General features: G+C 57.7%; 10 protein-coding genes across 19 annotated transcripts; 6 read left to right on the forward strand and 4 right to left on the reverse strand.

Moving 5' to 3' along the window:
- Positions 1-19,963: 19,963 nt before the first annotated feature.
- On the forward strand, positions 19,964-28,185 carry SLC29A2 (solute carrier family 29 member 2). Its single transcript, XM_080817595.1, has 12 exons — positions 19,964-20,215; positions 20,461-20,542; positions 22,061-22,221; positions 22,460-22,599; positions 23,007-23,141; positions 23,798-23,895; positions 24,109-24,193; positions 24,759-24,895; positions 25,158-25,263; positions 25,385-25,470; positions 26,225-26,424; positions 27,089-28,185. The coding sequence occupies exons 1-12, from the start codon at positions 20,187-20,189 to the stop codon at positions 27,198-27,200; spliced, it is 1,371 nt and encodes a 456-aa protein (XP_080673721.1). The 5' UTR covers positions 19,964-20,186; the 3' UTR covers positions 27,201-28,185.
- A 6,460-nt stretch (positions 28,186-34,645) lies between these two features.
- On the forward strand, positions 34,646-37,226 carry B4GAT1 (beta-1,4-glucuronyltransferase 1). The gene is made up of 2 exons (XM_080815185.1): positions 34,646-36,119; positions 36,364-37,226. Exons 1-2 carry the CDS (start codon positions 35,064-35,066, stop codon positions 36,553-36,555), a joined length of 1,248 nt encoding a protein of 415 aa, XP_080671311.1. The 5' UTR covers positions 34,646-35,063; the 3' UTR covers positions 36,556-37,226.
- Positions 37,227-37,520: 294 nt separating this feature from the next.
- On the forward strand, positions 37,521-44,807 carry BRMS1 (BRMS1 transcriptional repressor and anoikis regulator; the record flags this gene model as incomplete). 5 transcript variants are annotated; one of them, XM_080815815.1, is made up of 11 exons in its annotated part: positions 37,536-37,626; positions 39,161-39,251; positions 40,315-40,460; positions 40,554-40,644; positions 40,802-40,929; positions 41,112-41,191; positions 41,277-41,373; positions 41,969-42,061; positions 43,139-43,203; positions 43,856-43,895; positions 44,262-44,803. In XM_080815815.1, 9 exons carry the CDS (start codon positions 40,322-40,324, stop codon positions 44,267-44,269), a joined length of 741 nt encoding a protein of 246 aa, XP_080671941.1. In that variant the 3' UTR covers positions 44,270-44,803. The 5 variants fall into 5 exon arrangements, with proteins under 5 accessions (XP_080671940.1, XP_080671942.1, XP_080671941.1 ...); XM_080815817.1 differs by having other exon boundaries at positions 37,546-37,626; positions 43,165-43,203; positions 44,262-44,801; XM_080815814.1 differs by lacking the exon at positions 39,161-39,251 and having other exon boundaries at positions 37,521-37,626; positions 44,262-44,807.
- A 1,008-nt stretch (positions 44,808-45,815) lies between these two features.
- On the forward strand, positions 45,816-50,382 carry RIN1 (Ras and Rab interactor 1; the record flags this gene model as incomplete). The annotated part of the gene is made up of 10 exons (XM_080816157.1): positions 45,816-45,904; positions 46,021-46,201; positions 46,322-46,436; positions 46,536-46,608; positions 46,753-46,844; positions 46,996-47,733; positions 47,911-48,216; positions 48,536-48,667; positions 48,814-48,965; positions 49,888-50,382. The coding sequence occupies 10 exons, from the start codon at positions 45,816-45,818 to the stop codon at positions 50,380-50,382; spliced, it is 2,373 nt and encodes a 790-aa protein (XP_080672283.1).
- Positions 50,383-61,211: 10,829 nt separating this feature from the next.
- CD248 (CD248 molecule) lies at positions 61,212-63,800 on the forward strand (the record flags this gene model as incomplete). The annotated part of the gene is made up of 1 exon (XM_080816418.1): positions 61,212-63,800. The coding sequence occupies one exon, from the start codon at positions 61,212-61,214 to the stop codon at positions 63,525-63,527; it is 2,316 nt and encodes a 771-aa protein (XP_080672544.1). The 3' UTR covers positions 63,528-63,800.
- A 12,750-nt stretch (positions 63,801-76,550) lies between these two features.
- On the reverse strand, positions 76,551-80,165 carry TMEM151A (transmembrane protein 151A; the record flags this gene model as incomplete). The annotated part of the gene is made up of 2 exons (XM_080817878.1): positions 76,551-77,882; positions 80,091-80,165. The coding sequence occupies 2 exons, from the start codon at positions 80,163-80,165 to the stop codon at positions 76,551-76,553; spliced, it is 1,407 nt and encodes a 468-aa protein (XP_080674004.1).
- A 2,463-nt stretch (positions 80,166-82,628) lies between these two features.
- On the forward strand, positions 82,629-86,896 carry YIF1A (Yip1 interacting factor homolog A, membrane trafficking protein). Its single transcript, XM_080816868.1, has 8 exons — positions 82,629-82,837; positions 83,537-83,748; positions 83,913-84,017; positions 84,158-84,236; positions 85,683-85,740; positions 85,912-86,067; positions 86,501-86,594; positions 86,692-86,896. The coding sequence occupies exons 1-8, from the start codon at positions 82,807-82,809 to the stop codon at positions 86,836-86,838; spliced, it is 882 nt and encodes a 293-aa protein (XP_080672994.1). The 5' UTR covers positions 82,629-82,806; the 3' UTR covers positions 86,839-86,896.
- Positions 86,897-87,270: 374 nt separating this feature from the next.
- Positions 87,271-93,077, reverse strand: CNIH2 (cornichon family AMPA receptor auxiliary protein 2; the record flags this gene model as incomplete). Of its 2 annotated transcripts, XM_080816870.1 has the most annotated exons (6): positions 87,271-87,907; positions 88,092-88,235; positions 88,363-88,475; positions 88,730-88,777; positions 89,196-89,264; positions 92,982-93,077. In XM_080816870.1, 6 exons carry the CDS (start codon positions 93,060-93,062, stop codon positions 87,880-87,882), a joined length of 483 nt encoding a protein of 160 aa, XP_080672996.1. In that variant the 3' UTR covers positions 87,271-87,879. The 2 variants fall into 2 exon arrangements, with proteins under 2 accessions (XP_080672996.1, XP_080672995.1); XM_080816869.1 differs by lacking the exons at positions 89,196-89,264; positions 92,982-93,077 and adding an exon at positions 89,170-89,184.
- Positions 93,078-94,049: 972 nt separating this feature from the next.
- Positions 94,050-101,457, reverse strand: RAB1B (RAB1B, member RAS oncogene family). Of its 2 annotated transcripts, none has more exons than XM_080817102.1 (6): positions 101,327-101,457; positions 99,589-99,661; positions 99,203-99,298; positions 98,995-99,090; positions 95,643-95,774; positions 94,050-95,547 (listed from the first exon to the last, which is right to left on the reverse strand). In XM_080817102.1, the coding sequence occupies exons 1-6, from the start codon at positions 101,338-101,340 to the stop codon at positions 95,353-95,355; spliced, it is 606 nt and encodes a 201-aa protein (XP_080673228.1). In that variant the 5' UTR covers positions 101,341-101,457; the 3' UTR covers positions 94,050-95,352. The 2 variants fall into 2 exon arrangements, with proteins under 2 accessions (XP_080673228.1, XP_080673227.1); XM_080817101.1 differs by lacking the exon at positions 101,327-101,457 and adding an exon at positions 100,571-100,713.
- Positions 101,458-102,153: 696 nt separating this feature from the next.
- On the reverse strand, positions 102,154-112,146 carry KLC2 (kinesin light chain 2). 4 transcript variants are annotated; one of them, XM_080815588.1, is made up of 16 exons: positions 112,068-112,146; positions 110,962-111,236; positions 108,240-108,470; positions 108,026-108,095; positions 107,190-107,412; positions 106,385-106,472; positions 106,186-106,287; positions 105,916-106,089; positions 105,709-105,808; positions 105,013-105,062; positions 104,839-104,906; positions 104,252-104,360; positions 103,991-104,149; positions 103,789-103,913; positions 103,481-103,538; positions 102,154-103,158 (listed from the first exon to the last, which is right to left on the reverse strand). In XM_080815588.1, exons 2-16 carry the CDS (start codon positions 111,187-111,189, stop codon positions 103,075-103,077), a joined length of 1,869 nt encoding a protein of 622 aa, XP_080671714.1. In that variant the 5' UTR covers positions 111,190-111,236; positions 112,068-112,146; the 3' UTR covers positions 102,154-103,074. The 4 variants fall into 4 exon arrangements, with proteins under 4 accessions (XP_080671714.1, XP_080671716.1, XP_080671715.1 ...); XM_080815590.1 differs by having other exon boundaries at positions 111,924-112,090; XM_080815589.1 differs by having other exon boundaries at positions 111,920-112,090.
- Between the last annotated feature and the right edge of the window lie 539 nt (positions 112,147-112,685).

Below are 112,685 nucleotides of genomic sequence, written 5' to 3' on the forward strand. Positions count from 1 at the left end.
TGAAGTCTCCCAGAGGACTAAGCCCTCAGTCCTGGACCAGTAGGGCCACCTTGGGCCTTGTGGACACGGGTGGTAGCAAGTACTGGCACTGACCCTCTGGTTTTTCTCCTTCAAACCCAACGCGTCAGAGGCACAGGTCTGTGCCTAGTGCATCAAGGGGACTTACCATTGGAGGGATCCAAAGGGCTCCAAAGTGTGTAAAACAGATTCCCAGGCCATCCCAGTGTGGTCTGCATAGACCATGGCTGAAGCAACTACGGTCTCCTCACGGCACTCCTTAGCCTCAAGCTGATGGGAGGAAAACACCCCAGCAGTGTCCCACAGACCGCCAGAGAGGGATGCCACAGCCTGGAAAAACACCACATTTCATAGAATCCACAGTTGCAGTGGGAGCCCCTTAGTCATCCCCCTTGGGTGACTGAGGCTCTAGTACAGAGAATGGTCCAGGTGGCGCAGCCGTCATTTAGTAAAGGTGGACCCTCAACCGGGTGCCTGGCTTTGTGCACCTCTCAGTCTAGCTGCTGGGATCAGGATGCAGATTTCCCTGCCCAGGCCAAGAGGCGGTGTTCTGGGAACTAGTCTCAACAATGCGTTGACTTGCTGTGTGACCTTGGCAAAGAGTGTGTCTCTCGGAGGGATGCCTCAGTTTCCCCTTCTGTGCATCAAAGGCTTGGCTCTGGCAATGGATACCCCTTGGAAGAGCCATGCAGGATTCCGGGGGCTAACTGCTCCAGATCAGGAACTTCTCTCCTCTGCCAGACGTGGTGCTCACAACCAGGCTGGGTCGGATGCACCTCTGGGTCCCCAGCCCTGGTCCAGAGTCGGGGCCCAGAGATGTCTGGAATGTATACAGTACCCGGGGCATGTAGAGCACTTCACAGCTGTCTTCAGGGAGTTCTGGTCAAACACCCTTGTGGGTGCTACAGGGAGGGTGCAGGCATCAGGACTGGGCATGGGAGTCCGAAGAGCTGGGTCCACATGGCTCGGGGGAGCCTGGCCAGAGCCTGCAGGCCACGCATCCATCCAGAAACTAACAAGTGCTTGTAAGCAGTCTGGAAGAGGTTTGGCCCCAGAAAGTTCCAGAGAGCTGGTGAGCCGTAGGAAGCCTTCGAAGAAGCAGACGTTTGCAAGTAGAAACCTGGTTGGTTGGCCATAGCGTCCTTGGGATCCTGAAGCTTATCTAGAGTGATCAACAATCCAGAAAGCCCACCTAGATCTGGACTGTCCTGGGGAAGAAGCAGCAGCCGAAGCCATGCTGGAGGGGAGCCGTCTGGCTCTGCAGCCGGGTGCGGGGCAAGGGCCAGCGGCTGGCACACTGTGTCAGCTATTCTCAAGGTGAAGAAACGGGGGACTGACCTCTGGCTAGGAAGTCCGCATCGCTGGGCTCTGGCTCACCGCTCTCCAGGAACACACCATGTGACCCTGGTCAAGTCACTACCCTTCTCTGGGCCTCAGTTTCCCTTTCAGTTGAATGAGTGGGCTGGAGAAACTGGTCAAGGGCCTTCCAGGAAGATCGTAAACGACCCCAGGCTGAGCCCGAGGAGAAAAAGGCTAAGGAGGAAGCTGGCGGGGGCGTGGATCTCCAGAGACCCGGGGTAGCCCCGCGGTTAGTGACGTTCTCACCTGGTGTTTTCACTCTGTGGCCTTGTCCAGAGAGGATCCCCAAACGCGCTAGGCCTGGCATCTCGTTTCCTTCCAAGTCTCCTATCGAAGAAGAGTCTCCCCTGTTGGAGGGAGGAAGAGGGGGACGAGGGGCAAGGGCAGGACCCCCTTTCTCCATGGTTGGAATTCCCCTATAGTGAGTGAAGGGCGCTAGAATGGGGGGGCGGGGTGTATGGCGCGGGGGGCTTCCCGGGCCCAGGCTCCGCGCGGGGCTCGCGGCTCGGGGGCGGGGGCAGCTCCCGGGCTCTAGCGGAGCCGCCACTCCGCCGGTTGCCTTTAAAAGGCGCCAGCGCGCGCGCATCAGCAGAAGGGCTGCGGCTCTCTTCCAAAATAGGCAAGAATTGGGAGGCCGCGGGAGACAAGCTGCTAGCAGCTCAGACGTCACCCGGGGCCTCCCTCCCCCCCCCCCACCACCCCCGCCTGCATCACGTCTCCGTGGCAACGGCGTACCGCGGCCGCAGATGAATGAGCTAGAGCGAGGAGAGGAGGAGCGCGCAGAGACGAACGCTCGGCTGTCGGCACCCAGGCTGCCCCGGGGAAGGGGGTGCAGATCTCGCGCTAGGAGGAAGGGGGCGCCCTCCTGTGCAAAAAGACTCCCAAACCCATTCTTTCCCGAATGATCCTTTATGTCCCTAAAATCCGGAAGCTACATGGTCCAGGGACCCCTGATCCTTTGGTTTAGGGCTTCTCAAGTCTCAGGGTTCCCCTTGCCCCCCATCTCCCCTCCCATTCCGACAGCTCTCTCGGCGCCTCAAACTCTGCGGAAAAATCAGACATCCTGTGGCTTAGCGCCACCGCGTGGCCAGTGGTGGCGCGGCGTCAGGCCGGCTTTGGGCTGGGGTCCCCCCGTCTATGTCGCCCTCTGGCGTTTACTAGTGGGAAGAGCATAAAAGATCTCAACCGTCTTCACATGAGGACCCTAATGAACAGGGCATCTATGGAGACATTAGTAGGTAACGTTCAGTGAGTGCTCTGGGTGTGTCTAAGCTGCTAAGCGCTTCATTTCATCCCCACGGCAGCTCTGCAATTCAGACGATGATGGTGATGATGATGATGATGATGATGATTACTATTACGATTTTACAGCTGAGAATAACAGGCTGAGAGAAGTCGCGACTTGCCTAAGATCCCACAACTGTAAGGGGCAGAACTGTCACCTGGACTCGTGACTGTGAAAAGCAGTTGTGACTCCCTCACTTCCAAATGCATGGTCTTTGTCGATCCACCCCATAGTCTCTTGAGATAAGCAAGACAACACTTACTAAAATTATTCCCATTTTACAGGTAAAGAGACTGAGACTCGGAGAAGTAAAATGTTTTGCCCCAAGTTTCAGCAACCATGGATAGAGTCCAGGTCTCTAGGCCCCTGATCTAGGGATTTTTCGGAGTTGGATAATGGGGAATCCAACACACCTCTGTGAGACCTTACTCCTTAGTAAGGGAGGCTAAGGAGATAGCTGGGCTACTCCTCCTTTAACAAATGCCCAAGGACAGGAGAGGAGCAGGGACACTCTTCCACCTCTCAGAATTTTGAAGCTTCATAGGCGTTAGATGCTTGTTTATTTCCACGTACATAAAAATCTATCCTGTGGGGATGCCTGGGTGGCTCAGTCGGCTAAGCCACTGCCTTCGGCTCCGGTCACGATCCCAGGGTCCTGGGATCAAGTCCCACATCGGGCTCCTTGCTCAGCAGGGAGCCTGCTTCTCTCTCTGCCTCTGCCTGCTTGTACTCGCTCTCTCTCTCTCTGACAAATAAATAAATAAATAAAATCTTTAAAAAAATTTTTTTAAATCTATCCTGTGCATCAAATTTTAGTGTTGTTTTCTAAGATAGTCTTCCCACTTATGCCAGGCCATTTGCACTTATCTAGTATTGGCCTGAGAGAACGCTTCCTGGTTTCAACTTGCTGCTCTTAAATTGACCTGACCTGTTTTCCAGTGAATAACTGTTCTCAGGTCTATTGCCTTCTTGAGATGCTGACTCTCATGTCGGGCTCTGGGGGCTGTTGTTAGTTTCTCCTTACTGGCTTGCATTTTGGAGCTCATGGGTATACCTTGTTATCTAGATTTGTTGCAAAACTTTGACCATGTGATTTGATTTTATTATATAGTTGCTCTGTTTTAAATGGAGATTCAAAATCTGTGCCTCTACTGTGGCTGCCTTCGCTGTTATTCTTAGCTAACCCACTTGGGGATGTCAAGGGTTTGAGTGTAAACCATTAAAGGGAACCCAAGTCACAATTTCTAAAGCTCTAGGTTAAAGTCACTGCGACCAGTGTGGTTTAGATCTTTCAGGAATTTACGGTGAACTGTCAGCAATGGGCACGTTGTCCCCATATGCGTGACAGTAACTCCACTTACCAAGATCCTGGACCTCCAAGGCCCATTAATGGCTTTCTTGTCCCCATTCAAAGGGCACCAACTCAGTCAACATCTTTCCTTCACTCCGGATGGTACTGTTGTTTTCCCATGAGCTTAACAGGATTTTCTGTCATTGTGGCAATCCTGAAAGGGCTGGAAAAATCCATCCAGAAGTGATCTTTACTTAGATTTACCCAGCTGTGTCCCCAAATAGCTTCTCCTAAATGCTTTCCTACTGTTTCCTCCAGTAGGAAACGCTGGAGGGTATTGAGGTGTTCCCTCTTTTTGATCCCAAAGTTTTTTCTCCTAAGGTACATTTATAGTTGTCTGCATAGATCCCCTCTGCCTCTTGACATGAATTCCCTCTGGAACAGCCAGTAACTCCAGGAAATCTACGGGATTGGGACACTTTGGGACCAGCTGGCAAATTCCCTACACACTCGCAGTTCCAGCACTAGATTATAACCATCCATGTGTAATTTCTTACCCACCCCCTATCCGCCCCCAAGTGGCTCCCAGGGGTGTGCTCCAAGCCCAGGGTTTTAGCGTCATAGCGGTGGCAGTGGAGATGGGCACAGGGACATGTCCTCTCAGTTGGTTTTCCATAACTGTTCAGTTCTGACTTCTACCAGGCAGAGCCAAGAACCATGAACACTTTCAATTGGAGCCATATCTAGTAAATTCTCATAAACCAAGCACACTTGGGAACTTTTCCGCCAAAAAAAAAAAAAAAATCTCTGGTACTGGATATTTTCCATTTGCACCTGCAGACCCACTTGCCATCTTCTTGAACTTGCTTCGAGTGGAGGGAGGGGGATATCTATGATGGAACCAGTGGGTTCCTTTGCCCGTTTGTTGCCAAGTGACGTGACCAACAGGAATCATTGGCAAGAAAATAGAGGGGTGGAGGAGAGTGAGGTGGAGGTATTTAAACTTCCTAGCTTCATCTCTGCAGGGGTGACCATGGACTGGTGGCATTTCTTCATCAAAGACTGAAGCCCTGGGGCGCCTGGGTGGCTCAGTGGGTTAAGGGTCTGCCTTCGGCTCAAGTCATAATCTCAGGGTCCTGGGATCGAGTCCTGAGTCAGTATCGCTGCTCAGTGAGGAGCCTGCTTCTCCCTCTCCCTCTGCCCCTCCCCCTGCTCATGCTCCTGCACCCACTCTCCCTTTCTCTCTAAAAAAAAAAAAAAAAAAAAAAGAAGACTGAAACCCCGTCAGGCACTCTGTCCCTGCAGCCTCCCTCTCTAGGTTCAGGCTGACGTGTGACCCTCTGCTACCACTAGTCTGACCCTTGTTTCTCTACAGCTACATCTTTGTTTCTCCAGGTTGAGTGTGCCATCTGCTTCCATCTCAAGAACTTGACAGATAGCCCCCCCCACGCATCCTTCCCAGTGACTCATTGGCTTGAATTAAATTGCCTATTTCTGAACCAAAACATAAAAGGAAGGAACAGCAATGTAAAATGATTAGAAGAAGGTAATAGAAGGGGTGCCTGGGTGGCTCAGTCATTAAGCATCTACCTTTGCCTCAGGTCATGATCCCAGGGTCCTGGGATCGAGCCCCGCATTGGGCTCCTTGCTCAGCAGGAAGCCTGCTTCTCCCTCTCTCACTCCCCCTGCTTGTGTTCCCTCTCTCCCTATCTCTCTCTCTGTCAACTAAATAAATAAAGTCTTTTTTTTTAAAAAAAAAGGTAATAGAAGATTCATAAATGAAATTTAACATAAGATAACTGGCATTCCCAGTGATGAGATTAGAAAAAAAATGCAATAGGAAAAATATTAAAAGATACAGTATCACACTTTCTGAAATAAGGATTAGCCTTTGTTTATATACAAAAGCTCATAGGTTGAAAAGCGTGCACGTCCTGGAGGAGGGGACGAATCGCATGAAAAGATAGAAAAAAACCTCAACCTGAAGGTACTAGATTTCAGGGATATAGATAGCTTCCCATTGGCATTCATAGGGGAAAAAACCTGTCATATATAGACAAGTAGGAAAACATCATTCATTCACTCAACAAATATTTATGCTAGATCCTGCTGGAGACATCTGGGACACAGTAATGTACAAACTAATGGTCTCTCCCTTTGCAGCGTTTACTATCTAGTGGGGACAGAGACCAAGCAACAGATATAATGAATAAGAAAATTCAAATATGTTATGTTTATGGAAAAAGAAAATGTAGAGCAAGGTTGTGGGATTGGGAAATCCGGGGGTTGGAATTTTAAATAGAGTAGCAGGGAGGACTTGTTGACAAGTTGGGAGCTCTCATGGGAAGCCATATTATACTGTGGCAACAAACAGGCTCAGTTCTTCCCTGTTTACAACAAAGGGAGGTGTTATTTGGTGTTACTTGGAGGTGTTACTTGGCTCCTTGGGAACTTGATATTGAATTCAACATGGAGGTCTGAATTGGATATAAATTTTGGGGGAGACGGGAATATAAGTGGTATTTAGAGTCACAAATCTGGAGTAGGCATGACAGAAATGAGAGGGGTTCAAAGCCAGAAACCCGAAGAGATCAGGGAGGAGAGGCAGACTGAGAAAGAGGGACCACTGAGGCAGGAAGAAGAGGATGGGAAGTGTCTAGAAGGCAAGTGCAGGAAGGACTTCCACGAGGACAGAGCAGTCTGTCAGGTCGATTCCAATGTGAGAATAGCTGAAGTCGATAGATGAGAACTGAGAATTTAGGACTTGGATGTCATGGATGACTCTTTCCATGGATGACACCAAGCTGAAAGCCAGGTTGGGGTGGGTGTAGGAGGGGATTGATGGGGGGAAATGGGAGATAAGGAGTATCAGCGAGGCTTTTTTTCTTGCAAAAAAAAAAAAGGAGCCAAAGTAGGAGTGGTAAGTCGGCAAGGGAAGTGAGACCAAGAGAGTGTTTATGTGTTTTTTAAGATGGGAGAAATTGACTACATGTCTAAATACTGATAGAGAAGATCCTGTCCGGAGCAAACGTCACTAGAGGGAGAGAGGAGAGACTTGCTAGAGCAAAGTCCTTGAGACAGTGAGAGCAGATTGAACATGGAGGACAAGGTGGGAATTGGCTTTGGACAGAAACTTGGATGGTTCAGAGAGCAAGAAGAGCAGATCCTAGAGGGGCATGTGTGGGAAATCCGGATTGCTTCAGTTGTGTCAAGGAAGTAGGGAGCAGAGTCATTAGCTGAGAATGAGGATGCGGGAGGAGGTGATAGAGGTTTGCTTTGTGGCCTCTTCCCCCATCTTCAAAGTTAGCAGGGTAACATCTCCAAACCTCTCTCTGACTCATACCACTGCCTCCTTGGCCTGCCCAGACAATCCAGGATAGTCTCCCCATCTAAAGACCCCTAGGTTAACCACAGCTGCAAAATCCCCTTTGCCCTGTAACATGACCTAGTCACAGGCTCTGGGGATGAGGTTGTAGACAACTTGGGTTTTGCCTACCACACTTGGTAAATAATTCCCAGGATCACATTCATATTGCATATGTTGCCTTTAAAATAGAAAAATAAATTGAATTCAACTATTTCCAGATCTTTTCCGTGAAATTTAGGGCATTGATTGAGAAAGTTTGGGAACCTCAAGAATTCAAAGGATAATATTTAGAAGGAATCAGAGAATGCCAAGGATCCTGAACCCCCAAATCCCATGCCAACTGAAACATGTAAGACCCTTTATTTGAGAGCGAGAGAGCATGTGAGAGTATGGGCAGTAGGAGGACAGAGGGAGAAGCAGACGTCCCAATAAGCAGGGAGCCCAAAAGCCTGAGCCAAAGGCAGATGCTTCACTGACTGAGCCACCCAGATGCCCCACACAATTGTTATTCTTATTAAAACTGTGTCTGGGTGTCTCAGTGGGTTAAGCCTCTGCTTTTGGCTCGGGTCATGATCTCAGGGTCCTGGGATCCCGCTGCATCCGGCTCCTTGCTCGGTGGGGAGCCTGCTTCCCCGTGCCCCCCGCCCCCACCTGCCGCCTTCCTCTCTGCCTACTTGTGATCTCTCTCTCTGTCAAATAAGAAAAAAAATCTTAAAAAAAAAAAAACCTCAATGCCCCATCTTTGGCCTCTTCACAATGGCATCTGAGATCTTTTGAGCATGACTCTAGCAGTCTTTGGTACCTTTTTACTATCTGGGGAGACAAGATATTCTAGGCTCCCAGCATTTCTGGATCAAAGATTGTGCACCTCTTACATTTAAATTTTTACGCAATCCAATTTATCATTTTTTTCTTTTATAGATCATGCTTTTGATGTCCTAGCTAAGAAAAGTTTCCCAATCTGAAACTAACGTCACATAATATGTCAATTATACTTCAATAATAATTTACAAAAAGAAAATCTTCCCTAACCTAAGATCAAAATTATTTCCTGTTTTCATTTTATAATTTTCACAGTGTAAGGCCCTTACACTTAGGCCAGCTGTTCCATACTCCACGATTTTGATGACGGCATGTCTGCAGTCTAGATTAGGTTTTTGTTATCAGAAACATGCACAGGGTTTTCACTAGAAATGTAAAACTGTTATTTTTATGATTTTAAAAAAGAAAATGTTCTTGATTTATTTTTATTTTTTTAAGTTCATTTATTTACCTTTTAATTTTTTTTAAGATTTTTTATTTATTTATTTGACAGAGATCACAAGTAGGCAGAGAAGGAGGCAGAGGAGGGGAAGCAGGCTCCCTGCTGAGCAGAGAGCCCGACGCGGGGCTGGATCCCAGGACCCTGGGATCATGACCTGAGCCGAAGGCAGAGGCTTTAATCCACTGAGCCACCCAGGCGCCCCCATTTATTTGCCTTTTTAGCGGCATCTACACTCAACATGCAGCTCAAACTCAGGACCCTGAGATCAAGAGTCACACGCCCTTCCAAATGAGCCAGGCAGGCACCCTGATATTTATTTATTTATTTAAGAGTGAGTGCACATGCAAGCGTGAGGGGCAGAAAGAGAATCTCAAGCAGGCTCCACGTTCAGTGCAGAGCCTGATGCTTGCTCTCAAAATCCTGATATCATGGCCTGAGCAGAAATCAAGAGTCTGATGCTTAACTGACTAAGCCACCCAGGCGCCCCAATTTTTATTTCGTTTTAGTTACACAAATGACACAGGAATATAAACTGTACCAAAAGAGCAAAAGTACATAGTGTAGAAAGTAAAAGTCACTCTTCAACACATTGTTATTCATTCATTCAAGAAATCTGGGTTAGCTGCCCATGCACACGTTACTTCCACAATTCAAGATTCATTAGTCCACACACAACAGTGCTGTATGCAGTATACCGTTGACATATTGTGGCAATAACTTCACCATTTTCCCGTAGCTGCATTCTCTTATTCCAAAGACAGTAAAATGAAAATCTTTGTATCACGACATAGACTTGGTACACGCAGAGGGTAACTCAGAGGATCCAGGTTCCGGAGGCAAAAGAACCGTATATCTTGTCGTTCCCCAAAACGAAAATGAGAAGGCTTTCCAGGGGTGCTGATGCCTTTCAGATGTGTTAAAAAGAACACTGAAGTTGCAAGACAAGTCAGGGGCTTCCTCATTATGACTGCTTCCTGAACACGTAGGAGGAGTTTAGCTGTGTGTTTCTTACTCTAATTTCATGATCGTCTTCATGGTCCAGCTTCTTCTTCACTCTCCCCCAATTGACTGAACATGGAAACAGCGAGAAAGACACATATGATGTTTTTGACATAAGATCCAGAACAGAGATGCTAACAGCTCCCAGTGAGTCACCAGCCTCGACTTCCCTCTGAAGGGTAGTGTGGTATTTCTCGTCTGCTTCAGCTCAACAATCATCTTTTTTTTTTTTAAGATTTTATTTATTTGACAGAGATCACAAGTAGGCAGAGAGGCAGGCAGAGAGAGAGAGGAGGTAGCAGGCTCCCTGCGGAGCAGAGAGCCCGATTCGGGGGCTCGATCCCAGGACCCCGGGATCATGACCTGAGCAGAAGGCAGAGGCTTTAACCCACTGAGCCACCCAGGCGCCCCAGCTGAACAGTCATCTTGGCGTGATCTCCACCTATAAGCAGGTCCAGTCAACCACCCATTATTTTCTGACCGCGTCTCTGGTGTCCTCACAAATTTCTGCAGTTTTATCTCCAAAGGCAAAAAGATCGGTGTCATTTCAATAGATTTTAAGTCCTCAAATACCGAATTATTCTGCACTGAAAGAGCCGTGCTTAAAAAATGTAAGTTTAAAAGGTGACTTTATTTCCTCTACCATCTTCGAAGCCTAGAATTGTAAAACCAAGCAGCAGCTTGCTTGAGGATTCCAGTCCACTGAGTGGGTCCTTCTTTGGCTGCAGGATCTGACTGGTGATACACACAGTCCCAGAACAACTCTCCATGGGTGTCTTAGCCCCCCTGTTGCTGGAAATCCTGTCCTTATCAATAGAGGGCGCTGAAGAGAAACTGAAGGAAGAAAGGGTTTTCCTGGTTCCTGCCGTCTCCCCTGACAGTCTCTTGTCCAGCTCCTTTCTCTAGTGCTCATCGCTCTCCCTCTCTTAATTCCAGTGTGAGGGCACCTGGGTGGTTCAGCAGTTAAGCATTCGACTCATGATCTCAGCTCAGGTTCTGATCTCAGGGTCATGAGTTTAAGCACCATGTCGAGCTCCACACTGGGGACAGAGCCTTACTTAAAAATAAAAATAAAAATAATTAAATAAAATAAATTGCAGTGTGGTTAACATACAGCATTATATTAGTTTCAGGTGTACGATATCGGGATTCAACAGCTCCATGTATCACTCAGTGTTCACCAAGTCAAACATACTCTTTTTTTTGGACAAATTTACTCTTAATCCCCTTCACCTGTTTCACCCATCCCCTTCCCCCCCCGCCCCACCTCCATTCCGGCAACCACAAGTCTGTACTCTATAGATAACAAACTGTATTTCGGTTTGACTCTTTTTTCCTTTTGCCCATTCGTTTTGTTTCTTAAATTCCACACACGAGTGAAATCATTTGGTGTTTGTCTTTCTCTGACTGGCTTATTTCACTTAGCTCAGTTCTCTCTGGGTTCATCCATGTTGTTGCAAATGGCAAGATTTCATTCTTTTTTTTTTTTTTAAGATTTTATTTATTTATCAGAGAGAGAGATCACAAGTAGTCAGAGAGGCAGGCAGAAGCAGGCTCTCTGCTGAGCAGGAAGCCCGGTGCGGGGCCCAATCCCAGGACCCTGGGATCATGACCCAAGCCGAAGGCAGAGGCTTTAACCCACTGAGCCACCCAGGCGCCCCTCATTCTTTTTTCTATTATAAATACAAAATATTCAGTTGTGAATATTTGATTGTGTATATACACCACATCTTTTTTTATCCATTCATCTATCGATGGACATGGACTAGTTTCGTAGTTTGGCTATTGTAGATAATGCTGCAGTAAAGAGGGGTGCATATTTCTCTTTAATTAGGGTTTTCATATGCTTTGAGTAAATACACAGTAGTGCAATTCCTGGGTCGTAGGGTAGTTCTATTTATAATTTTTTAAAGATTTTATTTATTTATTTGACAGAGAGAGACAGCAAGAGAGGGAACACAAGCAGGGGGAGTGGGAGAGGGAGAAGCAGGGAGCCCGATGCGGGGCTCGATCCTAGGACCCTGGGATCAGGACCTGACCCGAAGGCAGACGCTTAACAACTGAGTCGCTGAGGTGTCCCTATTTTTAATTTTTTGAGGAAACTCCATGTTGCCTTCCACAGTGACTGCACCACTTTTTGTTCCCGCCAACAGTGCACGAGGGTTCCTTTTTCTCCACATCCTCACCAACACTTCTTTCTCTCTTTTTAAAAGATTTTATTTATTTATTTGAGAGATAAAATGAGAGAGAGAGATCATGAGCAGGGGGGAAGGGTAGAGGGAGAAGCAGACTCCCCCCTCCCCGTCCTGAGCAGGGCGCCCTATGCGAGACTCAATCCCAGGACCCGGGGATCGTGACCTGAGCTGAAGGCAGAGGCTTCAACTGAGCCACCCAGGCGCCCGCCCTTGTTGTTTCTTGAGTTTTTTTATTTTAGCCATTCTGGCAGATGTGAGGTGGAGCTCACTGCGGTTTTGATTTGCATTTCCTGCTGATGAATGATGTCGAGCCTCTTTTCATGTGTCTGTTAGCCATCTGGATGTCTTCTCTGGAGAAACGTCTGTTCGCGTCTTCGGGCCCCTTGAACGCTCAGCTCTCGGGCAGGCGGTTTTCCCACAATAGGTTCCTCACGGGCACGGCTTCCCTGAGCACTGGCCTCAGGAAGACCGGATTTTCCAGTGACCAGCTCCCGCTGATGTCAGCTTTCCCAGCTCCCAGTTCCTGAGCAGGTGTCGGCCAGCAGCACGCAGCAGTTCCATTCCTCCCCTCCGCCCCCCACCGCACATCTTCTGGGCAGCTCGACGGTGACTTCTCATCGCCCTCTCCGGCGAGATCTGGCCCCCAGCCTATGTGTGCGTGTGCTCTTCCTTGGACACTCTATCTCAGCCCTACGCATGGGGACTGCTCCTTAGATCCACTATCCCCTTGTTGTTTAGAATTCTCTGTAATTCCTACTAGCAAATCCCCCATTATCCGATCCCCTGGAAATCATTCTTCATATTAAATTCCCCCTATTCAAATTACAATGTGGATCATGTCCTCTGGCTGGACTCTAACTCATACAATAATGTTACAATAGCCTTTGATAGTCTTTAGGGCAAGTCTGACGTCCTGGTTCTTTCTCAAACTGTCATTAGTTTTTCGCCCTCATGTCTTTCTTCACGATGAATTTCAAAACTCACGGTGTTTTCTTTTTCAAAATCAGTTTTCAAATGCTATGAAACAACCCTTAAGATTTTAATTAGGATAATACGGGAATAACATGTTAAATTGTTGAGATTGGGGGTCCTTGTGACAAGAATAAGTCTTCCTGGGCACCTGGGTGGCTCAGTGGGTTAAAGCCTCTGCTTTCGGCTCAGGTCGTGATCCCAGGGTCCTGGGATCGAGCCCCACATCGGGCTCTCTGCTCAGCCTGGAGCCTGCTTCCCTTCCTCTCTCTGCCTGCCTCTCTGTCTACTTGTAATCTCTGTCTGTCAAATAAATAAATAAAAAAAAAATCTTTAAAAAAAAAAAAAAAGAATAAGTCTTCCTGTCCGGAAGCATGAGTTAGCTCCTGAGATAAGGCATGCTCTCCATTTTTGCATCTCCTTATCCTTGCTCATGGGAAATTACTTCTTCGTTTGGCTGTGATTTCTTTAAGCAGGGTTTCTATGCCACCAAAGTGGTCCCCTGGTTGCTACTGCTGGGCATCCAAAACACAGAAATAGCTTGGGGTTATTTTTTAAGTAATTTCTCAGCTTGAGTTTGCCACCCAATGGGCTAATTCAAGCTCCACATCTGCCTGAAGATGAAAAATTTCTTTTTTCCAGCTGGGTCCACAGCTGAGACAAGCTTTCTTCTCACTGGCCCCCTGGCCCAGGGGGAAGCTTGTTGGTTTTCCTAATAAAGCGATTGCAGCCTTTACAAGTCCTCGCTTTGTGCAAAGGTCCCATTTCAAACTCATCCCAGCTCAAAGGCTGAGGTTTCATCTTTTGTTCTTAAGTGAGGTTAAAAATCAAGCTTTCTCCCTTGGAGGATCTATAAGCAAGTGTTAGGTTGCCCCCTTGTGGAAACCCCAGACAAGGTTGAGATGGGCTTTTTCGGTCCCTGCAGACAGGACCCATTAGAATGGTTAACGTCGCCTCCCCACCATTGAGCTCTCTGTAGTTATCTGAAAGAGCTCCTTCCTACCCTTAAGAGAGAATACGTTGTATTCAATGAACAAGAGTGAGTCAGGTCTGGAGGACCCCCAGGATGCGAAAAATGCAACGTTCCTGGTTCCTATCCCTCTCTGCTTAGGTCTTAACTATAGCTACAGAAGGAGAAACCTGGACATACTGCTAACAGCAGTTCAGATAGCTGCTCCCCAAGATAGCCACCACCCTGCTGGTTCACGGAAGGGTTTCCCAGGATCCTCGGGACACAGGGACTGCACTGCTATCTCCTTAGACGAAGCCTTGTGTTAGTCAGTCTCATGGCATCTGGTTCTTCAAAAGGAATGTGTGTAGAGAATAAAAAGGAATTTGACTCCTTGCCCCAACCCTTAAAGAGGCTTGTCTGGGAGGGCTGCAGACAGCCTGGAAAGCGATGGCAGCAGAGGTCTGTCTCCTGCCTCAATGCATCCTCCCTAGATCCTGGGAACCATGTGATGCATGGGCTCTGACAGAGCCCATGCCAAGACCATTACTCCCAAAGTAAAACTGAGTCTTTTTTTTTATGTAAAGATTTTTATTTATTTATTGGACAGACAGAGATCACAAGCAGGCAGAGAGGCAGGCAGAGAGAGAAGGAGGGGAAGCAGGCTCCCTTCTGAGCAGAGAGCCCGATGCGGGGCTCGATCCCAGGACCCTGGGATCATGACCTGAGCCGAAGGCAGAGGCCTTAACACACCGAGCCACCCAGGCGCCCCAAAATACGCTATTTTTAAGTCTATAAAAGAAAAGCAAACGCGCAACAAAGACAATGACAAGATTCTAACCCTTCCCAGCCACCGCCTTCCCGCCCCACAACTGCCAACTACTCAGCTCACAGGCTGCTTCTCTGACACTCGGGTTCCTCTGTGTTTCTAGTCCTCAAGGATGCCTGATTTCCCTTTCCTCCTTACAAGCTCGGCCTTGCACTACGTTTACGGAATCGGAGATTTCACTCCACATCTCTAAGGGTTAGAGCTGAAAACATTCAGCACTAGCTTGATCTTCCGTTCAGACCAGAAGCCATCCACCACTGAAAACATCTGAACTGAACTGGAAGGTGTTTGCCACGAGGTAGGCTAAGCTGCTGAAACAAACAGACCCCAGAAGTGTTTGATTCTCTCTCACGGAACAGTTTAAAGTGGGAGGGCCAGGCTGGGGGGGGGGAGCTTTGCCCAAGCACTGGGCATGACTTCATGACTCAAGCTCCGGGCTGACATCAGAGCTGCCATCTTCTGCACAAAGCTCCCCTGAATCCCTGGTTGTGCCCATTCCAGCCCTTAGGATGGGAAAAGGCACGGAGGCACACGTGGAAGTTTCTATGGGCCGGTCTAGAAAGAGGCACATGTCACTCCAGTCAAATTCAGCACATGGCCAAACCCAACTCCAGAGGAACCTGGGAAGGGAAGCCTGGATGGTGTCACACGCCCCATCAGGAGTCTCTTGCCGCCAAAGAAGAGAAAGGATTTTTGTAGATACCAGGCAGTCTCTGCCACGGAAAACACTGGGTCCTGCAACAGAGACTCTAATTAGATTTGGAGATTGGACAGGAGGAGGTCAGTAGCCAGGACCTCTCTGTCTCGGGAAGGAATATTTCAGGAGGGGTCAGAGTTACTTGGAGGATAAAACGCTCACATTACCTTCAAGAATAGAAACTCTGGAGGATCCTGGGAAACAAAAGGGGTGGCATGGCTGGTGGGCTGAGGGGAGCGGAGCCAGCCGGGACAAGGGGGTGGTCAGAGGCCCAGCCAGGCTAGATCTTACAGGCCTCGAACAGTCCCAGCTCTAACTCTGAAAGCAGTGGAAATCTATCCAAAAGTGTATGCAGGGAGCTGATATAATGCAATTTTTTAAAAGATTTATTTATTTATTTGAGAGAGAGAGAGAAAGAGAAGAGGGTGTGTTAGAGCACGGGAAGGGGTGAATGGGGAGGGAGAGGTACAAGCAGATTCCCTGCTGAGCGGTGAGCCCCGCACAAAGCTCAGTCTCAGGACCCTGAGATCATGACCTGAACTGAAACCAAGAGTCAGCCACTTAAGCGACTGAGTCAGCCAGGCGCCCCCGCCCCCCTCATTTTCATTTTTAAAGGGTCACTTTGACTCCCAGTCCGCGGATTTTGGTTTCTAAATACCATTCTCCAATAAAAGCAGCAGAACTCCTTGGGGGAAAGGCTGATTCAGGGCTACGGCAGGGAAAATTCAAGATGAACCTGAAACATTTTGTAGTAGCAGAAAGCAAGGCAGTACTTAAAACAACAAAAGGATGGGGTCATGTCAAAAGGACACAGCAGCCAACTTAAAAGAACTCCCAGTGGCCAGGGCTGGGAAAATCTGAGCAGCAAAGTAAATACATAGTACGAGATTATACCTCAAAGCGTAAAATATACATACACGAGTGCACAGTGACATAAGTAACTGGGAGAGAAGAGACAAAGCTTCCTTACAAAGAATTCCAGATGGTATATGTAGCTCCTCCCGGCTCGAGGAGGTAGGGGGGCAGCCCAAGCCCTGCCCACCTTTGACTGTGGGCAGATGTGGCAACGGGCTTCCAAAGGATACAGTACGGAGAGAAAATAGTGGCTTTGCAGTGGATAAACTTGGCAATGTGACCAGAGACCGAAGTTAATATCGCGAGTGATGTCATGTTGATATTAGATACTGTTCATGGAGGGGCGCCTGGGTGGCTCAGTGGGTTAAAGCCTCTGCCTTCGGCTCAGGTCACGATCCCAGGACCCGGGATCGAGCCCCATATCAGGCTTTCTGCTCAGCAGGGAGCCTGCTTCCTCCTCTCTCTCTCTGCCTGCCTCTCTGCCTACTTGTGATCTCTGTCTGTCAAATAAATAAATTTAAAAAAAAATCTTTAGATACTGTTCATGGAAAGGCGTGTCACCTTTGGGGTATTCCCTGCCCTCAATACCAGTCTAATCATGGTAAAAACAGAAAAACCCAAGTTGGGGAATATTCTATAAAATTCTGTACCAGTACTTCTCAAAAGTGTCAAAGTCATGAAAAACAGGGAAAAACGGAGAAAAAGGCACAGGTTAGAGGGGGCTGAGGAGTTTAGTTAATAATAATGCATGTTAGGGGCGCCTGAGTGGTAAGGTCAGTTAAACAACCAACTCTTAGTTTCATCTCAAGTTGTGCTCTCAGCGTACAGGGATCAAGTCCCACATCAGGCTCCACGCTCAGTGCGGGGTCTGCTTGAGATTCTCTCCCTCTCCCTTCCCCTCTGCTCCTCCCCCTGCTTGCACGCTCTCTCTCTGTCTCATTTATAACTCTCATTTGTATCATTTATATAAATATCTCTCTCTTATTTATTAAATAAATAAATAAATAAAATCTTTTAAAAAAATCAGTAGATGCAAAATGTCTATAGGGCTGAGGCTGAGAAACTCTGATCCATAGAAACTCCTGCACAGATGCCCACAGGAGGCATGCGGTGGGCACAATGCCACTCAGAGCAGCATTGCTTAGACCAGAACACAAGGGGAAACAAGCCGGACGCTTGCAACATTTATCCAACAAGATAAACACTGTGTGGCAGTGGAATACCGCACATCCGTGAATAGTGAATGAACAATAACCGTATGCATCATGAATGAATCTCAAAAATGTGTTGAATTGTTTAAAAGTAAGTTGTATTTGTATGAAGTTCAAAACCAAGTGAGCTAGACAAAAATCAGTTTGGGATGGATGCATCCAAAGTACCGTGGTAAAACTCACAGCAACTGCGGTGATCTTTCATCATGTTGTTTGAGCATCCCCTCCCCCATCTCTTGGGGGATCAGAGGGGGTATGACGCTTAGTAGGACATTGCCTCCCAGGATCTTGGAGAATTTTGTCCTAGCAATCACAGTCATGGGAGGAGAGGACACTAATCGCAATTAGTGGCTGAGGCCAGAGATAATAGTTATCCCTAAATGCACAAGAGAGTCCTACACAAGGAAAACAGGTCCTGGGTCCTGAACAACATTTAACTGACTCCTTGAGCATTCATAGAGATTTAAAATATATTTTTTAAAACCTTTCACGAAAATTAACTCAAGAGGATCTTAGACCAAAATGTAAAACACGAAGCTATAAGACTTCTACAAGATTACATAGGAAAAAAAAAAATCTAGATGAACTTGGGTTTGGTGATAAGCATTTAGATACAACACCAAAAGAATAAGAAAAAATTGGTAAGATGCACTCATTAAAATTAAAACCTCCTGCTCCTGCTCTGTGAAAGGATTTGCTGAAACAATGAAGACACACTGGGGGAAATATTGGGAAAAACATATCTGTGTTTAAAAAAAAAAACAAAAACAACCACCTTAGGGGATGCCTGGGATCAAGCCACAGCATTGGGCTCTCTGCTCAGCAGGGAGCCTGCTTCCCTTCCTCTCTCTCTGCCTGCCTCTCTACCTGCTTGTGATCTCTGTCTGTCAAATGAATAAATAAAATATTTTTTTAAAAAGTAGAGAAGGAGGGGTGTCTGGGTGGTTCAGTTGGTTAAGCAACTGCTTTCAGCTCAGGTCATGATCCCAGGGTCCTGGGATCAAGTCCCATATAGGGCTCCTTGCTCAGTGGGGAGCCTGCTTCTTCTTCTCTCTCTGCCACTCCCCCTGCTTGTGTTTGTGTGCTATCTCTCTGTCAAATAAATAAATAAAATATCTTAAAAAATAGGGGCGCCTGGGTGGCTGAGTGGGTTAAAGCCTCTGCCTTTGACTCAGTTCATGATCCCGGGGTCCTGGGATCAAGCCCCACATTGGGCTCTCTGCTCAGCAGGGAGCCTGCTTCCCTCTCTCTCTCTACCTGCCTCTCTGCCTACTTGTGATCTCTGTCAAATAAATAAATAAAATCTTTAAAAGAAAATCTTTTAAAAAATAGAGGAGGAACATAAAAGTTATTAATTTCTGTTCGAACAAAGTTGTCAGCAGCCGCCCTGAAGCCATCTCTTTGTCAGAGAAAGAGAGAGAGAGACCAACATGGCTAGAAACATGTTAGCACCAAGTTGAGACTTTCCCCTTGACGTATTCTGAAGGCTTGAAAGCAAACTGAAAAGAGAATAACTCTCTCTTTCAGTGTCATTTAATGCTGTCCCTTTCCTCCCTCAATCGCTGTATTTATTACAACCCATTTACCGAGGACCTGCTGCCAATCAGGCAGGAGCACGAGGTGTTTGCAGTAAAAAAAAAACACTGGCCCAGACCAGCACAGTCGTCCCATAGACTCACAGTCGAATGGAGAAGCACGCACGTAACCTGGAAGTGGTCGTAAAATTTCATTGCTTATGAAAGTAATTTGTGGTCTGGAGCCTCTCACCTCTCCAGCATCCCCTGTACGCACGGGGACTGCAGAGCAAACAGATCCATTTGTAAATTCCTTGAGCTAGAGCAAATTAACTCCAAAATTGCAGCGGTTTATAATCTTTTAGAAGTTTTTCACAGGAGAAAAAAAAGTAGGAGGTGGGTGCGTCTTAATAGGTTTGATGTGAAGTGACCTGGGGCCGCCCGAAAAGTTGTTTGTTTGTTTGCTCGCTCGCTGGGCCGCAGCGCTGGGAGAGCGTCTCCGGGTCACCCATCCCTCCAGAGCCTTTGCTTAACCCCTCGCTGCCCGGAATGCGGCTCAGCCTCACTGTCGCCAAGCCCGCCTGGACTCCCCAGCTGGGCCCACGCCTCCGCAGGGCGCCCCAAAGGCCCGGAGCTTCCCCAGTCACCGCTTGGAGGAGACGAAGCCGTCGGTCCGCCTATCTTCCAGACCCGCCTGCGGGCTCGGACGGCACCGGCACACGGCCCTCCCCTTGGCCTCCCGAAGCACCCAGCTCGGCGCAGCCCCCCAGGACCGCTGGTGACAGACGCTCAGGTTACCCCTGGACAAGCCAGCTCCTCCGCGGGCTCCCGAGTTACCCCGCGCTGCGCGGGTCCGACACCGCCTCGGAACTGGCGGAGGGACCGGGGCCGCTCGCCAGCTCGGGGCGGGGGGAGGGGCGGGGTACCTCCCCTCCCGCCTCCCCCACCCCTCCCGCCGAGGTCCGTGACCCGCGCCCGCGCAGCGGGGAGGCCCCAGGGGACCTTCTCAGGTCAGCTGCCTCTGAGCCGCCCGGGACCACGAGGGTAGTCGTGGGTCCGAGGCCCGCGAGCTCCAGCGTGTCCAAAGCGGGAGTCCAGAGGCCCGGCTAGGAGGAGGTGGGGAGGGGTGGTGCGACCCTCTGTCCCCGCCCCGGAGGCGGAGCGAGGTCCGAGCCTGTGGAGCCTGACAGCCTTGGAAATCGGTCCCGGCCTTCTTACCCCGCTCCCGCCTCGCCCCCGCCCCTTTCGGGGAGACCCGACCCCCTCCCTCTGTCCACCGCCCACAAGACCCAGTATTCCCCATCCCCCGGCCCTCGGGCCCCGGCGTAGGTGCAGGTGCAGCGCGCCACCTCCCTCCCACCCCGGCGCATCCCTCTGGGCGGCCATGGCGCGAGGAGACGCCCCACAAGACAGGCGAGTTGGGGACCCGGTGGGGTGCGGACGGGGATCCGGGTGGCCCTGGCCAGCGCAGACCCGCTGCCTTCGGGCGCGCCAAGGCTCAAAGCAGACTAGATGGAACTACAATTCCCATCAGTCTCCTCCCTCAGCTACCTGAGCCGGAGTGATGGGGGTTGTAGTCCGTTCTGCGGAGGGGGCGGCCTGGCGGGGGGCGGGGAGGCCACGCGTCCTCGGGGTGACCTTCTGACTGATCCCCACAGGTACCACCTGGTCGGGATCAGCTTCTTTATCCTGGGCCTGGGCACGCTCCTTCCCTGGAACTTCTTCATTACGGCCATCCCGGTGAGACTCGGCTAGAGTGCCCAGCCTCATGGCCACAGCCACCATCGCCTTGGACGCGAGGAGTAGCAGGCGCTTTCCCACCGCGCCGCCTTTGACTCCTCATTATGCCTGTTTGCGGGTTTGTCCGCTGAAGCAAAGAGCCTCAGAGAGGGGAGGTGCCCCGCTCACAGATAGGAAACGTCAAGGTTTCAGGGACGCCCCGATCCTAGAGGGGCAAGGCCACCAACGGGGGCGGGAGCTGTGGAACTAGCCAAGAGCTACCCACCCACCACCCCGTTTGTCATTATTCCCTGGCTAGTCATTCCTGGGCTAATCCACTCCCAAAGTGGGTTATCCAAGCCTTTGGTTTTCATTGAATTAACACAAATTACATTCATTCATCCAACAAACGGTTAATAATGTGCATCTACTGTGAACCAGGCCCTGTTCTTGGCACTGGGGCTATAGGGGGAAACACAGCAGAGGAAACCTCCGCCCTCTTGGAGCCTGCATTCTCTCAAGGGAAGGCAGAAATGTGGGGTTTGTATTCTCTTTAGGACTGAGTTATTCATACATATGCAGCGCAGCAACTTTCCAGATGCCTTTTCAGTGTCTGGCTCTCTGCTGGGCCCTGGAGACCCAAAGTTAAATCAGCCCCTGATCTTGAGAAAGAGTTGGGTGCCAAAGAGCTATTAATAATTTAATAGGGCACCTGCCACTCCAGGCTTGGAACAAAGTCATTTGGGTCCCCGGCGGGGGTGGGGGAGGGAGTAATTCCTTCTGCTTCATAGAAGAGGTGATTTGTAACTTGGGAGGAGGGTAGGTAAAGCATAGGTGTTTGGGGTTGGGAGGTAGCGGGAGGAAAGGGAGAAGGCATTCCAGGCGGAGAAGACAGCCTTGCAAAGGCACTCAGGCAGGGGAATGCCAGCCTGTTCAGAGAAAGGGCCAGAGCCTGGGGTACCGAGAGCTTAGCAGGACAGAGCAGGAGATGCCACACAAAAGGGAGGCCAGGATCTGATTCTGAAGGGCTCCTACTGCTGCTTCAAAATCTTGGGGCTTTGCCCTGAAGGCAACAGGGAACCATGGGTGGGGGGCGGGGGGAGGAAGTTAAGCAGAAGCTTAGTGAATGAGTGTTCCAGAGGGAATCCAGTTGGTCAGCACTTGGGCCGGGCCTGGCTTGCAGGAGGCACTCAGTCAAACCTTCAGGAATCTAGAAGCTGCTGCAGGAATGGGGGTAGAGGCTCGAACCAGGACTCTGCAGAGGAAGGGCGATTCAAAGATGGAGTGAGGCCCAGGTTGGGGGTTCTTAGGGCTTGGGCTCTGTCCTGGACATCAGCGGTTCGATTCAGGGAACATTCATCAAGCTCTGACTGTGTGCCAGGGGCTAGGACCAGCACAAGGACAGACAGCCCCCGCTCCCGCAGGCTTTAACTGAGCAATGGCAGGCACGGGAGGAGACAGAGAGGAAAAGCGCGGGGGGGGGGGTCCTCAGGGTACGTCGGAGGGTGACCTGTACCCCCTCCCCTGGCATCCCGGCAGTACTTCCAGGGCCGGCTGGCAGGGGCCAACACCACCACCGGGACCCTGGACGGCAACCACACCGGCCCTGCTGACACCTTCAACTTCAACAACTGGGTGACGCTGCTGTCCCAGCTGCCTCTGCTGCTCTTCACGCTCCTCAACTCCTTCCTGTACCAGTGGTGAGAGGCCCCGCCCCTCGCGCTCCCCGCAGGCCGCCCCTCTGTGGTCCCTCCACCGCCCCTGCTAAGGAAGCTCCACCCATCCCTGGGCCCAGGAAAGACCTCCCATCCTTCCTCCACTCGCCCTGCATGCCCCCTCCGGCTCCCGCTGTCCAACCCTGGGCTCCGTCTCTTGCCTGCCTCCCCCTGTCGGGCCGGGGGTCCAGCCAATGCCCACTCCGCCCCTACCTACGAGCAGCGTCCCTGAGACGGTGCGGATTCTGGGCAGCCTGCTGGTCATCCTGCTGCTCTTTGCCCTGACGGCGGCGTTGGTCAAGGTGGACATGAGCCCTGGGCCCTTCTTCTCCATCACCATGGCGTCTGTTTGGTTCATCAACTGTGAGCACCGCCGCCCCTCCCCACCTCCCCACCTCCCCACCCCTGCACTCAGGGCTTCAGCCGAACCTCTTCTTTGTAACTGAAAGGGCCCAACATATCCCAGAAGGAAAGACGGCAGCGGCCACACTCCTATCCCTGAGGAGAAACTGAACCCCAGCGGGAACGGAAAAGTCACTTGTCCCAAACCCACAGTGACCTAAGATCAGGTCTCCTGGCCCCTAGTCCCTCAGACCTATGGCTGCACCAGAGAAGAACAATGAATGGGACAGTGTTACACCAGGATGCCCAGAGTCTGATGCCTGCCTGACCTAGTCCAGGGTCTCCTGTGTACCCTGCCACCGCCTCCTCCAGGGAGCCTCTAAGGCCTGCCTCACTGAGCGACAGCCCCCACTCTTCTCCCTTCACAGCCTTCTGTGCAGTTCTGCAGGGCAGTCTCTTCGGGCAGCTGGGCACCATGCCTTCCACCTACAGCACCCTCTTCCTCAGTGGCCAGGGCCTGGCTGGGATCTTCGCTGCCCTGGCCATGCTCATGTCCATGGCCAGTGAGTGGACTTGGGTGGTTGGGGGGCGGAATTGACCTCTGGATTTCTGGGGAGCAGACAGAGTGTGCTAGGAGTGAGATGCCTTGGGTTCTGGGTAGAGATGGAGGTGATGGGGAGCTGGGGTTGGGTTTGGGGGTAGGGAGTGGGGCTCTTGGGCTGTATAGTGAGAGAATGATCAGGTGAGGACTGGGTTAACTTGGGGCCTGGGGCAGGATTCCTGAGGCTGACGCTGGTAAGTGGCAGCAGCCTGGAGTGCAGGGAATGGGGGATAGGTTTAAGATTCGGGTAAACTTGGTTGGAATCCTAGTTCCACTGCTCCCCAGCCGGTGCACTGGACACCTGTGTCAGTTTTCCCACCGAAAATCTTCTTAACAGCTCTGTCCTCAGACTGTAGGGAGCATGCAGTAAAAATGAGCACATAATAGGTGCTCAACAAAAGTGACAAGTAGGAAGGAATGAAAGAAGCAAAGGGCTGGGCTGGGGCCCTGCACGGGTTCCTGAGTTTTGTCAGCCAGCAGAGTGGAAGAGGCCAGGAGGTGAATCTGAGAAGTGCATGATGGGAAGTGGGACAAGAGTCATTAGCCCCGCCCCCCACCCCGCCCGTGGGAGCCAGCGGGACCAGCCCCCTCCGCTCTGCAGCTGAAGTTTCTGCACAGGTGGCGTGGATGCCCAGACCTCCGCCCTGGGGTACTTCATCACACCCTGCGTGGGCATCTTCATGTCCATCGTGTGTTACCTGAGCCTGCCCCACCTGGTGAGCCTGGTACTGGGCTCGAGGCGCCACTTCAGGGCATCTCAGATACAGCTCTGAGTCTGAGGCCCTGCGAGAGGCCAGGGGAGGAGGAGGAAGGGACCTGATCCCCCGAGGCGTCAGCCACTGGGGGGCTCCAGCCTCGAAGTCGCCAGGGTGGAGAGGGAGCCAGACGCCTCCGCCACGCCAGGCAGGGCCAACGCTTTCCTTCTGCAGGAGTTTGCCCGCTACTACCTAGCCAAGAAACCGTCACAGGCGCCAGGGCAGGAGCTGGAGACCAAAGCTGAGCTCCTCCAGTCTGGTGAGTTCAGGACCCTGCGTGGTGGCGCACGGTGGGGGGGGGGGGGGGGACCCAAGGGAGGCCGAAGCCACCTCCGCAGGGAAGCGTTTCCCCTCTGGGACACCTCCCCAGCTGGAGTCCTCATCCCTAGTAGAGCTGTGTGAGCAGACCCAGAAGAAATCCAGTGGGAGTAGAGCCATCCCTGTTGGTTTAGAGCGCCGGTTTCCCCCTCTGTAAAATGGGGAGACAGTAGAGCGCCAACACACTAGTTCTGGGTCCAAATGCATTTGTTCGAATCCCGGCCTCACGGCATCCAAGCTGGGTGACCTTAGGCAAGTCCCTTAACCCCTCTGAGCCTCCGTTTCTTTATCTGGAAAGGAGTAGCAGGGAGATAATCTGTTTAAGGTGCTTAACTCTGCCTGACACACATAGGTCCTTGTAAGAAGTAGCTTAACATATTTCCCTGGTTAATTCTCTTTGCCTACATCCCGGGCTGGAGGAGAGCCACTTGTTTTAACTGCTGGGAATCACTCTCCATGGAGCCTGGCTGCCACACGCATGACCCTGACCTCCCCTCTTGCCCCAGATGAGAAGAACGGTATTCCCAACAGCCCCCAGAAGGTAGCCCTGACTCTGGATCTGGACGCTGAGAAGGAGCCAGAGCTGGAGCCTGAGGAGCCCCAGAAGCCAGGAAAACCTTCAGTTTTCATTGTCTTCCAAAAGGTTTGGCTTGGATGTGGCCTCCAACCACCAGCCCTGGGGAAGAGAGAGCTCCTCTCTCCAGTCCTCTCTAAAGACCCTTAAAATGGAGTGGGGCCTTCATGCTCCCCTGGTCCACTTCAAGGTGCCAGAGTCATAGTGGGTCAGGAACACAGCGAGGCCAGGCCTCGGGTGTCCTGCCTCTGGGGCCAGTGCTTGGAGGCTGGGGCTGCATTTGGGGCCCTAGTCAGCCCCACCTACTTACACCCCTGCGTCTGGCTCTCAGATCTGGTTGACGGCGCTGTGCCTTGTGCTTGTCTTCACTGTCACTCTGTCTGTGTTCCCTGCAATCACGGCCATGGTGACCAGCTCCACCAGTCCTGGGAAGTGGAGTGAGTGCTGGGAAGCAGAAGAGGGCAAGGCAGGGGAGAGGGAGGGAGGAGGGCAGAGGAATTAAGGGGAGGAGGAGGGGGGAGGGAGGAGGGACCAGGAGGAGCCCTGTTTCTCTCCCAGGTCGGTTCTTCAACCCCATCTGCTGCTTCCTTCTCTTCAACATCATGGACTGGGTGGGACGGAGCCTGACCTCCTACTTCCTGTGGGTGAGCATACCTGGGCTGGGGGCACCTGACACTTCCAGGAAGCAGTTGGGGATCAGAGGGTGTGAAAGAGCCCGGAAAGATGATCTCCCCAAAGTCGGACCCATCTAGGTCTGGCAACAGAACAGCTGGCCAAGAGGTAGTGAGCTCCTGGCTCCTGGAGGTATGCAGGGCAGGGCTTGGACAATGAGCTCCTTGAAAGCAGAAGTCATGTCCAACTGACCTGTGTCCCCAGCATCCAGCCCAGAGACCCTTACCTGGAGGTTCCTGTCCCATGTGAGAGGTTGGACGAGATTCTGAGTGTCTGGATTGCTTTTAGCCAAGGGGCTCCTTCTCTAAATGAAGTCTTCCAAGGAGATAGAATGAGGCAGACCAAAGAGGAGCTGCTCTGATCCCAGCTGGGCTGGGGTCTGGATCCCCAGCCTCCAATCTCATTCAGCAACCCCACCTGCCCCAGAAGGGTCCATGGAACCCCCAGGCGTCCTTGGAGGAGCCTAGCCGGGAAACCAAAGATGCTGTGTAAGGTCTCCCCCAGTTCTGCCACAGAGAGGGGCCAACCTGGAGCTCAGAAGGGGTGGAGGAGGTTAGCTCCCGGCCAGTTCTTGATTGCTGGGTGGCCCCGGCCCAGCCCGTCACCCTCCAGAGGCCTCCCTGCGGGGCCCTCCCCGGCACACGCAGAGTAGTAGGTCAGGGCAAGTGACAGAGTCCAGCCGGGGCGGGCCCCCAGGGCCGGCCCTCAGCCCAGCTTCTGCCACAGCCGGACGAGGACAGCCGGCTGCTGCCTCTGCTTGTCGGCCTGCGAATCCTGTTCGTGCCACTCTTCATGCTCTGCCACGTGCCCGAGAGGTCCCGGCTGCCCATCCTCTTCCCACAGGATGCCTACTTCATCACTTTCATGCTGCTCTTCGCTGTATCCAACGGTTATCTGATGTCCCTCACCATGTGCCTGGCGCCCAGGTCTGGGGGCAGGACGGAGGGCCGGGGGGTGGGGAGGTCGGCCGGCGGAGAGGGGGCCCATTCGGCTTCTAGCCAGACCGGCCCTAGCTGTCTCTAGGCTCGCTGGTGCCCCCCCCCATACTGAGCCTGCCCCAGGGCAGGAGCTGGGGAGACAGAGCCTGAGCAGGTGAGGCAGCTGGGGGGGGGGTGCACGGGGAGACACATTCCTCCCAATGAAATAGCCCGGGGACAACTTCCAGAGCCTCTCCTCTGCGCCTAGGCCCCAAAGCCTCCCCAAATTCTCAGTTGAACGTGGAGCTGATGTCTTGATCCAGTGGGGGATCGTGGGCTATTTACTTTAGGGACAATGGAGTTGAGAATCCAGAGAGAGTCAAGGTGACAGGGAGGACCAGGCTGGGACGTTTTGTGGTGCTCGAAGGCAGTGGAATCTAGAATCCTCTAAAACTGGGCCTGCGGGGGCCCGAGAGATGTCCCTGGCAGGGGTCTGGCTTGATAGATCGGGAAACCGAAGTCCAAAGAGAAGGGCCTAGTTACGGTGACCCAGAGGTGGGGTCAGCCCAGACTAGAGTTCAGGTGCCCTGTTGTAAGGGGAGCAGAGGGCACTGGTGCTGGGTCAAGACTTGGCCCGGTGTCCCCTAAGAGTCCCTCCTCCTGTGTGTCCTAGGCAGGTGCTGCCGCACGAGAGGGAGGTGGCTGGCACGCTCATGACCTTCTTCTTGGCCCTGGGGCTCTCCTGTGGGGCCGCCGTTTCCTTCCTCTTCAAGGCTCTGCTCTGAAGGGTTCCGTCCAGGGCTCGCCCACAGCTCTCTCCTCGCTGCCCCTTCGGAGCTGAGACCCCGACGCCGGCGGAACGGCGAGCCAGCTTCAAGCCTCTGCTGGGCGGGGGCCCCTTGATCTGGAGGTGCCAGGAGGAGGTGGGGTGCTGCTCTCCTTCCCCGGCTGGTGTCCACTTGGGAGCTGCAAGGAAAAATTCCCCAGCGGTCATTCTGACCCTCACCCAGGAATGGAGCCGACACACGGAGACGGACTGTTTAGAGACGCACGAGACCTCATCCAAGGGTGCCCATCAGGGAAAAGAGGACCAAAAGTATATCTGTTCATCTCAAGAAACGCACTTGCTAATCTGTGGGGATCGGAGGCCACCAGTGGGGTCTTGCCACGGGTGTGGCTGGTGGGGCCCAGCCTCTGGCTGAGAGTGGGAGTGGGGAGCTCCTCGTCTCCCCAGGCCTCAGTAACTCCAGGATCAAATCTCTCAGACCCCAGGGCAGAGGATGCCAGGGAAGCTGAGGGCAGCAGGGAGAAGGAACAGACGTTAGGGATCTGAGGGTCCTCACGGGACCCTGTGGGCCCCAAACAGTGTTTTCATTGCCAACACCTAACTGTGTCCACTCCCCAGAGCCCGGCTGGGCCTCGGTCTCGGAGCTGCAGCGGGCTTTCCTGGGTGCGCATCTCTTTGCAGTGTGCAAAGCTCTTCTGTCCCCGAGTCACACTGAGACCTTTGCGGGGAGCCAGGCAGGGATCGTGCCCTCCCCGAGTGCAGGTGAGGAAACCAAGTCTCAGGGGGAAACGCCTGGTCCGTGGCAGAGCCGGGCCCAGCCCCCACCTCCCTCCTCCCTGTAGGTGCTGATCTTCCTGCCCACTACCTGCTTCTCTTTCCTTCAAGAGGCTCAAAGCAGGAGTCCTAAGCACTTACTCCACATTTTGGCTGTTTCTCCCTCCAACCCCGCTCCTGGGTCTAATAACAACCTTCTTCATTTGTATAATCGGTTCACTGAGTCTTTATTTCCAAAGCGCTTTCAGCTCTATTGGCTTTGATAAGCCGGGTGGGGTAGGGCCGATTGTACCCATTTGACAGATGGGATAACTGGGGCCCTGAGAGGGGTGGAGATTCATGGGCATCCCTGTGCTGGGCCCTCTTGACCACATAGTGGCCTGTGCTCCTGGGCAGAGCACCTGGCTGTGTGAACCGCCATCGCTCTCCCCCTCCACTGGGGTCCTCTGCCTCCCCAGCCCTACCCCTTCTCAAAAATGGAGCCTCAGGGAGGCAGTCGGTGAATTTTCTGGAGGGATGGACAAGAGTCCTGCCTCATCACACGCCTGTAATATCCTGCCCAGCCCAGAGAAAAGCGAAGCCATTAGAGGCACCGGCCTTTCTGCCCACGTGCCCTCCCGCCTGCCAGGAACGTTCAGTGAGCAGCTATTACATACCCAGCCCTGAGCCAGCACGGGTTCTCTGCTCAGAGGTGATATAGGACCTTGGGGGCTGAAATAAAGCCACAGGGCAGGCCCCCAAGGGAGGGTTCATTCCTTTGACTACTGTTCACTGTGCCAGACCCTGGCTCATCTGGTGAGCCTGACACAAAGGAGACAGGTCCCTGCCCCAAGGCCACAGGAAGTAGAATGTAACACGGGATGGGGTCTGTGAGGGCCCTTCAGAAGTATGGAATGTAAGAGTCCAAAAAAACGATGCTCTGGAAAGTCAAGGCTGCAGCTCTGAGGAAGCGTCCCCTCAGCGGGGGCCTCAAAGGAAGGAAAAATAAGTCGTAGTCTTTGTTGTCCTCCCCTACCCCCACCCGCCTGCAAACACACACAAGGCCCAGGTGGGGGAGGGGCGTCCCAGGCAGAGACAGCAGGGCGGGTGGGTGGCATGGACACAGCATATTCAGGAAATTCAGGGAACAGTGGGGACTTCTGGTTGGGGGGCTTGGGGAGCCCCTAAGATGTGAGAGAGAGGAGGGGGAGAGGATGAGGCTGGAGCAGTGGGTTGGGGACGAATGATGAAGGACCTTGGCAATGAGGTGTAAATTGGGGGTTAGACAGAGGAGGAGAGATCCAGGAGAGAAAAGGGCGGTTGCCTCTTCAGAGGCCGCCTAACCTAGTGGTTAAGTGCGGGTGAGCTGATCCAGCATTCTTTTCTTTTTTTTTTTTAATAGAAACTATTTTGGGGGGTATTTTTTTTAGATTATTTATTTATTTATTTGACAGACAGAGATCACAAGCAGGCAGAGAGGCAGGCAGTGGGCGGGGGGGGGGGGGAGGCAGGCTCCCCGCTGAGCAGAGAGCCTGATGCGGGACTCGATCCCAGGATCCTGGGATGATGACCTGAGCTGAAGGCAGAGGCTTAACCCACTGAGCCCCCCAGGTGCCCCTGATCCAGCATTCTGGGTTCAAAGCCAGGTCCTTTCACTGACAAGCACTGGGAATGGGAACTTGCCCGTGTGTGGAGTCCTAGGGAGAGGTCGGGGTTGGAGTACAGACAGACGTCTACTAAATGGGGCTTGTAGAGCTAAAGGAATCTTACGCAGACCACGAGGCCTCGCCGGACCGCCTGACTGGGAGCGGTGAGAACAGGGTCGCTCACGTCCTGGGTCCCCTTCTCCTTCTCCACCTTCACAGACTGTTGCCTTCTGAACTCAAACGTCCCCAGACCTGCCAGACCCACCCTCACAGGCCAGGCAACAGTCCCAGGGAACCCACTGGTGCTGGTCTACGGTCTTCGAGAGCAAGCCCACGCTGGGCTAAGTGGAGGAAGGAGGAAGGGCCCAGAAAGAGGACACTCATCCCTCAGATGTCCTTTCGATGTCACAACTTGGAATTCCTTCTTCCCATCCTCCTTCCTGGTAGACTCAGCCCAACCTGCCCATTCAACCAGTATGCAGCCGGCTTTTGGTGCCAGAAACATACTGAGGCCAATGGGCTGCATCTGTCCGTTCCTCTCCTGATGCCCAGTCCCCTGGCCCCCGCCACCTCCCCAGCCACATCCCCAGCCTGACGCAGTCCTGCCAGCACGCCGAGCTTCCCTCGGAAGCAGCCAGTTGCCGTCAGCAAACACCTGCAGAGGGCTCTATGCGGCAAGCCCTGAGATAGGGCTGCTGGAGAGACACAAACATTTGAAGGCCAATCCTCGCCCTCGAGTTTCTCACCCTTTTATGAGGACGAGGCCTCCTGGTTTGTGAATTGATTCAACTTTCCAATGAAAAGGCAGAGGTTGTCAGATAGATTAAAAAATGATGCAACCGTATGCTGTTTACCAGAAACTCACTTTAGAGCAAAAAACACAAATGAATTGAAAATGAAAGAATGAGAAAAGGTATTCCGTGCCAGGAGTCATCAAAAGAGCCAGAATGAATATTCTAATATCAGACAAAAGAGAGTTCATGCCAAGAATTATTTAAGATGGGGCACCTGGGTGGCTCAGTGGGTTAAAGCCTCTGCCTTCGGCTTGGGTCAGGATCCCAGGGTCCTGGGTTCGAGCCCCACATCAGGCTCTCTGCTCAGCAGGGAGCCTGCTTCCCCCTCTCTCTCTGCCTGCCTCTCTGCCTACTTGTGATCTCTCTCTCTCACTCTGTTAAATAAATAAATATTCTTTTTAAAAAAATCTCCCCTTGAAAGAAAGAAAATCAAAAGAGAAATTGGAAAATGCCTTGAGACAAAAGAAAATGAAAACACCACACACTGAAAGTTATGGGATGCAGCCCGAACAGTGCTGAGAGGAAGTCTGTAGGTGTAAATGCCTACATGAAAGAGGAAGAAGGGGTCACCTGGCTGGCTCAGTTGATTGAGCCTGAAACGCTTGATCTCAGGGTCCTGAGTTTGAGCCCCACTGGGTAGAGATTACTTTAAAAAAAAAAAGAAAGAAAGAAAGAAAGAAGGAAGAAGGATCTCAAATCAGTAATCTGACTTTATACCTCAAGCAATTAGAAAAGGAAGAGCAAATTAAGCCCATAGCTAGCAGAAGGAAAGAGACAATAAATATTAGGGTGAAGGGAAACACAGTGTGGGATAGAAAACAGAAAATCAATGAAACTAAAAGTTGGTTATTTGTCAACAAAATTGACAAATTTTTGGCTAGCCTAAGAAAAAGAGAGGAACTTAACATTATTAAAATCAGAAACAAAGGTGGGGTCATTACTACTGATTATACCGAAATAAAAAGGATTATAAGAGAATACTATGAACAGTTGTATGCCAACAAATGAGAAACCTAGATGAAATTAATAAATCCTAGAAACACACAAACTACCAAAACTGATTCAAGAAGAAATAAGACGTCTGAACATACAAGAAATAACAAGATATGGGGCGCCTGGGGGGTTCAGTCGGTTGAGCCACTGCCTTCAGCTCGGGTCATGATCCCAGGGTCTTGAGATCGGGTCCCCTGTGGGGCTCCTTGCTCGGCGGGGAGCCTGCTTCTCCCTCCACCTCTGCCTGCCACTCTGCCTACTTGTGTGCACGCTCTCTCTCCCTCTGACAAATAAATAAATGAATAAAATCTTAAAAAAAGAAAAAAAAAGGAATAACAAGATAGGATCGATAATCAGAGATGTCCCAACAAAGAAAATTCAGGACCTGGTCACTTCACAGGCTAATTCTACCAGTCATTTAAAGAATGAGCACCAGGGGGCCCTGGTGGTTCAGTTGGTTAAGCATCTGCCTTTGGCTCAAGTCATGATCCCAGGGACCTTAGGTCAAGTCTCTTCTCAGGTTCCCTGCTCAGTAGGGAGTCTGCTTTTCCCTCTGCCCCTCTTCCTACTGATTCTCTCTCTCAAATCTATAAAATCTTAAAAAAAATAAATAAATAAAGAATGAACACCAATCCTCTCAAACTCTTCCAAAAAAATACAAGAGGGCAGAACATTCCCTAACTCACTCTATGAGACCAACACTATCCTGATGCCAAAGCCAGATAAAGACATCACAGGAAAACTTAATAACCAATATCTCTTATGAATATAGATGTAAAAATCTCAATAAAATGCTAGCAAACGGAACCCAGCAGCTCATTAAAGGGACTAGATACCATGACCAAGCTTGATCTACTCCAAAATGCAAGGGGGTTCAACATAAAAAAACAATTAATGTAACACACCACATTAATAGAACGAAGGGGAAAAGCCACAAGGTCATCTCCACTGATGCGGAAAAAGCATTTGACAAAACCCAACACCATTTCAAGATAAAAACACTCGGGACGCCTGGGTGGCTCAGTCACTAAGCGTCTGCCTTTGGCTCAGGTCCTGATCCCAGGGTCCTGGGGTCGAGCCCTGCATCAGGCTCCCTGCTCAGCAGGAAGCCTGCTTCTCCCTCTCCCACTCCTCCTCCTTGTATTCCCTCTCTTGCTGTCTCTCTGTCAAATAAATAAAATCTTAAAAAAAAAAAGGGGGGGTGCCTGGGTGACTCAGTGGGCTAAAGCCCCTGCCTTTGGCTCAGGTCATGATCCTGGGTCCCTGGGATCAAGCCCCACATCAGGCTCTCTGATCAGCGGGGAGCCTGCTTCCTCCTCTCTCTCTGCCTGCCTCTCTGCCTACTTGTGATCTCTGTCAAATAAATAAAAAAATCTTAAAAAAAAAAAAAAACTCAGTGAACCAGGAATAGAAGGGAACTTCCTCAACCTGATGACACACATTTATGAAAAGTCCACAACTAATGTCATATTCGATGATGAAAGACTCACAGCCTCTCCCTAAGATCAGGAAAAGGCCCGCTTTTACCATTTCATCTGCTTAATTCTGCACCGGAAGTCCTAACTATGGCAATTCAGCAAGAAAGAGAAATCAAAAGCTTCCAAATTGGAAAGGAGAAAGTAAAACCATCCATGTTCACAAATGATAGAATACACATTAAAAAAAAAATCCTAAAAAATATACATACACACACACTTAGAGCTAATAAACAAATTCAACAAAATTGGAGGATTCAAGTTCAACACACAAAATTCCGTTGTATTTCTTTCCTTTTTTTTTTTTTTGTTTAGGTTTTATTTATTTATTTGACAGACAGAGATCACAAGTAGGCAGAGAGGCAGGCAGAGAGAGAGGAAGGGAAGCAGGCTCCCTGCTGAGCAGAGAGCCCGATGTGGGACTCGATTCCAGGACCCTGGGATCATGACCTGAGCCGAAAGTAGAGGCTTTAACCCACTGAGCCACCCATTGTATTTCTATACACACAATTCTGACACTAATTCTGATGTGTGGGCTTCCCCGTCACACCAAGCAACTCCCGACACCACCCGAGTGCCCTCCAACGCAACTCAATTCTGACACCATCTACCTGGAGACAGCAGCAGGTCCCACGGCTTGCTGGCGCAGTCCCACAAGACGGCACCCCCCACATCAGATGCCCAATCGCAAGTTCTGGTTGTCACCTGTGCTCTTGATGGACTGGCAATACCTCAGAGGTTCCAGCCGCCACCCCCTCACTGGATTCGATTGATTTGCCTCCGCAAATCATAGCACTCAGGAAACCGTTTTACTGGCTGGATTACAGATTTAATACAAAAGGGTACGAATCAGGAATGGCCAGACAGAAGAGATACATAGGGAAAGGTATGTGGAAAGCAGACCCCTTATTAATGGTTTTCAACTCTGGTCTTTTTTTTTTTTTTAGATTTTATTTATTTATTTATTTATTTAAGAGAGAGAGCGCGTGCACAAGCACAGGGAGCAGCAGGCAGAAAGAGAGGGAGAAGCAGGCTCTCCGCTGAGCTGAGCGGGGAGCTGATGCGGGGCTCGATCCCAGGATACCCGGATCATGACCCAAAGGCGGATGCTTGATGCCCCCAACGCTGGTCTTTGAATCTCACATGCTTCCCTCCATCACACTGGCCAGGCCCTCCTATCCAGATAGAAGACTGGACCTTGCATGTAGCTTTCCTTGACCTTGACACTTCAGTGAGACGGTCACTACTTTTCAGTCTCTCCTCAAGCTCCGGCCACTGGGGACACTTCAGAAGCTTCTTGCTCACTCATTCAACAAGCACGTAGTGATGCCGGCTGCGTGGCCAGCAACCACACCACCACTACCAAATTCCACCAATTTACACAGAACGGTGGCACCTTCTAAGGGGCTTCTCTAATTACCCCAGATAATACACTGGCATCAACCAGAATTCCAATCCGGGTCTTCTACGTGCAACTGAACCCCGGGCCCTCCTCCCAGGGAGTCAGAAAAGTACACCCCCTCACCTCCTGTAAAACACGACCAACCGACGAGGATGGGATTCGAACCCACGCGTGCAAAGCACAATGGATTAGCAGTCCATCGCCTTAACCACTCGGCCACCTCGTCCCACGTGAGACGTTCTTTTCCACATAACTCTTATCTCTCATCTTCTCCGCACTTTCCGCCCCACCCCCGGCTCCCATCTTCCGTGTGGATTTCGTAGGACCTGGCGGAGGGAGAGACAGCGGAAGGAAAAGGACTTTTTGTGTTCCTTCCCGCCGGCCGCAGGCGCGAACCCGCGCCATCCTTCACCAAGCTGCGACCCAGAGCTCTGCCACGGTTTCCCGGCCTTAAGGCGTGGCCGAGTGCACAGGTGTTTCAGAAAGCGCCTGGTCCGGGGGGTCGCACACTGATCGGGAGGGAGGGGTGAGTATCTCCGGGAACCCGGCAGGCGCGGCCGCGGGCACTTTCAGGGTTTGCAGAGCGCGGCGTGCGGGGGATGCAGTAGCTCCTCCTCGCGCGCAGGGGGCGAGCTGGCGCGCCCCAAGGCCCTCTCCGGCCGGGAAGCTGCGCCGGGCTCGGCTCGCCTCGGCTCGCTTCGGCTGCGCTCGGCAGGCTGCGGTAAATCCGGGCTTGCGGCGGCTGGCAAAGGCTGCGGCCCGGTGGTCCCTGCTGCGCGCCCTGGAGCCCCGAGAGCCATGCAGATGTCCTACGCCATCCGGTGCGCCTTCTACCAGCTGCTTCTGGCCGCGCTGATGCTGGTGGCGATGCTGCAGCTGCTCTACCTGTCGCTGCTGTCCGGGCTACATGGGCAGGAGGAGCAAGACCAGTATTTCGAGTTCTTTCCCCCGTCCCCGCGGTCCGTGGACCAGGTCAAGGCGCAGCTCCGCACCGCTCTGGCCTCTGGGGGCGTCCTGGACGCCAGTGGCGACTATCGCGTCTACAGGGGCCTACTGAAGACCACCATGGACCCCAATGATGTGATCCTGGCCACCCACGCCAGCGTGGACAACCTGCTGCACCTGTCGGGCCTGTTGGAGCGCTGGGAGGGTCCGCTCTCCGTGTCGGTGTTCGCGGCCACCAAGGAGGAGGCGCAGCTAGCCACGGTGCTGACCTACGCGCTGAGCAGCCACTGCCCCGATATGCGCGCCCGGGTCGCCATGCACCTTGTGTGCCCCTCGCGCTATGAGGCCGCTGTGCCTGATCCCCGGGAGCCGGGGGAGTTTGCCCTGCTGCGGTCCTGCCAGGAGGTCTTTGACAAGCTAGCCAGGGTGGCCCAGCCCGGGATCAACTATGCGCTGGGCACCAATGTCTCCTATCCCAATAACCTGCTGAGGAATCTGGCTCGGGAAGGGGCTAACTATGCCCTGGTAATCGACGTGGACATGGTGCCCAGTGAGGGGCTGTGGAGGGGCCTTCGGGAAATGCTGGATCAGAGCAAGCAGTGGGCGGGCACAGCACTGGTGGTGCCCGCCTTCGAGATCCGCCGAGCCCGCCGCATGCCCACGAACAAGAACGAGCTGTTGCAGCTCTACCAAGTGGGAGAGGTGCGGCCCTTCTATTATGGGCTGTGCACGCCCTGCCAGGCGCCCACCAACTACTCCCGCTGGGTCAACCTGCCAGAAGAGAGCTTGCTGAGGCCTGCCTATGTGGTGCCCTGGCAGGACCCCTGGGAACCATTCTACGTGGCCGGAGGCAAGGTGCCCACTTTCGACGAGCGCTTTCGCCAGTATGGCTTCAATCGGATCAGCCAGGTGCCCAAAGGGAGAGGGCAGGGGACATGGGGCAGGAGGAGTGGTGGGCTCTGGGAGCTATGAGTGGTCCTGGATGGAAAGGAGGCACTGAGGCAGGACGGTCGTAGTTCACGAAGTGGTTGGATGGTGTGGAGGACCCAGGATGTCTCCGGAGGAGTGGGAATGCTGGAGAGGGGCTTTAGGGATGTCAGTGTCGGCGTCAGCAGTCTCATCCAGCTTCACTGACCTGTCTCTCCTCCAACAGGCCTGTGAGCTGCACGTGGCAGGATTTGATTTCGAGGTGCTCAACGAAGGTTTCCTGGTTCATAAGGGCTTCAAGGAAGCTTTGAAGTTCCATCCCCAAAAGGAGGCCGAAAATCAGCACAATAAGATCCTTTACCGCCAGTTCAAACAGGAGTTGAAGGCCAAGTACCCCGACTCCCCTCGTCACTGCTGAGCCTTTCTCTCCCCTAGTCAGAGAAGTCTCAGCCTCTTCCCTCCTTAGGCCGTCCCTCAGGCCTGACAGGGGTAAGAAATGTCACCCCACTTTACAGTGGTAGCTGTGATGTTGGAACACTGGACTTGAATACGGGGTGCTGGGATCAAGTCCTGGCTTTACCACTAACTAGCTGTGTGGCCTTGAGCAAATCCCATTTCCTCTCTGAGCCTCAGTTATCCCGTCTGTAAAAAGGGAGGTGAACATACCTACCTCACAGAACTGTTGGGAGGCTCAGATGAGATGCTATATGTGAAACATTCTGTAAGCTTCGTACAAATGTGAAGTATTATTAATATTATTACAGTATTATTGTTGTTATTATTATTATTAACAATCTGGGGTGGGTGGGCAGTAGGAGAGTGAAAAGTATGAATGGGGCAGAACTGAGAAGTCTGAGTACTTAACAAAATGGACTTTTCGGGGAAGAAATCAGGTGAAGGCATTGAATTTAGTTCTTAGCTTTTGGGCAGAATCCTAAACTTCCTGGTTCTTCCAGCCGCCTCCGCCCTCGGGAGCTCTGGAGAAAGGAAGGGTCTGCAGGTTCTCTGCCCGATCTGTGCCCTCGAATAGGCTGGGCTGGGTTATTTGCCTACCACCGACCGTGTGTAAATAAATGAGTGTTCACACCTACGGCTGGCTCCATGACTCTCCTGAACCTGGCGGGCAGGGGGTGGGGTCGTAGCTTCTTCCCTTCCACACGAGGGATGGGGGGGGGGACCGGGGAGGCGGGACGGGGGGAGGAGCTGCGGCCCAAGGGGCGCCGACCGCAAAGCAAAGAAACTACAAGGGTCTTACGCGGCTGCTGAAGGCCTGCACGAATCTCGGCCGGTTGCTATGGAGACCGACCCCGCGGTATCCCAGCATGCCTCGCCCCAGCTGTCCAATTGCGAGCTCCGCGACGGGCGCCTCCTGATAACGTATGCGGAAGTGCGGCGGGCCCCGCCTCCCGGAGTAGAGGGACCGGCGCGACGTTTCCGGGAGCCCGGCAGCCGCGGGCACCTCTCAGGGAGTTTCAGACGTCAACCCGCGGTGCGTAACGCTCCTCAGGGCACCCAGCTCGGCGTCTCTGGCCAGTTGGTCGGAGCTGGCCCAGTGAGGGCCGAGGCGGAGACTTAACCGGCCGGACGCGTGCGGCGCCGCGGGCCCGCTGCTGGCCGCCGAAGAGCCAGTGACTCCCCCGCCCGCGGCGCCGGCGCAGACGGGCATGGGACGGGGCGGGAGGGTCCTGCCGCGCCGCACCGCGCCGCGTAGGGGTCTGGATTGGCTTTCTCTAGGGAGAAGAAGCGGCCTTCCGTGGAGGTCCGCCCTGGAAAGGCTCACTTTCTAAAAACATAAATTGCCTATGTTCAGCGCCTTACAATTTCCTTTTCCATCCTTTACCCCTTGCGATCTTTACAACACTCAGAGTAGCGGTGTTTATCCTCCTTTTGCGCCCGGGGTAAGGAGGGGAGGTTGTGATTTAATTTTGCTCACTCAGTACAGTTAGAGACATCTGGAGACAAAAGTAAATATATATATGTATTTAACAATGAAGAGGAATTGCAAATTTGCCAAACTGCAGGAACTCAGGCTTGAGAACGGGAAAAATGAGGCTGGTTTGGAGAACTGAGGTTTTCAGGTCAGATTCAGATCATTTGTGAAACCCTTGAGGAATGCGACTAAGCCGCCTCTTGAGCCAGTTATTTTACATAACTCGAATTGTGTTAAGAAAAGTTAACAGAATACTTCAGGTTTGCAACCACTACAGGGTTCTGGGGCAACCAAGAAGTAAAAAGCCTGCCTGAAAAAGTGCTTTGTTTCGTTTGTATTTGCCACAGCGGCATCGCTGCCCAGGAGAGGCCTACTGCCTGGTTAGGCAGACAGACGTGAAAATGGGCAATTAGAGAGGAGATGTAAACACATAGGGCTTCCTGGAGGGAGTGGCGTTTACACTGATCTAAAGGTCTACAAAACTGGGCCCAGAGAGGTTGGAAGAGCATCGCAGTGAAATCAAGCCTCCAGTAGGTGGAGAGATTAACTCTTGGGAGGATCATTTAGTCTTTCTCTTCATTGATCTCTTGGCAGCATTTGGCACTGTCACCGTCCTTCCGTCTGAAGTTATTTCTCCCCACGACTGAGTTTCTCTTCTTCCGCCTCTTGCTCATTTCCTTCTCCTTTGCTGGGCTTTCATCACCTGCCCTTTTGGTGGCCCTGGGAGTCCATCCTGGACCTCTTCTCACTCCACACATTCTGCCCTGCTGGTTCCACCCTCTCCCGTGGCCTGAAGAACTCTCTATATGCCGATGACAGATATCTGCAGCCCAGATTTCTCTCTGAGGCTTAGACTCATGTGCCCCTTCTCTCATTTTGGAGTCTGTGCACACACTGTTCCCTCCCCAGCCATCTCCGCTCCTCTGTCTTGAGCCCTCCATGCTGATGCTGCAGCAAGTATCTTCCTCTGCAAACCTTCACTGTTGGAGCAAGCTCCGGGTTCCAGTTAGATGCCTCTCCCATATACCCCCCCCCCCCCGCCGTCTTAGCCCTTCTCACACCACAGTACTGTCCGCTTCTCTGCCTCTCCCAGGAAGCTGTAAATTCCTTGAAGTCAGAGACTGTCTGCCTCTGCCCTGTCGTGCCCCGTCATGCCCAGCATCTCCTGTACTGTCTGTCTGAAGGTACCTGGCATGTGTTAGGTCTTTAATAAATCTTAGTTGACTATATAAAAGAAAGAATGACTAATAGGGGTGCCTGGGTGGCTCAGTGGGTTAAAGCCTCTGCCTTCGGCTCGGGTCATGATCCAGGGTCCTGGGATCGAGCCCCGAATCGGGCTCTCTGCTCAGCAGGGAGCCTGCTTCCTCTCTTTCTCTGCCTGCCTCTCTGCCTACTTGTGATCTCTCTCTCTGTCAAGTAAATAAATAAAATCTTTTAGAAAGAAAGAAAGAAAGACTAATAGTGTTCAACTAAGGGAAGCAGGAAAAAATACTGGCATTGGGCACCAGGAGGTCATCTGCTGCCACAGGACTCACATCAGCCGAGGGTGACCATAGAGAAATGGAACAGAACATCTGGGAGGTGAAAGGGTGGGAACAGCCAGAGCCTTGAAAAGGGCAGCTGTGAGGTGGGAAATGGGGAGTAGTTAAATGGAATAGAGCAAGGTTTTGCGTTTCTGCTATTTTTAAATGGGAGGCAGTACCCGAACACCTCTAAAGTTTCATGGGCAGGAGCTGTCAAAAGGGAGCGGTGGAGAAACAGTGGAAGCGGGGGTGCTGGTCGCCTGAGGCTCCAGAGAAAAGAGAAGGACGTGGGGGGTGACCCAGAGCACAGGGAGACGGGAAGGGAATTGCAGAGTGTTCTCAGGAAGAGAAGGGGACGACCTTCCAGGGGGACGACGAGCAGGACGGGTTGGAGAGGAGGAAGGAAGGGTGTACTTAAGGATTGACTGTTAGATGGTGGAGTCAAGGAGCTGGCCCAGTCCTTCAGTCTGTGCGGGGCCTTAAATGCCCCAATCACAAGTGTGTGCCCAGTCCCCGAGGCAGTGGGGACCCCATCCTTGGCGTTTCCCATCTTAAAGACCATCGCCTTGGCCAGCATTCCCCACATTGGGATCAGCAACAATGTCCCAGGATGTGAGCATTTCCATGGCTCCCAGGCCTCGGGGAGATGTGCGCACAGGGCTTGGTTTGACTCCCGGCATGGCCACTTCCTGCTCATGATAAGTGATGGCTCCCCTCCTCCCAGAGCCCAGATGCCCGTCCAGCCTCCGAGCAAAGACACAGAAGAGATGGAAGCAGAGGGTGATTCGGCCGCCGAGATGAACGGGGAGGAGGAAGAGAGCGAGGAGGAGCGGAGCGGCAGCCAGACGGAGTCAGAGGAGGAGAGCTCAGGTGAGTCCCCCAGCACGCACACCCGTGCCCACGCGTGCCCGCCCATGCCCGCCCGCTCCTCGGCAGCCAGTGCTGACTGGCCTCTTGTCCCAGAGATGGACGATGAGGACTACGAGCGGCGTCGCAGCGAGTGCGTCAACGAGATGCTGGACCTGGAGAAGCAGTTCTCAGAGCTAAAGGAGAAGTGAGCGTGGGCCGTCTGGGGCTGTGTCTCCCGGGGCACCCTGGGCGCGGGGGCGCAGAGGCAGCGGGCCGGTGCCGGGCCGGGGCGTCTGAGGACCTGCCACGCGGGACCGGCCACGTGCTTGAGGGACACACATGCCCTGCCTTTTCCCTCCCAGGTTGTTCAGGGAACGACTGAGTCAGCTGAGGGTGCGGCTGGAGGAAGTGGGGGCTGAGCGGGCGCCTGAGTACACAGAGCCTCTGGGGGGTCTGCAGCGGAGCCTCAAGATCCGCATTCAGGTGGCAGGTCTGTGGGCCGTCCTGCGCGCTGGGGCGGCCCCCGGGCCTCCCCCCCTCTGCTTCTGCCGGAGCCTGGGGCTCTCTGCTCCCCACTCTTCCCTTCCCTGCCAGGCGCTGCTCCTGGCTCCCTGTCTGGGACACCCAGGTCCCTGGCCAAGCAGGGCTTCCCGTCTCCCCTCCCCGTTGTAGGGATCTACAAGGGCTTCTGTCTGGACGTGATCCGGAACAAGTACGAGTGTGAGCTGCAGGGAGCCAGACAGCACCTGGAGGTGAATGTGATGGGGTGGGGGGTGAGGGGGGACAGCGGAAGTGGCTTGTCCCCACCGCCCCGCTGAGCGGCTCTGCCCCTTCCAGAGTGAGAAGCTGCTGCTGTACGACACCCTGCAGGGGGAGCTGCAGGAGCGGATCCAGAGGCTGGAGGAGGACCGCCAGAGCCTGGACATCAGCTCCGGTGAGGCTGCCCTCAGCGCGCCGCTGTCTCCGTGCCACCCCCCCCCACCCCCCACCCCCCGCTGCTCTGCCTGCCCGGGGAGTGTGCCGGAGAACTTGCTTCCTGGGCTCACCATGTGGCCCAAACAGAACCAGGCGCAGAAAGGACCCGGCCCAGTCTTGGTGCACCAGGGAGGCCCAGCAAGAGTGGGCCCCCCGCCTGCCTCGGCCCCTGCTCTCTTTCTAGAACAGGAGGTGTCATTCTAACACCCCCACGCCTACAACAGCCACAGGTTCCCCCCACGTCCGCAGCGCCTGTGTTCATGGGGGGGGGTCCTAGGGAGGCCGCAGTGGTCATTGGGCACCCCCCACTAAACAGATGAAGAGACTGGTTGGACAGAAGTACAGCGCCCCCACCCCCCCGAGGCTCGCACAGCCATGCTGTCCTCGGGCCCTGACCTCCGCTTCTAAGCCCCCTGCCCCTGGCTCTCTCCACCAACCTGGGAGGGAGAGGAAGGGGAAGGGCTGGCCCGGCTCCTGTGAGGGACCCAGCTCCAAGGGCGGGGTGTCCTGGGCGGGCCAGCACCTCGATCCTGACTCTGGCTCTGGGGGCACAGAGTGGTGGGACGACAGACTGCACGCCCGAAGCAGCACAAAGACCTGGGACTCCCTGCCGGCCAGCAAGAGGAAGAAGGCTCCTCTCGTCTCTGGTATCCTTCCCCCCACGGCAGCCTGAACCTGACCTCGGGGTTAGCTCCAGCCCGGGGAGGGGGTGGAGGCACGTGGAAGGCGGAGTCACGCCGGACACATGAGGTGAATCCAGCTGTCGGGAATTATTCTAAGGCCCTGGGTCTCTGCCAGGCTGTGCGGACCATAGAGAAAGAGGAGCGCCCCTCAGTGAGTCCCTTAGCTTCCTGAGCGAAGTCTCCTTTGAGGCTCTTCTGGCTTTCCCACAACAGCCCGGGCAGGTCCCAGACTTTCCCACTGCCACCTGCCTCCCCCGCCTGCTCTCACTTTCCACCCGCTTCTCGGAAAGTCGTACTGCCTGTCTGTGCCTGGTCATGGCTTGCCTCACCTCCTCTGTGAAGCCTCTCCTGGTTTCCTCGCAATGGCGATAGCGTCTCTGTCTTCTGCACCCCTGTGGCCTAATCCAGGACACCCTCATCCCATAAACAGTGGTCCCCTGCCCTACCTTAGGCGTAAGCCCCTTCAGCGCAGGGCCTGCTGAGCCCTCATCCCTCCTGGCAACGTCCAGCACATGCAGAACAGAATCCACATGCCCTCCACCCCTACCCCCGGGTACTCTGGCCATCAGACGCTCAGGACCCGGCCGCCTGGTGATGGCAGTCGCGTCAGGCAGGGAGGGAAACATCTAGGCTTCGAGGACTTGAGGGCTGAATGGGGGACAAGGGCGTGGAGACATCAGGTACAGAGCCCGGGAGGACAGAGCAGACGGTCGCCAGGGGTGGAGTGGGAGAGCAAAGGAGGGTTGACTCCCGGATGGAAGGGACTGAGGTCTGTGTATGTAGAAGGGACAGGAAGGGGACAGGGAATCGAAGGAACAAGCCCCCTGAGTGGCTGGGCTGGGTTTTCACCTCCTGACCTTTACACTGGAGGGAGGATGAAGGGGGAGCAGAGGGGAGGTAGGGGTGAGGCTTAGTACCCCCCACAGACTTGTAAAGAGGCCACAGGCAGAACCTGTGCTCTCACCGGGGTCCTCAGCCCCCTCCCCGCTGGGACACCTGTCCCTGCCACCGGGCTTCCTGCTTCCTTGACCCCTGTCGCAGGTCCTTACATTGTGTACATGCTGCAGGAGATCGACATCCTGGAGGACTGGACGGCTATCAAAAAGGTGGGGCCAGGGCCCCTGCTTCGCCGCGCGGGTCCCTGTCCCTGACACCAGCTTTGGGCTCTGCGGGCTCACCACACCTGGGCTTCCTGAGGGCCTGGGAGCCCTGCTCGCCCTCAGCACCTCCTGCCTTCAGCCCAGGTTCCCTGGCATTGGCCTTTTTTAGAGAGAGAGGGAGAGAATGTGTTCGCATGTGCGAATGGTGTGGTGGGGGGAGTGGGGAGTGCAGAGGGAGAGAGAGAATCCCAAGCAGGCATCATGCCTAACACAGAGCCCGATGTGGGGCTCAAGCTCTTGACCCTACTGAGCCGAAATCATGAGTCGGAGGCTTAACCAACTGAGCCACCCAGGCGCTGGCCTGAGACTTCCCGTAGGAGGGACCTTTCAATCTGTGTCAGCCCCTTCCTCCTTCCAGGGCAGGTTTTGATGGGATGGGAGGGAAGGAGGGGAGGCGGCCGTTCTGGGCTGGCCTGGGATCTGTCCGTGGACCACATCAGAGCTTTGCCTAGAAAGGGTCTTAGGCTCCCCCGCCGACCCTCGTCTCCACGAAGCACCGACCCAGCAGCGCCCCTACCCCAGAGAAACTGATGTGGAAGAGGGTGCTTGCCAAGCTGGAGGCGGGCTCTCAGGGGGGCTTTTTTTCTTACCCACCCAGGCTAGAGCAGCTGTGTCCCCTCAGAAGAGAAAAGCAGATGGTAAGACCCACAGGAGTTGCTCTGCCTCCTGCCCCCTCCCCCAGCCCAGCGTCCCCGGAAAGAGCCCAGAGAGAGGCAAGGGTTTTGTCAGATCAGTGGCCCCCCATTAGAATGGTTGGTGTTTGGGGGTTTGGGCAGCCAGAGCCGGGGTGGGGATAGGGAAGCTCTAGGTCGGTAGGGCTGGGGGATGAAGCTTCCCCCCAACCAGGACTGGGTGGGGGGCGCTGGAATGCTGGGCCCATGCTGAGGGCTTTGGAGCTGCCCTGAGCCACCCTGAGGCCAGCCTCGAAGCCCCTACAGGCAGTGGTGTCCCCTCTTGGTTCAGCTTCTCACCTGCAGTGCTCTCCCCTTCTGGCATTCCCTCAGGACCATGACCCTGCCGTTCAGAGCCAAGGGCCCCTCGGAGCAGCTGGCCGCAAAGCCAGGATCCACATTTTCCTGCTGTAAGAAGGCAGACTGACAGGGTCTGTCCAGCCATCTCCCCGGTACTGCTGGTGGATCTTCCCCTCCAGCCATCACTGGTCTGGACGCCTCTGCCCTCCTTGGGGGGCCTGCACAGCTGTGGCCCAGAGCTGCCCTAGCCAGGCAACACTGTCTCCTCCGTCCCCAGCAAACGCACCGGCGCCCCCTCCCAGAGGGCAGCCTCCTCGGTGCTCTCCCAGACAGAGAAGGTGGGGCTCCTCTGACACCAAAGCAGCATCCTTCCTGCTGACCTTGGACCAGTCACTGAGCCAGTGAGCTGGGCCCCATTTCGTGGGAACTCTGAGCCAGACATCATATTTTGGGGGGCCTGTCTTTTCTGGCTGCTGTTGGAGGTGAGAAGGCAGGTTCCCCAGGTCTTCTCAAGGAGGTTCTTGGTGTCTCCCAGATGTCAGGGACCGGAATTAAAACCTTTTCTGGGACCTCGGTGTGAGCTGTGTGTGTCTGATTTACCTTGCAAGAGAATCAGGGCTCCCCCAGGGAGTGCCTGAGTCAGGCGGGCTCTTCCTGGAGTCCTCGGTAGCTGCCCCCCACTAGCAGGCAGGAGCCAACCTACTCTGAGTTGGGGCAGAGGGAGGGGAAGGGGGGCTCGCCCATCACACCTCCCAGAGGTCAGGGAGTGAGCCCTGGCTGACCGAGGCTCCCGAGCGAAGTTTGAAGCAACATGTGGCACAGGCAGGCAATGTGTCCGGGCCTGTGCTTGGAGACTGGGTCCTGTCTGCACCTGCCCCAGTCACTTGGCGGATCGGTAAGGCAGGCTGGCGGGGCCTGCACGTGTAGGAGGCAGCTGGCAGCGGCACGGGGCGCTGTCGACCTCACAGCCAAGCTCCCCCCCATGGAGCTTTGAGTGTTAGAACCACCCCCAGAACCTCAGTTAAGCAAGGGGGTTAGTTTCCATGGAGACACAGCATCCTCTCTCCATGGCAATCTGAAGTCCCAACACCCAAGGTAGGCTCAGGAATGAGTCATCTGGGGCTAGTAGGGGGTGCCCCCCCCACCCCGGCTGACCCCAGGGTCTGGCACAGAAGAGCAGTCGACCAGCAGACTTAAAGATGCGGGGGTGGGGGGGGGTAAACTTGGGCCTGTGGGGGCCCAGATGGGCACTGCTTAACCCCTTCCCGCCTGCTTGTGTGGTTTGAGGAAGCCTGTAAGGCTTCTGGGCGCACCGCGCGGTGGGGGCTGGCCCCGCCGCTGGGGCTCTCGGGGTGGCGCTTGCACGGACTGGGATCCCTGGGCCCTGAGGCGGGGCCCAGAACCGAGGAATCGGGGCTCGGCCTGGGCCCAGTGGACACCCAAGAGTTAACTGGCGGGGCGTGACAGGGCGAACCGCCCTCAGGAAGTGTTACTCACCGCCGGGAATGTGAGCGCTCCTGCCTCGGGGGCTGGATTCTCTTCCTGAGTCCTGGGAGAAACCGGGAGAGACCCAAAGCGCTCTCAGCCATGGAAAGCCCCGGGGAGCCAGGAGCCGGGCCCCTCGGAGGAGCCCCCAGCCCGTCCAACTTCGCACCTGGGCGCCCGGAGAGAGAAAAGTTAGTGAAGTTGGAAGGGCAGCCTGGTGGGGCAGGGAGGGGTGGCAGAGCACGGTCTGTTCCCGGGCCGAGGAGGGGGAGAGGGCCACCCCCTCAAGTCTGCCGCCCACCCCTAGGCCCGCCGAGGACCCGCCGTACGACGTGCCTGGAGCCGGCGGGCGGCCGGCGGGCGGGCCCCAGCGGCCGGGGCGCAGCGTGAGCCTGCGGGAGCGCTTGCTGCTCACGCGGCCCGTGTGGCTGCAGCTTCGGGCCAACGCCGCGGCCGCGCTGCACGTGCTGAGGACTGAGCCCCCCGGGGTGAGTCATGGCCCTGACCCTGGACTGGCCGGCGGGTGGGGGGGGGGTGGGGGCGGCGGTTGTTGGGGAGAGAGAGGCCAGAGGCAGAGGTTCCGAGCCCCCGACCCCTGTCCCTTGCAGACGTTTCTGGTACGGAAATCTAACACGCGCGGGTGCCAAGCCCTGTGCGTGCGGCTGCCCGAAGCCAGCGGCCCCTCCTTTGTCTCCAGCCACTACATCCAGGAGAGCCCTGAGGGTGAGCGGGACTGGCCGGGGTGGGGGGAAGGGGCTGGAAGCAGTCAGGGCCGGGCGCAGGGGTGTTTCCCAGAGAACAACCGCACTTCCCATCTCTCAGGCGTCTCCTTGGAGGGCTCAGAGCTCATGTTCCCAGACCTGGTCCAGCTCATCTGCGCCTACTGCCACAGCCGGTGAGCCTGGCCGCAGGGTGCCTGGTGTCCTTTGGTCCCGGCTCCCTGGGACAGTCTGTTTTCCCAACCCCTGCAGGTCCTGTCAGCCCCCAGAGCCCTGAGCATCCCTCACCCCTGGCTTTCTGTTTCCCTCTCTGGCCTCAGGGACATCCTTCTCCTCCCGCTCCAGCTCCCCAGAGCCATCTGCCAGGCAGCCACCCACAAGGAGCTGGAAGCCATCTCCCATCTGGGCATTGGTAAGGGCTCTCCTGCTACCCATTGCACAGATGGACAAGCTGAGTGCAAGAAACAAAGTGAAGGCACGAGGGCACACGGCCTGAGCCTGTGCCTTCATCTGGGCACCTTCCCCAAACCTCCCTGACGCCCCAACTGGTTTCTCTTCGCTAGAGTTCTGGAGCTCCTCCCTCAACACCAAGGCCCAGCCGGGCCCGTCTGAAGGCCAGCTGCTGCCCCGGCTGAAGCCCCGGTCCCCACAAGAGCTGGACCGGGGCACGGGAGCCGCCCTGTGCTTCTTCAATCCCCTGTTCCCAGGGGACCTGGGCCCCACCAAGCGGGAAAAATTCAAGAGGAGCTTCAAAGTGCGTGTGTCCACAGAGACCTCCAGCCCTCTGTCACCACCTGCCGTGCCACCTCCCCCAGTCCCCGTGCTGCCAGGTGCAGCCCCCAGCCAGACAGAAAGCTTCCCCCCTCACCAGCTCCTGCAAAGGGAGAGCTCAGTGGGGTACCGTGTGCCAGGGGGCCCCAGACCCAGCCTCCCACCTCTGCCCTCTCTCCAGGAGGTAGACTGCGGCTCCCCCAGCAGTTCAGAAGAGGAGGGGGCGCCGGGGTCCCAGGGAAGCCCAGCGACCTCCCCTGGCCTGGGCCGCCGGCGGCCCCTGCTTCGGTCCATGAGCGCGGCCTTCTGCTCCCTGCTGGCGCCCGAGCGGCAGGTGGGCCGGGCCGCCGCGGCCCTGGTGCAGGACCGACACACGGCCGTGGGCCAGCTGGTACAGGACCTACTGACCCAGGTGCGGGCTGGCCCCGCGCCCCAGGAGCTGCAGGGGGTCCGAGAGGCACTAAGCCGGGCACGGGCCATGCTGAGCGCGGAGCTGGGCCCTGAGAAGCTGCTGCCTCCCGAGAGACTGGGTGAGACCCGGGGCTCTCCGCTGGGCTCTCCGGAGTGCTAGTTCTTCCCGCTGTCCGCCTCTCTCCTGCTCTTCTCCTGTCTCACAGAGATTCCCCCCAACTTGCGTCCCTCCCTGCCTACAGCCCCCCTCCACTGGCACCCCAGTTCCCCTGACCCTTCCCGCCTCTCCCCTGCAGAACACGCCTTGGAGAAGTCGCTGCATCGCTCCGTGCTCAAGCCTCTCCGGCCCATCCTGGCGGCCCGCCTGCGGCGCCGACTCTCCACCAACGGCTCCCTGGGCCGCCTGGCCGAAGGCCTGCGCCTGGCCCGGGCCCAGGGCCCTGGAGCCTTCGGGGCCCACGTGAGCCTGCCCTCCCCGGCCGAGGTGGAGCAGGTTCGCCACAAGCTGCTGCAGCTGCTCCGGGCCTACTCGCCCAGCGCCCAGGTCAAGCGGCTCCTGCAGGCCTGCAAGCTGCTCTACACAGCGCTGAGGACCCAAGCGGGTACGCCCCCTCCTTGCGCTGCCCACCGGCCCCTGCCCGGTCAGAGGCAGGCCCCCCCCCCCAGAGATCCCCGACTGGCGTAGCAGACTGGGGAACGGGTCCAACCTCCCACAAACGGTGCAACTGAGGCCCAGAGAGTAGAGCGTCCTCCTCCCCAACCTCTCCGCTCCCCCACCCTGCCCCCATCTGTGGTCACCATAGAGACCGCATCCCCCAAGGCCCAGCATGGGGAGGGGAGGGTCACTGTCTGAGACACAGGCTGGACACCCACCCTGGGACCCCAGCGGAGTCTGAGGCTTCCTCCTCTACCGCCCCACAGGGGACGCTGCGGGGGCAGACGAGTTCCTCCCCCTGCTGAGCCTTGTCCTGGCCCAGTGCGACCTTCCCGAGCTGCTGCCGGAAGCTGAGTACATGTCGGAGCTGCTGGAGCCCACCCTGCTCACCGGAGAGGGTGAGGGAGCGCCCCGTGTGCCACCGCCCTGTGGGGGGGGGGGATACTGGGCCACTTAGGGGCTGCATAGCCCCCAATAAGTGGGGGGCCGTGGCGAAGCATCACCTGTCCCCAGCCTGAGCTGCATTCTTCCCCTTATGTCCCAGGCGGTTACTACCTAACCAGCCTCTCCGCCAGCCTGGCCCTGCTGAGTGGCCTGGACCAGGCCCACACCGTGCCCTTGAGCCCCTCGCAGGAGCTGCAGCGCTCCCTCAGCCTCTGGGAGCAGCGCCGCCTGCCGGCCACCCACAGCCTCCAGGTACGGGGCCTCCCCACCAGCCGCCTGAGCTGCCTGGTGGGGTGCTGCCCTGCGGTGCCGTGGGGGTGGTGGGGTTCTGGCGTCATCCTGCGCAGTCCCCTCCTTTTCCTAGTGAGACCCAGCAGGGGAGAGGCTAGTCCCACATCACTCTGTCGGAGAAGCAGCCCCCTATGTGGACGTCCATGCCTTGCCTTCCTCGAGAGGGTGCGTTCCGTGTGCTCTAGGGGCTCAGCCCTGCAGCTTCAAAGAAACTCAGCCTTAGGACCATTATTATCCCATTTTACAGATGAGGAAACAGAGACGTGACATGGAGGGGGAAAGGGACGCGCGTGGCAAACTCACGCCCCAAATCCTGGCTTCTAGCCGCCCCCACCCCCTACCGTGGGGCTCTGCCCTCCCCTGGAGTGAGGCTCCCCGAACCCTCCTCTCCATCCAGCCCAGGGACCCTCCCCAGCCTCGGTGAGGACTTTAGACCCTACAGCCAGATGCTGGCTTCACATCCTGCCTCAGCTACTTTCTGTTTGCAGGACTGGGGCACGTTACATAACCGCTTTGTGCCTGGCTGTCCTCACCTATAAGCTGAGGCAAGGGGACGTGGCTCCTGGGGCCGATGTGTGGATGAAATGAGCGAATGCAGGACGGGTGCTCGGGCCCAGGGAAGGCTCCGAGGAGAGCTGTCAGGCTCTGGAGAGCTGCTGGGGCCATCCTTCCTGCCGCCGGCCCGCAGCTCTAACCCACTAGCCAAGGCGGACCTCACCTTTCCAGAGCTCCCCTTATCCAAAAAGCTTTCGTCACTCGGCTCTACCCCCGGATTTATACCCCGCACCCCGTCCCTGCAGAGCCTACCCTGGGACCTCAAGCTGTGCAGCCAGAGACAGAGCAGGCAGGACTGAGCTCTGGCTTCGCTTGTCTTCCTGCACAGTGCCTCCTCCGAGTAGCCCACCAGGACCCCAGCAGTGGCTGCACCTCCAAGACCCTGGCTGTGCCCCCAGGGGCCTCGATTGCCACCCTGAACCAGCTCTGTGCCACCAAGTTCCGAGTGACCCAGCCCGACACGTTTGGCCTCTTCCTGTACAAGGAACAGGGCTACCACCGCCTGCCCCCCGGAGCCCTGGCTCACAGGCTCCCGGCAACCAGCTACCTTGTCTACCGCAGGGCAGAGCGGCCTGAGACCCAGGGGGCCTCGCCTGGGGCTACACCAGAGGTCGGCAGAGGGGAGCCAGAGGCAGGAGGCAGGGAGTTGGAGAAAAGGGGCCAGGGAGATGGGGACATCGGGGTCAAAACCGGTCCTGGGGATAGCCGGGGAGAGTCTGACACCAGTGCTGAGAGGGCCAAGGCAGGGATGGGCCAGGCCAGGGGGGCCCCTGCTCAGCCAGGGGGTCCAGAGGCTGCTGGAAGCCACGCAGCAGAGGAGTAGCCGGAAGTGATCAGAAGGGTCATTTGAGACAGAAAGCTGAGCCTGCGGGGAAGGCCTCTCAGAGCCATCAGCCCCACCCCTGCAGGCTTCCCCACCCCAGGCCACTCCTGAATCTGCCACCGCCCCGTCTGATACTTCCCTCCGTGATCACACCTGGTGGGGTGGCACCTGGCCTGGCTGCGTCCAGAACACTGGAATCACGTTGAGTGGGTTTGAGGGACCCCAGACCCAGGGCTCAGGCCCTCTGCCTCTCGCCCCTCCCTCCCAGCTGGAGGCCAGCCAGCCTTCAGTGCCGTGTGTCCAGCAGGGGACAAACCCAACAGGTGCCCGGCCACTGGCAGCCCCTCCCGGCTGCTGGCTTCAGGGCCAAGAAAGGCTTCACCTGTTCCTGGGTGTCAGGAGGATTCAGGGAGCCAACACGGGCTCAGAGCCCAGGCCAGCTGTAGCCCAGCTGGAGGACCGGCAGCTCCAGACTTCAGTGTCCTGGAAAGAGAGGGTGCCCTGCCTTCTCCCACAAGTCCCCCAGAGGCCAAATGGATGGTTTTGCTGCAAAGCAGAGCTCAAGGCTAGAGGGAAGGAGAGGGTAGGAGGTGGGATGTTAGTGGACCGCCCCCCACCAGGGTGTGTTGTGTGCATTCACCGAAGGCTCTCGTCCCTCCGCCCCGGGGAGATCCGAGAGATCAGGTCCGGCCCAGGGAGCACCCAGGCCCGTCTTTCTTCAGGGTGGGAATTTCTGCCATGCACTCTGGCATCCCAGGGGACCTGGACAGGGGAGATGGGCTTCCGAAACAGAAGGGGTACTTGGAAACCATTTTCTCTGCATTTAATTCTTCTGGACCTCACAAGAGCTCCGCGGGAGCCTGAGCATGGCTTATTACACACTGTTTGAGAAAGTGACTCCTAAGATACCGATCGCATAGCCGGCCATTACAGCCTCCCCGCCCAAACCAGGGTGTCAGACTCCAACTACGTGCCCTCTATTCTAAGCCAACAATAAATTAAACCTAAAGGCCCTACAGCCCCAAGGAGGGGCCCAGGGCAGGGAGCCAATGGGAGCAAAGGAGATGCCAGTGATGACCACAAGGGGGTGCGCGTGGCCCAGGAAGTGGCCAGTCGGTAATTGCCAGGGGCGAGTGCGTCTCCAGGGCCAAAGCCTGAAGCCGAGTTAGGTGGCCAGAGACCCTGTACTCTTGCGGCCACCAGGCGACCTGGGGTCAGTGCAGGGCCCAGCGCCGCCAGCCTTCAGCTCCCAGGTTTCAGGCAAACTCCGAGGGAATCACTCCCTGGGAAAGAACTGTCCCCTGGTGGAAAGAGGAACCCCAGCTGGGCTCTGGGGTCCTCCCTCAGGTGCTGACCACAAAGGGACATCATACCCCATGTGAGACAGACATGACAACTGGAAGGTAGAAATCCTGGACATTGGAATTTCCGACAGTCCAGAGACAGATGCACCAAATTTGGGCGCATGGCTCTCCATCCAATGTGTCACTAGAGCCACCAGCAGCTCTTGCCTCCCCACTTGCACCCCCCACTCCAAGCTTCTTGCTGGTAGGGAGTCTCCCCCTTTGTATGTCCCCCCTCCCTATCTCACCCCCACCCCCCAGTGCCTTGCCCCGCGCTGGGCACTGCACGGGTGGTCAATAAATGTTGTCCCCTGATTGGAGTTTGAGAAAAAAGAGTGACGGGCAGTGAGGTGGGAAGCTGGGAGGTTAAGGTGGGGGGGGTGGGGCTGGGTTCTGGGAACCAAACAGGATGTCTCAAGTTCAGTTCCAGAGGAAAACCTAGAACAACCGGTTGCCAGAGGTGCTCAGAGAAACCCGGATGTGGAGCTGGCCTCATGGGAACTGGGTCTGGCAGAAGCTTCTGAGCCCCTTCCTCGCGGCCCCCTGCAAACCCCTCCTAACCCCTTTACTGTGCTCAGTCCCACTTCCAGGCTCTGGGAATTCAGTAACCCCCTCCCCTGCTCAGAGCACTACAGGGCCCTTCCCACTACTAAGCCTTTTGAGTGCCTGGTCAGGGGCGGAGGCCAGGTAACAGCACGGTCAAGGGTCGCCGCCCGGAGGCGGGGACTCCGCGCAGGGCAGGCAAGGATAGGCAGGTCTAAGACTGATCTCATTCCCATTTTACAGATGAGGAAACAGGCTTGCTCAGGGAAAGTGGTTTAGTACAGGGCAAAGGGCTGGGACCCAGCTTCCGTGGAGCTTCTGGAATCTGCCCTCCTCCAAGACAGAAGCACGCATTTACTCATCCCCTCAGCAATAATCAACTGCGCCCGAGTGGACCAAGCACCACGCACCCCCAGCCGCCGTCGGATGGAAAGCAGCGTGATCGACAGCAAGAGCGCGCCCCGGGTGCCTCGGTATTCAGCCCTGCCCCGCCCCCACGCCGCCTCCCACCTTGGCCTTGAGGAAGAGGACGTCCCGCGAGACGAGCCGCACCTGGCCAGCAGGCACCGCTGCAGAGCAGGGCGCGAAGGCCGGCGTTTGGCTGGCAAGCAGCCGCCAAGTCCTTTCCTCGCCCGGAAACGTTGCTCTTAGCAGCCCTAGAGTCGCAGCGGCTCTCTGTGTGAGTTTATGGTCTGTCTTCCCCACCAGGCCGGAGCCAAGTCAGCCTTGTTTGCCTCTAAATCTCGGGGGGCCAGAACAATGCCTGGCCCGGAACTGGCACTTAGGAGATGGATGTGGAATGATTGATTCGTAAGACGCCGCCCGAACAGTTCCTCCGAGTTCGTGCGGCTGGGGCGGCGCAACCTCCACCGCCGCCGCCAGGGGGCGAGCACGCCCGTTCCCAGGCACATGGCCGACCCCGTTCTTGCGGGAGGCCACCCAGGGACCCTGGGCACGGGGAGCGCCTGCACCCGGCCTGGTGCCAGCGTGGGGAAGCCTCCCCCCAGTGGGGCCCTGGGCCCGTCCTGCGAACGGGAGTCCTGCCAGCAGAGGTTGGGCAGTGGATGCGGGGAGCCAGGGCCTCTGGAGTGGCCCAAGAGGGGCCCTGGGAGGGGTGGGGAGAAAGGCGGTCATTGAGACCCACACCGTCACCCTCCCTCACGACCACACAGAGCATTCGGTACCCAGCTGGAGTCTTGTGACCCATGTCCCCCCCACCCTGCTCCCGCGCACGCAGTTTAACACACAGAAGCATCCTGACTCGCGTTTGCACACGGAATTTGTGACACCCTGCAGGCCAAGGTCATGTACAGAGCACCTGGGCACCCCCAGCTGTAACAGGAACACTCAGAGTGTTGGAAACACCTGGAGACTGTTAGCCACTCCTGCCGTGCAGGATGGGACCCCGTTCTCTCTCTCTCTCTCTCTCTCTCTCTCTCTCTCACACACACACACACACACACACACACGGGCCCCTCCTCTGAGCCGCACCCTGACATCCATCCCTAGATCTGCAAGCTGAGACATTCCCTCATCACCCTCCCAGCCTCTCAGGTTCAGAATGTGACTCGGTGACACACATCCATGGGGACAGGCTGACGGATGGTGAGTGCCACACATTAGGTGACACACACCCACCCAGCTAGCACTGCCAAGTCCTCTGCTCAGTCACGGCACGTGGGCTTGCTTCTCACGCTGCACAGGCATAGGAAGTATCCACGTGCACACACACGTGCACACACATGCGCGTGCACACACATTCTTTCACACTTCTGATCATGCTGAAGAGGTCCAAGCCCTGATCCCGACTAACCTCACTCCAGCGCCTATCCCTGCCACACTCAGCCATTCCAGGCCATGGTGGACCCTGGTGGGGGCTGGAAGTTGCTGAGGAGACCCCCGTGGGGGGTGTGGCACCCCCACTGGCCAGGAGGGAGGCAGAGGCCACGGTCCCGGGCGGGGCGGCCTGAGCTCATCAGATTCCAGCCTGAGTGATTCACGGGAAGGGAAGGATCTGCGAGGGTGGGGGTAATGACCCAGGGGCTGGGGCTTTGGGGGCCCGGGGTTGGCTTCAGACTGGAAAGGATCTTGGGTCCGAAGCAAGCCTCTAGTGCGGGAGGGGGCTTCCTGAAGGGTGGCCCAGCCTGAGGGGTGTCTGCAGGGTCTGGCCCCTGGGAGGGGCTCAGGACACGGAGCGGAGCCCACAGGATGAGACAATCGGCCACTCCCGCCCTCCCCACCCCGGGCCTGGGCCCCTGACCCTACGCCTTCCCAGCCCCAGCAGCTGGGTGTCTTTAGCAGGGGTTAGGCCAAGGGTGGGGGGCAGGGGTGGGGTGACCTTCACGGCCATCTCGGCCCCTGGGGCCTGGCAGCCGTACTGGACCCCAGAGGCCCGGAAGGGCGGGAGCCGCCTGGCCCAGTCGGGGCTGACAGGGTTACAGACCCTCGCTGCCCTGCCAGGCGAGGCTTCTGCCAGAAAGCCGAGAACACAGCGCCAGGGATGTTTTCCTGCTGAGACGGAGCCCTCTGCTCCGGCCACCTCCCGAGCCCCCTGCCTCCCCGGAGGGGCTGATGCGCGGAGGACCCGCTCCTGCAGGGTGACAGGAAGACAGGATGGGGCTGGAGGCAGGACCGGGGTCGCAGGAAGTGCCTTTCTTGGAACTCGGTACCAAAATAGCCTGTTCTGTCCCCACTCTAGATCTCAGTGTCCCACGGGGGAGATAAGTGTCACCAAGGAGACCCTCACCAGGGAGGGGCCTGAGCTGACCTTAATCAGGCTTTGGCTCACCACCCCGCCCCTCTCCTACCCAGACCGGCCCCCACCAAGCCTGCCTCGGGCTCTGCTCTGCTTTGAAGTCCTAACATAAATATCATGTCTGCTTGGGTTCCCCTTCCCGGCCTGGTCACAGCCCCCAGACCTGGCTCCCACCCCAGCCAGCCCTGGGGGTGCGTACGGGGGAGAGGAGGGAGGCCTGGACCACCCAGGGAAGGGGGCGAGCCAGAGACGCCGGAACAGCAATGGGGAGACAGGGCAGGCACCGGAGGCGGAGAGGGAAGACACGGAAGTAGGCAGACAACAGAGAGACAGACCCGAAAGACCAACAAGGTGACCATCCTGGGGACAGGAGAGGTGACAGAGACCCCCCAGAGGGTGACAGGAGCGCAGGAGATGCCTGACTGCAGAGAGGGAAGAGAGAGGATGAGAAATAGTGCCAAGGGACAGTGAGACTCCCTCCGGAGTCTGGGGCAGGGAGGGGGCAGGAAGAGAAGGGAGGCTTCAGGGGGCGCAGACTGGGACGCTGACACTGGGGTAGCACAGGGAAGGACACGGTGGAAAAAGAAACATCCTGGCAACAGAGGGACGGAGCATCCTCACTTGCCGGGGCGCAAATGAGGTTCCCACTAGACAGAATTTGCAGTGCTGAGACCAGGACACTCCCCAGCAAACTGTGACAGGTTGGTCACCCTTGGCAGCAGGCTTCTGCCAGATGCCCCAAGGACCACAGAGTCCCCACCCCCACAGCCAAAGAGCAGCAGAGGAAGGACAGGAACAGCGGAGGCCAGGGGAGCAGCCGTCCCTCCTGGGATCCCCAGACTCAGGCAGTCCCTGCTCTGCCTCCACCCTGTGACCCAGGGCCAGCCTTGATCCTTTCCAAGCTGGAGGACACTGAACCGAGCGGCGGGGCTGGGCCCTTCTAGCTGTGTGCTGGGCTCCAAGACACCCATCCTTGTGGGCAGATGTGGCCAGACGTTCAGGCCAGGCATCTGGCGGGAGAGGGACTGGGGCCCCAGCTGTGCCCAGGTTGGGCGATCCAGAGGAACCATACGTTCCTGCCCTCACAGCTGTGGGTGCAGGTGTGGGCCCGCGGGGACACGCACACATCACCCAGCTGCATGGGCCCGCAGCAAAGCCAGCCCCAGGCAGGCACACATACTCATGGACACACTGCCATGTACAGACACCCAGGTACACCCACGAGCACACCCAGTCTCTCTCCGTGGGGGAGGCCACCCCCTAGCCCCCTCCAGCTGTCAGAATCCCTTACCCCCAGGGACCAGGCCCGGACACACCACTGCTTCCTGGGCCCCACCTTCCCCAAGCCTCTCCCTCCCACCCTGTCCAGTCCCCAGCACCACCCTCCTTCCCGCCCCCGCTCTCCCATCCAGAAGCACAGAGGGTGTGGCCCCAGCACGTGGGGAGGGAAAGGAGGCCAAAATCGCTGCCCTCCCCCCAGACTGCCCTCCCTCCCCACTTCTGCCCTGGGATCTCGCCCACCTCCCATCCGTCCGTCCAGCAGCTCCCACTGGAGACCAGGCGCCTCCTGCCCACCAGTTGCCTGAAGGCTGGGGCGGTTTGGGAAGAATTTGGAAATGGAGGGAGGTGGGGGGATGGGGACAAAAGAAAAAGGAGGGAAGGAGGTGATTTGTACACAAAGCAATGTGCTGGCTCGGCAGCTGGCCGTGCCAAGGCTCCAGGACGCCTGCCCAGGGGGCGCCCCCCAATCCGATCAACACCCCCATCCCGGCTGCTCCACTGGGCTCTCTTCAGGCCAACCCCTCTGCAGGCCGCCTTCACCCCCACCCCCACGGGCCCACACATTGCGTTCAAAACCACTGTCTGGCTTGTCCCAGTAGCTGGAAGACCAGGCTCCTCCTGGGGACGTGGGCTTCTGTTTTCAAGGCCGTCTGGAGGTGCGCTCTTGCCGTAAGGGCCACGGTCAGAGCCGAGAACTGCAGCCTCCGAACCCACGCTGGGACCCGAGCTTGGTGTCCGGAGCTGTCTCCACCTCTGGGAGGGAGACACAGCGGCCTTGGGGCCCACCCGAGAAGACAGACTCAGGTACCAAGGGAGCATCACACGTGATCCCTGCCCGTGGTAATTCCCAGCGGTCCTGCCGTCCTAGACCACACTCCTGCGGATCCCGAGTCGCATTCTGAGACCGCCATCCATCGTGGTGGGGCTCACTGCGAATTAGCCATTCTGCCGGAATCCCTGTGGCCAGCCATGCCTCTCCACATCTTCTCTCGTCCGCACACGCATTCGCTCAGCCATCTGTCAGGCCATCCCTTTCCTCCTTCCCCCACCCATCCATTATCCGTCTGTCTGTCCGCCCATCTGGGCACCCACCCATTCTCCCACCTCCCGGCCCGTCCATCCACGTGCGCATTCCTGCGTTCCCGCACGCGGGCACCCTCTATCCACCCACCCACCCATCATCCAAGCGTTTACTGCGCCGGTTAGCATTTCTCTGTGCTGGCGGGGGGAAGCAGGAGGCGGCAGGCTGAACGCGACTGGCAGAAAGAGTAAGAGCCCCACAACCAGCCCGCCTCTGTCCGCTCGGCCCCGGATCCCCGATGTTGTGCCCACAGCCTCCCCGTCCCGACTAGGGTAGGAAGTTCCTAGGCTGCTCGACTCCAACTCTCCCAATCTGGACGGGAGCGGGGGAATGCCGGGCACCCAGGTGAGGCTCCAAGCCTCATCCCCCACCCACGAAACCCTTCACTTTGTTGGGATCAGAGGTGCCCCGCTCATTTTCACTCCTGCCCCCTCCTGGCTCCGCAGTCCCTCTGCTTGCACGTCAGCCCAGACAAACCATCTGGAATTTGGCCTTTGACCCTCTTCCTCCTGCTTCTCTTGCCTGCCCCCCAACCCCTCGCCCCAACCGAGGCTGGAGTCCTGACCTCTGATCTGACCTGCCTACTCGCCAGCCAGACGGCTCACAGCCTCCCCTCAGACGCCCCAGCACGGGCCATTGCCCGAATCATGACTGGGCCCGCCACACCCTTGGATCCGGCTCTGGCCAGCCCCCGAGGAGCCTCCCGAGGCGGCCTCCCCCAGCCCGGCCCGCCCTGCGGCCCGGTTCTCCAGCCAGCTCCCGCCCCTCTCCCAGACTATTGCAACAACCTCCAGTCCCCCCCCTCCACCCACCACACACCAGCCCCAGGGAACTCCCATCATACCTCCTCCCCGGGTCCCCACGACGGAGGCAAGTCTTTAGGGGTAGCTGATTGCCTTCCAAGCCGGGCTGCTCCCCGCTTTCGGACAGTCCCTCCTCACTACCGATGGTCCCTCCAGAAGTCCCTCACTCCAGTGGAGTCCTTTGCAGTCTCCAAAGGCGTCTAGAGCGGCCCACCTCGGCGCTCTCCTAGGCTGTGCCTTCTCGCTGTCATGCCTCCCCCCATCCTCACCTCCTGATGCCGTGCCCAGCCCTCAGACCACGCTTGAGAGCTCCTCAGGGCACCGCAGCCAAAAGAGAATTGGAACGAGAGTCAGACAGCCTTGGTTCTAGTCGCAGCCCTGCCACAGATGAGCTTGGAGACTCCCTGGGCCTCAGTGTCCCCACCCGCAAAAAGGTTTGCTGCTTTCCAGGGATCTCCCTGTTCTGAAGTCGTCTGACTCCTGGGGAAGGCTGGGGAGGTGTGGGGAGCAGGTGGGCTTTGGCTCCGGATAGCATCCTGGATTCCCCCAGCATGGCCCTGGGCCGGGTTCTTCATTTATCTGAGTCTCATTCATGAGTGAATGCACTCATTCATTCGTTCGACAAACCCTACCGAGCAGCATCGATGGGCCAGGAACTTTCCAGGCTCTGCGGATACAGGAGGGAACGAGACAATGATGATGCCCTCATGGAGCTCACAGTCTCCTAGGGCAAGAGTCTCCACGGAGGGCATAACATTCAGCAATGTCTTGAGACACTTTTGATTGTCGCAACTGGAGGGATGCTACTGGCCTCTAGGAAGAAACCAGGCTTTCTGCTAAACATCTTACAATGCACAGGGCAGTCCCTACAAGAGGTGGGCTTGGACCTGGTGAGTTTCACATACAGCCTTGAGGCCACAGTAGTTGGAGCAGAGGGGTGAGTGGGGGTGGAGTAAGAAATCTGAGGGCAGACCACATCGCCCTGAAGGCCATGGCCAAGACGTTGGCCTGTCTTCTCAGTGAGATGGAGGCCCAGAGGTTCCGAGCAGGGGAGTAACCAGGTCTGTCTTGGGTTTTAAAGGGATCCTCTGGCAGGATGGAGAAGGCAAGACAGAGACCAGAGGAGAGGCTGTTGCAAGAATCTGGATGGAAGGGGACCGTGGCACGGGCCAGAGGTGGGGTGGCAAAAAAGGTGGCAAGAAGCAGTCAGATTGTGGCTCTGTCCCGAAGGTGAAGTCAACAGGATCCGCTGAGAGATTGGATGTGGGGTGTGGGAGAAAGAGGAGTCAAGGATGATCTCAAGGCTCTGGGCCTGAGCCAAAGGCAGGATGCGCTGCCCCATATCGACCTTCCTCTCACGAGAAGGGGGATAATGCTATACATTTCACAGATGTAGACCTTAAAAGAAGGACCTGCCAGGGATGTAGCCAGTGTTTCAAAAGCCCTGGTTCTCAGGGGGCCTGGCTGAGTCTGCAGGGCCAGCCCTGGCACTGTAAGGTGCTTAGCAAAGCCGCTCTGGTCCCCACCCCCTACCCAGAAGATTTGCTCAGAAGACTAAGGAACATTAGCCTCATGCTTTGCTGCTGACAAAGCACATTTTCAAACACCGCAAGCTGTGATACAACAGCCTTGCTGAGCTGAAAGGCCCTGACCCATTACCCCATTTTGTAGATAAGACAAACGGAGACCCAGAGAGGGTGGGCGACTTCCCAGCAGTCACACAGCACCTCAGGGGCAGAGCACTGAGGGGCAGAACCTCCCTTCCACGTCCCCACCCCCGGGGTCAAACTTCTGCTAAGAGTGGAGAGGGTGTTCATGGGTTAATCTGACAGCCCCGCTCCCCAGGGACCATCCTGGATGATGGGCTCAGTGCACATGCCTCCAGAGGCCTCCAAGAGGGGCGGGCGGAGGGACCCTGGCCAGGCCCACGCAGCAGCCTCTGGGGGCAGGGAAGTCTCCACACGTGGGATGCCTGTGTCACATACACATGTATGTGACATTGTGAGCTTCACGCCCATACATGGCTTCTCCCCAGTCCTTCCCCTCCCAGCCAGCCCTGCTCCCCCACCCCGCAGTGCAGCCTGGCTCTTGCCTGCCCCCCTCCCCCACGCACCCTGCCCTTGTGCAGCAGGAGCCCAGAGAAGCATTTCCTGTTTGGGGGCTGCCTCCTCCCCCTCTAAGCCCAGGTTCCCAGGGCCCCAGGCTGAGCAGAGGTGAAGGGAGGGCAGCCCCCTGCCCCTCCTCCTCCCCCTCAACCCGGTCCAGCTGGAGCCAGGAAGCTTGGGGGTGGGGGGAGGTTGAGGCAGGAGTTCCGTTCATGAATGAGGGTTTGTGATGCCCACTTGCGACGCCTGCGTGATCAAGACGGGTTCCGTTCAGGGGCCGCACATGAACGTGAGGGGTGTCTTGTGCGAGGGCACAGAGAACCCCACAAGGACCCCATACCACTTTAGGGTGTGCATCCACGGGGGGTTAGCGTGTCAGAGCGTGTACGAGTCTGGGACGACGGGACAGTGTCAAAAGAGTGCCCTTGTGTGGGGAGCCGAGCGCGCACACGCGCACACACACACGTGTGATGTGAAGGCCATGAGTCAGAGCACGTTTCCACATGTATGACGAGCCGCTGGGCCCTGAGACAGTTCACAAGTATGATGAGGTTGGTGTGTCCAGACAGGATCTCGGGTGAGTCTCTGGGAAGGGACCTCAGCCCACCGCCAAGAGCCCTGACTGCCCGCACCTTCTGAGGGTCTACCAGCCTCCTCTCCCCGACTCCCAGCGGGCTAGCGGTGCCTCCCCCCGCCCGCCCCTCCGGCACCCCCCCACCTCTGCCCCCCGCCCGACTGCTTCCTGCTCCAGCGGCCCCGGGGGAGCGGGAGCAGGGAGCTGGCAGCGGCCCCAGCCCACTCCTTACAAGGCCTGAGCCCGGCCCAGGCCCGCCCCCGGCCCGCCTGCCGGAGGCCCCGGTCCCTCCCCCTGTCAAGAGCGGCCGCGAGCCGGCCCCGGGCCAGTCGGGGGGCATCGCGATGCTGCTGCGCCTGCTGCTGGCCTGGGCGGCCGCGGTGCCCACGCTGGGCCAGGCCCCCTGGGCAGCTGAGCCCCGGGCCATCTGCGGCCCCGGCAGCTGCTACGCGCTCTTCCCTCGGCGCCGCACCTTCCTGGAGGCCTGGCGGGCCTGCCGCGAGCTGGGGGGCGACCTAGCCACGCCGCGGACCCCCGAGGAGGCCCAGCGTGTGGACAGCCTGGTGGGCTCGGGCCCGGCCAGCCAGCTGCTGTGGATCGGCCTGCAGCGGCCGGCCCGCCAGTGCCAACCCCAGCGCCCGCTGCGCGGCTTCACGTGGACCACGGGAGACCAGGACACGGCCTTCACCAACTGGGCCCAGCCGGCCACAGGAGGGCCCTGCCCGGCCCAGCGCTGCGCCGCCCTTGAGGCGAGCGGCGAGCATCGCTGGCTCGAGGGCTCGTGCACGCTGGCCGTCGATGGCTACCTGTGCCAGTTCGGCTTCGAGGGCTCCTGCCCAGCGCTGCCGGACGAGGCAGGCCAGGCGGGCCCGGCGGTCTACACCACACCCTTCCACCTGGTGTCCACCGAGTTTGAGTGGCTGCCCTTCGGCTCTGTGGCGGCCGTGCCGTGCCAGGCTGGCAGAGAAGCATCCCTGCTCTGCGTGAAGCAGCCCGATGGTGGCGTGGGCTGGTCTCGGGCCGGGCCCTTGTGCCCAGCACCCGGCTGTGGCCCGGACAACGGGGGCTGCGAACACGAGTGCGTGGAGGAGGTAGACGGCCGCGTGTCCTGTCGCTGCACCGAGGGCTTCCGGCTGGCGGCGGATGGGCAGAGCTGCGAGGACCCCTGTGCCCAGGCTCCGTGTGAACAGCAGTGTGAGCCCGGCGGGCCACAGGGCTATAGCTGTCACTGTCGCCTGGGTTTCCGGCCGGCCGAGGATGAACCGCACCGCTGCGTGGACACAGATGAGTGCCAGATCGCTGGTGTGTGCCAGCAAATGTGTGTCAACTACGTCGGTGGTTTTGAGTGCTACTGCAGGGAGGGCCACGAGCTCGAGGCTGACGGCATCAGCTGCAGCCCGGCTGGGGCCATGGGAGCCCACACTGCCCAGGACCTAGGGGACGAGCTGCTTGATGACGGGGAGGACGAAGAGGATGAACATGAGGCCTGGGATACCTTTGATGGCAGCTGGACGGAGGTGCCTGGGATCCCGTGGATGGAGGCCACGCAGCCGCCTGACTTTGGCCTGGCTTACAGACCTAGTTTCCCAGAGGAGGGAGAGCATCCGATGCCCTACCTGGACCCCACCTGGCCACCCCCGCTTAGTGCTCCCAGGGTCCCCTACCACTCCTCGGTGCTCTCTGTCACCCGACCCGTGGTGGTCTCTGCCACACGCCCCACACTGCCTTCTGCCCACCGGCCCCCTATCATCTCTGCCACACGCCCACCCTGGGCCCCTGCCCCCGAGCCTCCCATGATCCCTGCCAGGCATCCAGTTTTGCCTCCTGACCACCAGTTCCCCATGATCTCAGCCAACCATCCAGATTTGCCCTCTGCCTACCAACCCCCCATTATCTCTGCCACTCGCCCAGCACAGCCCCCGGCTCACCAGCCCCCAATTATCTCAGCCAAATATCCTGAACTGTCCCCTGTGTTTCCAGACACCCCAGTCACTGATACCCAGACCACCACTCATGTGCTTCAGATCCCTGCTAACCACACTCCTCTAGGTACCACTTCCAGGGGCCATCAACCCCTCGTCACCCCAGATGTCCCGGTCCTCCAAGCCCAGGCCACCCACCTTCCCATTACCTCGACTGTCCAGCCCCCTCTGACCACTACCTCCAGATCCCCTGTGCTCCCTGCCCATCAAGAGCCTGCGTCTCCTGCCCCCCAGCCCCCAGCCCCCCACACTACCCTCACCTCAGAGCCCCCCCAGAGCCCCACTAACCAGACCTCATTCACCAGCCCCACACACCCCCATTCCAAACCCCCACAAGTCCCAAGAGAGGGTGCCCGGGACGCTAAGGTGGCCCCGTGGCTGCCCTCAGCAGCCCCCACAGCAGCCCCGACAGCCCTGGGGGACTCCAGTCCGGCAGGCCACAGCCGGAGGGATGACCGGTGGCTGCTGGTGGCACTCCTAGTACCCACATGTGTCTTCTTGGTGGTCCTACTCGCATTGGGCATCGTGTACTGCACCCGCTGTGGTCCCCACGCACCCAACAAGCGAGTTACTGACTGCTATCGCTGGGTCACCCACGCTGGGAGCAAGGGCCCAACAGAACCAGTGCCCCACCGGGGCAGCCTCACAGGGGTGCAGACCTGCAGAACCAGCGTGTGATGGGGCGCAGCCCCCCCTCCGCGGGGTGGGGGGAAGGGGCGTGCGTTGGACACATGGCCCAGGCTGCACCAGGGACCCACGGGGGCTGCCCAGCTGGACAGAGGGCTTCCTGCTCCCCCGGGCCCAGCCAGGCTCGTCTCTCGGTCAACTACCAGACTAGACTCTTGGGAATTCTGCTCCCCGGCCCAGCACTCACGACAGAGGAGACACCAAGGCTCCCAGGACCTCAGGGGGTGGGTGCTGGGGTCTTCTCCAATAAATGGGGTGCCAACCTCACCCAAAGTTCCTGACCCCCATTGATGTCTGAGGGGAGGGCCTGGGAGGACTCAGCAAAAAAGAGGGGACCTTCCTTCAGCTTTTGTGGGCAAGGAAATAAGGTAAGACACCTTAAGGGAGGGTATGCTTCGGAGATTCTCTGGTAAACAGGAGCCCAGAGAGGGCAGAGCCTTGCCCAAGGTCACACAGCTAGCCCAGGAGTGGGAGTTTTGGCACGGAGAGAGTTTCATATTTGTTTTTCTTTTTAGCAAAACTCCAAGAAAGTGGGGCTAAAAATGGGGGAGCGTTCTAGAATGAGGGCTTCTGATCAACGGCAGCCAAACTGGGATTTAGGAGTCAAACTTAAGCTCCGGGTCTGGCGATTCTGGGGAGTGAAGGGTGAGCTTCTAACTGACTTTTGGTACTTGGCATCCCACCCCCACAGTCTGCCCAGAAGTTGGCAGCTGGGGTCCAGGGTCACTCAAGGGAGCTGCCACTCCGCTGGGTTATAGGTGCTCTGAAGGTGCCCGTCCTCCCTGCTCTGGGGAGGAGGTGGGAGTCACTGCCCGGCAGGCTGGGATGGGGAGAGCGCAGAACCTGGGGGAGGCATCCCATATCCAGCTCCCTTGCCAGGCTTCTGAGCAAGGCTTTGGCCGTATTTTGCCCTTCTCCATGCGGGTGGTGCTGGGACAGAGAGAACCCAGGAGACCAGAGCTTGAGCAAGTTGCTCAATGCTGAGGTGTCCCATGAATCCAGAAGGGGATGGTCAAAGATCACAGCCTGCAGGAACCTGGCAAACTCTTTCATCCTGGGCTCTCTGCCTTGGGGACGAGGAGAGGTGGGACCTGCAAGGGGTGGTTGGTGGGGGGGAGGCTCCGGTTCCCACTGCCTCTGTAATTTTTCAGTTGCAGTCTCGAAGGGGCCTCTAATTAGGACAGAGCAGAACCACCACGACCACCCAGACAGGAGAGGAGGGGTGGCCTAGAGGCCCCTTCCCTACTGGGTGCCCTATGCCACCCTCTAGCCCCAGGGCCTGGACTTGGGCCGGGCCGCAGGGGACCGGTAGAGGAGGGATCAGAACTGGGGACGAACCGGGGGCCGTGGAGAGGGTGGAGGGAACGCTATGCACCGCCTCCGGTCCCGTTCTCATGTTCCCCTAACTCAAACCAGACGCCCCCGCCAGATCCTGCCCAAGTATTTAACCTCAGAGAGGCCGCTGGAGAGATTCGATGCATGAGAGTGGAGTCGCGGGGTGGCCTAGAGGCCTGAGTCTGAGAAGGAGGTGTGGGAGCAGCCTAGGCGGGTAACAAAGCCTGCCAGGATGGCACAGTCTGGAGCTCCCTCCTGGGACCCTGGGCAGGGGATCCAGAGCGCCGTCAGGGCAGGAAGGAGTTAAATGCACTGCTGTCGGAGGGAGGGGATGGGCGTGGGGAAGGGGGCCCAGAGCCGGCTCTTTGTCATCCCATAATGAGCAACAGATGCGGAGCTGCGTGCGGGCCTAAACAGACTGCCTCCCTAGGCAGAACCCCCGCCTGCGCCCAGGCTGGGCTCTGCCCAGACCCGGAGCTGTGTCTTGGGCTCCGCCCACCGACCCTCAGACCCCTCCTCATGCAGGCGCGAACGTCGCCTGCAGGCAGATGCCGGCACTATCCGACAGATCCCTCCAAGCTACGAGCCACGCCCACCCACTTCTGTCAACGTGCCCCTCGGGAGTTCTTCAGAAGCACCGCCCACCAAAGCCACTAGCCACGCCCTCTGCCAGCTCAGAGATTCTCCAAGAACTATTGCCCCGCCCCTCCTCTCTATCAGCTCCGCCCCGGCGGCCGAGGCCTTAACAATGGCCCCGCCCACCGGGGGGGGTCATAAGCCCCGCCTCCTTAGGGCGGCTCGCAGACTGGCAGTTATTGATGCCCGCTTCCAGAAAGTATGAACACTTTCCTCTCACGCCGCGTTGTGTGCCCCGCCTAACAGAACCACAAGCCCCGCCCCTCCTCGGAGCCGGAGACTCGGCTCACGAGTGCAGGGGATCGCGCGGAGACCCTCTCTCCGTCCAAGGGAGCTGCGAATTCCGTCTTCCAGGAGGTTACGCCTGCCCTTTAGCTCCTCTTCAGGCTCCGCCCCCAGCTACAAGTCCCGCCCATTCACAGCGGCTCAAATCATAGAGCGGGCTCTAGGCCCGCCTCCCTGGGAAAAGAGCTCCGCCCACGTCCGGCTAACACCTCCCCTTCTCACGGAGGTGATGGCCCACCTACACAGTCCTCGGGTCCGCCCACTGAGAATACCCACAAGCTCCACCCCTGACGATCCCTTAAGTCCCGCCCACCCAGAGCGCCCGTGGCCGGGGGCGTCACACAAAAGCATCCGCCCCCGCGGAGAGCGTAACCCAACCTCTTCTCTCAGGCTCCACCTACTGTGAATGCATAGCCACGCCTACCTGTAGGGTCCGCCTTCTTGGCATTCCGGGGCCCGGGACTCCCAAGGTCGCTCACCGCCTTCTGAATTTGCTCAGACTAGTGTGGATCCAAACTCTTCGTCCCTGACCAGGATGCCCCTGAACCCGGTCCTGGCACCCCGTCTCCTTCCCCACTCACGGTTTCCGGTCGTCTAGATTGCAGGTTCTCCGGAGGGAGCTCTGGGATGAGGTCGAGAGCCCGACGGGAGACGTGGAGGAATGGGCCTTTGGCGCCACCTGCCGTCGGCGCCCGGGCTTGCAGCCACCGGCCCGTCTCCCAAAGCACATTAGGGCTCAATAAATACTTGCTTAATTCATTAAATGTTTGTATTATTCCGATATTGGCTGCTTAGGCAAATATTTGCTCCCAGGAAAAACAGCAGATCCACTCGCATGGGCCCTCTGTCGTATTTGGAAGACCCCAAGGGGGCCTCTGTGAGCTGAAGCGGCCCCCGCCATTCTTTACAGCAGCTGGGGGGACTTTCGCTGTATCTTACCCACGAATCCTATTTCCCAGGGCTGAAAGCACAGGCTCTCACCTGAATCCTTAAGGCTGGATCCTCCCCTCCCCCAGCTAGTGCTCCAAAGTGTGGACACCTTCCTTAGAGGGGTGCCTTTGGCAGGAGGGAGTGGGTTTGGGCTCACAGACCCTCCTGTAGAAGCTGACACTCGCAGTTTTGGGAGCAGGATGACCTCCACATCAGCGATCATCACTACGTTTGAAAATATTCCCTTGCTCACTCCCACACTAGACGGGGGTTCCAGGAGTCAAGGACACTCCAGAGCTCGGTGTCAGGGGCTCAATGGAATGTTTTTCAAACATTACTGGGGCAGACTGGGGAGCTGAGGTTGAAGACGGGCAGCACTAACATCTACTGAGCTCCAGTAGGTACCAGAACCGAGCTGGACACCCTTCACTTCCTGCTTTAGGCATTTGGTGGTGGAGCGCCCAGCCCCACCCCCACCCCACCCCCTTCCCCCCCCCCCCACCCCCCGTCCGCAACTCAAAGCCTGGGGAATGGGATGCTTTCCAGATGAGATTTCCAGTTCTGGCGTCCTGGGGACTATGAACGGGAGTAGGGTTTGGTGCTAAATCGTAATGAAAATAATCATTGGCCTCATCCTGTTCTAAGGGCTTTGCATGTCTTTACCCTCTTGAGGTCAAGAACGACGTTGCAGTGAGGGCCGCTCTCACCCTGATTTGCAGATGAGAAAGCTGAAGGCGCTTGCCTGAGTGCCTTGTGCCAACCCACCCACCCTACTTGACCAAGTTAGTAAGCGGAGGTTTGAACCCAGATGGATTCCATGATCTTCACCGGTAGAGCAGAGCCAGTCCCTAGTAATAGCCACTTCTCAGATTAGGAAATGCCCACCTTCCAGGGAACTAGGCTTTTGTTTGTTTGTTCTTTGTTTTTTGTCAATACATTTTTATTTAAGGAATTTTATGTGATTCCTTCCACGGCCGATCACCTTAGTTCCCCCCAAGTCAGAATCATAATCTTCAAAATAGTCCCTTTAAAAAGAACTTCTGTTTAACCCACAGTCGTCGGTGTCAGTCCACATCCTTTTTTTTTTTTAACGATTTTATTTATTTATTTACTTATTTGAGAGAGAGAGCATGAGAGGAGGGAAGGTCAGAGGGAGAAGCAGACTCCCTGCTGAGCAGGGAGCCTGATGTGGGGCTTGATCCTGGGACTCCAGGATTATGACCTGAGCCAAAGGCAGTCACTTCACCAACTGAGCCACCCAGCCGCCCCAGTCCACGATCCTTCACAGTGGACTTCTTTAATCTCCACTTGAATATGGACATACTTCAAAAATTCCGCACCTGTAATCTTTGGAATCCAATTTCCTTACTTTAGGGCCACATTCGGGGGCAGAGTAGATGGTTCTTTCTGGTTCTCAGTTCCAGACACTCTCTAAACATAAATAATGTCAAATCATATTCATTCCTGAACTATCTCACTCTGGAATTGTACAGATTATTGGGATATGCCAATACCTAAGATTTAAAATATTTGACTGCAGGGCACCTAGGTGGCTCTGTCCGTTAAGTGTTGAGCTCTTGGTTCCAGCTCAAGGTCAGAGTCTCATGAGTTGTAAGATCGAGCCCCCAGGGGAGACCCCTGTCCCCCCTTCCCCTCCTGTGCCAGCTCTGGGCTCCCCTGGAAGTCTGCTGGAAGATTCTCCCCCTTGGCCCCTCCCCCTTCTCATGCGCGCATGCTCTCTCTGTCTCTTAAATTAAAAAAAATTTTTTTTTAAGATTTTATTTATTTATTTGACAGACAGAGATCACAAGTAGGCAGAGAGGCAGGCAGAGAGAGGAGGAAGCAGGCTCCCCGCAGAGCAGAAATCCCGATGTGGGGCTCAATCCCAGGACCCTGAGATCATGACCTGAGCCAAAGGCAGAGGCTTTAACCCACTGAGCCACCCAGGCGCCCCTAGATAGATGTCTTGTAGTTCTTTCCCATAGATCTAACACATAGTTCTGTGAATAAAGGAAACCACACATCTACATCTACTCTATGAGGCATTTCCAGCGATGTAGGTCTACAGAAAAAGCCCCACGGGGTCGACCTCAACAGGGGGAGCTTGCTTTCACGGAGGAGCCTACAAGACATACACTGCCCTTGTGCTTTGATAATGCTGGTTACACAAGGCATTACCTGTGACTTTATGGGATCCAGGCGAGGGGTCCAGATGAGGGGTCCAGTCGAGGCTCAGTTTTAGGGCATCCGGCTGTGGCCAGCCTTTAGCATGGTTTTGGTGAGTTCAAGGATTTCTCCCTGGGAGGCCCCAGTGCGGTGCTCGATCTCATGACTCAGATCAGGACCTGACCCAAAATCAAGAGTCCAACGCTTAACAGACTGAGCCACCCAGGCACCCCCAAGAGGTACTTGTATTTTAATACCTCAGTAGTTATTTGAAAGAATAATGCACATATACTGAAAGATAGAAGAATATTTTTATTCTTAAGTAATCACAATCACTTGCTAGTGGGATATGTGTGCCTGTTGCGTACTGCACAATTTCCGAAAACTTGGAACCAGATTGGACAGCGCCACTTTCATTTCCTGTTACACATTGACTTTCCCAATAGTACTTGCTTTTGATGGTGGCAGCTGCCCAAAACCCAGATTCACAGAGATATTATGTTATCAAAAGGAACGTGTGCAATCCAGTGATAAAACTGTGAACTGCCTCGAGCTAGCAGTCTGAGAGATGTCCAGTATTTCTGTATTTCTTTCAAAGTTTTATAGTATTTTGTGGCCTCCTGGGAGTTTGCTGCAGTGTGGCAGGCCCTACCTCAAAGGAAGGGTCTTGTTAGACAGCGGATCCACTTGGAGAGCTGGGAGGGAGGAAGGTTCGGGATTGGGGATGTCTTCACCCCTTCCCCTCTCTCCTTTCTCTACTTCTCTGAGAAGTTGACCCCATGGTGGCTGGCGATAGGGTGAAAACAGAAACCAATATGGGCCTGTGGGTGGCAGGCAAAAGTCAGAGTGGGAAGACGACGTCACATCTAGGATGGGTGATGGAAGCCAGGGAGCCAAAGAGCATGCGAACCTGCAATTTGGGGCTGCACTACCAGGCAGCCTAAAGGAACTATTCACATCTTGACACATGGATTGTCTTAGGGGGTGCTCAGGGAAAGGTGGGTTTTCTTGCTCTAACACAGACATCTGGTGGCAGCTTTTTCCAGAGGGTTCACTCTAGCCTGGACCTAACACTGACCCACACTAGGAAGAGTCAGACTTCCTTTGGAATACTACGTAGGGAAGAATTGCAGGACTTGGGGGAAAAGTCTATCCCACCCATGAGCTGCCCGGTCCACAGACTGGTGCTTCGCCAGCCCCCAGCGATTCTCTACTCTCTGTGGCCCCTGAAAACGGGCTGGTCAAAGGAGCCCCCAAAAGGCTGGTTGAAATGGATGCTGCACCTGGGTATTTTACAATTATCTTCCCACTTCAAGGTCCTTACCTTTGTTATTTTTTAAAAAGATTTCACTTATTTGACAGAGTGTGAGAGAGCACAAGCAGGGGGAGCTGCAGAGGGAGAGGGAGAAGCAGGCTCTCTCCACGAGCAGGGAGCCCATCATGGGGCTCGATCCCAGGACTCTAGGATCACAATCTGAGTTGAAGGCAGGCATTTAACCAACTAAGCCACCCGGGCACCCAAGTTTACTTTTTTTTTTTTTAAAAGATTTTATTTATTTATTTATTCGCGAGAGAGCAAGAGTGAGTGAGCATGAGCAGGGGGAGGGGAAAAGGGAGAAGCATGTTGTGCTTTTATTTTTTTAAAATATTTTTTAATATTTTAATATTTTATGTATTTATTTGACAGACACAGATCACAAGTAGGCAGAGAGGCAGGCAGAGAAGAGGGAGAAGCAGGCTCGCTGCTGAGCAGAGAGCCTGATGCTCTATGGGGCTCTATGGGGCTCGATCCCAAGACCCTGAGATCATGACCTGAGCCAAAGGCAGAGGCTTAAACCACTGAGACACCCAGGCGCCTTGCATGTTGTGCTTTTATAACACATACATTGAAATTCTTCTACTGAGGGGCGCCTGGGTGGCTCAGTCGGTTGAGCGTCTGCCTTTGGCTCGGGTCATGATCTCAGGGTCCTGGGATTGAGCCCTGCATCAGGCTCCCTGCTCGTCGGGCAGCCTGCTTCTCCCTCTCCGTTTGACTGCCACTCTGCCTGCTTGTGCTCGCTCTCTCTCTGTGAAGCAAAAAAAAAAAAAAAAAAAAAAAAATCTTTGAAATTCTTCTCCTGAAAGAATTCAGTATTTTTATTTTGGTCTCTTTCATCTTACAAGTTTCAAAAATAGCAGTCAAAGAGAAGAAAAACACGCCTGTCTTTCAGAGTAGGACCCCAGGTTACTGAAAACCGTTTGATCTGGGCCTCAGCTGACATTCCGGACGGAAACTCCTCTTTGGAGCAGATGCCGGACATACGGCCTCTGGGCCACTGTGTGCCCTTATCACTCTGGCTGGTCCGGCTTTCTTTTTTTCTGTGGCATCTGACTTCTAGGAGCCTTCGCCCAGCAGGGCAAGAGCGCTCCGTGCCCGCCCTCACTCAGGGATGTGTCCGGTTTGGGGCTGGACGCCTGATCCTCCTTACGCTTTCCAGATACACCCCGGCCACCTCAGCGATGACTTCCTTTGGGAGCTTCTGAGAAGAGATGGCAGCGCCGGTGACATAAGGGAGAGGGTGAAACTCATGGAGAAGGCAGGGGCCAGCGAGCTGGGGGAAGCTCTCTGAGGGGCCAGGGGCCCTGGGCCTCAATTCATGGGGGAGACGCAAAACTTCACGGTGTGCTCTGGCTGGGAAGGCAGCTTGCGTTTCCCCAGGGGCCCTTCTGGGGTCCATCCGCGTTCTTGGGATCGTAAGTCTCCACCTCAAACAAGGCCGAGTGAGGCAAGACTCCTGTGGCTGGTCTGGGCTCCGGGCTAAGTGGTTCTATGACTCCGTCCTCAGGACACGGTAACCCCGGATGTCGGAGGTGTCGGTAGGAGCTCAGGAGTCATTCACTTAGCACATACCGCCTCGACGTCTATCGTGGGGCAGGCACTGTGCCTGTAATTTTGTGCTGGCTACTGGCGAAGCATGTGTCTGTCATTTGGAGTGTCTGTTCATAGTTAATAATAATACTGATAATACTAGTACCAATGACGATTACAGCTTAATGTATCGACCGGTTACTATACCGGGGCCCTGTGTTAGGCATGGTACTGCATGATCTTATTCAGCCCTTATGACGACCCTCTGAAGTCAGTAGATTCGATTATTATCCCCCCATTTGAGCTGAGAAGACTGAGACAGAGAGAGGGTAAGTGACTTGCCCAGGGCCACGCAGGTCATACTGGCAGACTTTGTCCAACTCAAAGGTCTACATCTGCGACCACCTGCCTCCCAGAGCTTTAGTGCTAATAGAAGAACAAATAATGCACTTGTACACACTTACGTAGAAAGTAGTGCAAGGATGGCAGTGGGGTTGGTGGGGGATGGATTTAGACTGTCAGGACTCGCACACAAGCCGAGCCCCCCAGGGGTGAGAGGAGCAAGGGAAGAGTGAGGGGAAGGAAGAGAGCCCCGGGAGGTGGGACAGCGCGTGCCAAAACCTCGAGGCAGGAAGGAGCTTGCTCAGTTCTAGGATCAGGCACCAGGTCCCTGTGGCTGGGGCTTTGTTAGGAAAGCGGGGCCTTGTATCAGCTCTCCATTGCACGCAACACACTACCTCTAAGCTCAGTGTCATAAAATGACAAGGATTTCTTATTTCTCACCAATCTGTAGGTCAGCAATTTGGGCTGGGAGCAGCCCGGTGATTTTTCTGCTAGTTGCACCTAGGGTCATTCTTGTGGCTGTCTATGGTGATCTGTGATTCCATTGGGTCAAACACACCCAAGATGGCCTCATTACCATATCTGGAAGCTGATGCTAATAACTAGCTCTTGACTGGGGGCCCTAGTCTTCCTGCATACAACCTGTCATCCATCAGGAGGCGAGGCTGACCACAGCGTGGTGGTCTCGGGGCTCCAAGACACCAAGGGTATAAGTTGCGAGGCCTCTCAAGACCCAACCTCTCCAGGTGCAAACATCACATCCACCATGTTCTATTGGTCAAAGCAAGGCACGAGGCCGGCCCAGATTTAAAGAGTGGCGAGATAGATGCCATCTCTTGACGGATGGCTATGAAAAATTGAGGGCCATATTTAAGCTATCCTGGGTCAGGGGGCCCCAGTAAATGACCTGAGCAGGTCGTTCTGCCCCCAGTTGGCCCACATCCGTCATGTCACCACCTTCTCTCAAACCAGCATCATGAAAGGGTTGGTGTTCATATTGTAGACCACTCTGTAGATGTCTATCAGTTAGGTGTGGCATTTGGCTCAGTGGCTGACTGCCTTTTTGAAGATAATCACCAGGGTATCTCCTATCTCGCATCCCAATTGTGCAATGTGATGTTGACAAGCTCCCACTGAGATGTGGGTCTTCTATTTCCTCCCCTAGAAACTGGGTAGATTTTCTTAATAAACTTGACCAACAGAAAGGGGTAGAAGTGGCATGTGTGGCTTCTAAGGCTAGATCATAATGGGCAATAACAGCTTTTACCCTCACGATACACTTGTCCTTGGAACCAGCCACCATGTTATGAGGGAGCCCAAGCCACATGGGGAGAGGTCCTCTTTGGGTGTCCCAGTCAACAGACCTAGTTAGGCCCTCAGTCATCAGCCAGCACCAGCTGCCCAACATATGAATTAATGAGACTTCAGATGATTCTGCCCCTGGCATTAGAACCTTCCAGCAGAGGCCCTAGATGTCCCAAAGCAGAGTTTAAACCATCCCTGTTTGTCCTGTCTGAATTCTTGACCCACAGAAACCAGGAGGGATAATAATGATTATTGATGTTTTAAGCCACTAAGTTTTGTGGTAATTTGTTATGTGGTAGTAGATAATTAACATAGGATGCCAGTAATAGAAACAAGGGTGGGGGAAACAGTAGCTTAAAACAAACTAGAAGTTTATTTCTCCTTTTTATTGAGAATCTGGAAGTAGGCAACCCAAGGATGATATGGAACCTCCTATGATATCATCAGAAGCCAGGGTCTTTTATCTTGTTGTTCTGCTAGCCTCAGCACAGGAGTACAATTCTCAAGGTCACATCCTGATTCAACATTGCTGCTGGAGTTCCAACCATCACATCTGCATTCCAGGCTGAATGCAGGATTGAACAAGAGGACAGAACTAGCCTTCACGGATACTATTTCTATTTCATGGAGCTATCTTAAAAATCCTTTCCAACACCTTCTGCTTGTATCTCATATCCTAAAATTGAGTTACACCATCACAGTATACATGCAGGGGAGGCTAGAAATGTTGCCTATTAGCTGGGCTCATTGCCATCTGAAGTAAAACTGGGGTTCTGTTGTTGAGAAGGAGAGCATAGTGGATCATCGCCAGCAGGTAGTTCATGACTGTGCTGTTAGTGCAGGAATATGGAAAAAGGAGACCTTCTCCATGGGCAGAAGTTGGATCCAGTAAACCACGTCCCCCCGCCGCCAACACACACACACACACTGTCCCTGCAGCCCCCTTAAATACTTGGGTACCATAGTTTTTTCAAGTTGCTTCTGAACAAAGAGCCAACTTCACTCCCAAAGAAGCGAGGCAGCGACGTCCAGGGAAAGCTTTGGTCTAACACCTGCCTCCCCCCACGGCCAGCAGGCAGCTGGACTTTGCCTAAAATTCTAACAGGTGGTCCTGACCTCGTCACTTACCTGCGCAACCACGTTTGTGGATCCAGATTGCCCCAGCTTACAGACAATTTCTGAGGTTTGGTATTGAAGGTCTTACCAACTGTTTCACGGCTGTTGGCTTCTCTCTCCTCTTCACACCTCGCTTCATGCCTTGCATCCAGGCCTTTGTGCGGGCGGCTCTCAAGGCCCAGAAACCCCTCTGCCCTGTCTCTGCCCGGGTGAATCCCACCCCTTCCCAGGACCCTTCTAGAGCCACTAGTCCTTCTGGTGCCTTTGCATAGATTAGAGAAGAGTGCCTTGGTGCAGGAGGGCGCAGCTCCAAGCCGGGGCTGGAAGAGTCACCCACAGGTTGGCTTCCACCCACACTTGCCCTTCAGCCGGGTGCTCTGGCACAGTGAACACCCTGCACAGCCGTACATGGGAAGATGCCACTGCCAAGAGCAAGTGAGGCCCTTCCTTCGCCCTTGTTCTCGGTCTTCAGATCCCATGTGCTGGCGTGGGGCTGGCTGTTTCCCACCCTGTGTCCTCCCACCGGCTCAGCACCCCCTCCCCCGAACACCAGTAGCCATCGGGGGCACTGAACTGGCACCACAGACCATAGCTCTTTCCTTCCACTCTGACCTCTTGGTCCTCAGCCTGCCCAGCCGTGGAATGAAAACCCCCTCCGGGATGGAAGATGGACCACTTAGACGATGTGTTAAAAGTGACCCAGATACCAGTTGGCCGGTGGGAGTCAGCTGCTCAGAGCAACTCAAACCTGGGTCTTGGGCCCTCGGCTGTGCAGGGCTGGGGGTTCCCTCTCAGCTTACCCTGTTCCTGGGAACACTGGAGCCCAACCCAGCGTCCCCTTCCAGAACCAAGCATTGAATCACTGACCCAGGGTGGCCCATCGCACATGTAGTGCCCTTGGACACACCCCTTAGGAATGCACGTGAGACCTTCCATTTCATACCTTTTTATTTTATCTGCATCTTCTCCGCCTCCTCCCTCCCCCACTGGCCCCTGAGAGGTGGTGGAAAGCCCAGTTGGAAAGGGACTTCTCTCTCCTCCCTGGAGGAGGGCTGGTGTCCACTGGGCCGGGCCCCACCGGTGGGGGAAGCAGGGGCCCCCGTGGCAGAGCAGGCGCATCGTCCAAGAGGCTGTGGCCAAGGCCGAAGTCCCTCAGATGCCCCGTGGCCCGGGCCCCGTGGGTCATCAGGAAGGTGAAGAGCAGAGAAGTCTGGGGGCGCAATGAGAGGGCAAAGCCTGGGGGAGCAGGTGGGTGGCTGATAGAGGCGGAGGTGACCTTGGGGGGCACAAGAGCAGAGACCAGGAGATGTGGGATCAAGGTGGGTCCCTGAGAAGGAACCCCAGGTCATAGGGGAGCTGGATGTGGGGGGAGGAAAAACAGGGGGCCACGGGGGACAAGGCTGTGCTCCAAGAACCTGGCTCCCAGTATAGGCGCTGTGCCGCAGGGTCTGACTGGTGACTGGCCCTGAGCAAAGACCAGGGGCAGGCAGGGAGGGGCGTGTCAGGGGAGGAGGACGGGGACTTGGGGCCGGTAGCCACAGCCAGCTCCTCAGCTTTGCGGAGGCTGGCCCGGCCAGGCGTGGCCCCAAACCACCAATTTGTGCTTCTGGGTTGCTCGAGGGCTCCCCGTGTGGCCTCAGCCGTGCAGGGAAGAGCCTAGGGGCAGCCCTTGGCTGCATGCAACAGCTGTCCCCAGGGCTCTTCCCCCATCCCAGGCTTTCTGGAAGCATCCCCGCCACCCCCCCCCCCCCGCCCAACCTGAGAGGGGCCTAAGCTGGATCACCAGCCACTGCAGGGGGTGGAACGTGGTGGCGGTGGTTGGGGGGGGGGGCGCGTTGGGACGGTCCACGGACTCAACTTCAGCGCTGTCCATTCACCCCCAAAATGACCCCGGGTCACTGCGCTTCGGTCTGTGTAAGGACTTTACCCACCCCACCCCCCGCCTCATGTGCTGGTCTGTTTTCCCCTCCGTCTGGGACAACAACTGCTCAGGCATTGAAGGCCGTGGCAGGGTGGTGGGGAGGAGGCCGCTCTGGGAGGCCACGCGGGTCTCACGGTGCCCCCTGCCCATCCCCCTGGCAGCCGCTGTCACCGTGGACGATGAGCACCGGGAAGTAAAGGGCGTCCTCGTAGCACGGGGGGCTTTCCAGGGGCTCTGTGTCCTCTCCACGGCGCCCCAGCGGCCCCCCGCTCAGGCTTCGGAAGACCCCTGGCGTGGCCCGGCCCCCGGCTCCCAGGGAGAGGCGGCTGCGGCTGAAAGGCAGGCGGGGCCCGCTGGGCCGGGCCGGGGGCAGCGAGTTGCTGCTGAGGGAGCGGCGGCAGCGCTGGCAGCCCCGGAGGTAGGCGCCCGAGCCGGCGCCCATGACCACGGCCTCCGAGTAGCTGGGCACCAGCTGCCGGTTGGAGCAGATGTGCCACTCCAGCTCGGTGAAGTCCACCGTGGCCACGCGGGAGAGCGGGGGCCCGCTGGGCACCGCGCCGGGGGGCGGCGAGCTGGCCCCGAACAGCTTCTCCACCTGGTAGTGCACGTGGGCCGTGCCGTAGGCCGCCACGACGCGCAGGGGCCACGACAGCGTGGCCGCCGACACCAGCCAGAAGACCCAGGCGCGGGCGTACCAGGGCGGGCTGCGGGGGTCCGCGAAGACCATGAGGGACTCGCGGAAGTCCACGTCCTTCAGGTGCATGCCCTCGCGGGCCTCCAGGTAGTCGTCCAGGCCCTCGTTGGCGCTGAAGAAGCGGGCCCTCTGCGTGAGGTACGAGGCCTCGGCCTCGGCGCTGCCGAAGCTGAAGCACTTGGTGAAGCGCAGCCGCGTGGCCGCGTGCTCGGCCAGGCCCACCAGCTCCTTGGAGACGTCGCGGACGCCGTGGGCCGAGTAGTCGAACTCGCCGCGCGCCGTGCGGCTGTCTGCCCGCTCGTGGTACACCTGCGTGGTGGTGTAGGCGTCGCCGTTCCGGTAGCGGGTGATCTGGCGCGTGCGGCGCACGTAGTGGTAGCTGGTGGCCTTCCACCACACGCACGGCGGCGCCTGCTGCAGCCGGCGGATCAGCGCCAGCACCGTGCCCGCGTCGGTGCGCGGCGCCTGGCAGGAGCGCACGTGGCAGTGCCAGCACTCGGCCAGGTAGAGGAGGTAGAGGAGGGAGACGAAGGCCAGCGGGATGTACAGGTAGCCGTCGGAGCAGGGGCTGGCCGGGTAGGTGGGCGGGGGGACCCCGGCCCCTCGGGCCAGAGCTGCCTCAGGCCCCAGGACCAGCCTCGGCACGGTGGCCAGGCGACACCAGGCCACCACGGCGCCGCAGGCATGGATGAGCAGCGTGAGGAGCAGGCACTTCCAGTGCGACTCTCGGCACAGGGAGCTTCCCAGGGACTGTTTCAAGGGCCGCTGCTGCAGGGCGGGCAGAGAGGGAAGAGGCGCGGGTCAGGACAGGCCATCGGTCACACCTGCCCTTCTGCCTGAGCCCCGGGAGGGAGCTGGGGTCAAGTTCCCCACTCCACGGAGGGAGAAACAGAGGCTCCGAGGGACAGAGCCTCTTGCTCCAAACCTCACCCTTCCGGCTCTCATAGTAGGGTTGCAGGGTTCAAACTGGGGCCTCTCTGCCCCGGATCCTGTCTTCTACGGCACCCCATCATCTCTCAGTCAAGGGCATCCAGGACAAAACAGACTCATCTCTGCCAAGAGGAAGGAAGGGCCCCCTGACTGGCCATTGGGAAAATGGAGCTCTGGTCCCAGCTCTGCCCCTAACTTGCTGTGTGGTCTTGGCCATATTGCTCCCCTCTCTGGGCCTTGATTCCTGGACCTGTTGGTACAGGAGGCCAGGGTGGCAGGGGGCCTAAGGATGAAGAGCATGGGCTTTAGAGCCCCACAGCCCAGGACTCGGTGCTGGCTCTCCCACTTACTGGGCGACTTGGACAGCTCCCCCATCCTCTCTGGACCTCAGTCTCCTCATCTGTAAACTGGGGCTTTTGTGAGGTTTCAACAAGAGCTTATGTGTCGCCATTTCGGCACGGGGTCTGGCCATGGCAATAAATATTATTGCTATTGCCCTGAGACTCCCTCTGGTCCCTTGGTTCCACTTAGAGACTTGGGAGAAGCTTTTAAGTAAGCGAGAAAGAGGAAGAGCTGGGAACGGAGGAGGTGTGAGTCGGGGGGGCAGATGGAGCGGCGTCCTCCGCTCCCCATCTGTGCTGTGACGGCGGGGGCGGAACACAGCTGCTGGGCAGCAGGGGCCACTCTTGGCCCGGAGGGTTTGGCCTCCCCTCCAGCCTGGCCCCCACCTCACCTCTAGCGTCCCCACAGAGACAGAAATGGGGGAAGGAGTGGGGAAGAGATGGAGAAGGAAAAGTTAAGGGGCTACCTCTTCAACCCCAGGACCACCAGGTCTTGAGAGACCCCAGAGGAGAGGATATGCCCCCAGCCCAGCCCAGGGCAGCCTACCCTACCCCCGGTCACCCACCACATGTACACATCCCCACCATGACCTGCAGGTCCAGTCAGAGGCACACACAGCCCACGTTTATCACAGACCCACCTACCACCGAGGTGCACACGGCCGGCTCAGCCCAGATCCCGGACCTTCACGGGTGCCCACCCAATCATAACATGGCGCACAGGTGCCTGCACTCGCGCCCAACCCCCCACCACGCACACGCGCACGCAGACCCACCCAGCACAGGACACACACACACACACACACACACACGCATATACCCGTTACAAATTCACTGAAGCCCAGGTCCACACCAGAGCCTCGCCTGAGCGCGTGCACAGCCTCCAACCCCACCCCTACTGCAACCTGAAATCACACCCTAGACTCTACAGGAGAGACCCACCCACGACGGAACACGCTCACACATCCCCACATCACCCAGGCGAAGCACCCACCAGACCATCACCTGACTTTGGCTCACCCGAGGTGTGGGGAGCGTGCACTAGCATTCACACACGCACAAGCACACTACATCCATCCAAACACATACACAGACCCACTGGCCACCTATCACCCCCACGCCGGGCGCAGGGCGCCACACCTCTGCAGACCCTTTCCTTGGCTAGGGCTGGTGAGAGGCCAGTCTGGGGGTCCCACCCTGAAGGATGGGCCCTCGGGCCTCACCGCGGGGAGAGGGAGAAGGGGTACCAGAGGCCGCCTCCTTTCCTCTTTCCCCTCCTCCCTCCGCTCCCTCCCCCCCCCAACTCCTGGCTACTGCTGCTGCATTGCAGGCGTCGCCCTGGCACCTCGTGAGCCGCTGGGCTGGGCTGGGCGGGGGGCCTGACCCCCGGGCCTTGGGGGTGAGGGGCAGCGCTGCGGAATGAGGGCGCGCAGGGGCCAGGCGCTGACGTCACAGGAGGGCGAGGAGGGACGAAGGGGCGCCCGGAGCGGGAGTCGCCCCCTCCTCCCTTCCCAGCCACCCCCCCACCTCAACCCCCACGCGAGCCCCTCCGCTCGCCAGACGCCAGCTACCCTAATGACGTCATTGGCAACTGGGGTTTGGGGACTTCCCTCCTCACCCCCTGTCCCGGTGTTTGCCCCTTCCGTAGTCCCCCTCACCCCCGCTCCAGCCCTGGCTCCGGCCCCCCAGCACACAGCGCCGGTACCTCCTCCCGCAGCGGCTCGCCGTCCGGGATGAACGCGGGCACCTCCCCGCTGTCGCCTCCGCCGCCCTCGGGCATGGTGTCCTGGGTGCTTGCGCGGCCCGGGCCCGGGCCCGGGGCATGATAGGGGGGAGAGCAGAGGGCGTCCCGAGGGCGTCCGCTCGGCTCGGCGGCCGCGCAGGGAGTGCGCGGAGCTCGAGCCCGAGCGCGGCGGCGGCGGCGGCGGCGGCGGCGGCGGCGGCGGCGGCGGCGGCAGCGTTGGCGGCCGCGGTGCCCGGCGCCCCGCCCTCCGCTGACCCCGCCCCCGCGGCACCCGCGGCGCCGCCGGCAGCGCCTGGTACCGCGGGCACTGCCCGCCCCCCCCCCACCCAAGAACCCCAGGCTGGGCGACCCAAGCTTGGGTTCCCCTCCCGCCGCGCTTGCGCTTGCGACCTTGGCCGAGTCCTTGCTCTTGGGGCCTGTTTCCCCTGCTGTAAAATGAGGGGGGATGGATCTCAAAGGTGGGTAGGACCTCCGGCGTCCTGTCTCTGAGGAATAGACCTAGGCCTAAGCCCACCCAGACTCCACTCTGGAAGCCTTGCTGGTAGGGAAAAAAGCAGTTACAACCCAGAAAGGTGTGATACGCCTCACTCACTGGACAGAGGTGCTGGGTTCTGCTTGAGAGCAGGCAGGACACCCAGGGTCCTAGGCTCCGTGACCTTGGGCCTGTACTCTCCACCCCAACCTCAGTTTTCTCACCTAAGAAATGGGAATAGAAAGGTGCAAACCGTTCATCATGAGGTACAGGGGAGTGGGATCTGTCCTTGGGAGGATGCCCTCCCAAGTAGTGGTGGACGCGCAGGGCTGCTCCCTGGCCCTTAGGGGCCTCAGACCTCCACACCTGCCCCTGGGTCTGGGCTAGCCCCCAAACTAAACAATTATTTGGTGGGATATAGGTGAGTTTTGGGTTGCTTTGTCACTTTATCCCCCCAAAGGGCAACTCAAAAACCATTCAGTTCAATACTCCTACCCGTTTAAAAATGAGGTGATTGAAATGATAGAGTAAAGCAGTGACCCAGGGCTTCATCCATTTATTTATTATTTATTTATTGGGCACAGAAGTTTTTTGGGTATCTTCTATATCCAAGTATTGTGTTAGGCACTCTGAAGGCAAGGGGAGGAATGGAGAATGATGACACAGGTCCGGTCCTAATGGCATTTATATCCAGGACAGACTAGTGTACCCAGAGGGGGCCTGGAACCCAGCCTCTGGTCTCAACCCCCCAGCCAGGTCAGTCCTCTGTTCCTTCTGTCTCTCTGAGAGGCACAAGTTAAACTGATTCTTAAAGAATAGGCTTTGGACAAATGAATGTGAGGGGGAAGGGCATCCCAGGTGGAGGGGATTTCTGAGCAAAGACACTGCGATTAGATCACGTGGGCTGTGTTTAGAAAGCAGGAAAGTCACCTGGTGTAACTGGACACTGGGTTAGCTAGAGGCAGGTTGTAGAGGACCTGATTTTGCTCTCTAGAAAGTGGTGGCTGAAGGAGTGTGAGAGAGGAGGCCCCTGAAAGCTAACTCTGAGGAGGGTGAGAGTGGTCACAAACTGGGCGGAGAGAAAGGAACACACCTGGCTTCAGGAGTGAGGCTTGGTGTTGGGGTTGGGTAATCTCGCTTTAAGATGGACCGCAGGGCCAGCAATGACTCAGGAGTTTCAAGTGCAGCTTCAGGAGGTGGACCAGCGCATCTCCACACTCAAATTGGCTGGATCATGGGAGAATTGATGGGTCAGGCCTGGTGCAGGGTCCTGTCCCAACTATACCGCCCAATCTGTAGGACTTCAGATCTTCTGGAGTTTTCAGTATGTGTAATGGGTGTGTGTGTGGGTGGGTGGGGGGGGGGTGTCTTTCTGTCTGTCTCAAGAGGTCAGACCCTCCCAGCAGCAGGCCCCTAGGCTCTGCACGGTAGCGGCAGTGGCTGTAGGGCATTTCAGCACCGGATAACGGACAGCGCCCGCGCGGGAAGGAGGGGCGGGAGGCGGGAGGAGGAGTCAGCTTCCTGGGTTCGCTGGGCCGCGCTGCCACTGGCCCGCCCGGCCTCCTACTAACACCTCGCGGGCTGCCGGGCTCTGTGCCAGGACTTGGGGGGTAGCGTGGAGGACGGGAAAGGAAAGCTAGCATTGAGAGGGAGGGGCAGGAGACCCAAGGGGCGGGACTTGGTAGAGCCCCACGGACCCGTTCTCTCCTGGGGCACGTCCCGCGAGCGAAACTCCGTTCCCGGACTCACGCCTCCGCCAGGTCTCCACCTGGTGTAGTCGTGGCACGGCGAGCGTCAGGCGCCCCACTACGCAGGCGCGGAAATAATTCTCAACCCCCTCCTACCTTAACCCATCTATTGGCTGCTCTGGCCCAGAGCTAGCAAACCCACCATCCAATCCGAGAGCGCCTTGAATTGCTCCGCCTCTCTCCCTCCCGGAAGTTGACTACTGCCGAATCCAATTCGGCGAGGTCGGGCCAGCAGCCAATTGGGAGAGGGGAGGGACGAGCTAGCGCCGCCGAGGAGCCAATGGCAGGCGACGGAGAATAACGCCGAGGACATGGCGGCTGCGGTCGGAGAGTTCGCGGACGTGTCGGTCTGCTCCGTAACCCCGGTCGGCGCCCAGGCAGCAGAGCAGCTGGCTTATTAGTATTCGTACCCACGAGGCGGCGCAGCGGGCCCTTGGGGAGCGCCAGCGTCGCGGCCATGGCTTATCACTCGGGCTACGGAGCCCACGGTGCGTGGGGCGCGGGGCGGGCGGGACGCGGCCCGACCGGCCGGAGGAGGGTCGGCGGCGCGGCCCGCTCACCCTGAGGGAGAGGGGCAGTCGTGACCGCTCCCCAGGGCGGCGGGTGTCTTTCGGGTTTCCGCCCTGCGGGACTCCACAACGCGTCCCGGACTTCGCCCTCTGGGTCCAGTCCTGAGATCGCGCGGTGACAGCACAGCTGGGATTCCCATGCCCGACCCCAGGCACGAACGGGGTCTGCCTTCAGAACTTTCTTTACCTGTCATGGCCCTGGTGGGGCCCTCACCACAGCCCAGGGCCTTTGGGTACCCAGCTGTCTCCTTTCCCACCCTTGTTCCTGCGGGGTGCCCTCCAAGTTAGTTATCTTCGCCTAGGAAACTTCTCTCTCCCCCAAGGCTCAGTTCAGAGATCACTTCCCTCGAGAAGGCCGCCCCCGCGAAACCTATAGGTGGGCATCCGCTTCGAGGCGCTGCCTCAGGTCTTTTTTTGCCTACATTTAGTACCTCTGGAAAAGGAGCCCTCATCAAAGTTCTTTCTGGGTTACCTACCCGTATGCAGCCTGGGTTTCACTAACCGATTGCTGGGTGGTCCCAGGACCCATACAGGGCTGCCCAGCCTGGGGAGAGGGGTGGTGGTTTGGGCTCATGCTTGATATTCCTGTCACCTACTCCAGTACCTACAAACCCACAGGCTCCAAGCACAGGGCCCGGGCAGCTCCAGACCCCCCTCCCCTCTTCGATGACACAAGCGGTGCTTACTCCAGCCAGCCAGGGGAATATCCAGCCCCAGGAGCCGACGTGGCCTTCAATGTCAACCACTTGCTTGGGGACCCAATGGCCAACGTGGCTATGGCCTATGGCAGCTCCATCGCATCCCATGGGAAGGACATGGTGCACAAGGAGGTGTGGCCCGCCCCCAGGGCAAGGGTGGCAAGATTTGTGGCCAGGGATGGGGCATCACGGGATCCCGCCTAATTCTCCCAGCAGCCCTCAGGGAAGGAGCACACCGAGGAGCACCCTGAGGTCTGGTGTGCGGCTTGCCCACAGCCTCCTCTCTCCTCTCCCAGCTGCACCGTTTTGTGTCTGTGAACAAACTCAAGTATTTTTTTGCTGTGGACACAGCCTATGTGGCCAAGAAGCTGGGGCTACTGGTCTTCCCCTACACACACCAGGTGAGCTGCCTACCAGGTGAGCTGGCGGGGCCCTGTGCCTCCCTCTGCCTGTCCCAGAGTTTGGCCCCCAGATCTCAACCCCCTTCTTTCTTTTCTTTTTATCTTTTTCTCGTGCCCGGGCTGCTGCCACCCACCGCCAGAACTGGGAGGTGCAGTACAGTCGCGATGTGCCTTTGCCCCCGCGGCAAGATCTCAACGCCCCCGACCTTTATATTCCTAGTGAGTCTTTCTTTGACTTGGGCTGGGGGACAGTGGGAGGACTTGTGCCTTGAGGCCCCAACAAGGAGACAGAGGCTCGTGCATTGATTCAGCATCTGCTCGGTGCTTTTGTGTGTGGTGGTTGCTAGACACCCAGTAGACAGAGCAGCGGGACCAGTAAGGAGCCTTCCCGGGTGTGCCCTCAGGGCCTTCGGAGTTTTCTCTTTTGCGATCTTCTTGCCTCTTAACTGGGATCGTGTCCTTCCACAGTCTGGAGCTCAGGGCTTAGACCTGGTCCTGTGGCTTCCGGGAATGGGCCCTCAGGCTGGCTGCTTTTACTCTTACGTACGCCAGGAATGACAACAGTCTCTACCACAAAGGACTGTTGTGGAGATTCAGGGAGGTGATGTGCACTCAGCAGGGGGCACACTGAGAATAATAGTCACCGTCACAGCGATTCCTTGTCCCCCAAGTCCTCCAACATTGCCTTCTCAGAGGAAGCGGTCACTCCCTTCTGGGTTCCCATAACTGCCCATCCACATGGCACGGGGTCAGGCTGCCCACCTTGGACAGTGGCTGGCAGGCTGTGCCTCTGACTCCTCTCTGTCCTGGGGCCTGCGTGAGGCGAAGCCCACGGTGGACACCCCGGAGGAGGGGTGAGTGGCCCCGCGTGGCTCCTCCAGTCCACTTCCTCCCAGAGCCACCTTGTAACGCAGCACCTGCCATCCCCATTTTACGTGTCGAAGCCGGGGCTCAGGGAGACAACTGTCTTGGAAGCCACAGAGCTTCCAGGTGGTAGAGCTCGTTTCCTGACTTCAGACCCCGTGCTTTCTGGTGGGCGTGTCAGTTCTGGTGCTTCAAGGGGGCAGAGAAGAGGGCCGAGGAGTTCCAGGCTGTGAAAGCTGGGCTCCCCCGGGCTCTGAGCTTTTGTGGAAACAGCGGAGGTAAACTGGGAGCCCTCTACATTGGTGGGATGGCCAAAGCCAGCGCCAGTGTCCAGACCCAAAATTACTGGCTGAGGTGAAGTCTTCCCCATGGGCTGGACTCTGGGGAGAACCTGGGTTGTCTCCAAGTCTGTATTTTAGTCCTGTCGTGTTGTGGGAGATCAGTGTGGCTCCTGCCGGTTGGTCTAGGATTAGTAATAGCCTTGGCCCATGATACGGTGTGAGCCACAGCAGGAAACTTGAGTTAGTGAGTTTCCTGACACGGGGACAGGGAAGGAGGTGGCTTGGTGGTCCTGAGAGAAGGGTCGGGTAGCATTTACACAGGGAGAGAGGGCTGAGCAGGGAAGGGCATCCCCGGCAGGGTAGTAGGAGCTGACTGTGGAGGTTGGGCGTATGCATATGTGGGGGCACGCAGGAAGGGATGTATGGGGAGAAGGTAGGGAGTGTAAATGGCCCCAAATACCTAGCCAGGGGACTCTGATTGAGGAAGCCAGGCTGATGGCATCTTTCTGGCTCTTGGCAGCAATGGCCTTCATCACCTACGTGCTGTTGGCTGGGATGGCACTGGGCATTCAGAAAAGGTTAGTACCCAACGCCCTCCCCCATTCCCACCGGCTCCCCTTCCTGCTCTCCTCACCTCCCTAGGGCACCTGTGGGGCAGGTCCCAAGCCCAGCCCACATCCTCAGTCTCACACCTGCCACAGGATGGCTGGTTTCCAAACACCCTTTTTCCCCCCTGCACACGGCCACAGGTTCTCCCCGGAGGTGCTGGGTCTGTGTGCGAGCACGGCGCTGGTGTGGGTTGTGATGGAGGTGCTCGCCCTGCTCCTGGGCGTCTACCTGGCCACCGTACGCAGTGACCTGAGCACCTTCCACCTGCTAGCCTACAGCGGCTACAAATATGTGGGGTGAGTAGCTAGGGCCAGGCCAGAAGCAGGCCTGGGAGAGGGGCCTGCCGCCGGGGGTCCCCAGCTGGTGTAGCTGTCGCCTTGAATTGTGTCTGCCCTCTCTGGGCCCTAGCTCGTCTGTTAGAGGAACCAGCTGCTTTTAGCTTTGTCCTCGGGACCGTGTACTGTTGTTCAGGTCAGGAATGAAGGAGAGTCACCCTGGGAACACAGGGGAGAACGGCCTTGTGCCGGGGTAGTGAAGGGGGTCTCACGTCCACATTCTACAGAGTCCTAGGCCTTCTAGGTTCGTTTTGAGTCCAGGAGCCTGGGGGGATAGACTGGAGATAAAGGGCCCCAGTGGTGGTGGGTGGGGTCTAGGCTGGGTGGTGGGGCCCGTCTGAGGCCCGGACCCTTCTCTTTCTCCTCCCCTCCCCCACCCCCCCCGCCCCTGCAGGATGATCCTCAGCGTGCTCACCGGGCTGCTCTTCGGCAGTGACGGCTACTACGTGGCCCTGGCCTGGACCTCGTCCGCGCTCATGTACTTCATCGTGAGTCTGGGGCTGCCCCTCGCGCTTCACCCCGGGGGCGGAGCTGGGGACGAGCCTCCCCCGCCCGGCCCAGCTTCAGCGCCCTCCTCTCTCCCAGGTGCGCTCTTTGCGAACAGCAGCCCTGGGTCCCGACAACATGGGGGGCCCAGCTCCCCGGCAGCGCCTCCAGCTCTACCTGACCCTGGGAGCTGCAGCCTTCCAGCCCCTCATCATATACTGGCTGACCTTTCACCTGGTCCGGTGACCCCTGACCCCCGCTGGCACTGATTTTTTTCCATACATTGAAGATCTGATTTCCTTGATTGTATTTGACCCTTGTTCCTGGGGACGGGGGTGGGGGGGGGCTCTCCATTGCCCAGGGTTTACCAGGCTCAGGGCACCCAGGGGAGGGCTTCCTGGAGTTGGTGGCTTTGGTACTGCTTTGAGAGGCAGGTGGAAGGGTTTCAGCAGGAATGGCTCTTTAGCTGTGGCCGGGCAAGGGAGGAGAGAAGGGAGCGGCTGCCCACGACACCGCGAAGGCCTCTGATCCATCGGAGGGTTTCCCTAGAGGGTCCGGTGGGCGGGTGGTTTGAGCCTGGTTGTACTGGGGACTTAGCTGAGGGCTGCTCCCTAGAGAGTCCCTTTGCCCCATGTCCTCTTCAAGCCTTTCCGGAGCAGAACCGGGGCCCACGTGTTTGCAGTAGTTTATTCATATTTTCTCACAAATGGCCGGGGAGGGGGTGCCGGACTCCTCCAGGCAACATAGAAAATGGGTCCAAGAGACAGGACAGGCTGGGATTGGGGCAAGTGGGGATGGGGAGGGGGAGGTCTGGAGAGAGAGCCTGGGGGAGGGGAGAGGGCAGACTAGGGGTGGGACTGCCCCCCTGCTGAGCCTGCTCATTCCCGGTGCGGGTACCCCCCCACCTGCAGGGGGAGCCTCAGGGTGGGGGTGGATGGGGGCGGCCCAGAACTTCCAGGGTCAAGCCCTGCCCTTTGGCAGGGTCCATGTTCCCCCCCAGAAGTGGACAAGGCCGGAGGTTCCGCCCCTTCCAAGACTGACTGCCATGCCTACAGGCTGGCAGAGGAGCCCCTGCCCCATTTAGAGCTCTGCCCAGCCCTGGTCCAAGGGGAGGGGGCTCTGAAGGCGGGAGGTCCCCGCAGCAGCAGTTTGGAGGGGTGGAGAGGAGGCTGGGGGCACCAGTGCCCCCTCCCTCCCCAGGGCTGAGGCCTCTGCGGCCGAGGGGTAGGGCTGGGGGTGCACAGGCGTCCGGTCCATTCTGGGCTCGCTCCCTGGCCGGCTTCCCCCTTAGAAACTCACCAACGTATAAACCATACTGCGGGAAGAGGAGGCAGTGAGCCGAATCCCGAGCAGGCCCAGCTACTGGCCGCCCACCCCGCCATACCCTGGGCTGCCCTCAGTCCTTAGGGGAAAAAAGGCGGCAACTTGGGGCCCGACCATTCCTGGAATTGGAGGCACATCCCTTCCCTGGCTTCTGCCTGTGGTGGGCAGGGCCTCACCTGTACAGGTAATAGAAGAAGGAGAGCAGGTAGAAGGCGAGTTTGCACCAGGACTCCTTCTGGCAGTAGTTGAGGATGTCAGCATTCATGATGGAGACCGCATCATACATGACCTCAGAGCCGTCCGCCGGGCGGTGGAAGTACCTGGCGCGAGGGAGGGGCCTGAGCGCCCACCTCAGAGCTCCCCCCATCTCTCCCCTGCTCTTCCGTCTCCCCCCTCCCCAAGGCAGCTCCCAGAGGCGCCTGAGCCCAGGGAGGCGGAGGCCCTCACCTCCAGAGGTGGTAGAAGAGGAGCGGGATGTTGAGGCCCAGGGTCACCCACTCTGCCGCGCACAGAAACATCAGACAGAAGAGGCCGTGGATGGAGTATTCTGGGACCACCAGCTGCGGAGGGAGGGCGAGAGGTCAGCTGCCTGGTGGGAGGACACACCGCAGCTTCAAGGGCACAGAGGGGAGCCGGGATTTGGGAGGTGCCCCCCACCGTAACCTCTGGGGACTAAAGAGGCCTCGAGCCTCCCACTCCCTCCCGGCGGCCGACCAGATGAAGCAGGCCCCAGAGGGGCAAGGCCGCGCTCCGGGTCACAGAGAGAAGGGCCAAGCTGGGCCAGGAGCCTCCTGCTACTGGCCCTGACACTGACCTTCCTCAGGAGGCAGCAGATGCGTTCGATGTTTTTTAAACGCTCGCGCTGTAGGGGGAGGAAAAGGTTGCCATGGGGGAGGCGGAGGAGCGGGCATTGGCGGTGCCCCCGCCGCCCTCCCTACATCCCCCGCCGCCCCTCAAGTGGCCGCCAGGGGGCGCCAGAGCAGTCTCTGCGGCAGGGAAGCAGCCGCGCCGTCCCCATGGCAACCGTCACCATGGAGGGACCTTCACCCGCGTCTCCACGGCAACGGCCCAGAGCCTGGCAACGGCCGCCCCGCCAGGAGGAACCCGAGCCCTGAGCCCGCGCCAGGTGTTTGCTGGGGGCGGGGACAGACAGGAAGGGCCACGGCCGCCGCCGGTCCCACCACGCAACCCCTTCTTCCCGTCCCCCATCCCCCTTCGCCTGGGACAGATGGAAGGACAGACGGACGGACACACCTCGGCACAGCACATGTATCACTTACTGCCCGCGCTGGGTTCCCCTGGTCGATGGGGTTCTTGAAGTCGGTCCGCAGCTCGTCAAAGGCTATGATCTGGGGGAGGAGTGTGTGCCTGTCAGGGTTGGGGCAGCAGCCGATGGCCCCCCCACCCGTCCTTCCGTGACATGGGAATTCATGCATGGGCACTGGACCAGATGGAGCTTGATGCAAAGGTGGAGAAACTGAGGTTGAGGGAGGGGCGGGGCCTGGCCCAAGGTCACCCAATAGTGGGGAATGGCATCCTGGTGCGCTAATGCCCAAGTCAAGCCATATTCACGATGCTTCCATCCAAAACATCCCAGGAGATGGTGTCTTTTTCTGCCCTTTGCTGGCCACCGGGGCCCAGAGGCCTCAGGCACAGCTCTCGCCTGGGTAGGCTCCCTTGCTTGGGAGAGCTGTGAAGTATGTTCCAGGGTGATCGGGACTACTGGGGTGCCTAGTGCAGCACTGGGCGTGATGGGGGGCAGAGTTCAGGCTGGACTCTGAGTGGGTGACTGGTGAACAATCGGGGGGAGGGCAGTCCGAGCAGGAACAGCAGGTACAAAGACAGAAGCTTGGAAGGACAAGGAGCATTGAGGAAGCTGCAGCTTCCGTGGGGTCGAGTGACGGTGTGAGGTGAGCGGGAAGAAAGAAGGGAATGTGGAAGATGGGCTGGAGATGCTGTGAACCCGGACCAGATGTTTGGATTTAACCCGAAATAAAGGGGAGCCACTGAGGGGTATAAGCGGCAGAGTAGGGCGGTCAGGCTGACGCTTGAGGATGGATGGAGCGGGAAGTACACATTGGCGAACAGTCCCAGCCAAGACCTGTATGATGCTTGCTCTATGCCAGCAGGCTTTATGTTTACTACCTCATTTACTGCTTGCAACAACCTGATGATGTAGGGCCTGGTATTATCATATCCGTCTTGCAGATAAGGAAACTGACACAGACAGGCTAAGTCACTTGTCCAAGGCCACACAGCTAGTCGGTGGTAAGCCAGGATTCTAACCCGGTTAGACTCCAGCATTAAAATTCTTAATGGCTTTATCATAGGAAGGCCAGGCCAGTGAGGAAATGGGGGAAGGGTGGCGGGGTGCTGCTCATCGATGATGATCGGCATGGGGAGAGCGGCAGTGAGAGTGGAGAGGTGTGGAGGGACTGCAGAGCTGTTTAGAAGCCAGACTCCACTGGGTTGAGTGGCAGGAGTGGAGGCACAGGGGTCCAAGTTGCCTTTGGGTGTTGGGGCACTTGGTGGATGGCAGTGTACTCATTGGGCTGGGGAACTCTTGGGAGGTACCGGTGTTCGAAGGGATGATAAGACAGACCTGGGTGGGGGGCAGTGGGAGCTGACATGGAAGGAGGTCTGGAAGAAAAGTCTTCTGGGGTTCCCTCCCCTCAGCACCAGACAAGGCACAGGGCCCATCACCCCCAAGTATCCCGGACCCCAGACGGCTTGGAGGGAGAGAACATGGGCTTCCTGGAGGGAGCCGGGGCCATCTGGAGCAGCACCCCCCTCCCCATGGACTCTGGGCAGCCACCTGCCTGCCAGGCACAGCCACAGGGTCCAGCAGGGAGCGGAAGGGTGCCGTCTGTCTGCCCCAGAGCTGGCACCACCAGCAGGCAGCGGGTGTCGCGCCTCCCACCCCCCAGGCTGCCTGGCTCTGACTCAGCCCCCTGGAACAAACAATCCCCCACGATGACAGCTGACACGCGTCACTCACCACCAGGGTTGCCTAGCGACTAGTGGGGACTGGGCTCAGGGTCTGGGGTGGGATCTGGGGTCCTGCCCTGGAAGGTTCTGGTTCTTACCAATTCGGGTTGAGGACCACACCTCCTATGCCTATGCCCATCCCACCCCCTCAGTAGGCCCTGCTCTGGGCACTCTGATGTATATACAACAAACCCACTTTATCCACAAAGAAACAGACTCAGCACGAGTGACTTGCTAAGATCACCGAACTAAATACCTTAGCTGAGTGAACACGGGGCTTGACACATAATAGGTGCTCAATAAATATTTGCTGGGCCCTTTCCCCCAGCCTAGGAGCCTTACAAGGGCAAAGCCTGAGTCCTACTCATCCTTGACTCTCCTTCAGCTGCCCAGACCCTGGTTCTCAGGAAGCATCGACACTGGTGTGTTGGATGGAGGACTGCTCTGAGTAGCCCCTAAGGGCAGGGACCCCCCAGAGGGGCTGTGGGAGGTCTTTGGGTGGGGAGAGGCCTGAAAACGGGCTACTTGATTTCCAGGAACTTTCTCCCAGGAACTGGTTAGGTCTGTGTTCCCAGCCTGTGACCCTCAATTTCTTCCGATCTTTAGGACCCCAGGATTGTCCACTACTCTGGGCTGAGATGGGAAGCTCAGAGAGATCAAGATGGTTTTGGGGGGGGTATGGAGGCAGAGAAAGAGAAAAAGACAAAGGGGGAGAAAAGAAAAAGCAATTAAGAGGCCCACAGAGAGAGAGAGGGAGGGAGAGGCAAAACCAGGGACAGGGCTGGAGATGGGAGGGGGGAATGTGTTGGAAGGTGCCCGTCGGGGCTCACTCCTTACGCAGGAGGGGTGCAGTGAGAGCCCATGGAACCCTGAGGTCGAGGAGGGGGCTGGGGGATGGTGAAGGGAGAGATGGGTCAAGAGCCAGACAGGCTCATGGGGGCAGGCAGCAGGTCCCAGGAAGAAGAGAGGAAGTGGGGAGACCAGGTGATAGCAGGTGAGGTAATGAAGAGGAAGGAAAGAGGGGGTTACAGGGGGGAAAGACTGCAGACGGGTAAGGGAACCCCCCGAGAGGGCATGAAGATCAGGAAGATGTCCTGGAGCACAGGGTGCTGAACCGGACAGACCAGGCCGACCAAGAGGGGCAGTCCTCATTGAGGGGATGGGGGTGGGGGCCCAAACCTCAGGGGACAGAGGTGGAGGGAGGGCAGTCAAGGGGGCGCCAAGCGTCCCAAACAATGAGCTGGGGGCTGAGTGATACAGTTCCTGGTGAGAGGAAGGGAGCCAGGCAGAGGGGACCACTGAGGAGAAGACCCCAGAGGGAATGAGGGAGAGGGACTCTAAGGGGAGGCATTTAGGATGAAGGATGAGAAACGGACACAGAAAGAGCAGGTGTGAAGCCAGGCCAGAGTGAGAGACAGACCAAAGGGGACACCAGACAAAGGGGGCAGTGGGAAGGAAGAGGAGGGGAAGTGGGAAGTGGGGAGGAAACCTGGTGGGGAGAGCCCAGAAAGGAGGGGGCAGGGAAGCCCAAGGTGAGCCGGCGGTGGGGACGAGGTCTCTGGTCTGCTTAAGAGCCAGTCGCTGCTGGGTCAGGGAGGTGAGCGAGAGGGAAGGGGTTAATGGACTCTGCGATCTGCGGGTCCTGTAAACAGATGCAGTTGCCGTGGCAACCGGCTCCATCACTCCGGCTGGAAAAACCCACAGAGGGGGGGCAAGCAGACAGACAAACTGCCCGACAGACAAACGGGGGCGACTGGATTGGGGGGTGGCAGGGGGAAAGGAACAAGAACCCCAGAATTCTGCCCCACACCCCAAGGCGGCGTGGAGCAGGGGCAGGGGGTCAGAGACCAACTGACATACCCACAGACAGGCGGGGGCGGCGGAGGAAGGGGGCCCCAGGAAGGAAGCCGACAACGGGAGGGGGTATTCATGGGGGCGAACAGAAGCTGACCGAAGGGGTGTAGCGGAGAGGAGGCTCCAAGTTTCCGCGGACCCCGAGCCCATCTGCTCGGCCCCCTCCCGCTCCGTGCGCCCCCGGCCCCCCCCCCACCCCGCCCCCAGCCCCAGCCCGGCCTTACGTGCCAGATGACAAAGAAGATGAGGGAGGCGCACAGCACCAGGGTGAGCATGTAGCAGAACGCGGCGAAGGTGAACGCCATGGCCCCCGCGCCGGGCGGCGGCCCGGGGGGCGCCAGCGCGGGGCCCGGGCGCAAGGGGACGCCCCCCGGTCCGCGTTCAGGGCCGGCCGGGCATGGCCCGCAGGCCTCGGGGGACGCAGGCGGCGCGGCCGGGACCGGGGCCGCGGGGCCGTGGGGCGCGCGGGGCGCGGGCCGGTGGGCTCGGGGGGCGCGTCCGCTGCCGGCTGCCCGGGCCGCGATCGCTCATCCTGCGATCCCTCGCCCGCGGCTCCCTCGCTCTCCAGCCCGCGAAGCCGGCGGGGCGGAGCCGGGGGCGGGGCCGCCGTGCGAGCGGCCTCGGGCGGGGCTGGGTCTCCGTGCGCCCCTCCGCCTGCACCGCCCGGCCCGGGCGCCACCCCCGCCCCAACCTCGGGGACACGTCGGCGTGGACGCACATCCCCGGCATGCGCCCGCCCCCGCCCCCCGCGTCACACGAGTTGGGTCCGCTCGGGGGAGCGCGCGCGAGCGCGCGCGCACACACACACCCCTACCCTCACATACTGTATTTTGCACACTAGCCTCCCTGGGAGGCCAGGCTGAGGTCCGAAGCGGGAGGAACTCGGGACCGTCCCAGGGGGCGAGACACCTGGCTTGAACCCAGAGCAAAGATGGGAGAGGGGGCAGAAGGGCATGCGGGCCAGGTATGATGGGGCACGTCTGCAGCGCAACCTTACAGGCCGGACGGCTGTGCACCTGTGTGGGTGTCCGCCGCTGCTCGCCAGGTACTCGCCCATGGCCGCCCGCCTCCCCTGCTGCGGAACCGTGCTGGGCCCGTGGGGACACACCACAGAAGCAAAAGCAGGCAGCACTCCTGGCTTTAAGAAGTGGGTCAAGGACTTTCAACAGCAACCCTAGGACACACAGCCCAATCCAGGGACCCCTGTACCGCCAGCCAAGCCCAGGGCCCCAGTTCCATTCCCCCGCCCCAAGACAGCTCCCACCACAGACCACACTCAACCACCACAACTTCCTTGCAAAAACCCTCGGCTCACCCGAGGGCCAGTGGAAATTTATTTATTTTTTGTCCTTTCTGTCTTTCCCCAAGTGGCTTTTCCTTGCAAAATGCCTGACATGACACCAGAGGGGAACCTGGGAGTGGGGGCACCCCAGGGACTTAAATATAAGCTGGAGGGCAGGGCACAGGTGGGACAGGCGAGAGACAGCACAAGGGACATGGCTTCTCAGGTAGAGACCAAAGGTTTGTTTTTTTCTGCAGGAAGAAGCTGTGCCAGACGGCGGGGTGTGGAGGGGGTGTGTGGGGGGGGGGGCTAGGATCCTGGATGGGAGGGGGTGAGGGGAGAGGCCCCGGACCCTGGGTCTGCACTGACATTCCCCAGAGGAGAAGCAGTGACAGGGTATGAGGACCTGCCCTCATAGGCTCCAAAGAACAGAAGGGGGAGAATAAGCCAGATGTGCTGCCTCAGGGAAAGGGAAGAGGTGCTGGCAGAGTAAGGGTTAAGGCTGGTGCCCAGCCTCTGGCACGGTGGGCCTTCCGCCTCTGCCTGCCAAGGGGACAAAGGGGCTCGGTGGGCAGGCAGCACATGGGCCTGGCTCTGGCAGGGCAGGGGGTGGCAGGAGCAGGATCCCTCTGGGCTCAAGACACAGGCCCAGCATGGCTGTCCGCCCACCTGCTCTAGATGTGCTCAGACCCCACCGCGGCCGGACGGCTGGAGCTGTGAGTATGGAAGGGGCGGGGAAGAGGCACGGGGAGGAGAGGCAGGGAGAGGAAAGAGTGGGCTGCTGGGCCCCTATGGCCCCCATGCCCTTCCTGAGGTCCAGCCCAGGGCCCTGGATCCTGGGTCCTGGATCCCCTGGTCCCATTCCTGGCCCCTGGCGCTCTCACTGCAGCCAGGGACTGCACAGGCCAGGGAGGCTCCCAGCTCTTGGGGAAAGGGAGTGGGGACAGAAGGAAAAAGGGTAAAGGAAAGAAACCCACTGCAGCATACATGGGGAGGGGGGCAAGGGAGGGAAACAGAGGAGCCCTCATCCCAAAGAAAGATGTGTGGTGGGGTATCTTTTAAAGTTACCTAGAGGCAGCAGCAAAGCAAGCCCACATCCCCACCCCAGCCAAAGGTCCTGGGTATCCTCCTTGGGGGCTTTGACAAAACCAGGGCTCAGGGCAGCAGGCAGATGGGCCAGAGGGAGATGGGGAGCCCAGGACACCCCAAAGCCACAGACTCAAATGCCCCAGGAGAGGGAGGCCACCTCCTATCCCCTCCAGGGGCATCATCTGGAGAAGGTGCCCCCTCCTGTCCCACCCCACGTGCCCCTCCTAGCAACAGCCGCCACTAGCCGGCTTCACAGGGGTGCTGTCGATCTTGAGGTTGGGCCGCTCACCCCCCGAGGCTGCCCCAGGCCCCATCCGCTTTTTGATCTCAGCGGCCATGGTCATGAATGCCTGCTCGACATTGGTAGCGTTCTTGGCACTTGTCTCCAGGAAGGGGATGCCCAGAGAATCCGCAAACTCCTGACAAGGAGAGAAGAGAGAAGAGGAGGGGAGGGAGGAGTGAGGGGCAGCAGACCCCAGCGCACCCTGGGTGGCCCGACCCAGGCCCCACCCACCTTGGCCGTGGTGTTGTCCACCACTTTCTTGGTGGTGAGGTCGCTCTTGTTGCCCACCAGGAGCTTATTAACGTTCTCGCTGGCATAGCGGTCAATCTCCTGCAGCCACTGCTTCACGTTGGCATAGGATTCCTAGAAGAGCCAGAATCAAAATACAGTTATTTTGCTCCCTATGCCCACCCCTACTCAAGGCCAGGAGAGCAGGGGCTTCTGAAGGGGGTTTCCCTGGGCTCCCAAGGGAGACAGAACCCCAGAGCTCAGGGACCCAAAGGAAGCTGTCCCCTCTCCTCTAGGCTTAGATCTCCTCCCTGACCGGCTCCATCTGAGACCCCCAAAGCCAAACCTGGCACAGCACCAGCTGTCTGCCAATAGCTGCGACACCTAACAGACTGGGCCTAAGGGCCAGCCAGCTCTGCTTCCTGCAGCCGGTCTCCCTGAGACACAAAAGGCCAAAAATACGCGGTGGAGCAAATGACAGCAGGAGAGAGACCAGAGAGGAGACAGAAAAGCAGGGGAACAGGTTAACAAGAATCACAAAATTCCCCACAGTGGCCTTAAAATCCCTGTAAGGTGTGAAGGTTTTCAGCCCAGTGGTAGGTGGAGGGTCCTCGCAGAGGAGACCCTGGCCCACGAGGGACAGGTGCATCCTGGGAACAGAGCCAGATGTTCATCCTGCTTCCGGCACTAAGAGCCTCCTTGCTCAGACCGGCTCTCCCCGCAGCTGGCCGCTCCCCACCCCCTAGCCCGGCTCAGAGACAAAGACAGAACTTTTAGGAACGTGGCTGAGCTAGAGCGACACTTTCCCTTCTCAGGAGTCAAAAGCGTGGTGATACCCACTGGGTTCAAATGTACACGTGCTGCCATGTCCCAGGCCGGGCCCTGTGGACAAGGCGAAGGGACAAATACCCGGGTCCTGCCCTAACACACTCAGGGGACAGTGGAGGACTAGACAGGGACACACATACACAGCGGCAAGACAGGGTGATGAGTGCTGCCGGAGCTCCAGGACCACCTCCGCCTGGAGAGACTGCGGCTGACGTGTGTCCGAAGGGACGGACCGGCCTGGTGTGGAAGCAAGTGGAAGGGGGGGAAAGTGCAAGGCGAGGAGAGGACACACACCAGGTCAAGCTTCAGGACCGGTACGGCACCTCTGGGGAGCAAGGAGAAGCTGTAGGCTGCTGAGACACAGGTCCTGAGCACAAAAGGAGGGGGAAAAGAGGCAAGCCAGAGAATGGAAGGTCTTAGCCTGGCTAAATCTGGACAACCAGGAGCCCCCAAAGGTTTTCTTAGGAAGGGAGCCGGAGAAGTACACCTGAGTTCTGGGAAGACAGTCGGGACGGAGTGTAGAGGCCAGATCGGACTGGCAAGAAGATGGCGACCAACTGGGAGGTGGCTGGAATGATCTAGGGAAGAGATATGCCCCGGGCCAGGCAGCGAAGCAAGGAAGAGCACGGGATTTAGAGTCCGTCCATGCTGGATAAGCCCCAGCTCTGCCACTTACTGTGTGACCCTAGACTGGTCACCTGACCCCTCGGAGCTCCAGCTTCCTCATTTTGATAAAACAGTAGCTTCTCAGTGGGGCTGTTGTGCGCAAGAGATAATGAATGCAGGCCTGTCTTGTAACAAGTGCTTAATTAGCAGGAGCTGCTGTCATCCTCATCACTGCTATTGTTACAAGGGAAAGGCCTTGAAAGAGAAGGTGGCGGTGGGGGGAACAGAGGGGAGGGAGGGGGGAGGGAAGAGTTTTCTGGTCAGGCCAACAGGAACTCTGTTACAAAGATGGTGATGCAGGAGCCAGTTTAGCGAGAGAGGGTGAGACCAGTGCTAGACATGCTAAGTTCTGAAGATGATTTGGAGTTCCGGAGAGGTTGGCTCGGGGCAGGGAAGGGTAAGCTCAGAAGCCAAGAACCCTGGGTTCAAACCCTGGCTTTGCCTCTCCTAGCAAACGAGCTAGCTATGAGACCATGGGCAAGTTACCTAACACCTCCCAAGCGTAGTTCATCTGGAAAAAAGGGACCCCAGCGCTTAGTTCACTGGGTGATACCATGAAGGTCAGAAGTACTGCACAAAGTGCCAGCAAAGTAGAACACAGAGAAGATGCACAGTGATAGCTGTTTATAGAGGAATTACAGAAGAGAAGACAGAAGTCAAACCACAAAGTGGCCAGACCCATGCAGGGAAAGTCAGGAAGCACAAGATTGGGGGTGGGGAGGGGTAGAGAGGGTAGGGACTGTGGTGGTGGTAGTACAGGGCCAACTAGTCTAAAGTCACTGAAAAGAGAAGCTAATGTAGCAAGAGGCAGGAGAGCTGGAGATAGCAAACTTTCCAAGGAGAGGGAGAAGGAGGAAGGTAGAAGCCATGAGAGGTCGATCAGGGCCAGAACTGCAATGAGGTCATGGAACTTGGCAGCTAGAGGCCCTTGATGACCTCTGAGTAGCGCACAGTCCACCCGCAGCTTGTTGTCCAGAAGGCATCGTGAGTTCCTGGTGAGCCCAAGGGCCCAGCTGCCTGTCGGAGCAGGAACTCCTCCAGGCCCAGGGCTGATGTAAACATTTCCGTGTCCCCAGGGCCTGCTCCCCACTAACCAACAAGGTTTAGTAGAAAGAACCAAGTAGAGTCAGAAGACCGAGGTTTTCTGTTTCTGCCACTTAACTAGCTACACGGCCCCAAGCAAGTCTCCTCACCACTCTGACCCATTTCCTCCGTGACAAGTTGTATAAACCGTAAAGGACGGTAGGACTGTCTCGGCCTGTTAGCACCACCACCGCTGCCACAGTGGCCCCAGGGCTCCTACTCTCTGCTCATGATGCGCCCAGAGTGCTGGACTCCCTTGCCCGTCTAAAGCCCTGCACTCGATTCTCGAAGTGTCTTCACACAGGAAGCCAGGGGCCCAGCACAGCCACCGACCAGCTGACTAAACCCCTTCGAAACACAGGTGCCTAGAAACTCTAGAATAAGGCGGCAAGTTCAGCCAGGAGGTGTGAAGCCCGTTTCTGCCAACGCCCCTCACCGGGGCCTCAGCAGAATGCACTTCTGCAGCCGTTTCCCTCCCTGCGAAATGAGTCCAAGCACAGTCTCCCTTCCAGGCAGCATCCGGAAGGGAGGATGGGAAGAGTAAAAGGAAACAAGAACCAAAGACTTGGAGTGCCTGGCTGGCTCAGTCAGTACAGCATGTGATTCTTGATCTCAGGGATGGTGAGTTCAAGCCCCATGCTGGGTGTGCAGGTTACTTAAAAAAAATAAAATCCTAAAAAAAAAACAAAAACCAAAAAAACCCCCAAACCCGGAACAAAACAAGAACCAAAGACCTGAAGCCGAGGAGGCAAAACTGGAGATGTGACCTGAGGAGTACCTGGTCGGTGACATCGTACACCACAATGATGCCATGAGCCCCCCGGTAGTAGCTGGAAGTGATGGTCCGGAACCGCTCCTGACCAGCTGTGTCCCACTACAAGACAGCAGGAGAGAAGGGCAGGTCAGTGCCGGGCTACTTGCCCAGAGCCCCCACCCCTCCCAAGGCGGCTGCCTCTGTACCAGGGCCTGGGAAGAGCGACACTCACGATCTGAAGTTTGATGGTTTTGCCGTCCAGCTCGATGGTTCGGATCTTGAAGTCCACCCCGATGGTGCTGATGTAGCTCTCCGTGTATGTGTCATCCTGGAAAAGGAGGGACCAACAAAATGGCCTAGGTGAACAGGCCCAACGCCCATTTGGAAAATCTCCCTCCAGGTCCCTGCCCCGGCCAAGCTTGCAACTGCTAAGCCCCCACTTTCAGCACCCCAACCTCCCAGCCCTGTGTCTTTGTTCAGTCAGAGATGTTACTAGAAGGTCCTGCGACTTCATCCTTGGTTCCAAGGTCTTGCAACCACCGTGCTCTGGGCTGCCCCCTCTCCCTCCTGCCACCAGCCAGGCCCCCCGGTGGATGGTACGGGAGGCTTCTTACTCACAGCAAACCGCAGAAGCAGGCATGACTTGCCCACGCCCGAATCACCAATCAAAAGCAGCTTAAACAGGTAGTCACTAGAGAGAAAGGATGGGAAGGCATGAAGGAAGGCAGGGAGCCCACCCGTCATGCCATCCTACAATCACAACTACGGCTTTCTCCCACGCTGTGCGGCTTTCCTTGGCTCGGAGTATCTAGGTGCTCACAATATCCTCCCACAAGTCCTGGGAAGAATAGGGCTGACCACCCCCCATACTACAGCTGGCCCAAAGGACCGAGTCTGAATTTCCGCTTTACAGAGAAGGAAACTGAGGCACAGAGAGGGAGGCACATAACCTACCAAGGATCACCATCATTAGGAGAAAAAGCTGGGTGTCCTACCCTGACACCTGACAGACTCTGTGGTCTCTGGGCCAGTAGGGGTTAGTTAGGAAACCCCCGTCACTGCCCTGGGGCCGATCTGGCTTGGCAGGGGAGGTCCCAGAAATGGAAGCTAGGGCCCAGCCTAGAACTTTTTAAGTGAGTATCTATGTAAAGAGCCTGGCAGGAAGCCTCTAAGAGGTGGCCAATGAGTAGCAATGACCGCAGTTAAAATTCACCGAGTTCCTACTTTGCACCTGGCCCTATATTAAACACTGCGAATGCATCATCTCATTTAAGCCCCTCACATCAGCCCTCTGCAGTGGACGGTGTTATTCCCAACTAATGAGGAAACCAGAGGTCAGAAGAGGGAAGTGACTTGCCCTAAGTTACACAGCTGTTAACTTTAAGACTGGAAACCAGGTTCAGACTCCAGAAGTCTCTGTAAGAGCCTGCTGGTTCCCCTCTGGGTCCCTTATAATCCAGCTCAGAGCTTCTCCCTTCCCCCAGGAAATCTGAGGCCTGGATCTGGAGGAGAAATAGGAAGTGGCAGAAGAGGAAGACGACAACTGACACTGGGGGAAAACTGTCAGGACAAGTCCGGGGCAGACATGTGGGCCACCTACCCGCAGGGGGAGTGACCAAGAAGTGAGGAGAGTCTGAGGTACAGAGAATCCCACTGGAAGGGGAGAAACAAATGCCACATTCATCTAAACTTCATCGGCAGCGTGACGGCGAAGGGAAGGGGTGTGACGGTGGCGCAGGGGGCCTGCACAAAGGTGAGGAGAAGGCGGGAAGGGACTGGCCTCCAGGAGCGCCAGGGCAGCTAGACCCAGCAAAGGCCGAAGCGGCAGCCCCCGAGGGGAGGACCTCCGGGACAGCGACCCAGAGCACTCCCTCGGGGCCTCCCGCGACTGCTCAGCCCCGGGAACCGGATTCCGGGAGAACGGGAAAAACAGAAAAGATTTACTGTCAGACCTAAAGGGCCCGAGTCTGGACAGGCTCCAAAACGCCGGGACCGTCGTCAGCACCCAGACCGCCACTGCAAGCAGCAGGTGGGGAAACTGAGGCCTGGAGAGACCGAGGCTGCGGGGTCACCTGACCAATAGGCCTGTTAGGGATCGGTGCTTCGGGCTGAAGTAGTGCCCCTTGGGGTCGCAGTGTCTGGGTCCCGGGTGCAAGAACTCGGGGTGCCGAGCCGGGGTCCTGGGGCCCCCCGGGGGGAGGGGCAGGACCCGGATGTGGGGGGGGGGTCAGCGGAAGAGGGACCCGGATGTGGGGGCGCCGCTCCGTCCTGACCCAGGCCGGACAACCCCGGTAAGCGTACAGCCCCGTACTCGGGATCGAGGCTGCGCCGGACGGCGCGGGCGGGGCTCACTCACTATTCGGGGTTCATGGCGGCGGCGGTGGCCCGCTCGGTCGCTCCCAGTCAGCTCTGCTCCGCCTCCCGTTCCAAGATGGTGGCCGCTCCGCCCCAGAGGCCCCGCCCGCGATGCGCAGGCGCAAACATTCCCGACTGGGGCCTTGCCGCGTTGCTTCTCGGAACTTGTAGTCTCTCTACTTTGCCCGACAACAGCCCCCAACCCCGCGCCTGCTGTTGCGCAGGCGTAAACCCGAAGTCGCGTCTCCCAGCCCACGCCCCATCATCGCCGCGCATTGCCTTCTGGGGCTTGTAGTTCGCCCCCTATAGCTGTACCTAGGCTTGAGGACACCTGACGCCTCCCGACCGTAAGAGGTCAGTTTAGAGCTGGGGTTGACACCTTTCATGTTTGTCTGGCAGAGGTAGTCATCCCTACCCTCGCAGTTCTCGGAGTTTTTAGCATCAGACGTTCACTTATTTGGGGTTCTTGGTGTGCTGGCACTCCTAACTCAGACGCAGCCCCCGGAGGGTGTCGTCACCCACATTTTATAGATGGAAAAGGTCTAGTCTCGGTAACTCGCTCAAGATAAAACAGCTCAGTAAGGGGCAGAGTTCAAAGCCCGCGGTCTTCAGAACTTCAGTGATGAAGGTTGTTAGAAAAAACTCAACCTGTGAGGCCCCCAAACAAATCCGGGAAAGGAGCAAACTATCTGGGCTCCAGCAGTGCCGGACGGGACGTGAGCGACACACACACGCTCGCTGGCTCTCGCTCGCAGCCTCTCCCGACCTCACCCCCAATCTAGAGACGCTAGGGGCCCCATGGCCTCCGCCCCCAAAACAAGCCCGGCTCAGATTCAAACGGTCTTTATTTCTACAGCAACATTTGAAAATAGAGAGAGACCGCCTCACCCCCGCAACTGGGGCAGCCCCTCCTGCCACAGGGGCCATCACTGCCCCTAGCAAGAAGCCGCAGGCGAGGGGAGAGGCGTGGCAGGATGGCTCGACGGGCGGTGCCCGGGGCGGGGTCAGGTCGTGCCTGGGCGGGGCCGGGCGGGAGGGGCAGTGCATAAGGCCGGGACGCTGGGCGGGACCCGGCGGTGAGAGGACGGCAAGGGGAGGGCTCTCCGTCCTGGGGAATGGGGCGATGATCGGGCGATGATGGGGCTCAACGCGGCCCTCAGAGGCCAGGAGGAGCGCGAGAAGGCCCAGGGAACCCTTTGGGGAGGCGCCGCCCCCCGAGGTGTAGAGCCTGGAAGATACCACCGCGCGGAATGGGGGTGATTAAGGCCTGGGCGGTACCACTAGAGAAGGGCACGGTGAGGGCATAACCGGGCAGTACCGTGGACTGAGGGGAGGGGCGCGGCCAATAACTTATTTCTCTATATACAGAAGCAACGGCCGGGGGGTGGGGGGCAGAAGGGCAGGAGTGCTGAAGGGACCGCAGGTGCTTAGTGTTCTTGGCTCGGGGGGGCCTGGGGAGGGCAGGCCACTGAGTCTCTATCTTGGAGACTCTGGCCAGCCTCTCACCTGGCCCTGAACCTAAAGAGGGGGCCCTGCTGGATGGAATAAATAAGGGCCGGAGCTGGAGCGGGCAGGCCCAGCCTCCAGGGCTCAGGCTGAGATGACAAGGGAGGAGGTTACCCTGAGATTGAACAGAAAAGACGGGGGTCCTTGGGAGAGACAGGTGGGGCAAGCAGCAGGCCCATGCGAAGGGCTGGGGGTGGGGGCAGTGCCGGGTGGAGGCTCTGGCAACTGGCTGCCCTTTCAGGATTAACCCACGAGGGAGCTTCGTCGGGAGAGGTCCATGGAGCTGGAGCTGAGGGTGCGGCTGTCCGAGAAGCCGGTAGCTCCGGGCTGTGGGCAGAGCAGGCAGGCGGCTCAGTGTCGTGCTGCTGCCCGGATGGGGCCCAATCAGCCAGAGTCCCTGGCCCTCCCGCCCACCTCCACAGTCACTGTGTCCGCCCTGGCCACCTGCACGTCCAGCCCCGGCAGGAGCTGGGTTTCCCTCATTTCTCTTCCCAGGGTCCAGCCCAAAGCCAGGCCCGGCACAGAGCTGGAAAGGTTTTGAGATGAACAGCCGTGACCGACAAGCTCGGCCAGTACACAGGGCATGCAGTCTCCGGGCCCTGGTGCCTGGGCCTCACTGCCCAGTGCCCCCACACCCACGCAGCCATACCTGGACGGGCTCCTCCACACTCTTGTTGAGGAAGTTGAGGGAACTGGCCCGCTTCATCCTGAGGAGGAAGAATGCCTGGATTTGCCAAGGGTGGAACGCCGCGGGGTGAGGGAGGATGTGGGAAGGGGTCAGGTGGGGGCTGGAGACGGACGGAGGCTGACGGGAGGGGAGCAGATCTGGTGGGTGGTGGAGCTTGCGGGAGATGAGGGAGTTCACCTGGGTCAGGAGCTCATCTGGGGTTGGTGGGCTACCGGGTGGCTTCTTGGGAGGCTCACCCCGGTGGAGGCCCATCCAGGGCAGAGGCTCACCTGGGGTTAGGAGGCTCCTGGGGGCCACCACCCTGCAACTTCTTCACCAGCATCTCACTGCTGCGCCGCAGGGCATCTCGGAGCTTCCCAAAGGAGCCGCTGCGCCGCAGGGAGCCACTGCCGTCCTGCGGGACAGACCGGTCTTTCTCTCTGCCACACTGATGACCCCCTCCTCCTGGCCCGGCCCAGCCCCCAGACTCACCCCGCTCCACTCAGCTGCAGGCCCTGCCTCCTCAAAGTCAGACTCAGGCCGCGCCCCGGCACCTCCTGCCACATCTCGGCTGCCCCGGCGGTCTCCGCGCCCACCGCTGCCATCTTTCAGCAGTTCTACCACCTTGGTCTGGCTTGCGGGGTCCAGGCCCTGAGGGAGGAGCAGGGCGTATCAGCTGGAGCCCTGAATCCTGATGGGAACACGCATGGCCACCCAGGTCCCTGCCCACACCCCCCATGCCTGTTGGCCCACCTGCTTGCGGCTGCGGCTGGCACAGTCCTCCAGTGTATGTGCAGCTTCTAGCTTGCCCTGGCGCCGGTACAGGGCCCCCAAGCTGCGCAGGGTGGTGTTGACTGTGGGGCTGTGGACGGGACAGCAGGGTGGTGTCCAACTCCGTGTCCCCCGGGGAACCAGGCCCATCCTAGCCTCCGGCCCACATGGGGCCCCGAGGAACCATCCCGCCGACCGGAATCTCTCCCCTCTTGTGTCCAGCCCTGTGCTAGGCTACTTAGACTCTCCTGTCTTGGAATCACCCCAGGTTTCTAGGGTTGGGGACCTGGTCCCAGAGCCCTAAGTGGGATGTTGCCACCAGGACTAAAAGCTGGGAGACCCAAGGGCAAGATAATCAGGCTGTCCCAGTGCAGAAAGCCTTTTTGGGACAGGTGGCCTATGACTCAGTTCTCGAAAGACAAATTGACCAGAGGGGTGTGTGTGTGTGTGTGTGTGTTTGCGCGCACACGCGTGAGCATTATGCAGCGCAGAGCTTGGACTGGGCCCCTACCCAGGATGCTGTTTCCCTGCCTCCTGTTCCAGTTCCAGCCGTGCCCTGCTGTCCTCACCTGTCTACTTTACAGGCCTTGTACCAGCTGCCATATTCCCCGTAGGGGGTGCTGTCCCGGCGCTTGTCCTGGAGGAAGGAATGGTCAGGGGAGGTGGCAGAAGTCCCTCCCCTCTACATATCCCTCAGCTCACCCCGCCTCCCCAGACCACCCCAGCCCTGCCCATAGTGCTACCTTGCTCTCCTCCCGTTCTTCTGCGTGCATCCAGATGGGCTTGTTGTCCCCTGGGGGGAGAAAGGGGGCCGTCACCAGCCTCCCATATAGGCTTCTCCTGGTTGAAACATAGGACTGGGGTCTGGGGAGGAGGTCGGGGGTACCCAAGAAGGATCAGGATTGGGCTTTGTTGAACGAATGAAGGTATGAATGAGTGAATGAGTGAACAAAAAAACAGACTCGAAACAATACTGACCCTCTTCTGGAACACGGAGATGACATGGCGCGGGCCTGTGTTTGAGGGGCTTGGGACAGAGGCCTGGGGGGAGCGGGTCCTTAAACACCTCAAGTCCACAGCCTGGGACACATGCTGGGCCTGAATGATAGGCCAGGCTGGGTGACCCCAGAGCAGGAAATGACTGACCACTGGGGGACGGAAGGTGGCTTCCCAGCCGGGAAATATTCGGGGTGCGCCCTCATGGTGAGCAGGAATCGCCCAGCGGAGGAAGGGGAAGACTCTGCTAAGGGTATACGCAGCGCCAGCAGGACCTGGGAGGCCGTGTGAATTGGGCGCGTGTGTTCACACGTGCGTACACATGGCTGGGAACCAGCCAGACCCCACAAGGGCCCGCCAAGCTCAAGTATTTGCCCTGGATGCTGATGGCCGGCCAGGCTTGCGCTGTGTGAGCCGGGGGCACATGGTGGTCTGAGCCTCACCATTGACAGAGCCAAACTCTTTCTCGTGGGCGCGGGTGAGGATCTCCTTGTACAGGGTCTCTGCGTCCTGGTACTTGCCCTGCTTCAGATAGCAGGAGGCCTGGAGGAAGGGGCCCAGAGAGCGAGCGGGGATGTGGGGAGCTGAGCTTTCTCCTTCCTTCCCCCCCACTCCTGCCCTCACCCCGCCCCACTCCTGGCTCAGGGTACCAGGTTGTTCTTGGTCTTGGCCACATTGGGGTCATCAGGCCCAAGGCGGGTGGCGTAGATCTCCAGGGCCCTGCGGTAGTAGTATTCCACCTCCTCGGCTTTGCCCTGGTTCTGGCACAGCAGGGCCAGGTTGCTCAGCTGCTTGGCCACGTCCGGATGAAACTTGCCCAGGACCTGGGATAGGAGCGGGAGCCAGTGGCTGGGCTCAGGGCTGCCCTTGGCCCCTGCCTGCTAGGCCCCGCTGGCCTGCCCAGCCCTGCCTGCTCCCACCTTCTCTCGGATTTCCAGCGCCCGCTTGCACAGGGGCTCGGCCTCTTTGTACTTGCCCCGCTTGCCATACAGAACTGCCAGGTTGTTTAATGTTGCGGCCACCTGGGGTTGGGGGGTGCAGAATCGACACTCAGTGACCCAGGGCCCTGCCCAGCGCAGGGCAGGGGGCAGCCCCCACCTCCCACCCACTCTCACTCACAGCCGGGTGGTCTTTGCCCAGTGTCTTCTCACGGATGGCCAGGGCATCGTTGAGCAGGTGGGCAGCCTCTTTGTACTTGTTCTGGTCCCTGAGTACAGGCAGAAGCACGGTGAGGGGTCTCCTCCAGCCCAAGGCCCTCCCCCTGTTGGTCCCAGATCCCCATGGTCACTCCTCTGGTATTTACTGATGAGTGGATGTGATTATGATGCAGGGGTTGGGGAGACCTGGTCAGCCTCTGCCCTCCAGGGGCTTGGGGGGGCCTTTGAACAGTTTACTCACAACTCACCAGGGCATCGAGTACTGGGATATGATGTGCCAGACTCCCCAGGATTCTACCCCGACTTCCTCATGCCCAGTGCACCGTGTTGTCTACTCCCCAGGGCCTTTGCTCATACTGTTCTTTCTAGCAAGGAAAACTTTTCCAACCCTCTCATGTTCTGGGCAACTCCTCTTTCACCAAAGACCCTTCTTCTTCTTTTTTTTTTTTTTTAATTTTCTCCCCAAAGACCTGGCCTGCCTCCCTTGTGTCCTTAGAGTCCTCAGATGCTGTCCCCATCCCTAGCTATGCCCAAGCCTTTCTCCTCCAATAAGTCTATCTGTAGCCCAGGCTCAGGGAGGCCCTAGGCACCCTGTAGGCCCAAGCCTCTCTGGGCATAAGCTCTTCATCTGCGGCTGGGCTGCCTGGTAGAGCCGAGCTGCCCAGTCCTGGCCCATAGCAGGGACCGGGGATTTGTGACCCAGGGCTGGAGCTCTCAGGCAATGTGCAGACTCCCACAGATGCTTGTGACCAGAGAGGCGCCCTCACCGATAGACCAAAGCCAGGATGTTCAGCATGGTGGCGACGTCAGGGTGGTCGTGGCCTGAGGTCTTCTCCAGGTCCTCGAGCGCCTGCTTGCAGAGTGGCACGGCCACCTCATAGCGGCCCTGGGAGGCGTACTGAATCACCAGGTTGTGTAGCGTGCGGAGCCGTGCTGGGATTTCATAGCCCCCGTGCTGGGAAGCCACATCCCCTCCTCCAGGGCTGGGGGCTGCAAGGCCAAGGGCAGACCAGATGTACCGACTGCCCCCCAGGGCAGGGCTGGCACACGCAAGCCATGCCTTTGACCTACCCGACAAGTCACTAGCTATTCTGCCTCAGTTTCCCCATCTGTAGAGTGGGTAGAGTCCTAGCCCCAATCCCTCAAGCTGTGTGTTGTAGAGCAAGCCGCCTAACCCCCGAGCCGCAGCCTCCCATCTGCAGGAGGGAGACTCGGACACGGGGGCTCGATGCCATTAGCAAGCTGAACACGGGCCTCGGGCTCAGCCCTGTGCATGCGTCCTCCTTAACCCTCAGAGGAGGCTGAGAGGGAGAGAAACCAGTGGTCCCGGGACGACTAGTGGCAGAGCACGACTTGAGCCCGGGGCCAGGCTGCTCCAAAGCTCTCCACTGCGATACCTGTTCCTCAGAGCTTAGGGGGAGAGAAGCAACACGTGAGACCTGCCTGACGACTCCAGCACGCTGGGCTGTGATGATCAGAAACGCGGCGGGAAAGAACACGGTGGACTTTCAGTCACCGTTTCTGGTGACCGCTGGGTCCCAAGGACAAGCAGTTCCCACAGCCCCCCCCTCCCCCGTCCCCAGAACCGGCCGCCCCTCTGCACCTGGGCTCTGCTCCTCCTCGTTGGGGAACAGGTCATCCAGTGAGTCTTTGGGGACATCCCCCTTCTCCTCCTGAGGACAGAATGAGCGTCAGGGAAGGAGGGGCATGGCGGCCCAAGTGTCAGTGGCTGGGTCAGAGCCCAGTGGACTCCGTGTCCCTCCCTGCTCCCAGGCCCCCCGCCCGATGGCCCTGCAGTGGCCGTGGTGGGGGCTCACACTGGGGGACGTGTCCTCATCCAGCTTGCGGATCTGGCTCATGAACAGCAGGTGCTGCTTCTCCTCCTCGAGCTGGGCCACGGCCTGCTCGCTGCGCTGCAGCTTCTGCTGGGTCCCAGCCAGCTCCTCTCGTAGCCACTGGTTCTCCTGCACTAGACGCCGCACCTGAGCCCTCAGCTTCTGCTTTTCTGACTCCACGGCCCCCAGGTGGCTCGACAGCGCCAGGATCACCTGTGGTGCCAGCCAGCCAGGATGAGGGCTAGTCTCGTCCACCCCCAGCCTGGGCCTCCTGGGGTGCTGGGGCCTGGCCCTGCCTACAGGGCTGAGGGCCACCAAGTTCTCCTTTCATCAAGGGAGTTTCCCCCGAAGGCTCCCAATAGACCCTAGTCCAAGACCTGAACTCAGGAGGTTTGGGACCACCCCCCCCCCAGCTCCTTCCTGCTGGGGTCAGGCCCTGGGTTCCCAGGCTGGCTCTGCTGGACTCGGAGAAAGTCCATCCCCTCCCCTGGGCCTCTAGCTAGTCCTCGGCATTAACACTCCCAGTTCCCACCTTGCTGAGTTGATCACGAAGAGGGCTGGCTGGGGTTCTGCGCTTTCCCTGAGCTAGCCGTTCTCTTCCTTTGTCTCTCCTGGGGGTTGTACCTAAGCTCTTACTGCCACAGCCACTATCCCAGTGCCCCCTACCCCGGGGCTAGCAATTTCCTAAGAACGCTGAGAAGTGGCTGAAGGGACATGGAAAGACCCCATCCTGATTTCTGCCAAGGTAAGCCCCTGGCCTTATGCAGCTCCTAGAAAGGAGAGGTGTTATGTGTCCCAAACCCCCTGGGAACCAGAGGGGAAGGGGACCCAGAGGCCTCAGCTTCACCCCTCCCTGTCTTTCCAACCTCTAGGACTCTTTTCCTGAGCCCTTAGGTTCTTCCTGTCTTGGAGCCTCGCACAGGCTCTACTCTTTCTCCACCCTTCACAGCCAGGGTCATTCCTGCAGCCCCAGGAAAGAAGGGCACTTTCCCTCCATGCCATCCTCTTGCCCATCTGTGTCGGCGTCTGCGCACACTAGGAGGGAGACCCCTCCGTGTTTCTCTGTGTACCCGGCAGCCAACTGGCCAAGGAGGGAATGACCAGCACACCGCCCTGCCACAGGGCCAGGCCGTCTGGGACCCCGCACTTTCTAGTTGACTAGCAAATGCGTAAGTGACAGGTGTTTTCACAACCACTAGCTTTTTAAAAAATTCCCTAAACAGCCTGGAAGTATACACAGCAGATGGCTTGGGCCCTATTTTAAAGACAAGGAAACCAAGATGATACCACCTGCCCAGGATTTATGGAGCCAGACGGCAACTCAGCCAACACTCTGCCCTGGAGAAAGTGTGTACTCCTTGTCCACCCCTTGTCCGCCTCCTGAATTATCTCCATCAACATATCGTCCTGGCAGCCCCAATGTCAAGAGGACCAAAACAGAACCCCTGATCATGTGGGCTTTCTTGCCCCCTTCACTTGCTCCAACCACAATCTGGGTTACTCTGCCCTCCTCTCTCTCTCCCTCTCTCCCTTACTTCACCTCCAGGTCCTGCTGGACCCACCTCCAGAACATCCAGAACCAGGCCCCTCCTCTCCTCCCTCGCGGCCACCTCTGTAGTCCAGGCTACCATTCCTCATTTGAATTCCGGCAGTGGCTTGCTAGCTACCTGCCACCTGCTTCCACCCTTGACGCGCTCCATATGGTTCATTCTCCACCCCTCGGCCAAAGGAAGTTTTTATTTTAAGACTCTTTTATTAAAAGTAATCTCTACACCCAACAAGGGACTCGAACTCACAATCTCAGAATCAAGAGTCACATGTTCTACTGAGTCAGCCAGGCCCTCCCAAAGGAAGCTTTTAAAATCTAAGGCAGACTGTATCTTTTGACTACTGAAGCCCTCTAAAGACTTCCTGCTTTTCTGAGAATATGACCCAAACTACTAAGTTACAGCATGATCTGGCCCCTGCCTTGTCCACGGGCCTCTCCTGTCTGTCTCCTTCCCCAGGAAGCTCTGGTTAGACAGGTCTTCTCTCTTTTCTCCCACCACAAGATCTTTCCTATCTCAGGACCTTTGCACATGTAACCTCTTGCCTCCCTCTCTTTTCTGGAGGCCAGCTCATTTCTTCCTTCGGGTCCTGGCTTAAATGTCACTTCTTTAGAAGTCTTCCCTGACCCATAAATAAGACCTCCGGCTTTAAGCTATCTCAAGATCTTGTTCTCTATGTAGAACTTAATCACAATATGTAACAAATGTACGTGTGTTTCTGACTTTCTCCCCAGTAGATTAGGGCAGAGATCTTGTCTCTTGTTGGACCTGTGTCTCTGGCACATAACAGATTGCCTGGCACATAGTGGGCACTTGATAATTTACCTGTAAAGGAATGGATAAGAGAATGAATGGGGGGGGGGTTCTTAAGGATCTCCTTTTTGTTCTCCTATGCTTTTGGCCTCTGCTTCCCATCAGAGAAGTCAGGAATAGGGTTCTGCGTGGGGACTCAAGGATGAGCAGGCTCTTCTGAGGCAAGGCACAGCTGGGGTTTTCAAAGCCGGTTCATTTTTCACCAGATATTTACTGAGGTCTTACCATGGGTTCCAGAGGCCACATGGTTCCCTGTTCCGGTTCTGTTCCTACACTGCCAGGATTCCTCTGAAAGGCTCCATCCCTCCCCTAACCTCCCACCTCAGCATCCCACACCAGCCTACCTGGGCCTCCCCCAGACCCAGCTCGATGGCTTCCAGGGAGCGACGCAGGAGGACACATCGCTCCTGTGAGCCGGGCTCCGCCTCGCCAGCTTCATGAGCTACCAACGGAGCAAGAAGGGCACGATGCTCCCCGCGTAGGGTCTCCAGGCCTTGGATGACGGCCTTGGTGCCTAGCACAATCTCATCCTGGCTCAGCTTCTCCTCCCGCGGAAGCACCATCGTAGCCATGGCGTGCCGCCTGTGAAGGCGAGGGGGCGGGCAGGCGAGTGCCGGGCCTGGGGCCACACCGCCGTCCGCCCCGAATTAGGTAAACACCTCCGGTCCCAGGACGCCTGGGTCCCCAGGGTGCCCGGGTCCCCCAGCCGGCAACCCGTACCGTGCCCGCGCTCGGCCTACAGGGGGCGCGCCCAGCTCGTCTCGGCCGGGGAGACGCAATGCGGTGAGGCCGGTGAGGCTGGACCCGGATTCGGCCCAGACCACCGGCTCAGGCCGGCTGGGGACTTCCCCGGGGACTCCCCTAGCCAGGACAGGGAGCGCTGGAGGACGGTCCTACAGGGATCGTGGAGGCTCACTCCCGTGCAGGAGACCCCGGCGCCTCTAGGGGATGCAGCCCCAACCCCTCGGGCAGCCCCTTCCCCAACAGGCAGTCCGAGTCACAGAGCCCCTCCTCTAGGGAAGGCCGCCCCTTGGGAGACCCTTCCCCTAGAGGGCCTTGAGATACCGGCTTCTTCGTCCCCCCCCCCCAACCAGGCCGCGCCCACAATGACCGCTCCCCATACGCGGGCGCGACGCCCCGCGGACCCCTCCCCTGAAAAGGCCGAGCTCCCGCCCCCGGCCACCCAGGACCGCGCCCCCTCCCAGCAGGCCGGCCTTGTTCTCCCACAGCCTGCACCCACGACGACCCCTCCCCTAGGCCGACCCAGAGGCCTGTCTCCCGACCTGATCGGCCCGCGCGGACCTACGCCTTCGGCTCGGGCCGGGCTCCTGCTCAGGTTCCGGCTCCCGCCCCGCTTCACCCGGACCCGCAGCCGTGAGCGGGTCCCGCCGCCTCCATCCCGCCGGCCTTCCCAGCAGTCCCCGCGCCGCCTTAAAGGTGAAGCCTCTACCTCGGCGGCGTCGGAGGGGGCGAAACGCGCTCTTCTCTTCCCGCAGGCTGCCTTAAAGGAGCGCGCAGGCCGGAGTAGCTCAGGGCTGGGAGGGGGGACTGGGGCGGGGCCATGCGATGTGGGGGGCGGGGTCATTGCGGGGGCGGGGCGTGGGCTTCCAGAGGCACCGGTTGCCAAAGGCCACCACCCCTACCCCCGCGGCCTCGGATTCCTCGACTGTACACCGCCCCGAGGCCGCAGGGGTGTGCAAAGGCTCAGGAGATCCTAACCCTGAATGCACCCAGTGCCACGGCCAGAGAGGACAGCGGCAGAAACCGAGGCGCAAGAAGAAGGCCTGGCCTCCTCCGAAAACAGAACCAGACTTTTGACATTTATTGACATTTATCGAGGTAGTTGCCACTTCCTGAGCGCTTACTGTGTGTCGGACGTTTTGATGCTTTAAGTGCATGTATTCATTTAATGCCCACAAAGACCCAATGAACCGAGCACTGCTGTTACCCGCGTCTGCTAGGTCTGCTCCCAGGCCCCTTTGTCTCTACAGACTAGTTATGCCCCTCACCCAACTTTCAGTACTGTTTATGGTCCTGTGGGATTCGCAGTAGTTTAGGGCTGCTTCCT

The sequence above is a fragment of the Martes martes genome, assembly GCF_963455335.1.
Source record: "Martes martes genome assembly, chromosome: 10".
Lineage (NCBI taxonomy): Eukaryota > Metazoa > Chordata > Mammalia > Carnivora > Mustelidae > Martes > Martes martes.

What these genes read in the sequence shown, in the direction of transcription:
- SLC29A2 (XM_080817595.1), top strand. Translation starts at nt 20,187, where the DNA reads ATGGCGCGAGGAGACGCCCCACAAGACAG. An exon ending in GGAGACGCCCCACAAGACAG is followed by an intron (nt 20,216 to 20,460) that starts GCGAGTTGGGGA and finishes TGATCCCCACAG; the next exon opens with GTACCACCTGGTCGGGATCA. An exon ending in ACCATGTGCCTGGCGCCCAG is followed by an intron (nt 26,425 to 27,088) that starts GTCTGGGGGCAG and finishes TGTGTGTCCTAG; the next exon opens with GCAGGTGCTGCCGCACGAGA.
- B4GAT1 (XM_080815185.1), top strand. Translation starts at nt 35,064, where the DNA reads ATGCAGATGTCCTACGCCATCCGGTGCGCCTTCTACCAGCTGCTTCTG. An exon ending in GCTTCAATCGGATCAGCCAG is followed by an intron (nt 36,120 to 36,363) that starts GTGCCCAAAGGG and finishes CTCCTCCAACAG; the next exon opens with GCCTGTGAGCTGCACGTGGC.
- YIF1A (XM_080816868.1), top strand. Translation starts at nt 82,807, where the DNA reads ATGGCTTATCACTCGGGCTACGGAGCCCACG. An exon ending in TCTTCCCCTACACACACCAG is followed by an intron (nt 84,018 to 84,157) that starts GTGAGCTGCCTA and finishes ACCCACCGCCAG; the next exon opens with AACTGGGAGGTGCAGTACAG. An exon ending in CCGCGCTCATGTACTTCATC is followed by an intron (nt 86,595 to 86,691) that starts GTGAGTCTGGGG and finishes CCTCTCTCCCAG; the next exon opens with GTGCGCTCTTTGCGAACAGC.
- RAB1B (XM_080817101.1), bottom strand. Translation starts at nt 100,650, where the DNA reads ATGTGGCATTTGTTTCTCCCCTTCCAGTGGGATTCTCTGTACCTCAGA. An exon ending in GCCTGCTTCTGCGGTTTGCT is followed by an intron (nt 99,299 to 99,588) that starts GTGAGTAAGAAG and finishes CTCCTTTTCCAG; the next exon opens with GATGACACATACACGGAGAG. An exon ending in TGTACGATGTCACCGACCAG is followed by an intron (nt 95,775 to 98,994) that starts GTACTCCTCAGG and finishes TGGCTCTTCTAG; the next exon opens with GAATCCTATGCCAACGTGAA.
- KLC2 (XM_080815588.1), bottom strand. Translation starts at nt 111,189, where the DNA reads ATGGCTACGATGGTGCTTCCGCGGGAGGAGAAGCTGAGCCAGGATGAG. An exon ending in TGGGCAAAGACCACCCGGCT is followed by an intron (nt 106,288 to 106,384) that starts GTGAGTGAGAGT and finishes CCCCAACCCCAG; the next exon opens with GTGGCCGCAACATTAAACAA. An exon ending in CTGCAGCTGAGTGGAGCGGG is followed by an intron (nt 103,914 to 103,990) that starts GTGAGTCTGGGG and finishes TCTGTCCCGCAG; the next exon opens with GACGGCAGTGGCTCCCTGCG.